Genomic DNA, 115,819 nt, shown 5'->3' with positions numbered 1-115,819 from the left:
AGTCAAAGAGAAGCCTAAACACCCAGAGACGTAGCATACATGTCTGACAGGGAAGAACAAGGTATAGAGCATGCTGGCTAATTAAATAAATTTCACTTTAAACCCTGTTCCTTACACGTGTAACCCTGGAAAAACCATCCCGTAACAAGAAATGGACTCTGAAGAGATTGCTGTATCCATTCACAGTAAGGCTTTGAAGATATATGAAGTTTTATAGCATTTGTATTTTAAGGATTTAGGGCAAGTACATGTTCTTCTACTGAATAAAAAGAAAGTTAGTACTTAAAAGGTTCAAAAATATATCAATCGTGATTTTTTTTTACATAAATAAATTATATTGATTTTGGATTTAACAGCTGAAAAAACCCTTTCTGCTTCCACTGGAGGCAAAACTGAACAAAATGTTAGTTAAATAGAGATAGCAGCATTTCTAAGAAATCTGTCGATAGTGATACAGTATCTATGCTACAAGGATGTTATTAAATAGAACACATTTAATTATCGGGGGGTTGCATTATGATTGGTTACATACTTTAAAAAAAATCATCCAATCCAGTAAACTGGGAATAAATTCCATGAAAATATAAACCAAATGCTTTTTAGGCCATGGGTAACAGACTTCTTTGAGATGCTAATTTAAAAATGTACATAATTTATAATCCCAAATGTATAAAAGACAATGACAAAAAGCATCATAAATAAATAATGCAAACTGAAATAGTTATGTCAAAACATTTGGACCATCTGATAAATTAGCAAAACTGTAACAGAAAATACGTAAAAAATACAGTAAATTGTGACAACCAAATGTGAAACCGATTACTAGCACGCTCCCAACTCCCTCACCAGCCTGCCTTTATCTCACTGCTGCACCACCGTGGGTTTATTTCAAGTCTCAGACCATGAGCTGCAAATAAGAACAAGCCCAAGTGAAAGAAAAATTGAACAAGGAGTGAGGGGAAGGAGAAATGAGTCGAGTTGCCTGTGGAGGTGTCTCAGTACCCAGAGCTGCGGGGGGGCCGATGGCATTAAAACCTGTCCGTTTAAAACGCAGACGTCGAAATAATTTGCCAATGGGGGTGGGACTCGGAAACACTGTTCAATAGCAAACGGAATGGAGAGAAGAAGCCACGGTCATCTCTTCACAGTCTAATGTTAGAAAAGAAGAAACTTAAGCTCTGAAAGTCTCAACGGTCCTTCTTAGAGGAGTCCCCGAACAGGAAAGCTGGCCTACAGCCTTTTCCTTGTTTGCTGAAAGGACATTGCTTCTGGGGTAAGGAGTGTAAAATATAAAAACTTAAAAAGCCTCAGTGTTCATATAAAAGCATTAAAATCAGTGTGGCCTGTTCACAGCTGGAAAAAAATATACCTTTACAGCACTTCTAATGCCATAGATGAGAACTAACGCCATAGAGGAGAACTGACCACTAGCAGAATGATGAAGAAACTGGTAGCTACAGGTACAGTAATCCCAAAAAATTCATGCAAGATGTGCAAAACCTTTCCAGCTCAAGCTGAAAAGTTCTTGTAGCTATTGAGGAAAGGCAACTAAACTCCACTTAATGTAAAACCAAACTTTGGTTTTAAAAAATATAAAAGAATGTCTACGTCATACTTTCACTCGCTGCAGTTTGTCTCCAAACCTTTGAGGTGGGGCTGATAAAGAAATTGTATCACTACCAGTAATGCTTTTTCCTTTCAAAGAAATGAATATATGCATTTTCAATCATTAGTTATATACTTCTGTCTATACTACTATTCTAGTAACCATGATAAAATAGGGAAATACTTTAAATCAAAAATACACATTAGCACTTACTATAGCTGTGCTTTTTACCCCCAAATACAGGCTTTTTCATTCAGTGTCACTGTAGACAGAAATACCCTTGTCCATGTGTAGACCAAGAGGTACAGACTTTTCTTTTGCTCTCGTTTTTTTGCTGCTTTTTCGTCTCAAAGCAGTGAGCAATTCTGGGGGGGTGACCGAGTACTGGATTTGCTATCGTCGGCTGGGATGAACGACTGGAAAAACAGAACGAGAATTCGGTGCCTCCCATACTAGCTAGACAACACTGTTTATCTAATAAAGTGGCAAGACCCTGCAACTATTAACATGTCACCAGAGTTTTTTTCTGACAGGGAATTAGGTAGATAATATTACTCATGGAAACACAGGTTTATGAAGGCGGAGCGGGACAGGAGGGTAAGTAACAAAGAGTTTATGGGATAAGAAACTCACAAGCCACAATCTTTTTGTGTTTTTTTTTTTTTTCAATGAAACAAAAGTTCTAATTGGTATCGCGAGCCGCTTCGCGCTCCTCCTCTGCTGGTCCGTCCTGCTCTTTCTCTGCTGACAAAGGCCGTGTTTGCTCTGTACAGTTTTGACTGTTTGCAGCTTCTTTTTCTGGCAGCGAGACAGTTTCTGGCTCTGGGTTTGCCGATTCCCCTTTCACTTTCTTTCTCTTCCGCTTCTGGCTTTCCAGATTCGCTGCCTCTGAGTGCCTGGTTTGCTGTATGCTGGGCAGCGCCATGCCGATGCCAGGGGAAAGAAACATTGAGGGATAGATCAGTCCAGGAGACATCCCTGGGATAAGAAACGGGTTAAAAGCTACAGCACTACTGGTAGTTATTGCGGATTCTGTCTGATTAGAAAACGAACTAGGACCAGGCTTGTCTTCCGAGAGAGTTTCTTTTTTCACCTCCTGGCTACTCTGTTTATCCTCAGTAGCTTTCTCTACATTGGCTGTACCACTTTTTGTTGTGCTTGTTAACGAAGTCGGAGCAGTTGCAGTACAAGTAGTTGTCATGGGGGGGTTGAGAAGTCCTCCAACGCCAAACATCTGTGGTACGGTAGCCATGCCCGGCAGCATCATGGGCAGCATACTCAGGGTGCTTTTCACATCCTCGCCGGCAGGCACTGCTGCAAATCCAGCAGGAAACCCAACCAGCCCAGTCAGAGGGATCCCTTGCATGTTTCTCATATTCTGAAGTCCTACTAGATCCATCCCAGCAATCAGTCCGTTCATGAACAATGGTCCCATTCCAGAAGAAGAGTCTGCTATGACGCCAGGGCCTTTAATGAGTTCGCTTCGGGGCCTCCTCCCCCTCCGTCGGGGCCCCGTGTCTCGGAGCACAGGCTCGGTTAGGATGCGATTGAATTTGCTTTCGGGTAAGTAGCCCTGAAAACGAAACACACACAACAGAAAACACCCGATAGTTATTACTGCATCAAAGGAAATCTGGCTTCTCTGTGCTCGCATCTGCATCCCAGATGGTGTCAGCACAGAAATATTTGCCTACATGATATGGAATTTGAGAGGTACACACAACTTTTCCCCAAGGGATGCTGCCAAATGCAAAACACCCTCTCTCTGCCCTGGCATGATACTGCAGTGTCAAAGCGCCCAGGGAGGAAAGGAGGAAGCACGTTTTTACCCTGCATTTTCCCCCGAGCCCTCAGCATCGGCTGTTCACAACACGAGAAGCACCGGGGCAGCTCTGCATCAGATGCCAACTTAGCTCCCTTCCCAGCTTTAATTGTGGCTTCAGCAACAGGTGAAAAATCATGTCTTTTAGATGTGAAGGGAAAAATTTTCAATGCTCTGCAGGACAGCAAAGCTGCATGGGATGACACACAGAGAGTGGACATGCTATCTGAGGAGCTCCCGGTTAGAGCTTCACTGAGATGCCAGGAAGGTTATTCTGAGCATTCAGATATGGGACCAAAACCCAGCGGCCACAAGTGGGTGAGACTGCCCGGTTACGCAGGGCAGTGCCAGGGGATCCATAGCGCAGTTTTAAACTCCAGCATCCTCATCACAGACATTTAAACATTTCCCTTTGTGGCTCCCTTGAGTTTTGATATCGCCATTCTTTGAACCATTTCCAATAACTGATTTAGGTAGGAAAAGTATTTCCCATTGACACCTGCAGTGCAGAAATTTGAATCAAATGACCCTGGCAGTCTATACAGCACAGCTGCTGCCCGAAGAGGGAGAATCTTCTGCTCTGCTCCCACTGGCACGTAGGAAAACCTGCATGGGACCATGACCATGCCTGGGCTCTGCAGGGCAGCTGACCCCAGGCTCCCCCCTGCCCAAGCGCCCAGAGCAGCCAGAGGCCCCTCTGCATGCACGTGCCAGGATGGATGCACACTCGCCAAAAGCAAAGTGCTGATGGGGCTTGGGGGTGCGAATGCTAATGGGCATGCAGCCGCTGAACCAGGGCACGTGAGTGGGTGCCCGGGGCGGTGGCCAGGCACACAGCTACTCCTGCTGGCAAAGAGACCGTCCCCTGCAAACAAAGGTACAGAAGAGCCCCCAGCCCGCACAGGTGCTGGCTGCCCAGACAGGCTGCTGACGCCAGCCTGAATGTGGAGCTGTTTCCTGGTGAGTAGGACAGACCATGCCAATCTCCAGCACTAATTAAAAGCAAATTTGAGAGCAGTACAAACCTCTAAGCCAATTGATTCCCCCTCCAGCCCCCTGCAAGGGCATCACACAAACCACTGAAGACACAAAAACAGGGAGCAGGCGAGAGGAACCGTAGGGAGAAGTCTGGATGAGGCCAGCCCGCAGGGCAGGGGAGGGCGATCTGGCAGCGCCTGTGTGCCAGAGGGGAGAGCACTCCTCCTCCACAGGCTCTGCCACGCACCGGGGCAGGGACTGGCGAGACAAACAGGGTGAATGAACGCGGTGGGGTGAGGCTCTGTCCTGCCCTTCTCCATGCCAGTGTCTGAGCCTTCAGGCCTGGTGACCTGCGGGCCTTTAGCGGGCCCAGGGCTGCACAGGCAGAGTTTGCAGGAGCTGATGAAAAGCCTCGGCTGAGGGCATTTTTGAAAATTTGACCTGCGAGAATGTGTTTTGTCCACTCCCTGCTGCCCAGCACCTAGGGTGGATTACTGCTCCTAGGGTGTTTATCTTGCCCCTGCTATTTCTAAGCATCCCGAGGCTTTCTGGACAGTCACCCTGAGCTGCTGCGCCCTGTTCCCAGGGCACTGACCCTCTTCTCTCCTTCCCCTGGCTGCGCCGCTGAGCTGTGGCAGGCGCCCAACCTCCCTCTCTGCCATGCGAGTGCCCCGGTGCTGCTGGCCCCGCTGCCGGCCCTGCAGCTATCCCCTCCCGCGTGCGCAGCTGAGGTCCTGCCTCGCAGCTCCCAGATCCTCACTGGAGAAAGGTTGTGGGGATGGGGAGGGGAAAGAAAGATGACATGATACAGATTTCTCCAAAAGCTCTAACTTACTGAAAGCTTAACAATGTCAGCCCAGTCAGCTGCAACAGCATACTCCAAGTTTGCATCAAGCCACCTTGGCAATTCCTTCAATGCTGGTGCCGTGGCTCCCCCTAACTATAAAACACAGCAGAAGGATGACCTCTATTGCAGAAAGAATTATGTAAAATAATACAAGAAATACGATTACACTTCCCTTAGCTCCTTGCTTTGGGCTGCAATTTGGCTGGGGCAGAGACTCTTCCCTTGCTACACATCTTTGAGGGACTCAGTATGCACCTGCTGCCTCCAGGCACACAGTTCAGGGAGAAAACGCAAGTTCAGCCTTTGTGGCCCGTCCCATTGCCCTCCCCACGAACAAGCGATGGAGACAGAGCTTCCATAAAAGCCCTGCTCAGAAATGGACAAACCCACCAATTCACCCAGGCCTTCAATGCCCATCGTGGGTGTAACAGAGGGAAACACAGATGTGGCTGAAACAGCCTCTTTCTTCCTCACTCTTTAGTTTTGGTTTTAGATATGATTAATGTCACATCACCTTCTGACCTAGTGCAGTCCCGGGTGTATTTAAGAACTGAATTTAGGTGGAAAGTATCCCTGAACATCCCTTCTCATTCACAGAGGTGAACATCAGTGCACTGGAGATTAAACTGCAGACAAGTAAATCCACGCTCCTTGCTCAGTAAGCAAGAAAAAGCCCTTCAAACCCTCTACTTCCTGCATGCCCACCACTTGGACGGGTATTGGTATGCCCTGCCTGCACCTCATAAGGAGGAACAAAACGAAGATATTTGCATGGCAATATTAAAATTTGCGGCCTATTGCAGTGAATTCAAGGGGGACAGTCAAATCCAGAATGGGAAGCACCGGCCAGGGCTGTGCTGATGATGGCTTTAAAGCCAAAGGCTGAATCCCTTTGCCATTGCGGCGCCTGTGTACCCTGGCAAGGGTGAACGCTCAAACTTTCCTTATTTCACATAGAAAGTCACTTATTTAACAGGTCTGTGTTCCCTTGGGCACATATGTGTCACAGGATAGTGTAGAAGAGTGACATCTTCCAGACTTTTGTCCCATCCATAGGCTTCTCTGGATTAAATCCCCCTCCAGGTGAGCCTGGGGTCTGCTAAGCATTTCAAGACACCAAGGGCAGACAGCAGAACAGGCCTTTGCTTACCCGCCGTCCGGTACCCTTATGTACCACAGGCACCCGCTCCTCTCCCGTGAGTGAGTTAATGTCCAATTTGCTGGGGTCCTTGCACCGTTGCCTCCTCTGCTTGGGCTTGTCTGAAAAATTCTGGAGCGCAAAGAAGACAATGATAATGAGACTAGATGGCTTAATGAGCCTGGATGGCTACAAGCCCTGCAGGAGAGCAGCACAGATGAACTCCTGAAGAACAGAGGGTCCCTGCAGACTTGGGCGGGAGCAGTGCAAGCGGCACAAGCTGGTCTCTGCCAAAAGGCCAAATCTCAAACGAGAGCGATTAATTTGCAGGTAGAAAGGGGTGTTCAGTGTACCCTGCTTAGACTGCTCCAGCTCTTTCTAATTACCCTCCAGTCCTACAACTGTAACCTGCTGCCAATTCATATACGTGCATCTGTAAATGGGGCGCTAACTACAGCTAGGAAAGAAAGTGAGAACCGATCTGCGTGTGCCATCTCATGTCAGTCTGATACAGCTACCTGCTCTCTCCAGCTCACCTGTGCTTTGTTTTGCTCCTATTTCAGCTGTTCTCACTGCAGGGCTGCTGCTCCATGTTTCTTTGGGATCAGAGTCCTTCCCGACCCACAACTTACACAGCTACAGCTGAGTTCTTGCACACCTGAGTGTGGTGCCAAGCACTGAGTCCCAGCGTCAGTGTGCCTGCAGGGATGTAGCATTATAACGAACTGCTGCAGGCTCTGATTCCTGAGAGTCAAAGAAAAGACCCTGAGCTTCACCTGCCCTTCAACAAGATGAGCTGCACAGTACCCCAAAGCAGCTGTCAATCTGTCCTACCTGGAGAGACGACACCCACCCTCACAGAAGAAATCCTGGAGGGCTGGCCCAGGGCACTGGAGGCTTGCTGGGAGCAAGAGGTTCACCAGCAGCATGGCCAGACTGGGCGAGCTCCAGTAAGCCCCCATGGAAGGCAAGGGTGATGGAAAGGAGCAGGAAGGCACCTCCACACCTGCTCCATCATCTGACTGCTTTTTGTCGTGCTCCTGGGAGTCTGGCCTCGGACACAATGCTGCATGTATCTCCAGACTTTGAAAAGCAAGGGCTGTCCTGTCCGAGCAAATGCTGGGCTCCTCATCTCTCATCTCTAACAAGCTCCAAAACCTTAATGGCTTGCCTGTTCTCTAAGCTCTAGGGCATCTCTGCTTCAGGCACACAATCCTCCAGGATCAAGATGCAGAGTCTTTTGTGTATTACCACCACATTTTTTCCTACTCTGTTTTACAGCCCATGATCTGCCTACCACATGCTAAATAAGCTAAAACCTGGAGCAAACCAATCTGTGAAACCAAGAGGTGGATGCTTATCAGATGGCAAGAAGAATCACACAGACTTTGCACCCCACTCTCTGCCACTCTGCTTTCTGACAGCACCCGCAGCCATGCAACCGCAGCCTTTTGCAGTCTGCAACACAGCTGCTTCAGTCCAGTTTTTAAATAGAGGAGGTCTCCTCTTGTCTGGGAACCTTATCTACAACAACAGCACTGTCTAAAATGATCCCAGGTGAAAGGGAGCAACACAGGCAGACCTTGAGCATCCCAAATCTCTTTTCCCATCTCTCCCCATCCCTGGCACTTCTGCAAGACATTGGACTAACTGTGCACCGGACAGACAGATGCACTGCAGCTGGAGAATGGACCTTGGGGCAGGAGGACACAGCTCAGGAAGTGCCTTTCACTGCTGTACAGGGAACCGTGCCCGCCTCCCAGAAGTAAGGTGAACCTCCCAAACAGCCCTGCTGAACACCACAAGCCATGGGACAGGGGAAAAGGCTGCATTTTGAGACACTCCGTGGGAGCCCTGAACTCAAGAGCAACCTCCGAAAACCTAACACAAAGGGCAACACTCAAGGCAGATACACACACATGTGCCACCACAGACCACCCTTACTGTGCCAAAGCTGGGAACGTCGAGTGTGTAGTCAGACTGCTGACGGAGCCAGTCGAGGAGACTCTTATTCGGGACAGCCTTCTCTGCTTGGCTGCCTGCAGCTGGGACTGGCTGTGGAGTTGAGGTAGCAGCAACCGGGCCATCGGGGAGGGGACTGTTCTGGGGGGGCTGCGGCTGGTCTTCCTGAACATCCTGACGTGGAGGGAGGAGCAGGGAGAGCCCATCAGCAGCACATAGTGATGCGTGCGCACCCAGCTAAGCAGAGCTCCCAAAGCAGGTCATCTGCTCCCATCACACAGATTAATCCGTATATTCCCAGTGCCTGTTCCTTAAATCACCAACCACCACCACATTACACTTCCACTCAGTTTCCAGGACTGGTTGCATGGAGGGCAGAGAGAGCTGGGGGATGCTTCTGAACGCACCTGGAAACACCCTAATCACCAGGAGGGCCAATTTTCCCCCAAATCACTCCTAAAAGTGGTCTAGAGGAACTGGTCTTGCTCCCAGAGCCCCAGTCTTCTTTGAGTGATTCCAGGGTAGAAGGAGAAAGGGTGCAGCAGGCTCTTGGCCACAGCTTCAATGCAGCCAGGGGCCCTTCCTTATGTTCTCTAACCCTAGACACACCCTGACGTGGGACAGCTGCTTTTGATAATGCTTAGCAGGACTCAGGCACTCCAGGCAGAGTGCTGCAAGCCAGGGGGAAAACTTCTCTTCCCACCCGGAGTAGGATCTGCTCCTGCCTGCTCCAGCACAAGCCAAGCTGTCCTGGAGGAGGTCCTGCATTGCCATGGGCAGCAGAGCTTCTAGGGGAGAGGTGGACCATGGGACAAATCGTGCTGACTCCATTGGGGCCATGTGAAAGGGGGAAGCATCAACGCACCTGCAGCCTGGTTGGAAGAGGCCTCTCCTTCAAGAAAATGAGGTCCATCCCTTCTACATTTTTTCTCCTGCCCCGTCTCCGCCTCATGGCAGCATCGTCTCTTCGGAGGCTGCCGTTTACAATTTGTCCTGTGACAGGATGGATTAACCCTGCCTGGAGGATTCCAGACAAGTCCATGCCCAGGGAGCCCTGGAGGGTGTTCACAGTCCCCAGTTTGGGCATGTTTGTGTTCAGGGGGAAAGGAGAGGAGTTCCCCGGGGACACATCAGAGGTTCTGGACAAGTCCACCGCTGCATCGCGCCAGCCGTTCAGCACAATGGGTGGATGAGCATGGGTTGCTGCTAGCTGCTCCAAGCTCCTCTGTTTAGCATCTCTCTCCATCTCGAATTCATAGGGCCTCCTGTGCTTCCGCTCATCCTTTGCAAAGGCAGGGGTCAGGAAACCTTCCTGTGTGTATCAAAGCCATGGAGAGGGTTACAGCTGCTTGCGCACTGCCCAGGGACCACACCTCTTCAAACTAACACTGAGCTAATGGTCAGGCTCTTCTGCCTCTCTGCAGGAGCCCTGTAGAATGCCCTTTCCCTGGGCACATCACACCTCTCTTTCCCTGTGTGAGGATGCTGCAGGAGCACCCTCACACACACTTTGATCTCCCAAGGTGCTATAACCCTGGGTGCTCTGCCAGCTGCTGGGCAGCCAGGATGGGGCCCCAGGCCAGCAGCTTCTGTCTCTGTGCTGTGTCCAACAGAAAGGGGAGATGAGAGAGAGCTGGTAACTGATGGGGCAGTGCCCTCTCCTGCACCCTTACCTTTGGGACACCAGGGCAGCGTCCCCTTTTCCCTCTGACCATGCTGGGTGCTCCAGTACTGACTCTGGAAGCACTTCTTCAGCTGCAGGAGCTGCGAGGCTGCTGCAGAACAGCCACCTTCCTAGGAGGGGAGCAGGGCTGGGGGGGGACTGAGAGCATGGGGAGCTCACCAAGAGCCCTCAGTGGAGGGGACCAAGTGGCTTATCCATGTGTTATGCACCACAAGTGGCACCAAGAGGCAGTGAAAACCCAGGCCCTGCTTGGGAAACTCCTGAGCATTTCTGGGCAATGCTTCATCCCAGAGTCCCAAGCCTGTCCTTGCCCGAGGGCCCCCCTCACCTTTTGTACCTGTGAGATTAACACCCCATTATTGAAGCCGGTATCGGGGGCTTCTGACTCGGCAAAGCTGTTCCTGATGCTGGCATTGCTGGCTACTGCTGGAGCCGTCAGCAGGCTTTGTGTCTCAAACTGCTGGCTGGAGGAAGGCCACTTGCCTTTCAGGATGGCATGGCAGATGTTGTCAATGCGGTTGATGATCACACGGTCCTGCAAACAGAATTGAACAGTGGCAGGCTGTGACTCGAATGACTGACTCGTGTATGTCATCTCAGGATTAAAGACAAACCCAGCCTTGGTGACCTCAGCTTTGCTTTGGGGCAGGCATGTCCATGGCGTGTGCGCTTGTGAAGAGCACCCCAGTTAGAGCATGTGGGGAGTCGTGTGCCCAGGATCAGGAGGCAGAGCTGGGGCTGTGTGAGCCACTGCTGGTCAGGACTACGCACTTGCAATACAAACGGTGTTAATTTTAACTCACCTTAGGCCACTCAGAGAAGGAGTAAAGTGTCTTCTCCTGCAGCAGCTGGGCTATGGTCGGTGCCCGGGCATCCTGAAGGTCATCAATCTCCCCAGGCAGGACAGAAGCACAACTCTTGCTCTCTTCCTCCAAGTACTTCTCAGGACCATCTGAGAAAGCAACAGAGAACAGAGCCCATGACCACCCTGCCTCTCTTGCCTTCTCGAGGGCAGAACAACTCCCCATACCTTCCCACCCCAGCACCCAGCTGGCTCCACAAGGGTCCCATTCCCCAACGAGCCACCAAGAAATGCAGCAGCCCTGGGTCATGGCAGGTGGCCCACACTGCTCAGGAAGGGCCAGCACTCCCCTGGGCTGAGTCTGGGGGGCTTGTATTGCAGTGGCCCCCATCCCTGACCTTCCCCATAACCTGGGCAGGCAAGGAGGAGGGCACATGCCTTTCCAGCAGGAGCTGCTCCTCAGGCAGTGCCCTGTGTCAGGAAGGGAAGGGCATCCTGCATTCCATGGGATGCTCATGGCAGAAGGGCTGCTGGGGCTCCGGGTGGGGTGTTCTGGCCAGCCCTACTGGCAAATGCAGCCACCAAGCCTTTGTTCCCCTATCACATCAGCTAGAGGGACCCTAACTCCTGCAGATGAGAGGCCACTCCAGGGTCTCAGCAGTCCCAAGGCTTTGGCTCTGTAGGGAGAATAGCAGATCCCTCCCAGCCCAGCTGGAGGTGACTGTCAACCAGAGGGAGCTCTCAGGACTGTACCTTGACTCTGGCTGCTGCTGGCTTTCTCCCCCTCATCTCTCTTCTCACACTCTTCTTGCTTCACCTCCTGGGTCTCAGGGTGCAGGGCCTCTCTGCAGCATGCCTGCCCCTCTGCCGCTTGGCCCCAGGCCTCCTTACGGGCACCGGGAGCTTCTGCCCCTGTGGCCCCCAGCAGAGGCGCAGGCAGGCTGAAAGCCTGGCTCTGAGCCTGGCCTGGTGAGTGCTGCAGGGTGCCCTCTGGCCTGGGCTCCCCCAGCCCTTCGGGTGTCCCCAGCCCCAGGGACTCTCTCTCGCCATTCACATCTTCTGGGCAAGTGTCCTCGGGTGTGGGGAGACCAGAGCTCTGCTCCTCGCCCCCCAGTTCATTAGCCTCAGGGTCACAACTGCTTCTGGTCCTGGGGCCACTCAGGTCTTCTACAACATCTGCTGCTGCCTCGAAGTTATCATCATCCTCTTCTTCCTCATCATCTTCCTCACTGTGGCTCTGACTTGGCGCTGACTTTGCCTCCATTCCTTTCTCCTGCAGCAGACTGATGAACCTCTTCTCAGGAGGAACCTTTATTTCATAGTTATGAAGACTGGGACTGTAGAGCCCCATGTTTATGACCCCTTCCATGGCACCGTGCTCAGGCAGCACTGGTGCAGGGCTGGTGAGGTCTCCCTTCTGCTGCAAGGCTTCACAGAGTTCTGCTGGGATGCTCTGTGAAGGGTCACTTTCAGGGGTAGAAGGTGAAGGTTCAGCTTCCTCGTTCTGACTATCCATTTGGTCACAGCCCACCTGCAAACCCTCTAGGAACGGAGTCTCTCTCATGGCATCTGCATCGCAGCTGGACGGATCCTCGTCCCCCTCTAGCTTGCCCTCAGACAGTTTAGCAACGCTGCTTCCAACATCTGTGCAACTTGGGCTGTCTCGGGCAAGGGAGCTTTGCTCGCTGTTACAGGCCTTCTCATCGTACATCATGCATACCAACGAGTCCGGCAGAGAGCTCTCATCATAGTTACTGGAAATTATGTCCTGGACGTTAGACATGAATGTTTCACAGTTTGCGTCTGGCGGACTGCCCCCAGCCTGGGACACAGTGTTGTCTACGGTGTCTAGCTTGATCTGACTCTCGGCTTCATTCTCCAGGGGTTCACAAGTCCGGTCCACCTGGCTGTACAGAGGGGAACTGTAGAGTTTGGAGTTAGTCTGGTAAAGGCAGCACAGAGTTTCTGGGCCTGGGAGCCCCGTTCTTTTATGCTGGGCATAGTTCCTGTATGCATCTAAAAAAGACAGCTGGGGGTCATTCATGATGTAGTAGTCAGTGCGATTCAGGCCATGCTTGGCGGTGCCGATCAGCAGATCCCGATCATGTTTGCCACACTCCCACCACACCGGCAGGTAGAGGCTCGGCCGGCAGAGCTTGAGCCGCTCGTGGAGCTGCGGACACTTGAGCACCTGCTCGCGCACCTTTCGCAGAAGCTCGATACGGTAGAGGGTTCTGGCAGCGCGTTCCTCTGTGATGGGCTCCACGTAGATGTCAGGGTCTGGGGGACCTACAGCAGGGATAGAAAAGCCAAGGCCCCATTATACAGATTGATGATAGCTACTCAGAGGCAGTGATGAGCAAGGTGAGTTTAACTCTTGCACAGACTACAGGCGAGGTGAGGGGAGCACTTGTAGCCACCATTGAGGCTTCTTTTCCCAGTCTCACCACCTTCCATTCATTTGCCTCCAAATGGACACACAGGAGCATACTCCTTCGATTTTAGCCACTGGACCAAGAGCGGCACTCGGCTGTAGTCTTGACTGAGCTCTGCTCCATCAGTGCCAGCAGTGCTAGAGCTGCCTGGACCTGCTGGTGGAGCAGCTCCCTGGGGTGTGAGCCTCTGGTAGCCCTTCACCAGGTTCTCAGGGGAGGGAGTCCCTCAACTTGTTCAGCTCTTTTGACGAGGAATTAAGGCATTAACGCACACATCCAAGGAACTGCGCCTGAGACCAGACCTCCTGACAAGTCTGAGACGAAATCCTTTCTGCTGCTGTTAGAATCAAATCACTTTGTGCTTGAATAGCCCCCAAGCAGTTTTTCATCTGCCATGTCCTGCACGGTGCCAATGCGCTGGGGCTCTGCAGGGCACTCTGAGAAAACAGATGCCCTGGCCCTGTGTGTTGGCCAGGCTTCCTAAGCCTCCTGCAGTGGTTTCAGACTCCCTTTATGCTGTAGCAAAGCTCTCTAGTCAGCTATGCCATGGCACAGGCACTGTGTGGACTCTATTCAGTGCCAGCAGGGAGATGCTTGGAAAGAAAGCAGCAATACAGATCACCCAAACAACCCTCAGCTCCAGTGTGGAGGAGATGTGATCTGCTGCTTCTCTACTTTTCCTCCCTCACATCTAGAGGTTGCTGTCTTGGATAAAATTAGTCATGTTTTCATGGGAGAGCTCCATGAGACCTGTGAGAGCAGCAGCTGGAGCGCACGTGGCTGCCCTACCTTCCCATTGCGCTGGGGAGGTGGTACACAGTGATGACAAGGCAGCCAGAAATGCATGTGGGTTCTGCAAGCCCACAGCCTGCCTGGAGCCTTGCAACCTCCAACTGTCCCTGACACTCCTCCTTTGCTCTCCTGCTCCATGAGAGCAGTGGGACCATTTCTGACCTATGGCTACACGGACCTACTGTTACCCCCACACAGGACATGCAATTTCCACTCACCATCCTCTTTCCACAGTGGGAGACCACACACATTCTTGCACATGGCCACGAAGCTGTAGAAGTACTTCTCCAGGCTCTCATCTGTCTTCTTCTCCAGTCGAGAGATGGCTCGGAACTGGGCCCAGTCAAAGATCTTTTTCTCCTGGTCATAGATAACCCCAAAGGAGGAGACAGTGCGGTAGAAATCTGCCTGCTCCCTCCTGGTCCACCTGTGGGGCAGGGAGGAGACAGGAACACCACTGAGACACGTTCTGGTCCCAGCACGGGCAAGGCACCAGGCAGAGAGGCTCAGAGAGGACTATCTATTTACTGCTCATCAGTTTTGGGAATGCTGCCAGAAGGAGCACTCTGGGGAGACCACCACAACCTGAGATCCTCTGCCTTATGGTGCATAGTGAGGAGGAGTGAAGGCCACGGGGCTTCTGGCTCTTAGTTCACTGTTGAATAAACACTCCTGGCTGTTTGAAAAAACAGTAAGTGCAGCTCCGGGCTGTGCTGCCGATGGGGCGCAGCCTCCAGCAGCTCCTGTGGAGGCACAAACCTATCTCACCTACTCGCTTCTTGCCACATCAAGTTGTCTCATCACCTCCATGGAAAGGCCAGCTCTGTACCAGGAATTAGAAAGGAAGGTCCTGCAGACACCGTTCTCATCCAGACTATTCCAGAGGGAAACTGGGACTGGGGTTTGTTGCCAAAAGGGTCTCAGTAACAAATACCATCCACCCTGCTGACTCCTGTGGACTCCTGGGTGCCAGGGGTGGGTGTCACCCCCTGCCCACTGAAGGAAATCAGCCATGGCAAGAGGAGGTTTCAGTTACAGCACTGTTAGAGCACAACTTTCGCTCTGGCTTGGACCCTCTGAGCTTTCACCTCGTGGGGATCACTCAAAGGAATGATCCAGGACAGAGATGGTAAAGAGCATCCTGGGCGAATACAGCCCCGGGTAATCAGAGCACAGAGAACCAGGCCACAGAGAACAGACCAGGGTGCAAACTGCAGGGCAAGTGCAGGAGCAGGTCATGGCAGAGAGAGGTGAATGGTGTTGGCTGAAGAAAGCTTAAAGTCAAATCTCAGCTCCTCTGAATTGCAGCTCTGAGCCAGCACCAGCAAGCAGATAGGACATGTCAAGGGAGAGCAGACGGGGTGACAGCACCCACAGCACTCACCAACTGACCAAAATACACCTAGACCAGCATTTCCACCCCTGCTCCCAGGGGTCATGAGCCATCTGCAGTGATATTTCATTCCGAAAAGGAGAATAACAAAAAGAAAGTTCATAAAAAAAATCAGTGATCCAAATCAAGGAGCCCAATGGGGATTTGTTGAAAGGCCTCAAATTAAAGGCTGGTGGGAAATGGCCTAGGACACTCTTGTAAAGAGAACTCCTGCAAAAAAAGCCCACAGAATTAAAGAGCGGGAAATAGCAGGCTGCTGTAGTGTCCACAGCGCAACCACTGATGCCCCCACCTTGAAGAGGGGCTGGTACAACTGGAAGAGGTCCAGAGAAAGGGGAGAGGGAAGGTCAGCAGGCTGGAGCAGCTTCCATACAAGGAGGCCGTGAACAGAGAGCACAGGGCAGCACAGATATCAAGTGGTTACTGCTACAGGGAGAGGTTCACAGGAGACAAAGTCATCAAGGACTGTTGACCACAGAGAGCCCCTGCAGTTCAGTAAGTCCCAGGGCTGCACACCAGTGACTGGCAGTGATGGAGGCAGCATCACCCTGCTGCACACCCTCCTCCCCAGTTCCTGCAAAGAGCCATTCGGGGTACCAGGATGGTCCCACCGTCCTTCACATACTGGGATGCCAACGAAATGCGAGCACGCTGCAACCAGGATATGCCACCACTGGGCTCCTGAGGCCACGAGCAGGAGGCTAACACAGTGGCGTGAGACCCACAAGGCTCAGAAAGGCTACATATGTGGGCTGTGACAGCGCTCATCTGTCACCCCTCATCCACAGTGTGTCCCAAGTGCACAACACGGCTCAGCAGCACCCCTGGTCTGCTGGAGTTTGGGGCAATCCCTGGCCCAGCAGACGCTGTGTTTGACCCTGAAGAGTTGTCCCCTTGTTTCCTTTCACCGTGTCACCAGATGCTACCTGCAAACTACACTGGAGGCTGCTCCCCGGCTGGGCTGGCTGCCAGAGCCACAAGGCTCCCTCACAGCTGGGAGCAGCATTCCCTGCCCAGCAATGACCCACGTGCCTTTGCCATGCGGGCAGCTGGCTGCACAGACAGCCGTGGTGACATTTCCTTGGGTAAACCCAGGGGGGAAAGGATTTCAACTGGCCTATATCAGCTTTGGAAAGGACTGTCTGCTGCGTTACCTTTTCTGCATTTCTTTGTTCACTGAGTCCATCTCGGAGGCTCTCCTGAACATCTCGTCCTGCAGCCAGTATCCATGGTTACCGGGCACCAGCATCTCGGCGCGGGGAGGCAGCTCTTTGCGGTTGCAGCGCTGGTAGACAGTGACGAGCCTCCGCAGTCTGGCTGTGAGGGCAGATGAGACAGGCCAGCAGGATCTGTCTGAGTCGGAGCCATCCTGGGCTTCAAACATCAGCAAGGACATTAGTATTTAATGCACACTCAAAGCCACAGGTTCCCGTGTCCCTTCAGCTGGCTCCGAGAGCTCCCTCCCACCTTCCCCCTCCCATGGGAGACACCAGGGATCACAGTCATGAGTGGGGGGCTGTGAGATGGGGGACCACGCCTGGGCCTCTGCACCCCAAAAGCTACTGGCTCGCAGCCTCACTATGTCTGAGCTTTTTTCAGAGAGAGCCCAGAGGCAGAGATCGGGGTAGGAACGATGGCTTTGGGCCAGGCCATGAGTGGGGGAGGACTGTAGCTCCCTGCTCAGCAGCAGGGCCAGCCAGCCCATGGCATCTGCTGGCACTGCCCATTGCAGAGATGCTGCATGCGCTATCTCATGCAGGTACCTGTATTCTAGTCACCCCTGGCAGGCTTTGGCTGGAAACACTCTTTTTTTGGACCCTGGCTGTCCTGCCATAGGGCCTGCCCCGGGGTCGCATGTGAGTCTGCACAGGAGGGCCCCTGACAGGAGCCTGCCCAGGTTAAGCTACCTCGCTCACTATCACAGAGCAGCATGTCCCCCCAACCCAGCAGCGCCTGCCTCAGAGCTCTGGCTCCGGCTGTGCCATGCCAGCCCCTGGGAAGCCACGCGCTGTGCTGCGGGAGATACGGCCTCACCTGCCGCTGGCTCGTCCTGCTTCTCACTGGCTTCACCCACCCCAGCAGCCACGATGTCCTGCAGAAGGAAACCATCAGAGAGGGCTCTTCAGCCCCACACAGAACCCCCCATACCTGCAGCCCACCCAGCCCTGGCAGGGTACAGGGTGGCAGGATGGGCAGAACTATGTGCAGTTGCTGGCTGCGGTCAGCACGTGGGATCAGAGCAGCATGGACAGGGGAGGTGACAGCTCAGAGGGGCAGTGCTACCCATTTTGGGCCTGGAGGGGAGGTCCACCTCAGTGACACAGACTGTAGTGCCACTGCCCAGAGCAGTAGCAGTGCAACAGCCTCTGCGGCTCAAACCCTGCATCCTCCCGTGCTCCCTCATTCACTGCTTCTCCTCTCCCCCAGGGCCACTTCTTTTGGGACGTCCCTGACTCCTTTGCCAGGGCCTCATGTAGCTCCTGAAGCTGAGTGCGAGAGCCAGCACCCCTGGCCGTTCCCAGCCCTCAATCCCCCTCAGCTCCCCACAAGGCGGATGCTGGCTAGGTCCACGGGAAATACACAGAGGCTGTGCTCCAGTGAGCAGAGATGATGCAGACAGTGTGGGGCAGAGCCTGTGCACGGCATGGCAAAGCCAGCACAGAGCAGGGTCACAAGCAGCACTGGTTCCCCCTGCCCCGCAGCAGAGCTGATGAGCCAAGCCTGCAGTGAGGGCAGGAGGGCAGGCCCGGCAGCAGCAGACTTGCATTGATCACTGTGAATCCCACTCACCTCCTGCTTTGGCAGCCCCTCCAGCTTTTCTCCACCACTCTCTTCCTTGTCCATGCTGCCCCTGGGTAAGAGAGTGAATTAGTCCCTGGTAGTGGCAGCACAGCCCCGTTGGCTGTGCCAGTTGTTGGCAGGAGGGAGTGGAGAACTGGTGTTCATGCCATCCCTCCACCTCATACTGGGGAGCCTGCTCCCCACTGCCTTTCCCCCTGCCCACTGTGCTCGGACACAAAATCTGCCTTCTTCCTCCTCCCTGCACATAGCTCACCCCACAGTACTGCCCCACTGCTGACACAGACCCCAGGAGCGAGCCAGGCAGCCCCCAAGGGCTTGGCTTCATCCCCTGCTCACCTTTCAGCAGTGTCCTGGGCCCCGTCGCTGACACCTTGCTCTGCAGAGAGCAGCTTCTCATCTGGCATGCCCACCTTCTCCAGAAAGCACAACGCCGGGTCCGCCCGCATGGCGTTGTACCTCTCATAACCTGCCAACATCCACGAGCCATCAAAAAGGAGGATGACACAAAGCCAGGCCTGAGCCTGGTTCAGGCGAACCTCCTGCTCTGTGGGACACAGCTCCCCACCCAACTCTTGCTGTGCTTCTGTGAGAGCACTTCTCACCCCCAGAAATTCAGAACACTTTCCCAAAAGCTGCTAATTGCTCCGCAACCCCTAGGCAGCAGGCAAGAAAGGTCAGTCATTCCAACCCACCAGGCAGCCCTGCCTGGTAGGTAGCACAGCTCCTGGAGAGCTATGCACAGCACCCACAACAGGCTGCAGCTTGGAGCAAACAGACCCGTGGCTCCTGAAAGCTGCAGGGTGACTTCATGACAAGACTGGGGATGCCAGGAGAGGCTCTTTGCCTTCCTCCTCACCCTCACATGGCAACTGCATGCTGCTCCTGGCAAACCAGAGGAGTCTGCCATGAGACCAGGCATGGCTACCCTGGGCACTGCAGCGCGCCCACCCCACCACCCAAATGAGCTGGCAGTGCCGCAGCTGCCAGTCCCTGGAGAGAGCTGCCCTGGCCCTGTGCGGCTAGAGCGTGGCTGCAGCTCTGGCCCCGAGCACTGATGTGACGTCCCCGCCAGGTACCGGAGCTCTGACTGGGTGCTCCACTTGGGTCCCTCTCATGCACCAGCACCCACCAGACAAGCTGGGTACGCACCATGCTTGAAGACACCGATGAGCAGGGATTTATCGGCTTCAGCATTCCACCAGTCCACTGGGATCTCCACATAGTCAATGTCTGGCAGTAGCACGTCCAGCTCCCTGTGGCAGACAAGGTATGATCCCAGCCTCACCAGACACTGGAGTGCACTGGGCACTGCTGGGCAGGGGCGGCAGGAGCCATCACTTGCTGGCTTGGGGACAGTTAATGAATGCAAAGCTGGCCTGGGGCTCCATCACGGCCTGGCGTGCACATCTCCCAGGGGTCAGAGAGCTGGAGCCTTGGCTCCACTACAACCTGCTGCCTTTCCCTTCCTCCTTCTCCAGAGATGAGGAGGCTGCACAGACACTCTCCCCTCCCATGCAAGCAGCACCAGAGGACTGGAGATCCCATACTATCTGAACAGCATCTCTTGGGGGAAAGTACTTCAAACCTACCAGCCCCCAAAAATAGCATGTCTGGTGGGGTGGGCTGCAACATCCCCTCCACACAGACTTGTGCTGACAGAGCTGTGCAGGGGAAGACAGCAAGCCCTGCTCTAGGAAATGAAGCTCAGCATATCACATTTCTCTCTGAAGCATCAAGAGCTGAGTCTTTGCAGGAAGGTCAGGAGCTGGCAGGCTGCAGGCTCAGTGGCATTAACAGAGCCTGTTGGCCCCCTTGTCCTTAGTGCTGGGAAGGGACTGCAGGCCACAGCGATGGGGCACGCTCTGCTCTGTGACCTGGCCCTGGGAACTGGGCAATGTCTCTGTGGGGTCCCACTTTGGATTAAAGGCCAATTTGTCAGGCAGCCCATGGAAACATTTTCCCGCAGGCCGCAGGGTGTCCCTGAGTGTCCTCACCACCCCCCAGGCTGGCAGCCTCAGAGCTGCCTCAACAGGGTTGCTATAGCTGTGGTCCTTGCTCAGGCAGAGCTGCCACCTAACCATGAAGTTTTGCCTGGGCAAGACTTGGGGATTTGACCACAGGGTCTGACTCGCACGGAGCCATGGTGAGCCCAGATATGGCTGGGCTGGATGGCTGTGATAGTGCTCGAGCACTGCCACCACCGCCCTAGGAAGCATCACAGGGGTTCACCGTAAGGTCCCTACCTGGCGGGTGTCCCCTCAAAGGCTTTGTCCGCGGCCTCCCCCAGCACTTCAGCCTTCAGGTAGTAGAGCATTCGCACCCGCAGCAGAACCCTGTCCCAGGGCAGCAGAGAGGAACACACGCTAGCATACAGGTGCTCAGACACTAGCCTGGGCACTGGCCCAACAGGCCTCACCAGAGCGTTTGCAGGGGGATGCTCTGAGGGTCAGCAAGGCCAGGGAAACCTGCTCAGCACTGTGTTTCCCTACATGGGAGGACCCACTTTCTCAAAGCAGGATGTACACTGGCCATATGGTGTCCTGCCACAGTGCCCAGCCCTGTGAACTCCTGGGGCCCTGCAGCCAGAGGTTTGCTGCTCAGGACACAGATCCCATTAGCTGGAGGAGCATACAAAAGCGGTCCAGCAGCCAGAGCATGGTGATCCTGCATGGGCTGTGAGTTCTTTGCAGCTCCCCCCCACCCTCCCCACACTAAAGGCCCTCAGCCCACAGTCTCCACGACACAGCGTGGACTCCCGTGCTCACTTGTTGCAGTGCTGTTTGAGGTGCTTCTTGTAGCTGTCGTCATGCAGGACAACCTCGGGGTTGCAGGTGGCGAGCCAGTCTGCGTTCTTTATCTCGGGGAGCAGCATCTGGTTCTTCGTCTTCTTCCCCTTCCTGCCTCTGGGCACTGGTGCTGACAAGCCTGTAACAGCAAGTGGCAGCCAGTGAGCACCATGGACACTGTGGGCCAGGCTGGACAGTGCCGCAAGGCATCTCTGGTGCTGCGGTGCACAGGCAGGGCAGCAGTGTCAGGGAGTTGGAGGAGGTTGGGCAAAGCTCCTGGCTGCAGATTGGCGAGTCAGGACTGGGGAAGTGCACCGGGTAAATGCACAGCAGGAGAGGCTCCATCTCCAAGAAAAACTTGGGGATCACCACAGAAACTGAATTGCTGTTGAGTTCTCAGTGCAATGCTGAGCCCAGTGGACAACGTGGCCCCTTGATGTATAAAAATATCACACAGAAGCATAGAAGGGACCTTGGTCCTGGGCATGGCCTTACTTGGACACTACAGCCAGCTCTGAAGTTCACCCTACGGGGATAACATAGTGATTTGGGACAAGAGTTCAAACAAGAGGCTCCCAAATGATCAAAGACCAGAAGACAATCCTGATGATCTGATCTGTAAGGGTTGTTTCCTATTCCATGAATCAGGAGGAAGGCTGCTTGGGAACTAGACCACTGCAGGGGGCATTTACACTTGGCAAAGATAACAAAGGGAAAAGGAACACAGTCGCATCTGGCTGACAAAGATAAAATGAGATCCAGTGACTGGAGCTGAAAATTAAACACATTTTCAACCTTGAAATAAGATGTGAGTTCACAGCAGAACATGGAAACAACCCCTGGTGGGGCCACTATTGTTTGGAGTCTTTTGAGAGGGATGAGCTGCCTCCCTGGGCAGCTGCTTCTGAGGCAGGGTCCTGCAGATGTCCTCTCCTGTCTATGTGTGTGAGAGGAAAGAAGTGTCTCCACAGTCCCATCCCACCCATCTGGTCTTGTGACACCAGGGAAGAAAAGAGATCATCGCTGTGTCCTCAACACCTGCATAAAGTTTGCAGCTCCATGACAGGACAAGGTTCTCCAGCCCAGGTGGCTGCTGGAAGTCTGCAGTGGGCACCAGGGCTCCTGTCCCCAGCACCAAATTGGCCTGGTGAACTCTGGGCAAACACTGCTTCCTCAGCAGCTTGGCCTCTTCCAGGATGGAAGGCAGGACAGGGCTGGATCAAAGCAGAGCTCTGAGCTGGTCTGCCTGTGTGCTGTGCTTGCCTCTCATAGTCACACGGATACAGGACTGAGAATGAACAGCCCCCGGCTGCACTAGCAAGGGCCGGAGGTTGATGTTGCTTTCTGCACATCAGGGAGGCCCCAAGCATGTCTCACCTGACCAGCTCTCTGCAAACATGAGTGGTACCTCAGGCTCCTTGGTGAGCCACAGCAGGGCCCGCCACGTGGCTGCTCCAGACTGGAGGGTTCTGCTCTCCTCCAGCTCCTGAGGTTAGGCTAGATGGGTTTGCTGTTCCTCTGGCCACGGCCACATGGAGGTTTCACAGGTGGGAAAAGCCATTCTGAAGAGCTGATGGAGAAGCCCCTAGTTGCTTCCCTCTGCTAAATATCCAATTTTAGTGCTACTCTTGCACTAAAGCATTCCTGACCCTCCACTGAAACCACAGCTTACTTGTTACTTGGCATTATCTGTATCAAGCCCATTCATATGAGCCAATTTGTTTCTTACTCTTACACTGCTCCCCTCAGGGCTCTTGAGTCCAGTCCCAGCACGGCTCTGGGCAGGGCTATATGGCAAGGGCAGGAGGCAGCACTGACAGAGTGGCTCACATAGTAGGAGGTGATTGGAGTAACCTGAGGAAGCCACTGGAGGCCATGTGCTCGGACCTCACACTGTAAAGCCAGCTGGACATTTCCAGACAGAAGAAATTGGTGATGTCAGGTTTCAAGCACCAAGTAACACACAGCACGCTCTCGGGGCTCAGCAACAGCACTACTCCAGAACAGCCTTCCCTGTGCTCCACCACCTTGAAACAGGAGCCCCAGGTTTCAGCCTGGCCCCCTGATGCCCAGAGCAGGCTGAAGAGTCCCAGCCTCCTCGCTACTCACCTTGCACCACAGGCCACAAGTGCACAAGCAGCACACAGCTATGGGGGTCTGACCAACAGGAGGGAGCACTACGGCCTCTCCCAGCTGAACTCACCTGTCCTGAACATTGCAGGATGCAGGCACTGCGCTGCTAGGTCAGCACAGAGTCCTCTGACACAGAACAGGCAGTGACCACGTGTCCCAGGCCACAACCCTCCAGCTGATCCAAAGAACCAGCACTGGTTCTCTCTTCATATCATTAAAGACAAAAGCCACCGCAGCTGCACGGTGCTGTTTGCATGGTAGGCACTACTTGCTGTTCCAGCCCCAAGGGAGGCCTACAGAGAGCAGACGCTGCACTGCAGGCAGCGGGGCAAATCTGCAGTGCCCCACTGCCCAGACAGAGTCAGAGACAGCGGGAAAGCAGGGCTGGGGAAGGCTGTGGGTGGCCCCTGTCTGAAGCTGAGGATACACTGGAAGCCTCCACCCAACAGAATGCAGATGCAATTACAAATTGGACATGTGGTGTGATATATGGACCTCACTCATGCTGGAAAATAAGCTTATGAGTCCTCTGAACAGGGAGGGCACAGCCAAACCTGAGATAAAGGGTCTTGCTAGATGTAGTGAGAGAAGGCAGCATCACCTGGGTGGGATTCTGCATTGCAGAGGTCTCGGGACAAACCAATGCTGCACCTCCACCCAACCAGGCAGGCACTGCAGACCAGCGTGTCGGGGACAAGAATCATGATGAGAGGAGACACAGACTGGAGATCTGGGGTGAGATGGCTGCACATATTGCACCACCAGCTTCCCCGGCGCAGCCACAAGTGCCACACCTGGCGGTCTCAGCTGTTGGCATTAGGGCTGGGGCTGCCAACAGGCACAGGCAGGGTCCCTGCACAACGATCCACACTGCGTCCTGTGATGCCCTGAGGAACATCCAGGCACGTCTATGCTCTGAGTGAAATAAGCACCCTCGCACCTATCACACCCAATCTGTTCACATGGTCACCAGCGCCCCATGACCTCACTACCCGGTGTCTCCCCACGCAGGGGAACATGGCAGTATTCACAGGCCAGAGAGAACTTAGCAGCACCCACTTGAGAGTAGGATGGCATCTCTGCTCCCACCACAAGGCGCTCTCTGCACCAGCCATGGCACTGGGAGCCAGGAAACAGCTTCCCCCACCCACCCAGCCCCTGCTGCTGGCTCTGAGGGTCAGTGTGGAGGTCAGTCCCACAGCAGCCACCTTCTCTGCACAGAGGATCGTGGTGCTCAAGCACAACTGCTTGCTGGCTGTTTCAGTCAGCTCTGCTTTAACTTCTGCAGCCTCAGTCCCATAGGCGGGCGCAACGGCGTCAGGTACAGGTGCAATGGCAGAGAGAACACGCAATACCTGAGTGATTCTGCAGAGCCTGGTTCTGGCCATCCTTCGTCGGTGTGATGAGATCCCAGATAAAACTCTTTATCTTCTCATCCCCCTTGTAGTGTTTGACACAATAGACCAGTAAGGCCCGACAAATCATCTCCATGTCCTTCTCATTCAGGTGCCACTTGAACCGCCCATGGGTCAGGATATCTTTCCAGCGTCCCCAGCTGGAACAACAGGAACACAGACAGAGTAAACACTCCTGTGCAACTAGGGACCTCACCGGCACCTCTCTCCAGGAGCTTGCTCAGTGCATGGCCCTACCAGCTCCCCTGGATAGGGGTGTTCTGCCCCCACATTACAGGAGCAGAGATAGGGAGAGATTTGCTCAAGACAGAACATAGCAGAGGCAAGAGCAGACTCTGGAAGTGCTGACTGCCAGCTCATGCTTTGCCCCCCTAACTCTCCTTCCATCCCAAGTGTTCGCTTACAGCCCAGGTCCCACCAGGGAGGTCACTGCTGGAAGGAAGGGACACTGCAAGCAGGACGGACTCAAAGTGCCTGGGACAGCCAGTGGCCCCATGTGTGTGCTGGGGCAGCTGGAGGCTGTGGCTGTGCTTTCTGGGAGGGGGCAAGACTCACCCGAATATGAGCAGGTTCTTCTCCACACGGAAGCACTCAGCCCTCAGGTACCGCCGCGTCTTCTCATTGAAGCGCCGCGAGCGTGTGGGTCGCTCATCCGAGTCACTGTCCAGCTCAGAGAACTCCATCAGCTCATCCTCTTCAAAGGAGTTGTAGTGTTTGGTTTGCTTCCGCACTCGGGGCCTGTCAATAACCAGGCTCTCCTATGAGAGACAGAGGAGAGCACGCTCAGGTATGCACAGAAACACTTGCCTTCCATCAGGGCATAGTACATCCTCTTCTCCACACTGCCACCTTGATCTGCTCATGCTTCTGGTTCCCAGCTTGCAAGCTCCGTGGCTAGCCATCACCTTCACGCTGGAATTCCTGCTTCATATTACCTGCCTGTGGCTCTGCCTGCACCCATGAGACAGTTCCTGGCCAGCACAAAATTCAGCCTGAACGACGGCAGGCTAAAAATCAGGCCCTCTGGGTTCAAACTGCTGACAACCAGCAGCTGATTCAGCTCTGAATCACACTCCTGGCCCTCCCAGCACTGCCTGCACCGAGTGCTGTGCTGGAGGCATTGTCATTTCTGTGTCAGAGAGGGATAGGTGGGCTGGACGAGGAAAGGGAGCTTCCAGAAAAGTGCAGGAGGGAGCAATATGAAATTAAATAGCACGTACCTGCCTCCTCTCCTTCCCCACACCCTGTCAAATGAATCCATGTCATCTAAATCTGCCTAGATTTCAAGCATGTGGGGAGTACACACACACCCCCTCTCCCATTCTTCCTGATACAGCAGTGAGCTCTGCAGAGCTGTGGGGCTTCCCTCTTGCTGCTGTCTAACACCATCTCTATGGCATTGCTGCCTTAGCTGGAATTTCAGCAGGCTCCAGGGCCACACAAGCTGGCTGCAGTGCCCTGCGCTCGATGGAGGAGGCAGGATGAGAGGCCCAGGTTGCAGCCGAGCTCATGAGCTCAGCAGGGCCAGCAGAGAGATGGGACCCCATCTGTCCACTCCTGCCTCCTGACCAGGAGAGTAACCAGCCCTCCCAGCTCTATCTCAGTGCTCACCTAGAGAGCTCCTTTCGTGGGGAGAGCAGGCAGGGGCTGAGAACAAGGATGCTGCGCACGGGAGATGCTCCCCAGGGGCACGTGGGGAGCCTCTGGCAGCTCTGCTACCAGGCCAGGAGAAGCCAAGCACCGGCTCATCAGAACTCCAGCTGCCGTGTTTGCCCACAACCACTGCTGGGAAGGACCCAATATGCCTGTGAGGGCAAGAGGCGAGACTCCGGGAGCACCCATTTACAGTCCACAACCCCCTCACCTGGACATGGTGACATGCCTGCCAGATCCACTTGCCTTTACTCCTTGTTCCCATTCCTGAAGGCAGGACAGCAGGGCTGTAAACGCTGACAGAGGAAGGAGTGGCACAATCCAAATCTGTACCCATTTGCTTCATCAGGCCAGGAGAAGCCCTGGGCAGCTCCCTTCATCCCTATTCACGTTCAGCTTTCAGAGAGATTTATTTCTAAATCAATGCCTGGATATTGAGCCTGACCCACATGGTCTTCAAACAACCCCCCAGCCTGGGGTGAACATGGCTAGCATTCAATTGGATATGGAAAATATCCAACAGGCAGCATGAGGGAGCATTTGACATTGTAAGATCAGGGGGAAGTACCAGAGGAGTTGCCAAGCTGAAGTTCCTCTCCTGACACGCCTTGTGCTGTCAGGGCCAAACCCAGCTGGCCCAGATGAGCACACTTGCACCCTCTTGCTCAGAGAAGGTGAGAATTTGGGCAAGAGGGAGCATTTGCAGACACCAAGCAGGGCTGTCTTCATCCCCTGAGGCACTGCGACCCTGGCAGCCCCCTCCCTAGCCTGCTCTAACCTAGGACAGAGCTCTGAGACCCAAACCAGACCAAGCATCCACACACAGCCATGCTCTGACAAACCCAGTGCCACAGACGTGATATTCAACCTCCCTGCAACCTGCCTTCATTTGAGAGCGCAGATGAGTTGGGGAAGCAGCACAACACCTCACAGCCCTCACAGTATTGGCGTGTTCACCAGAAAGAGACATTTCTTCTGCATAGAGGTGCTGCCTTCTAGCCAGCACCCACCGCCTGCTCCAGCCCAGCCAGTACACTGCTCCCACTACAGCACCACAGCCCAGGGCTTGATCAGTGAGGGTCCCCACTTCCAGGGGTGCCCTCATATCCACGAAACTAGCGAGAGGCTGGGACCTGAGCATGCCAGTGTGCCTGACACGAGCCTCTTGACCAGCAGGGTCTCAGCACCGTCATGGCACTTCAGCTCCTCAGAAACCTCCTGTGCTGTTGCTGAAACCTACAGATTAAATGTTATGAATAAATCACAACAGAGAAGCGAAGTTATTAAGGTTATTACCTTGGCATTAAACAGGACCATGTGACACATGACCGATTCCAGGGACCTGCCTGCTCTGATGTTACCTTGCTCTCCACCAGCCTCAAGTAACTGCAAGTCCACTTTGCTTCTAGGTCATTAAATGTCTGGGCTTGCTGCTTGGTTGAAGGCTCTCTGAACAGGCCCATGGGTGCTGCAAAGGGCCTGGAAGGCCACCCGGGGAGAGGAGAGGAAGCCCAGGCCAGCAGGCGCAGTCACACGCAGTACAGCTTCCTCTCTGTCCACTGCCAGGAGAGCTGGGGTGACCTGCCAAGCTTCACCACGACAAACATCACCTCCTTAACCACCAAGACCTGGGGTGGTGGGAGCTGGGGGGCTGTGGTGAAACAAATGTGCTGAGCACTGTGAGCTCCAAAGCTCGAAGGGCTGGAGTATACAAACTTATGTCAGCTCATCAGGCCTCCTCCAGAGCTGCCAGGTCAAATGCTCCCCTCTGCTCAGGGTGAGACGGCTCACCTGGACTTGGATTTGGGTTGGGGAATGGTTGCGCAGCTTCCCCCAAGCATGGGAGGAGCTTAAGAATTGGCACTTGGGCCCCTTTGTGCCCTGCCAGGGCACACAGTGGCTTGGCTCTCCAGCTAACAAAGGTCTTTGGGCTTGGTGAGACAGCCAGGGAGCGATCAGAGTTGACATATGGAGAGTAGAATGGGACTGTCCTGGTACTGCTCCACACCAGAGCCCTAGCCCCAGCTGCCCAGGCTGCCAACACACAACCTGGCTGGCAGCGTGGCTGGTAGCTCAGGTACAGACAGTCACACCAGTCTGCTGGGTTTACAGGCATGCTGTTGTGCCGGCTGTTTCATCCTCTCCTCCCCCCACGCACTGCCAGACCCAACTGTCACACCTTAACCAGGCTTGGGAGTAGTTGGGAGCACAGGCTGTGTACCATGAAACACCACGTAGACACAGCCCAACACGTGGCTGAAGTAATCGGGGCTTTAGCCAGCACTCACGGATCAGTCTTCCTCTGCAGTAGTTCCTGATGCCTAGCACATACCCCTTCACAAGCCCAGTGGAAGCACACAGCTCCTGCCTGGAGACCATGTCACACAGTGTCAGATCGGTTGTGGGGCACACAGGCCATGAACTGGATCCTACCTTTTCATTCTTGGCATCTGTATCGAGCTCTGCTATCTTGGCCCACTTTTGCCAGAAGTTGGGGTCATCTAAGGAAATGTCTGTTCTGTTTCCTGATGCTACGAAGCTGGCCTGGAAGTGAAAGAAGAGGAGTGAACAAGGTGCAACCCACCATCCAGATGTGCCTTCCCCAGCACGTGTCTGCAGCACAGTCTTGCTGCCATAGCGTGTTACACCCCAGGCTGACATATCCCAAAGGGCTCTTTGTTTGCTTAAGGGAGCTAAACCCCTCTCTTCCACAGTTCTGACTGACCCATTATAAATGGAGCCTGGGCTGTGCCAACTGCAAGAGGAGGAGGGACAGATGGTCCTTGGTGGCCCCAACAGACACCAGCCACAAGGGTGGCACAGAGCTGGCTCCTTGGGCTCTCTCCTGTTGGGATGCCGGGGCCCCATGGCGTACAGCTTCCAAGAGCAGAGCAGCACCCAGCCTCAGGCATCACGCAGGCCAGCAGCTGGTTCCCACCACCACCCTGGGGGTCCCCCTGCAGAGCCAGGTCCCAAAGCAGCAGAAGAGTGAGGCTGGAGACAGAGATGGGCTGCGCCATAGGAGGGCTGTGCTGAAGGTACCACAACTTCTTCCCACACCACTGGCAGCCCAGGTCTACACCTGCATTTCTGCTCAGCAAAGTACCACACCAAGGCAGCACCAGTGCCTGGAAGGGCAGGGGAGGTGACAGATTCTGGATCAAATAAGCTCAGCCCATGAGCAGATCAGCCCAGCTCAGGACCGGATGTCACCCAGGCTTTGAAGTCATCCATTCTCCCCAAGGAGAGGCCTGACCCTGCCCACAATAGCCCTGGGCAGATGATCTAGCTTTGGGCATGGCCTGCTGCCACGGCAAGGAGTCCTCAGCCCACCAGAAGAGCAAGCCCTCCACCCTGCAGTTCCCCGTCTGGGACACGACAGCATCCATCCACACCACCAGCCTGGTGACAGAGCACATCTTAGCACTGCCCAGCACCTGGAGGACAGCCCCTGCTCTGCCTTCTCACCAGCCTGAGCTGCCTTCAAGGGGAAAATGGAAGCTGGCAAGCTGAACCCTCCTGGGCACCCTCACATCACCCACCCAGGCTGGTGGTCCCCTCCTCAGTGCTCTGCTGACCATCCATAAGACCATGCTGCTGCTGTACCCCAGCAAGCACTTCTGGGTGCAGTGGGAGAGGCTTGGCCTCCATGCGGATGTCTCCACACCCAGGTAAGAGGTCAGCCCACCACTACAGCCCTGCACACTCCCAGCGTGTCCCCCACCACCCCGGGGGGAGTCCCCCTTCCCTCCCGATGGAGCACAGCACACCTTGGCAAAGGTGGAGCCCTTCCCTTCAGACTGAATTGTGATGGTCTGTGTCCTGCGCTGGAGGATCTGATCAATGTCTTCCTCGCAGAACTTTGATCCTTCATCCTCCTCATCCATGAGAGCACCATAGGCACCCTTCCGCAGTAGGTCCTCCACCTCCATCTTTGAGAGCTGCTGAACCTGCCCAAAACATGGGGGCATCACCAACCCGGCCAGCCGCCCTGGGCACTGCACAGCAGGAGAAGGCTCTTCCCTCTGCCCCAGAAGGGAGGGCAGAGATGCCCCAAACCAATCCAGGCTTCCTGCTGCTACAGCAGAGAGATTACTTCAAAACACTGCCTGAGGGACCGTCAGCAATTTCAGTCCATGTCACCCAGACATGTGTCCCGCAACCCTGTGACAGTGCAGGGACAGACTGCCAGGCCAAAGAGCAGCAATGCAAGTGTGTGGAACCAGGCTCTCCCTCCCCAGCAGCCTGCCCAGGTCTCTGCTCTGACATAGCAGTGACTTGCAGGGGAAGGAGAGCTATCCTGCAGCACCTCCCGCCTAGCCCCACTCTGACAGCCAACCTACCCCGTTGGTGCTGCCCTTGCGGTTGATGTCCTGCAGCACAGCTTTATCCAGGCCCAGCTTCAGGCTGGCCTTGTCGAACATCTCCCGCTCGTAAGAGTTCCTGGTGATGAGGCGATAGACTTTCACTGCCTTGCTCTGCCCAATCCGGTGGCAGCGAGCTTGAGCCTGGGAGTGCAGACAGGACAGCATCAAGAACAGTGAGCTCAGCAGTATGGGGACCACGTGGCTTGTGGCACCCTGCACCAGCACCCACCACTCATCCACCTGGTCAGCTCTCACCCTCCAAAGCAGCCTCATCTAGTGCCTGTGGCTGACCTGGCAGCGCTCTGCCAGCAGGTGCTGGTTAGCACCACGCCTGCCTGGTTGTGAAGCAGGAATCAGAGACCCCTACACCTCTGGGCAAGGACATGGGACTCAGGCTCGAGCCTTGGCTCTCTGCAACACTTCACCCCTCCAGCACTAGGGCTGGACAAAGTGTTGCCTGGTCTGTGCCCCACCCATACCTTTAGAGCCACACCATGATCAAACCATGACATGTCTCCTCTGCCTGCACTCCTGCCGGCTCTCCCGGCACAGCACCCCATAACCAGCACAGTCGGGTGCTGCTGCCCTTCTCTCCCCAGCTGGCACGAGTGACGGGGGCCGTGCTGCAGGACCTCCCAGCAGCACTTGGCCCAGTCGATTACCTGGAGATCGTTCTGTGGGTTCCAGTCCGAATCAAAGATGATGCAGGTGTCGGCAGCGGTCAGGTTGATGCCCAGCCCACCTGCCCGCGTGCACAGGAGAAAGACGAAGCGATCTGAGTCAGGCTTGCAGAAGCGGTCGATGGCAGCTTGGCGCAGGTTCCCACGCACCCGCCCATCAATGCGCTCATAGGTGTACCTGCCCCAAGAGGGAAGAGGCGAGAGCAGGGTCACAGCAGGGCCTGAATGGGCTGCGGCTTACAATCCCCTTCTTGCACCTTTCCCTGGGCTGGGGGCACACAGATAGCCAGGACTGTGCATGGGTGGAGGCTCAGGCCCCATCAGCCTGTGTGCACTGTGGTTGTTGCCAAAAGTCATTCCTCTTATGATGGCAAGATCATCATGACCCCAAGCACAGTTCATGGATATGGGGTCCATGGGAACCAGGACCAAGAGAAGGGCCTGCTTCCATTTAGTCACTCCTAGGACTAGCCCTGGGCAACACAGAATGGACAGGTTAGAGCTGCCCAGCTCTGCGGTCTCTGCACCCACCAGCAGTAGCCTGTAACTCGGATCCTTTGGTATGTGGGCACAGACAGGCCAAATCCCCACCCTAGGCTGTTTCCACTCTGTACCTATGGTGCAGGATGGAGGTGATGTGAGGAGCTGTGGTGAATGCTGAAGCCTGTACTAACCGCCTCTGAATGAGATAGTCTTCCAGGATGTCAAGGCAGCGCACCATCTGGGAGAAGATGAGCACCTTATGCCCACCGGCGATCAGCTTGGGAAGCAGCTTATCAATGAGCACCAGCTTCCCAGCTGCCTGGATCATCGCCTGCAGCTGGAAGTCTGGCGCTTCCGGGCTGTGTGTTTTACGGAAGTCTTCCAGGATCTTCTCCTCTGCCCCTGCCAGGTGAGAAGGGACATGAGCTCTTGGCAAGGCTGGCAGTGCAGCTGCCCCCAGCCTCCCACCAAGGGCAACAGCAAGTCAACACACGAGGAACAGAACCTATGCAGTTGATCAGATCTAGGGAGGCTGGCTAGAGACCCCCAGAAGCCCCTTCACTCCTGTGACTCTACTTCTTCAGGGCTTGGACCAGCTCTTAGCAGAACAAGCCAGGCTGGGATGTTGGAGAGGGCCCTGCACCAGAACAACCCAAACATATCGAGCCTCGCAAGACCCTGAGATGCCCACCAGCAAGTGGCACTTGTGGGGAGCTGGGCTGCCTGTGAGGGCAACAAGGCAGATTACTGCATCCTGTGCTGGGCCTGGATGCACAATCACACCAGCAGCAGATGGTATGAGGGCCTGATCTGTCTCCCAAGCTGAGCACGCTCTTCAGGTAGCAACCAGTAAATGTCGCAGTGATAACCAGCCTCCCCACACCTCCTGTGCACAGCCCTCACCATTGATGAGATATGGGTGATTGCAGCACTTCCGCAGCTCCATCATAGTATTGATGAGGTTGGGCATATTGTGCTGGTTGGCACCCTTGGAGAGGAAGGAGAAGTTCTTCTCTAGGATGGCCCGGTAGTATTTCTTCTGGATATTGGTCAGCTCCACCTCAATGATGGTCTCCTGCTTGGGTGCCAGATTTTTCTCCACATCATCCTTCAGCCGTCGCAGCATCATGGGCTTCAGGATGGACTGCAGCTTCTTCACCTGTCAAAGCAAGCACAGAGATTGACTGCCCTTCCTGCACAGCAAGCACATGTTGACAACACCAGAGGGGCCTGCAATGCTAGAGCCTCCCCAGGCTGGAAACCCACTACAAATGACCTTGAAGCAGCTGCTCTGCTGCCAGCCAGGACAACTTCAGGGTCTGGCTTCCTTGGAGCAGGCATGTGAATAACCAGCCCTAGGCCGTGAACTCCACATGCTTCTGCTGCTAGCAGCCATGGGTAAATGTGTCTGCTGCAGAATGAGAGCTGAGACCTTTGAAAACAGCTCAGATGATGATTGCTCCATGTGCCCATGGCTGCTCCCTCAGAATGATGATCTTTGTGCAGTCTCCACTTAAGCCAGACATTCAAATGGCAGAGAGACAGCCCAGGGGACTGAGCTGCTTTCCATGATCCATGCTCAAGGGGAATTTTAGAGAACAGCTCCCCAGGGAAACCTGACAAGGGCAACTGACACATGGATTTACTGATCTCCTCACTCCCCCTACAGTCCTGTTAGTCTCAGGGACAAACCAGATGGGAAAGCTGGGTGAGCTGTGCTGCCCAGGCATGCAAGGGGCAGTAGGGAGGTAGGCGGGGAGCAAACCACTGCCTTGGCACAGGCTGGTCTCCTCTCTCCAAAGCAGCATTGAGGTCTCTGTCACAACTTTGCTTCTCCCGGCATGAGGAGTCCTATTCACTTCCATGAAGCACGTCTGGCTTGGTGACCATGTGTCCCAGTGGCCTGTGCTAACAGTCACCAGTGTCACTCTTCTAGGTACCTGCTCCTCTGTCTTCAGGTCTCCAAACTCCTCCAGGAAGGCTGTCTCTGAGGGGAACTGCTGTGGCTCCAGGAAATTCAGGAGGCTGAAGAGCTCCTCCACTGAGTTCTGCAGGGGGGTCCCTGTCAGCAGCACCTTGTGCTCCTGGGTATACACAGAAAACAGGTTGAGGGCTCAGACCCACTGGCTGGGTCCAAGGGGTCCCAAGAACACAATGCTCCTTGTCTTCCAGCCTCAGGAGCACTCTGGGTGGCCGGGGGGGCACACACACTCCCTGAAAGGCTCCCCTGGTCATGATGCCAGCCCCGACCCAGCCACTGCCATGCAAAACTGTCTTGTGGCTCCCAGGACGCATCCCTGGACATGACCCAGTCCACCTCTACGCAGGAACAACAGGAATCTCACACTGCCTCCAGGCTTAAGCCCTGCCCCGGCACAAGCCCCTCAGGCAGGGATGTGCTGGCACCGGATGGGGATGCTGACAGAGCCTGAGCCTCAATGCACCTTGGGGCAGGATGTCCCCCTTTGGAGCTCAGGTAGAACAAGAGGGAACACGTGATACTGAGGGGCATCAGGGACCTGCTGCTAAGGCCAGCATGAGCAGGGTGCTACAAAGTCAGCAGGGGCACATGTGACTGTGTCAAGTGTGCACTGGGAACAAGGAGGAGCTTTTATTAGAGGTTCACCACATAGGTACATGTGCAAGTAAAGGAGACAGGGGTCCAGACAACCCCCAAGGCCGGAGGTGTGAGGAGCAGATGACCCCTCAAGGAGAAGGTACTGTACTCCCTTCCATGCACTGACACCACTGGCTCTGGCTACAGGCACCACTGGGTGCTGCCTCCTGGGGTGCACCAGCCACTCTGCCCCAGCAGTGCCAGACACTTGGGCGCTCCCTCACTGCTCAGGCTAATCCTCCTGCCCAACCTAATGCAGGGAATGTCCCCAAGAGTCACCAGCTATGAAATAGAGCAATTGTAAGGTGGGAGGCTCCTACAGGACTTGCACAAAGGAAGGTGATGGTTACAGAGGAGGGCCAGGAGCAATCCTGCTTTGCCCCAGGCTGCTCACAACCCAGCAGGGACCTGCACAAGACACAAGGTCATGGGGAAACAGCAGGGTCTTTAGGAGCTGGAGACATGAGACAAATAATTTTCAGAGGCCTGGCCCAGCTACAGGTGAGTGTGATGGAAGCTGGGTAGGGCTGGGAGATCCAATAGACCTGATGGCCCTCAGTCCAGCAAACAGCAGCCTTTCCCAGACCTGGAAAGGAGCTGGACATCCAAATTCATTTCTCAGAGCAGCTCATTGATCCCTTTTTCCTGCACCCCCATCCCTGGCACAGTCTGGTCCCATGTTATTGCAGAGCAGTAAGAAACCAGCTTGAATACGGCAGCCCTGCTCACCACAGCGTACAAGGCACACCATGGCCAGAGGATACTGTGCACAGCTGATCAACACTGCCTCCACCTGCTGCAGCAGCCTAAGCTGCGCTGCAAGGCCAGGCAGTGCTCTTCCAGGGAGTGCACATATATGGGAAGGCATGGAGGGACTTGGCCTGCTGTGGGTTAACATTCCACTTCAGCAAAAAGGAGTTTGTGATGGCTGCAGGGCACCAGTGCCCCATCCATCAAAGGGCCTCCCAGTGACCTGATGGGTCCTGGATGGTTTTCCCTTTGACAGGGAACTCTCAGCTCTGGCACTGGGCCTGAGCAGCTGGCAGTGGCATCTGACCACTAGGCATGGCCATCTCTGGCCCACCCTGCTCTCACATGAACCTGGGCAGAACATGCTCACCAGGGCCATGAGCTTCAGCCCCTCCAGGAGTTTGCAGTTCCTGTTCTTCAGGCGATGTGCCTCATCAATGACTACGCAGCGCCACTGGATCTTCTTCAGCTCCGGACAGTCGGCAAGGATCATCTCAAAGGTGGTGATGACCACCTGGAACTTGAAGATCCCAGGGAGAGGGTTACCCTAGGGAGATATAAACCATATGCAGCGCTTGACTCCAGCAGGGCAGCGGGGCAGTGTCAGATGTCCTGTCAAGATATCAGTGTTAGCATCTGGGTTCTAGCTGGGATTTCCCCAGATTCATCTCTCTTAAGCAGCAGGTAGGTTCCTGCAAGCCTCCTCGCTGGCTGCAGGCTGCGTCTCTCCAAACCAGACACTGCTTCAGGGCAGACAAACAGGCCTGGACAAGAACAGCAGCTGGGGCTCCCCTGCATTTTCCCCTTCTGCATAAGTTGGGCCTGTTCTTCACTCATACACAGTGTGCCCTGAGCCCATGCCAGCAAAGTGGTCTTAAAAGATCACCTTTCTGTCTCCAGATGAACCACAAGCTCCACATGCAGCTCAGTGCTTCCCAAGTAAAGGAAGCCAGGGCTGGGGGACACATCCTGGGACTGTTGTGTGTGTTAATCACCTGTGCATCCCTGTACACCATCTCGTATTGCTGGATCATCTGCCGGCTGATCTGGCTGCCATGGTACACGATGGCATTCATCTCCGTCCAGGTGCGGAACTCCCTCTCCCAGTTGGTGATGGTGGAGAGAGGTGCGATGATGAGGAAGGGGCCATGGATGCCCATCAGAAATATTTCTGAGAGGAAGGTGATTGACTGGATTGTCTTCCCCAGCCCCATCTCGTCAGCCAGGATGCAATTCTTCCTGCAGAGATGGACAGGGGCAGATGAATGTGCTTTCAGGGACTGAAACCACCCTGTCACCAACTCCTTGATGGGATGTCAGGCACGTCACCTCCACCCACACCTCTCTGACCCTGCAGCATGGAGGGTGGGGGGACGTTGGTATAGTGGCCCAAAGAGATCTGGGTAAGCCAGACCACCCAATTTCTTGCAACATGATGGACTCAAAGTTAATGTGAAAGATGCTGTCCTTTGGGTGTACACTAGCCAGTGAGAGATACATACGATGGCCCGCTGCAGCTGAGAACATGCATATTCCTGCACTTGTGCCACAGGAATGGGTCACAGGAATAGGTATTGGCCTGGCCAATACCAAAAATCAGGTGTATCTTAGACCCACAGCTAAGCCTTACTATCTCCAAGACTCATCAGCATTTGCCAGGCAGAAACATTCCTAAAGACTCAGTTGCAAAGCTAAACCAAACACAATCTCTGGCAGCTGCCCATGAGCTCCAGCACTGGAGGGTCTCAGCGGCTGCTCTGTCAGGCCCCTGTTTGTCAGCTCTGCTCCCCCAGCTCTGCTGCTCTCATGACTACACACACCAGGGCCCCACTACCAGCAGGGCTCCTCATGGGAGCAGAGCTCCATCCCCTCCTCACCTGTTATACCAGTTGAAGAGCAGCCAGTTCATTCCCTCCAGCTGATACTCCCGCAGCTGGTTGCTGTTCTTATACTCCCGGGATTTTTCCAGTTTCTGCCAGGACTCAGATGCCGGGCGCTCCTAGGAGGAAAGAGCAGGAGCAAGGTCCATAGAGAGGAAGAATCTAAAGCTCAGTAAGGCCAGACCCTGCTTCTGGGGCTGCACATCAGGACAACACTTCAGAACAGTCATTGACAGCTGATTCACAACAAGGACTTGGCCTCCAGATCCCACCCTTGGATCCTGCTAACTAACCCATCTGAAGGGGAGGATATGGGGTTGCACTGCAGCAGCAGGGACAAGCTCAGCACTGCTGGACCTTGGCAAGACACAGACAGTCCCTGCCTGCCCAGGGCAGCGAGCTGCCAGCCGGGTACGTTACCTCTGGGTACGTTACCATGTGCTTGATTTCTGGAGGGATTTGGAGGGCTTCAAACTCTTTAATCTTTCCTGGGTCGACATCCTCCTCCAGCTCCCAAGTGCTCTCCTCGTAGGGCAGCGAGCACCACTTCACCAGGTAGTGAGTCACCTCCTGCCATGCAGAGAGACAGGCTCAGTGACAGTGCAGGACTTGCAGCCGCCGAGCCCCAGCATGCAGGTGCAGACTGCAACTGAGAGCGAGTCACAGGGACGGTCAGTGGCCCTCCATCTACCCTGTGCCAAAGGGTCCCCAGGGACGGGACTCAGGCTGCGCAAGGCTGGGAAGGCCTCAGGATGCTCAGAGATGACACGCCATGCACGTTGTGGGTCTGGGCCTCCTGCCAAGCCTGCCTCCACAGGGCAAGCAAGCAATGCAGCCACTCACCTCCCCGGTGTCAGGGTCCTTCGTGTGAGCCACCTCCAGAATTCGATCTACCTCCACATAGTCTGGGTTGAACAGATCCTCATCAGGCTGCGACAGCAAAATGAGAGGTAAGTTCAAGGTGATTCCAGGGTTAAACAGATGGCAGGCATGACTAAACAGCTGCAGGACATCTGTCCCCAGAATGCTGCTAGCTGAGCACAGCACACCAAGTGCCCTGGATGCAGGTATGTGACATCTGTCTCTGGGCAGCAAGGATGCAGGAGCCCTGCAGAAGGCAAAGCTCTTGCTTTAGAGCAGCCAGGGGCTCCATGCTGCCCTTGCTGAGAGGCAGGAATGTCCTCTCCAGCCCATCTGGCCCCAGGGTACAAAGCCCTGAGCTGTAGGCTCCAGCTTACATGCAGCATCCAGAGCTGTGACTGCCACAGCACAGAGCCACACACAGCACCCGGATGAACTCCACTCTTCTGCAAGGGATGACACCTTGTACTCTGCCTCTGCTTCTCTCTTCCTGCCTTCAGCTCAGCAGTCACCAGCAGCAACTGCTCATGAGGCAAGGGCTCATCCTCCTGCCAGAAACCCCTGGGGAGGAGCGGGCTTTAGACCAGCAGTGGTCCTCAGAGACGCAAATTGCCTAGGGCTTGGGAAGGAGTAAAAGCAGGCTTCTATGTTCACAGCTCACCAAGCTCCAGTTAGTCATAGGAAAGCGCGTTTACTCCTTGCTAATTTGTTAGTGGTACAGCATGTTCCAACACATGCTTTTTCTCTGCAACCTGGGAAAGACCCCAAGCAGACTTGGGAGTGAGAAATTTGACACACACCCCCAGCTTTCCAACTACATCTGTGGAGAAATTTTCATAGCCTACTGGCCTGATTTACACTTGTAAGGGGCAGTTTGAGGAGATCCAACAACTGTCTCTAAGCAGTGAGATAAATTATAGAACACCTTTTCTTTAAACAAGATTAATCTGCTTATAGAGCAGAGCAGGCAGGAGCTGCCCTAAGCCCAAGTATTTATAGCTCTCTCTCTCCCACAGCATCTCTGCTCCACCATGAAAGCACCTCCAGCACTGCATGCTGCCCTCCCTCCCATTGAGCAGCGCTTCCAGGGTTGGCAGTGTCTGGCAAGTGACATTTGTTACCCTGCCCATACCTCTGCCAGTGGCACCACAGGTGTTCAGGGCACTGTCATGGCCCCTTAGCTCCAGCATCCCCACCTGCTCACCCTCTTGTGCTGCGCCCTGGCAGTCTGGGCATTACCATGGTGTCAGCGAGGGGGCACAGGCAGGGCTCTGGGCAGCACCCCAGGATCACTGAGCTATGGCAAAGCTCAGGCAGGGCAGGCACAGCTGCACAATGAGCCTTGCCTGCCCACTCTCAGCCCTGAATTTTGGTCCTGGAGCTGGTCTCACCTGGGCAGGGAGGTGCCAGAGGCAGCACTCAGCTCTTGGCCTGCTCTGCCACTGCACCAGGCCCAGGTGTGCCGGGGTTGGGCACAGCTGTTTGCGGTGCTCAACTCTCACCTCTGTAAAAATATGCTTCATCTGAGCCTGCTTGTTCCGGAAGCGCTTTATCTTCTGTGAGATCCTGGGGTCCTTCTCTAGCTCCTCCAGAGTGGCCCACTTACAGTGGAGGTACGAGCTGCAGAGGAAAAAGAAATCAACAACACAGGACCAAAGAGGTCTTTGGGCCCAATCCCATCTGCCACGCAGACCAGCAGGGGTCTCCCAGTGACCCACACAAGACCCAGCCTCTGCCTTGCCATGTGAAACCCCAGACTGGAGGAAGCCATGGACCAGGTCCAGGCCAAGACTGAGCACTGCGGCTGCAGTGGCTTTCCTGCTTCCCACTTCTGGGCTGGCTCAGGAGGACAGGGGCAGTGAGACAGGGATGCTGGGGCTGCAGCTGGGCATGGGACAGAGGTGGGAGTGCATAGCCCTCACTCCTGCATGCACAGGGCCCACTACGGCAGCACAGAGCACCACAACGCCAAACGTACAAGTTCCTGTACTTGACATAGAACTCCTCCATCTCAAACGCCAGGCCTCCAGGATGAGCCTGAAACCAAGGGAAGGAGAGTTAGTGACAGTCACAGCCTGTGGAGAACCTGGGGAGCATCCTCTGTGGCCTGGGCACAGACAGGCATCCCCTGCCCGGCCACAGGCTCCAGGCAGGCTGAACCCCACAAATAGCAAGGATGGCCAGACACTCAGCGTGCTGCCTTCCCTGGAGGCTTAGGGGCCCTGGGGAATGCGGTGTGAGACCACCCTTGAGCACGGGGTACTCAAACACCTCCTGGGCATCAGCCTAGGCCTACTCCTCTCCAGAGGTTTTCTGGTGCTCAGGGCAGGAGAGGCACCACATTGAACCCCAACCCAGAAAGGTGCCAGTCCAGCCATACCCCAGCAGCACCCTGTGAAGAGCGAGCACTAAGAATGGCACAGCAGCACCGGCTGCTGCTGTCTCATGTCCCTTGCTGCACAAGGCAGCCAGGTCCTGTCTCCCCTGCACAGGAACCTCCAGCCCCACAGACATCTTTGCTGCTTACCTCCTTCTGCACCATCCTGGAGGCGAGGATCTTCTCAATGATATTGGCATCATCCTCGGGAGGCTCCTGGGGACAGGAGAGCAGAGTGCTGTTTTCCCAGCTCATCATGTGGCTTGGTCTCTGGCACCCTCCCAGCACAGAATGGCTGCTTGCTCCTCTCCCAGCCCACTAGCCAGACAGGCAGAGCTGGCACAGTATGGGCGGGGAGAGCTGCACCCGGGGAACCCTTGCTCGGTGCTCTGCCCTGAGACTCAGGGAAGGAAATACACAAAAACATGCACATCTCCTGCTCCCAGCCACTCTCCACGGCAGATCTCTGACTTGCCTTGGCATTTCTACAACCCCATAGTGCTGGATGGCCCCAGTGGAGCAGGGAGCAGGGCTGTCCTCCATTGCTGCTGCCTGCCCATGGCCACAGGACATGGTAACAGCACCTCAGCCCCAGCACTGTCTATGCAGCTCTTCCTGGGAGGCTTAAAGTGCTGCCCTCTTTCCTCTGCAGGCTTTGACTCTGCCATGAAGAAATCACCCATGAGGCTGCACAGACCTTCCACTGGCCACCCAAAGGCTCCCATCCCATGCCCTCACATGGAGCACACGAGCTTTGCTAGAGGTGGCTCTAACGTTGTCCTGCTTCCAGCTCTAACACAACAGGCACAGGTCAGGGCTCTCCCGGCCACGTGCTGTGGCAGGAATGCCAAGGGACAAGAGAGCTGGGCTTGTGCCTGTCTGCGCTGTAGCAGAAGAGGCAAGGAAAGATTAAAGGGAGAGGAGAGACAGCAAGAATATGGAGCATTGGAAATATCAGTTGTGCCCTGGCTGGGAGATGTTACAGCAGCAGGATGAAGAGCAAAGTGCAGAGCAGAAAGGAGGAAGACTCTGTTCATCTACTTCAGATGGAGGCAGAGTCTGGTCCAAGGCAAAGCAACCCTGAGGTATCCCTTTGCAGACTAGAAGGACCTCACCAAGAAAGACACAGGACAGGCTGGGAAGGGACAGACAGCCGGGGCATCCCATACCATTCACCCAAAAGGGCATGGGAGAGCAAAGGGGGTGCCCAGGACTGCAGCAACCGCTCCACGTCCCAGTCCTCAGATGATCTGCTGCCTCAGCACGCCCCCTACAGTGTGGGGCAGGATGCTGGACCCAGCCCCGCAACACAGCAAGCAGGGTAACAGCAGCCCTGTCTGGGCCCCTCAGCTGCAGTCCTGTGGCCCAGAGAGGGATTTCTGCCCTATTTGGGGAGCTCTGCCCCACACCAGCATAACATGGTTGAGGGGAGCATGCAGAGCTGCTCCCACTGAGCCACTGTCTGGTGCCCACTTCCCCATGTCTGGACATCCACCCTGTCGCTGCTGGGCTCCAGCTTGACCCTGGCTACAGAGGGTTTGTGTGAACACAGCCAGGGGCGCAGTGCTGCCATCGCAGCCGCCTCCAGTGCCCTGTGGCTGGGAGCTCCCACACTGACCCACAGCCCAGATGGCTTACACAGGTCCATGGGTCATCACTGGCAGCCTGTGGGCTGCCAGAGGAGTCCTGCACTGCCCCACAGAGCTGCTGAGGAATGTGGCCAGGATCCAGGGGTGAAGGCTGCAACTCCAGGCCATGGGGAGAGCAGCCCTGAGGCCTCAGCACTCCCATCTTGCCCTGCCAGGTCAGTCTCGACACCGGGAGCCGCCAAAGCCAGTCCCGGCCAAGCCTGCTGGCAGAAGCCCAGAGCAGCCACCCAGCAGAGAGCCTTGCTGCCATCAGATACCACAGCCTTAATAATTCATCTGGAGCAGGACAAATTGAGGTGGAAGTCCAGGACTAAGAGGAGAGCAGGGTGGCAGCACAGACACATGCCAAAGGCAACGCATTTCCACCTGCTGTTTTGAAAATCTCAGCTGGAGAGATCAGTGCCAGGAGCTCAGCTGGGACACAGCCCCAGGCAGCAGCTGAAGCAGCACCAGCAGCACCTCCCATGGGTGTGCAGCAGCCCTCTTGGGCAAGGAGTATCAGGCCAGGTCTTATTTACTGGCTTAACAACAGAGCTGACTAATACCCATACCAAAGCCTTATGAAGAGGGGACTAGAGAGGGACATGGGAACACTATGGAAACAATTAGTGACCATTATTAATATCTGGCAGCTTTGTTAGAGACCAGAGAAAGGGAATGAGCTACGGGATCCAACACGTACACACCAGCAGGAAGGAGCTGCCAGCACCCACCAGAAGCCAGTGCTGAACCAGTGGGCAGAAGAGGCAGGGCAGTGAGGGCCGAACTGCAGCGACACCAGCTGAACGCTGCCACGCTGCCCAGATCCCCATCACGTTGCCCAGCAGATCAGCTTGCCTCTCAGGTGTCAGGCTGGGGATCTCTACACTCCAAGGCACTGATGGAGATCAGCAATGTAGGCAGAAATTATGACCTGGCATCTACAAAGCCATTGGCTGGCAGAGCCAAAATAATAGACTAACTTCATGGACAAGAAGCTACTGAGACAGGAGCCAAAGGTGGGCATGGGCAATGGTTGGGTCATGTCTTCAGGGACACGTCCGGCTACACAACATGCTCCAGAGGCCTTAGCCTCCAAGCAGGAGGGGCCAGTTGGACCTGCACACCTCTTGCCCATCCCTTTGTGCACTCACAGTCCCTGCAAAGACAGCCTGCACCCTCCCAGACAGGCACACTCTCACCCCGTCCTTGTGCTGGGACCCCCCATATCCTCGAATCTCGGTTCTGATGCCCTTGGAACACACTGCAGGAGGCAGGAGGTCCCATCACCCCAGTCCCATATCCAGCCCTACCTCTGCCTGCCATGCCAGAGTAGAGGCGGAGAGTGCAGAGGTTCGCCCAGCTCCTAGCACAGCTATTGTCTCGCCGTCGTCATCCACCACCTTGAAATCCAGGTCCTCATTGTACTTCCTCCTCTTCACTTGCCGTCCTGAGCGGCGTTTCTGTGTATGGGATGAAAAAGGCAGTCACAGGGGAGGAGGGCAGATGAAGTATGTTCTCCTTGCTTGAGCAGAGGACAAAAAGTCCCAGGGCTGCCTGATCTCCAGCCCACCCCCTGCCCCAGTGGGATGGAGGTAGTGGGAAGAACAGGCAGTCCTTGGAAGTAAACCCACCACCACAGGGCCAAGGTTTCCATCAGTGCCTGATCCACACAGCTCCATCAGTCCCTGAGGCCTGAAGCAGAGGAGCCCTGCAGAGACACTTGCAGCTCCCCAGCCCTGCAGGGCTGACCTGCCTCCCCATACTGTGCTGGGAAAGGGAAGCTGCCAGGAGCCATGGAGGAGAGGGAAACTCAAGGCTGAGGGACATGCAGAACCCAGGGCAGCAGTGTGCACCCAGCCCAGGACCACCAGCTGACTTTAAGCAGTGTGTCTGGTAGACCACCACATGGTGGTATGACCCCAGAGCCAGGGTCTACCAACCACACTGCTGAAAGTGCTCTGTGACCTCTCCACCCCAGGTCCCAGCTCTTCTGCCACTCAGAGGCAGTTGGGATTTCCCCCTCCGGCAGCCAGCTGTGGGCTTTGGACACACCTGGCTGTCGGCTGACTCCGCAGACTCCTCAGGGCTCTGCACTGAAGGGCTCAGGAGATCCTGGTCCAAATCCAAACTGTCCACTGATATCTCATTTTTCCTCTTCCCTTTCTTCTTCTTCTCCACAGGGGTGTCCTTGCTGCCAAGACAGACTGACAGTTAGATTTTGTCCTAGGGATCCTGGAGGAGAGCCAGCAGGCACCCACACAGGACTCTGCTGCCACTGGATCACCCAGAGGCAGCTCAAGGCTCCTGGGGCCTCCCCCAGCATTGGGGATCCCCCATCAGTGATGCTCATTAATCACCTTCAAGTGTTTCTCCATCCAACTCCAATACAAATGGATGAAAGGTCCACCTGCCTTGGCCTGGTGTGGGGCAGAAAGGGGCTGGGGGCTCCCACCAGCCAGGGGAACAGCACCACAGTGGCTGCAGAAGATGAGGTTCAGCTCATGGCCAGCCCTCACTGCTCCTTCGACATAGGGAGCTCAGACTGTATGAGGTCAGGACACCCTGCATAGTGGCTCAGGCACGGTGATGAGCCAGGAAGAACCAGGCCAGCCTTTCCCCTCCAGGCAGGGTGACCCCTCCCTCCCTTTCCTTGGACCACGAAGTCTCCACAGTGAAGGCAGGTCCTGCACCAGAGCGCGGCAGCCTCTGCCTCAGCTGGTACACTGAGACAGGGACCTATGTCCAGCACAGGTGCAAGGAGGATCTCCCCACCACCGACCGCGAGAGGCCAGGGCAACAAGGTGCCTGCTCTGAATAGAGCACTCTCAAACACGTCCTGCACTGACAAAAGTCAGCTGCTCTGCCAGTCAGTTCAGCAGCTCCAGAGGCAACCTGTGTCCTGGCACCGTGGAGACAAACCTTCTAGCCCAGTCTGAGAAGCACTGGCCATTCTGCCAGCCACCTCCTGCATGTGCCACAGAGCCCTGCCTTTACACCAGCATTGACGCAGAAGCTGCTCCAGCTTGTGGTTTGTCTTCCCTGAGTCACAGCACTGACTTCCCTCCTGAGATGGCAGCTGAGCAGACGCTGGCCAGTGCCTTCAACCAGATGGAGTTAAGCCACAAATACAGGGAAGATGCAGGTCCCAGACTCCCACCAGTGCAATGGCCCACAATGGCAGTCACCACCACCTCCAAGGGCACACCGGGAGGCTCTGTCCCACCAGGCAACTGTCCTCCAGGCTCAATTCGCAGAGGGGATTTAAGCCCTGCTCCTGGTGAATCCCACCATCTTCCTGCAAACATAAAACATGCGAAGACGCAGCCCAGCCCCATGGCACTCTTTCAGGGTCAGGGCCACCTGACCCCCTGTGGCACCCAGCACCCACCACAACCTGCCTGTGCAAGGGAATGTGCCCAAGAAGCACTGGGGTAAGAAACAACTGCTCCCAATGTGCCTGTCCATCCTTACCCTCTGCAAGGAACACTGTTAAGGGAAAGATTTCAAAGAGCTGGTGCCTGTCCCTGGGCTGAGCAACATCCCCTTCCTCACTCACAGCCCTGCCATCCATCCCCTCCACACCCAGACCTGCACAGTGGCAGAGAAACAGTTAGTTTCAAAGCCACGTTAAGATTTTACCCCCATTTCATGAGAAAAATCACTGCTTACCTGGGACCAGCAAAAACCAAACAGTTAAAAATCTGCTGTTCAGGCCAAAAATGCCCTGGCTGGGCACCTGCACTTCAATTAGAGGCCCTGAAAATGCACTGCAAGCACTGCTTCCACCCGAGCCATAACTCCTACGATATTGATTTGTAAGTCACAATTACCAACTGCTTCATTCATGAACCAGTAGTTGGCTATGATTAGAAATAATTTAGAAGGAATTATGCCACCATTATCTGCCACTTAGAGGACTCCCAGCAATCACTTCATCTGCATGGAGTGCTTACCCTGCCTGCTGCTCACCTCTTCCTCCCCACGCTGTCAGGGGCCCCCAGCCCACCTCCCCATCTCTGTTCCAGGCAGTGGGCAGAGGGACACACACAGCCCCGTTCCCTGCAGAGCTTCCACTGTGACACCCATGGCTGCCTCCACCCAGTGGCTGTTCTTCCTGTGGGTGGGTTTGCTGGTGGCTGACCCAGAGGCTGAGGCAACAGTCCAAGAAGAGGCTCAACGAGGCACTGCAGAGGGGTGGAAGCTGCAAGGAGGACCCACGGGCTGGACTTTCCAAGTAGCAGGGGTGGACCTAGGTTGTCCTGGAAGGTGCAGGTGAGCAGGAAGAAGCACCATGGGCTCAGGTTCCACCGGGACAGGGCATCCGGAAACCACAGAGCTTTGTGGCACTCACAGACTCCCACACACTGTTTCTTCTGGCTGTATGATGTGTTATGGAGTTATATTAGTTGGTCTTTTTTGCACAAAGTGACCTTTTCACCAGGGCTCCGCACGCTGGCCCCCAGCTCAGCAAGCAGATCCTCCCTCAGTCCCCCTCCTGGTACCCCCAGACCCTGCCGTGCCTTTGCAGGAGGCACAAGGGTCTCCAGCTCTGCAGCTGGAGTTACCCTGCCACAATCCCCATGTCTAGCAGGGTGACCAGCCCACCAGCTACCCATGGCAGGCTGCACTGTCATGTGCTGCTTTTAGCACCCTATGAAGGCACTGCTGGCAGCCAAGGGACCTGCCAGGGTGGCAACAAGCTCCTGGAGAAGAGCCATAAGTGCCTCCAGGAGCCCACACCTCCACAGTCTGCTCTTCCCCATGTTTCCCTTGCTTTGTTCTGGTCCCAAAGGTCCCACCACAGGGGTGGACCTCTGTGAGCTGCCCATATAGCAGTTTCTTACTGGTGGAGCAGAGGTGTCATTAGGAAAGGCTGCTAGCTGCATCCCTCATCCCAGGATCCTCCTTGGTCCTCAGTGCTGCCTTTACATGGGCTTCAACCTTCCCTTCCCTGCCTGCAGCCCTTCTTCTTCCCTCTCCAACTCCAGCCCCTCCGTTGCAGCCCTACTCAGGGCTGCAGAGCCCTTCCCTCACCTGTCACGCTCCTGGCACTGTTTGCTTGATCTGTCCATCCCCATCTGCTCTGGCTCACTGGCCCACAACGACGATGCAGGGGCTTGGCTTCCTCAGGGGCTTGGCTTCATCAAATGCAGAGCCCCAGGCTCAAGAAAGACCAGAAGTGACAGCACTGTACAGCTCAGGGACCTGCTGGGGACACAATGCCCAGCTCTCACCCTGCTGAGCTCCCCATCTGCCTGGCATGGGAGCTTTGCTGCCCCACCCCTTCTTCTGTTTACTACCAGCCCACACCAACAGCACAAACGGCCACCCTGGCACCGGCTCTGCAGCCCTGGCCACTCCAGGATCTAGCTGTCAGTGAGCTCCAAAGGAGCAGAGCTGTGGAAGACCCGGGCCTCGGCCCTCATCCTGCACATGTCCTGCGGGCAGCTATGGTAGGAGGGAGGTGCGCAGATCCCACAGACCCTGGGACGCTCATTCTGGTGACCATTTCCAGGAAACTGCCCTCGAGAAGCCTTACCAAACTGGTGTGTTCTAACAAAGAAAGGTTTTGCTGAAAAATTCCCAGCTGTCTCCCATACTAATTCCATTTACAACAGAAATACATTAATCCTATGGATTACTTACAGTACATGAGAAGGGCCCAGCCCCAATTGATAGATCTGCTTTGCACAGGACTCTCCAAAAACACTTATTCTCACCAGTCCACAACAGTAAACCAAATGATGCTGGTGCTGTTGAGACCTGCTCTGCTATCTGCACACATTCCCAATTAAAAAGAAATCAGAGTTAAGAAATCAGAGCTTCTGGACAATCAGCCTGTTAATTAAAAGGAAGAATTACCGGAGGTGGTGGTATTGGGCTGTGCAGTACAAGGGAGTCCTCAGGCCTCCCCCCTGCTGCTGGCCTTGGCTGCCAGCACAGCTCCGCAGCTGCAAGGGAGGGATAGGTCCTACCACCCAGGAAGAGGGAGAGATGATATGTGCCCCGTCATCCTCCCAAACCTGAGCTGAGGGAAGGCAGGCTGCCAGCCCCTGAGTGTGTGGGGATTCTCACTTGCACAAACAGCCCAGGGTCAGGTTTGTCTCACTCACATATCCTCTGCCCAGGCCCCAAAACAGGTATGACAGGCCCTCTGCCACACAGCACCTCACTGTCCTGGTGAGACACCTCCCTATGGTCCCTCTGCCCCGCAGAACACTCAGCTCAAAGGTCAGGCCAAGGAGAGGCCAAGACTCTTCGGTCCTCTTCTGGATCTGGGGTCTCACAGGACGTCATTCCTAGAAGAGATGAGGACCTGCCTGTCCTGTCTCTGCATGGCCAGAGAACCCATCCTGGCCTCCTGACCAGCACGTCCAGCCTTCAGCACGAGGAGCCTGTGCACCCTGCAATGTGGTGGCCCATCACAGCTGTCGGCTGAAGCTCCTGCAAGCCCACAGCCCCATCCACAACCAGGCACAGAGACAAGGCCACACCACCACCCACCTGCTCTTCTTGGGTCTTGCTCTGGGGGCAGGCTCAGAGCCACTCTTCTTGTCTTTAGGCTCCTTGGGGGCTTTGGGTTCCCGAGGTTTCCGGGGCTTCTTGCCCACCTCCCTCTGCTTGGGCTCCTTCGGCTTCTTGGGCTCCTTAGCCTTCTTAGGATCTTTTGGTTCTTTAGGCTCTCTCCTCCTCTTTGGTTTTACCTCCACAGCTGCTTTTTCTCCCCCTTCGTGCTCTCCCAGATCCTTTTTCTTCCGTTTCTTCTTTACCCCCGTGCCGCCACCCCCACTGTCCTGCATCCCGTTCTGGGTGCTCGTCCGCTTCTGGGGAGCCCCGTCGGGCTCCTCCTCTGGGCACTGGCACTGTCTGCCTGTGTCTGTGTCTGTCACCGTCACCTGGTGGGGCACCTCGTCCTGCTCCTCGCTGCTGGCAAAGGGGTCCTGTGCTTTGCACTCCCACACATCCGACATTGGGGAGCGGCTCAGCGCTTTTAAGCTTGGCGGCTGCAGAGAAAACAGAAAGGCAGTGTGTGAAGCAAATGCCACATATAGAAATAGCAGGTGTTCTAGGGGGAACTGCAGTCCCAGTGAGGCTCTAATCACATGGGTGCAGTGCAAGCAACATCCCTTGATATACAGGGGACTACAGCTGATGGCCACCACACACAGACACAGCTCAAAGAAGAGGACCCCCCTCCCTGGCTTGACAGAGGCTGACAGGTTAGAGAGGACTTTCCGTTCCCCACCAGCCTACATAGGTTCAGAGAAGGCAGCTGGCCCCTCTGCTGTGCCCCAAGCACAGCCCTGCCTTTGATCACACACTCCACGCCCCACTCTGCTGAGACCCAGAGCGACCCACACACCCAGGCCACCTCCTGCCTGTTGCCCAGAGCCAGGGATTGTCCAGGCAGAGCAGGAAGAGGGAACTGAGGGTGCCTTGCAGCCTCTGGCAACAAGAAGCAGGCCCCCAGGTCCGTCTGGGGCACAGCTCGGGGCAGAAGAGGGGCGTTGGACTGGCACCTTTCCTGGGAGCTGCTGGGCACTAGGGCTCCCTCCAGCCCAGGAAAGCAGAGCTGCTCTTCCTGCTCCAGCTCTTCCTTTACTTCCTGTGAGCTTTCCAGCACCGGACACTGAAAGGAATTTAGGTGCTTCCCTGGTACACTCCACTGCAACAGGCCCAACCAGAAAACAGCATGAAAAAGCCCAGCTCTGCTCGAGCAGCTGCAGGAGTGTGTGATAAGGAGCCCAGGCTCATGAGCAGCGACCCCAGCCCCTTGAGAGCAGCCCGGGCTGTGGGGCTAGCAGGGGACAGACGGCCCGAGGAAAGGAGCTGCAGGTCATAATTCGTAATGGGGACCAGAAACATCCACTGCAGCAGCTGCCAGAGGGGGAGTGAGTAAGGGATGCACAAAGGGCCGGGCAGAAGTGTCGCTGTGTGTAGCAAGGACTGGGAAAGTAACACATCAGGCTCCACTTCAGCTGCTCTGCCAGTTACTTCCCATCCCCAGCACAGGTTGCACCTGGCCCTGCCTGCACACTCAGACAGCCCACTGCACCCTCTTCTCTCTGCCTGTGATCAGGAGGCCAGTGGAGAGTAGCCGGTGCCACGGCCAGCACCGATCCCTCGTGATACTGCTGAGAGCTCACAGCTGCCAGGTGCCCAGGCAGGTGTCTGCCTGCTGCACTGGCAGTACAGGCAGTCCGAGCTCCTCCTCCAGCCCCATAGCAGGAGAGCAAACCCCAAAGCCTTGGCAGGAGATGGCAAACTTTTCACTCACAACCACCTGATTAACTCCGTTTAATGCATGGCTCAGCCATGAGCAGAGGGAGCCTGAGGCCATCCCCAGCCTGGTCCACCACCATGGGGCTGGCAGATCAGCACCAGACCAAGCCCAGCAGCCTGACCAGGGCTTGAAAGCTGGTCCTGCAGACATGTGTTTGGTGGCTGTCCCATGAGGCAAGCCCCTGCCCGGCCTGTCCTGCCAGCCTGGAGGTGGCACCTCCCCAGAGGGAAGTTGTGAGGCGGCTGCTGAGTGGCTTGGGAGGTGCTGGGCAGTGGCGCGCCTGCAGGGATGGTGGCAGTGCTCACCCTGGTACCCTGTGCCCACGGCTGCCGCAGGCCATGGGCGCTGGTTCCTTCACAAGCTGTGAAGCCAGTTCCCTGGTGCCAAGGTGTCAGTGCCTCCAGCAGCAATGCCCTGGCCCTGCAGACTCCCAGCACCATCCGGCTCTTCAGGTACCCCAGAGCTGCGAGAGAGAATGTAAATATTTAGAAACTGCAGGCTGAGAACTGGAGCCCTTTTGGGGTAGTCTAGGCACAGGACACTCTACACTTGGATTTCTGATTTGGATTAGATGGAAGCATTAAATGCAACAGGTTGCAAAGGGGAAAAGACCCCCAGTGCCCCTGCAGACACCCACGAGTGGGGCTGCTGGCATGTCTAGCATTAGCTGGGCAGGCTGCACCAGCATCTCTGCCCACACATGGCCACCTCAAGCATTCTGCCCTGGCCCCTGCTGCCAGTCTGCTCCAGCGACTGGGATGGCTGAAAGCAGCCATCCCTGTCACATGGACAAGCCATCAAAGTGCACCCAAGCAATTAAGGGGAACCCATTCTGGGCCAGGATAAAATCACCACTATAGATGCTGCCTCTGAGCCCACAGGCTGAGCAGCAGAATCAGTCCCAGACTTTGCATTCCTCAGATCTTGCAAGCTGGGGATCAGCTGGAATGATTTACTGGATTAGCTACAAAGCTCACAGACCCCCAAGAGCCTGGATCTCCTTTTGCTTCTGGGGTGAACAGCAGCCAAGTGCAGACACCAGACAGCAAGCAAATTTTCAGCATCCTTGCACAGCAGCATGGTGAACTACTCCTTCCCAGCCACATCTTGTAGCCCTGAGTCTTGCAAGGGGCTGCCCGCTTCCAGGCAGACCACCCAACGAGCAACACGTCTGGATACCGCAGTTCTGGTGCTGTCCAAGAGCAGGCAATGTCACCTGCCCTGCCGGAGAGGGGTTCCCCAGCTCACGCACAGCACTGGACCAGGACTGGGCTGGGAGCAGTGCTGAGCACCTGGAGAAGCTCCTTCGCTGACAGCCTATGCCTGGGTGGGCTGAGCCACAAAGGCTGGGCATGGGAACATGGGTCCCTCTCATTCCATGCATTAGCAATTCCCAGCAAACCAGCACAGAGTAGGGACTGTCAAAACTGGCTCGTGATTTCCACCTCTGCAAACCAGCCAGGTGGTCCAAAGCTACCCCCTACCCCATCTGCTGTCTGCACCTACAGCTCCAGCACAGGCAACAGGGACCAGGCAGGTCCCGCTCGCCACTGGCACATCCATTGCCCGCAGTGCCTCAGGCCCCACCCCATTAGACAGTCTGATAAAGCTGTCAGGAGAGCTGGCCTCAAACCGTGACCTTCGTGGGGTCTGCCTCATGCTCGCGTTGTGCTGCTTAGGCAAATCAGAAAGGGCAGTTCAGTGATTGCTGATGAAGACATCCCAGCCTGCCACGAGCCCTGCTGTAACAGAAAGTTGAATGCTTTATAGAAACAACCAGGAGCTGTCAGAAGGTTTGTGAAAATGCAAGCAATCCTTCTACTCCTCCTGCATCACCTCTTGGCTGCCAAGAGCTCCTCCGGCCTCTAGGTACCCCCATCATGGTGGGAGCACAGACATGTCCACCCCAGCACACCTCCCAGGCAGCGCTGCAGGCCCCCCCGATCCAGCAGTGCCAGCACTTTGCCATGGGGTGCCCTGTGGGCATCAGACGTCACAGCCTGTTGTGTCCAGGAAGCAGTGTTTGTACTAGTTAGCAGTGCTTGCCTCCAGCTGGAGCAGCCAGAAGCTTCTGGTGCAGGCCCTGACATGAAAGAGCCATCAAACACTGGCCTGTGGGACTGAGCAGCTCGTGGCCAGGGCTTGCGCAGGCAGCAGAAGAACAGAGGGGCAGGGAAACTAGGCTCCTCTGCACAGACTGCGGGCAACGCACTGCCAGCCCTAGAAACCCTTCTGCACCCAAGGCTGCTTGGTTTGTCTTCTGGGGAAAAGGCTCCATGTCATGCTCCTACAAGTCCATGGCAAGCTCCTGCCATCCACATAGGACTGTGCTGCCTAGTACAAACCTGCAGTCAGAGCTCGGCGCACTGCTGCAAGCCAGGGAATGGGCTTTTCCTGCTTCCCCTTGATGAGGTTCAGTTTATCTTGGCTTCTTGTCAACAGGAAAAGCCTGAGAAAGCAGTGCCAGTGTTATCTGTGCTCCTGCATGGCTTCAAAGCACACTTGCAGTTTGCCTGCAGCAGCCCCGCCAGTCTTTTGCAGCAGACAGGAGCACACTGCTGCCCTGCAGCCGGTGCCCGAGCATCAGCTGCCGCAGTGAACCACCACCAAATGGTGGGGAGCTGAAGGGCTTGTGTCACACTGGCGGGGACACAGCACCGCAGGGAGCTCTGCTACAGCAGCAACCCCCAGACTGAGTGGCCTGAGACACGTCTCCACAAGCCACCAGGCTGCCCACGGCTTTGCCCAGGCTACTGGCCACCATGTCTGCAGCAACAACCAGCAGTGACACACTACCATGCTTAGACTCCCTTTACAGGGGAGAAACACATACAGCTTCAGGAGCCTAAACTTGGCAAATGGTAGCCCCAGGACACTTGCTGCAGCAGCCATGCAAGGTGGGCTCCCCTTGGCTGCTCTGGACTAGCCAAGGGCTGCTCTAGGCCAGTGCTCTGACCCCGAGGTGGGCAGGAGTGGGGCAGGGTGGGCAGGGAAGGCAGCCCAGGCTGACCGAGGCTCGGGAGCTCCAGTGGCAGGACTGCATCCAGACCATGGTTGCTAACAGCTGCGTGAATCCACCTGGAACCATGGGTACCAAAGCACCTGGTGGCATTCGGTACTACACACTGGTAAGGTATGGGAAAAACCCACTGATTTTGTTTAAATCGTGCTGCCCTCCTAAGTGGCTTCTAGTTCTCAAGGTGCGAGAGTACAAAGGATTTCCTTGACACCTGTTCTGTCCCATTCACTGTTTTGCTGTTCTCCATCACACCCTTCCTCTGCAGAGCTCTCTTGGCCCAGCTAAGGTACAAGTGAAAAGTCACCGCCTCCTCGCAGGTGGGCTAGGCCAGCTTTCAGGCTGCCTGCCTTATCCTCTGCACCTCTTCTAACCCCATCGGCTTTGGGGTGGCAGTAGGAAAGCACACACCATCAGAGGGGTACCACACAGCAGCAGAAGGGTTTCTGCTCTGTTCCTTCTCCCTTTCCGAACTGCTGAACATGCCTCTGGGACAACCTGCAAGGAGATGCCAAACTCTCTGCCAGTGTTTTACGGTCTCTTCCAGAAGCAGGGACAGCCCCAAGTGAAGACACACACATGGCTGGTTCTCCCATATGCATTATTTGGCACATCTTAAGACTTTTCTTCAACTCTTCAGGCTCTCTTTCAGCATCTCAGATGATCGCAGGGATCAGCTGACACCTTCTCCCGTTCTGCACCATGAAAGCAGAGATATTTTTTCTGTACTTTGCTTCCTATAAAACTAGTCACTAATTCACAGAAAGACTTCATATCAGAACAGTGCTTAGCTTCTTTAAAAGCATTCAGTGAGAAACCTTCTCAACTGTTGTTTGGAAGCCCATGAGCACTGTACTAGCCCAGACCAGTCTCACCCCCATGATCTGGCTATCTTTAAAATCCCTGGCAGACTGCAAGGGCTAACTTTGCTTTACAAAAGCCATGCTGACTATTCACCAGTGTAGTATCTTCATAGATAAAGTGTTTATTGTAGTTCCTAACTATTTACCCAATACCCAAGTAAACCTATTGGCCTTTAATTCCATATTTGCTACACCTCCCTTTCCATGGACGTGTCCCTGGTGGACAATGGCCCCTAACATTACTTATTAGCGATTCCCAACATCTCATCAGGCTCCATTACAATTCTAGAGTAAATACCCACCAAAGCGTAGTAGCTTCTATTACTTTGCTCAAAAATGTCTTTATCAAACCCTTTAATTTAAGGGCAACTCTCTGATGAGTCTGGCATTGGGGATGGCTCTGGGTTGGGAGCCTTCCTGACGGAGCTGATCTGCCAACGCCCTGTTTCCATGAGCACTCACTTGACACCTCAATCGCTTATGTACCCTGTGACTCCTTTTAAAGGCTTTTTAGTCCTCAGATATTTGGAAAATATTTATTATTAGACTCCGTGTCTTTAGCAAGTGGTTCCTAAAAATCCTTTTAGTCCTGCATTGTTACATGTTTACTTTTAAATTTCCAGAATACGTGTCCTTTTTCTTCCCACAACTTTTTTTAACTAAAGAAAACCATCATTTTACATTGAACAGCGTCTTCTATGTGTCTTCTTACATGCCCGCCTAACCACGCAGGTTTGTTGTTTCTGGGGTATTTGGGGGCGGGGGGAGAAGTAAAGATGACTTCCAGGTTTCGGTAGGTGATGCCCATCTCTGAACCCCTGGTACCATACCCAAGCAGCCTCCCCACACCCAGTATGCTTTTTATCCTTAGAGCTGTGCCTTTGCACTGTCTCTCAACTGGCACTGTTTTGGTGATGACTGTAACAATTTTACATTTTCAGAATACACTTTTATGTAACATTTGTATATTTTTTTTATTCCTAGAGGAATCTTCTATAAATTACATTTCATACAGAAAAGCAAGTCCCTCGGCAGCAGCTGGAGCATGAAACTTTGTCCCATGCATCTAACTACTGTTGAAGAGAAGGTATGGGGAAAAGAAATATTTTAAAACCTCCCCAGAGAGCCATGAAGGCTAACAGAAAGCACTGATAATTGCACGACCCCACTAGAGGGCAACACCAAGGTTAGGGTGGGCCTTAATGTTCTGTTTCCCTAAGTTAAAATAGTTTCATTTCATTTACAGTCCCAATTTGACTCGACTTCCCAGTTTTTATTCAGGACTTATAGGAAAACCTTATGAGGAAAACGCCAGGAGAGGCAAAGCAGCTCCTGCCCCTGGTCCTTGAAGGGCTCCCTCCCTTCTACCAAACTGCTAAGCCTGCGAGATGCACCCAGCCGCTCTGGCCCATGAGGGTCACGCAGCACCCCCGACCCTTTCCAAGCCCTCCAGCAAAGAGCGGAGCTGGGTTCACAGGGACCTGAAGGAACAGTTTAAAGCCCCGCCTTGGCAGGTGTGCTGGGAGCTTAGGAACAGTGCAGTTCAGCAGCATTTTCCCCATGACTGCCCACAGCATGCACCAGCCCAGGGCCAGTGGAACTGCCTGCAGTATGAACTGGGTCTGAAACCCTCGCCACTGCCCCTCCTGTGCCAGGTACCTGCAAAGTGAACAGTGGAGAAGAGGAACGAGGGGGAACACCAACTGCAAAGAGAAAGTGAGGAGGGGAAGAGGGAGGGAACTAGGGATGGGGAAAGGGCAGGTAGAACAGTGGGCCAGGATGCACTAGGACATCATGGGATGAGAATCCTAAGGAGCAAGTGAGAATGGAGAACAGCAGGCAACTTTGGGTAAAGACAAGAGAAAATTGGGCCCAAGCACCTGGGAGAGGTACAGCAGAAGGGGTCAGGCTTGGCTGGATGGGGCAGAAGACCCTGCACCTTGTTCCTAGCCAGGAGGGAACCATCACACACCCAGAGCCCAGGTCCCTCCATGGCCTGTGAGACCACATCAACTTGTCTGGGATCCCACCCCATGGCTAGACAGCCCAGCATAATTTTCTGCCCCATAAAAATGGCACCCATTAAACAGCTTACACACTTGTCATGTGATAGCCGGAAAAGTGGGAGCAGAGAGAGGCTCCCCTGGACCTAAGTAGCAGAAGTCACAGGCCAGCACTGCTGGGATGTGTGATGGGGATGAAGCAGATGTTGCATTGGCACCACTGGGTGTCAGAGCCTCCTCACCAGCCAGCATCACTCCTGATCCGTACCCAAACCCTGCAGCACCACACGAGTTTGGGGGTGGGAAGGCAAAAGGAACAACAGCCTGACATCCACCCCACTGCCCATCCTGCACCTCGGCGCCCTGCCCTGAGCCCTGCAGGTTTTCCCTCACAAAAGCACAGTGTTCCCGGCACGGCAAAGCTCTGCCACAGCCTCAGGGTCTGAATGGCAGCTCCATTCTGCGAGGAGGCCACAGCTGAGTCCTTCTCATGGTCATTGCCAAGAGCAAAGCCAGCTCCCCTGGCTACCAGGCTCAGACGACATCCACACAACACGCTCTTGGCTGGGCGGCATGACCAGAGCTAGCAGCAGTAGCCATGCTACATGCCACCTTGCACGCAAGTGCCAGCATCATTCAACCCCCTTTTGCTGCAGGCTGAGCCAGGCCTTCCTGCAGGCCCCTAGGAGAAGCAGGACGCCTCCACAGAAGCCCTGCATTTTGGTCTAGGGCACAGCTCAAACCCCACAGAGATCTGTCCTATGTGGAGTGTCCACAGGGACCCTGACTGCAGGGGTCATCAAAGGCTTCCATGCTCTTTAGACAGAGGCCGATGTCTGGGAGCCACCCAGCACCCCAGCTGCTTGGCTTCCCCCACAGCACTGACTGAACCCACCAGCCAGTCTGCCACCATGCCAGCGGCCCGAGATGGAAACCATCACACAGCTCTGCATCCCTGGGATGGTCACACTGGCAGCCCCGGCCCAGTCTATATGCACAGCCAGTTGCAGAACCCCGTGACAGGAGTGGAAAAGGCAGCTTCTTCCATACACAGCATTTTAGCAGACTGTTGAGCCACCCTCTCTGGCAGCTGCAATCCCCACCAGTGGTGTGCACAGCACGGGCTGTTGTATTCTAGTCACCGGGTGTCCACACCCCTCGTTTCCAGCTCTCAATGCAATGCAGCAGAAGCTAAAAATACACAAGTGCCACCCTCCATTATGTCTCCGAGCAGGCTCTGCAGTCACCATGGGATGTGTGTGACGGAGGTGGGGCCTGGCTCTGTTCCCGAGACACTCCACCAAGACACAGCCCTCAACAACTACAGCCAGGAAGCTCTGTCCCGTGACCAAGCCAGCCCTGGCAACCACCATGCATGTCCCCACTGCCCTGGCGCGGGGCATGGCGGGGGCAGAGGGCAATGCTGCTGCCCTGGGCTGGCCAGGCTGTCCTCCCTGCTTAGTCCTCTCTGGCAGGGTAGGAAGGAAGGCAGGGAAAGAGCATGGAAAGAGGAGGGTCTGTACAGCAGTGTGCTGCCACAAGCAGCAGCAGGGTGAGGAGCCCTCAGGACCACAGGGGAGGACCAGGACCAGCACTCTAGGCTGTGGGTGGAGGAGCAGGGCACCCTGGCAGCTCACCACTCCCCCTGCCCTTCATCCTTACCAGAACGGCTCCCCACACACTGCTCAGCAGAGCAAAACTCCTCCATGCACCCAGTGCTGAGGGTCATCGCACCTGACAGTCTCATCATGTCAAAAAAAGTCCAAGATGGGCCAGGAGCCCACAGGCACAGCCTGGGACAGAGCCACAAGTGCCCTAAGGCTGGGGAGTCCCCTTTCCCCTGCACTGGCTCCCCAGGGCTGCCAGGACTCTGCTCCAGCCCCAGGGAGCTCCAGTAACAGCCCTCAGCAGCGCTTGCAGTAAATGAGACATCAAAGCTCACATTTCACTTAAACAGGCCTGTAAAAATCAGCAAAAACCTTGACTTTGTGCAGTGAGTGCTTGAAGCAAAGGCAAGCAGAGCTCCCACAAATACTCCCGTGGGCCTGCATGCCCTGACGTGCACCTGCTGCAAGGGTTGCACTGCAGCCACATGGTGCCTGCAACCCCAGCCTGTTCCCCGCTGCCTCCCCACGTTGCTGGCCATGGACCGCTGGGGATCAGGCCATTCCCACCACCTTGAAGCCCAGGCTGAGAAGTCAGAAGAGCCCTCCAGGAGAAGGCAGGAGCTAAGGAGTCCCAGGGCTTCCCATCCCCTCCTCTCCAAGAGGCAATGTCTGTGTGGCATCGGAGCATTTCCATGGCAGTAGAATAAGGAGATTTACAGGCACTGTGGGATAACCACATTTATTTTTAATAAATGCAGTTATATGTTCAATATTTCTCAGGTTATTCAACAAGTCAGAGCCTGGCAAAAATAAGCAGGAATAGAAGACCCTTCAGTGCCCAGGGAGGAACGGGACACAGATGGGAGAGGCAGACAAGAGAACAATGGTGCTGCTGAAGCCCTCAAAGAAAATCCATCACTTGTCATTGCTCTTGGGGTAGCTAGGCACCCTGTCCCACCTCCACCAGCAGACAAGATGCCCTGGCATGAAGCCTCGTAAGTCACGAGGGATATGACAGGTTTCACGAGTTAGTCACAGCTTGGTGACAAATCCACCAGATTTGCATGCATTTCTAAGGAAGAAGAGTCATGCAAACACAGACTCTGCCTGTGCTAACAACAGCCCCTCGTCTGGTGCACCAGTTGGCAGTGCCCTGCACACCAAGCCATCCCAATCCATGCAGGGAGGGTGGCACTGCTGTGGGGCCACCAAGGGGGCACAGAGAGGAGCTCCTCTCAGGACAGCCTGCTGCAAGACCCTGGCTCTCCAGCACAGGCAGTGGATGTGGGCAGGACAAGGCACTTGCTCAGGGCAGCCACGGACTTGGGAAAGGAGAGAGCACACTCATAACCCATTCCCAAAGGAAGTGGACAGCTCTCCTGCCATCCTTCACCAATATGAAGGGTGCCAGCCTTTGTACCCATAGGCCTGAACCTACACCTACATGATGACCAAGATGGAGTTTCTGCAAGTGAGAGGCTGGCAGGGAGACATGTACAGAAATGCGTGGCCCTTGAAAGCCCTGGGAACCACACATGTACCTCATCTTCTCTACAGAGACTGCTCAATGGACTTCTGAAGGCAACAGCCCTCCTTGGTGCCTCAAGGAGTCTGTTTACAAGGTGTGGGAGCTCCTGGGCTCAGTTGTCCAGGGGTACATGGAATGGCACCTCTTGCTAGTGTTGCCTCCAACGCCACTCAGCAGGCTCTGCAGAGCATGGCAGGGAGCCACCCACCTAAGGGAGCAGCCACCCCTTTCACCACATCAATCAGGAATCAAAGAGTACCCCCAGGTGCCCTGCTTGGCTAGGCTTTCTTCCAAACACTGAACTCACAGCAGCATTTCTGACTGCTGCCCAGATCCTTCTGGGAACACCCCAGCATAGCCCCTGCAGAGCTGGTGACCCCAGGAACACTGCAGCCCACCCCATGACATGCTGCAAGGATCGACCTACACTGCTGCTGGTTCAGAGAGCTCAGGAGATGAGCAGCTCAACCCCTACCCCTCCTTGTTCACAGTGGCACGCCTTTATCTCCCTCCCAGAGTTTATCTACAGAGGCACTTACGCAAAACACATTGGCAGCCAAGCCCTCTAAAGCCTCCAAATGCTGGGGAGGACAGTTTTGCTGCACTCAAAACCCACATCATTTCAGAAATCCCACTTCCAGAGCAGCCAAACCTGCTATATTAGTCCCATGGAGTGGTGGGAATTTCTTACCCAGGCTTTGCTACCAGAGGACAAAAAAATCACTCACCCATGCCCCAAAGCACCCTGCTCTCTCCCAGGCCTTCCCCCTGCCCTGGCAGGAGTGATTCTGCAGCACTGGTATGCAAGACCTGCCACGCTCCCCTCCTCCTCATGCTGAGGCTGGCTCTGCTTCTTCACATCGTCTTTAGGACATTCGCTTAAATAAACTCACTCACTTTAGAATAAACTCACTACTTCCTACTGTATCGGTGCTCCGGACACACTTTCCTATATCCGCAGTGTTTGGCTTGCTGTAAGCTCGATAGCTGCATACTCGCCTTTCCCAAACCCTTCCCTCCCTTCCTCCTCCCCATTAACCTGCCATGACAGCATGATCTGCAGCTGCCCTGAGCAGCACGAAGATGCTGCTTCAGACCTGTCTAGAAATGGCACCAGCTCGTGCTCTCCGACAGATTTATCCCTTAGCTCAGTGTTCAGTTTAAGGGTTTCCGATTAAAAGCAGCACAGACACAAACCAGCTCAGGGTGGACCGGTTTGTTTTCTGCCTCCAGCCATATTTCACCCTGGCAGGTAGAGCGAGTCCCCACACATGTAACAGGTCCCTTCCCCTTATCAGAGCACCAATGGTCAGGTTCTTCCTCTGCACACAGTTTATACAAAGACCACTGGCTCATAAATCTCCTCTGGGATCAGCAGGTAGTTATGATGTAATGTGGCAATTCAGAAATGGCAGTTTGGTGGGATGGGATTATTTCTGAGCAAGGGAAAATTCCCTGGCCAAGCTCTCACACTCCCGCAGACATGATCTTCCCCAACCTCCCCACTGGTGTTAGTCCTGGAGCATCATGTTATTAGCAGTAATCACAGCAAACGTGGTTCTGTAATATATGCCTGATGAGATTCAAACAAGAACCAATACTAGGGACTCTGAGGAAAAAGAAGGGTTGCTCCTCCACAGGGAACAGACTAAATCAAGATCATTTCTATTTCTGAAGATAAACCCCACCTTGTTCAATTGCCCACATCAGACTCATCTGCTCTAGGCTGCAACTCAGGTCAAATTTCGACGTGCTGAGCTGCAGCCCTGTCTGGAAATCCAAGGCATGCCCCTGGCCCCCTTCCCACCACACATCAACTGCAACAATTCACACACAGGATGTGGTTCCCAGGCCTTGCCAGCTGAGTTGGGAGAAGGAGAGAGGGTCACAAACCTGCTTTTCTTTTTTCTGTATTTTCATTATCATCAAATCTGGGATGAATGTTATTTCTGCAAGACACAACACAAAAAGAAATTCACAATAAAGAGGCTGGTGAACCTGAGGTACTCCATCATTCCACATCACCCCTCCAAGAGGCTGAGGCAACCCCAGTGCTGCTCAGAGCAACAAAGCTGCCGGAGTGAAACGCTCTCAGGGACAAGCCTGGGGACATCTGCTCTACTGAGCCACGGCAAGGAGCCCAACCACACATCTCCCTGCAGCTCAGTGCTAGTTGAACCCTGCAGGCAAGACCAACCTCGCAGTCCCAGCATGAAGTAGTGCACTTGGGGCTAGCAGAGAGACACTCCACCTCCCCAGAGCTCCAAACCCACCACAGGCACCCCTGAGAGAAGTGTTGGATGCTGCCAACCCTGCAGCAGCAGAAGGAAGCAGTAAACAAACCAGCCTCTGCCAAGCAGTGATGACAGCAGTAAGAGACACAGAGAGGATGCAGGAGCTTGAGGTGGGCTGTGAGCCCTGCTACCAAGGAAGAGCTGCTAGGGGGCAAGGACGGGGCAAGCAAGGAGGAGGAAGAGCCATACTGGTAGACACCATCTCCCCAGCGAGCTGCAGAATCCCTCAGAGCAGCACTGGGGCAGGACCAGTGGGCCGCTGCCTCCTCAAGCCTGTGCCCCCGCAGAGCTGGAGGATGCTGCGTGAGCAGCACCTACCTCGCAGCCCAGAGGAGGAGGGGGTGCTGCAGGCAGACGTGATTCCCAAGCACCCCCACCACCAGGCCTGGCTGCAGGGGCTGCACTTGCAAGTCCAGCTTTTAGCAGCACCTTAGTGACAGAGGCAGAATTGCCTCCGCACACTGTCCACCACCAGAGGAGGGGACTGACGAAGGATCTGTGGTGATGCAGCTCCCCAACAGCTCTCTGGGGTAGAGACTGTTCCCCCAGGCTCCCTGCACCACGGCTCAGCGCCCCGCACCTGGTGGCTGTAGTCCAGCTTGGCCAGCGGCACTTTTTAGCTGGTCTCTCCCCAATGTCCGCAGCTCACCACAGGCACTGCTTGAGCAGCTGTGCCAGCACACAGACACAACACCCACACACCCTCCACAGGCTGCCATGCACCCTCAGGATGGGGCCGGCTGGCAAGCAGACATGCACCTGCCCAGGCCTGATTCCTCTGGGAACTGAGCACAGGTTGGACACCGCCAGATGCAGGAGAAAGCTGGGCTCACTGCTTTCCTTCTGCCGGTGCTGTGTCGATAGCAAGGCCAGGAGCAGCCCTACCACACACGGGGTTGGCATCAGAAATGGCACCGATCCCTTGTGGACGGGGCATTGCTGCAGCTCCTCAGGATGAACACACTCACCAGCTGCAACAGTCAAGGGGACACAGCGAGGTTACAGCCCCATGCCCCCCCATAGCAGCCCAGCTACAGTACACTTGACAGAGCTGTCAGGGTTTGCCCAGAACTCTCTGCTCCAGGCAGTAGATGCTTTTTGGGGAGCCGACCCTCAGTAGTTGTCTGCTCCCACAGGGCCAGCAACAGGCACCAAAGAGCCCAGTGGTATTTGACAAGTGTTTTAGACACAAATCCCACAAACACCTGCCTCTTGTTTCCTTCCTGACCATGCAAACCACACTCCACGAGCCACAGCGACCCCAGAGCCTCCCTTGCTGCTGCAGCTGTCAGACTCGCTTGGCACAAGGGTGCAGCTCGCTCTTCTGCCAGTCTGCAGGTGAGGCCCAGCAACCCCCTAGCACCCGCCCAACATGTCTCCCCTCTCCAGCAGGAGCTCCCTACTAGGCCCAGTCCTTACCAAAACCCAAACCCATTTCTCCCCTGACCCAGCACCTCTTTTTCCAATGGGGAGAGACCAGTGGGTCTTACAGGTGGGCAGCATTCAGGCCAGCACAAGATAGGACTGATTCTGCACAGCGATGCTGGTCCTTGGCTCACGCCCACTATACCAAGAACAGGCAAAGGCTTCTAACTCTGATCCCAGCTACATGGCATGGGGCAGGCCAGCACATCCCACATATAACTCAGGTTTGGTGGTAGTAAAGCCAGGCACCCAGTGCCACCAGCTGAGTGGGGAGGAGTTCGATGGCATCTGTGGACAGGATGACACAAAACTTTTCTCTTGGCTAAGCCTGCCGGCCCCTCCTGTACTCCATCAAACATGCCCCAGAAGGGCCCAGAGGACAAGGGGCTAAGCCAGGCTGGGAGATGTGTGCAGCTGCAGCAGTGGTGCTCTCCGGGAAGGACCACACGGCCACTGCAGCTCAGAACAATCCTGCCGGAGTCCAGCAGGGAGCAACCCCATCCCAAGGGTTTGCTCGGAGTCAGAAGTGTTGGAGGTCTGGGTGGGATTCAGCTTTCACAGAGGCCTCTGGGCTGTCGGAGGCTCCAAGGTACTCAGCTTACCCCTCCTCACCAGCAGCATGCAAGTGCACTGGCCTTCACGCACCAGCCCCAGCCAGGGCCCATCCAGTCCCTCTCAGCTCCCAGGGCAGGAGATGCTCTAGCCCTGGCTCTGCTTCTCAGCCTTTTACTCACAGTTTTCCTTCTGGAGTAACCCAGAAGATGAAGTAACCCAGAAGGAGAACCCAGGCCCTCCAGCCCTTGCAGGCACTAGCACTCTCTTCCTGCTCTGTTTTCTTTCCATCATCAAAAAGTTGTGAGCTCCTTCAAGGTGCCTCTTCCCCAGAGCCCTGGCAAGCCATGGGGTTCCCTCTGTGCTGAGGGAGCTCTCCCTGTCACCTGTTCACCCAGAGGACTCACTCCCTTACACTTAACTAAGTGCTCCACTTATCACTTGGCAGATGCTGAGGGTGCATTTTTGCAGGCGAGCCCCAGGACAGAGCTCACACAATGGAAACAACTTCCCGGCCTGCAGGCTGAGCCCTGGCACCCGGTGTTACGGCACTAAGGTGCCTGTGCACATCTGCAGCAGCCTCCTGCCGACACAGCCGTGGCGACAGCACCATGATGGGATCCAGCCACACCATCTTCTCCCACAGCAGGAGAGCAGGACATTGGCAGGTTTCACCTGCACCCCTCCAGGAGCCACTACACCTCACCAGCGTGGCTCTGGCCACCTCCAGAGCCCAGGGCAGGGCCAAAGCCACTCCAGAGAGATTATGAGGGCATCTGTAGCCCTCTGCTCCCACCCCAGCAGAGACAGGGCCCCACAGGCAGTTTCACTGAGACCCAAGAGATGTCAGGGAAAAGAGAAAGGCTTGCATGTTTTCTGCAAGGCAGCAGTTCAGCACCACTTCTGGCAAGCAAAAGCCAAGATAAATAACTTGCTACAAGTTCCTAAGCACTGGGCTAGCCCAGGCTGGAAGTCTCTTATCGCGTGGCCTACAAGAGCGTGCTCCTATCACTCAGCTCTGGGTTTTCAGGGCTTTTTTTTTTTTTTTAAATAAAACAAACGTCATACATTGTGGATCACACACATTTAGTGGCCTAGGTCCCAGCATGCTCACCACCTTCCGTACAGTGGTAACACAGGCAGTTACCAGCAGCTGAACAAGAGATCCGAAGGATGCCAGGAAGCTTAGTACCACAGAGAGCAAGCGGCCCAACCCTGCTGCTTCTCCAGAGCCCAGGCAAGGGCTGCTGGACCCTGCTGCCATCAGCCTTGGTGGCTCAGTCCCACAGCCCTGGCCTCTGCTCCCACCAGCTGCTGTTTTGGCACCACCCAGCCTGTTGCTTCACTGGCACCGAATACTTGGGCTAGGGTAGGATTCAGAGCACGTGATGCTGGGCCAGCAGGACAATGCCTGCAGGCAGCGAAGGGCAGCCAGTGCTATGAGCAAGCCACACAGGGAATGAGCTTTACACCGGCCATGCCTTGCTTCACCAGCCTCATCTCTAGCAACAGGAAGCCAGACACAGGCTCTTCACTGGGACAGTAAGCAGGCAGCTGGTGTATGCCACAGGTCCAGCACCCCCGGGAGGGGTTGCACAGAGCAGGGGTGTTCCTGGGTTCTCCAGCAGAAGGGAGAGCTGGGATCCTGCTGCCAAAGCAGCCCCTCCGACTGCAACCTGCCATTCTCCTTCCCAGGGTGCCTTTGGACCAGGCTGGGGCAGGGTAGGCTGCCCATTCCTAATATCCATTTTTCTCAGGGAGCGCACAAGAACTCAGCTGCACATACATGGCTCACAAACAACTTTTAACAGGTTAAAGTCAATGTCAGGGAAGGACGTTTGCAGTTCCCTGAGTGTGGCAGGCTGCAGACCTCCCCGGCTTTAGGGGTTTGTAATAGGCATAGTGGAAGCCCAGCTGCTGGGCTAGCCAAGCCACGGCCAGCAGCACTGGCACACAGCAATGGAGAAGGATCTCTTGGCCATCCCTCTGGCACGCTGTGAATGAGCACTGTGATGAGAGGGGACAAGGGCATAGGTTCAAGAAAGGACATGGGAGACCAGAGCACAGGAGGAGGTTGCTCCATGACCAAAGCAGAGAGGTCACTTCTCGGCACAGAGTTTCGACTCAGATTCACACCCATGGGTGAACTGTGGGAGACCACAGCTGAACCTGGGGAGGTGACTTGCTTGGCACCTGCTCCGTTACCAGCAGAAGGCAGCTAATGGGCCATGTGCCCCCCTCCTCTAGGCAGCAAGGGCTGCCCACGGCTGCAAACGGAACTGCTCTGGCCCTTGGCAGGGAAAGCACCCAGAAGTCCTCACCGCAGGCCACAGCCCAGGACAGACTGTGCCCCGAAAGCATTCGGCACAGGCCACAGCTGGCAAGGTACAGGCAGGAACAGAGAGGGCAGACCCTCCTCTCACCCACCTCCCTCCCAAAGAGCCAGGTGGAAACACCTACACATCTTCCTTTTCTGTCTGTTCCCACACACAGCAGCTTGAACATGCCAAGCTCTACACTGGCATCACCTGCTCTGTTTACGTCCTATTGCTGGCACAGCCCAGCTGCTTGGCACAGTGAGTAGTGCGAGGGCCAGGCCAGCCCCAAGGCAGGGCAGTCCCATGCTCAGCAGTGGTCTCAAACCATCAGCAGACAGGTCTTCTCTATGGTCTATGCTCTTGTTCCAGCTGGTGACAGGCACAAAAACTGCATCACCCCCACTGTACACATGTGCTCCCATAGTCAGTGTGTGCCTCTGTCATGATAAAACAAGGCTGGGATACCAGTTCGACCCCGAGGAGACAGTTTAACAGAGATACCTACTCTGACCATGTGCAAAGTCATCTGAGTGCAGGGAGGGGCCCAGCAAAGTCATTGCAGGTGTCAGGACAGAGCTCTCGGTGTCCTGTCTGCACACAGAGATAGCCGCAGTGAGAGGCTACCCCATGAGGTCCTTGTGGAGCCCTGCTGCAGCTCCCAGGATGATGTGCCATCCTGGTTTGTGGAAGGCTGGGTTAAACCTTGTGCTGGCCAAGGACCAGAGTCACTGCAGCTGGTTGCAAATCCAGACACCAGGGAACCTGGGGCATTTAACACATCGTATTGTTCATAATCCTGTGGAGCAAGTGTGTCCTGCCATCACTCTCACGGGACAAGCTGGAGAGGAGAAAAGGGACCTGTTCATATCTGCACAGTGCTGTGGTCTGCTTTTCTCTGCTGCATCCAGAGCACCTTGCCTGGCCTCAGAGCCAGGAACTTGTCCAGCATACTGAAGGGAAACATTGCCACCTACTAGGGAGCACCACTGCACTGGCATGAGGACATATACATTGAGAACCCTGGTTAACTAGCCATTTCCATGCTAATTAAGTATTTGCAGATTAAAGAGAAACTCTAATCTCAAATGAGACAGCCCCATTTTCTAAATGAGCTTATGGTTTTCATATGGAGATCAACATGTTCTCACTAGCACATCATGCAAACACTCCAGGCTGCTAGATTCAGTTTTATTGCCACTGTCACAAGTGGGGAGTTTTTATTCACCATGGTCAAGTTTTTATGCCTTTTTAACCCAAGATAACTGATGCATGTCCCACACCAGTGCTGCCAGACTGTAACACCCCCAGCACCAGGTGGCCACCAGTACTTTCAACTGCCACAGCCAAAGGCAAGTCCCCCTTCCTGAGGTCGTGGTACTACCTCCTCTGCCACCCCCAGCACCAGGCACTGCACACAAGCAGCAAGCACAAGAACGTGGCTCACTGTGCTGGCAGGCTGACCATGCACTCGGGAGCTGTCTTGTTGCATTTGAAGAGACAAGCAAGGCAGTGCTGAAAGCTGTGTTTTGTCCTTCTACATGAGCAGACCAACTCGCTGTGGCACAGCCTCTACAAAGCATCTGCTGCTAGCAATGACGTTTTCAGTTACACAATTTGGGGCACATCAGGTTACTATCCTCCCCCCTTTGGATTTATTTTTATTGTTCTGAAAGTGCAAGACATCCCTGCACCAGACTGAGTCCACACCATGCCAGTATTTCCTGTTGCTCCTGCCTGGGCTCCTCCAGGAGTTGCAGCATCTGTGCACAAGCCAAAAACATTATCAGAAATTCCACATCTGAGCCAACACCAAGTCAAGACCAAGCAGTGTCCATGTGCTCTTCCCCTTCTGCCAGCCTTCCCACAAAAGTGGCCAAGCTCTCCTCTGCAGCCGGAGGACTGATTTTCCTAGTTCAGAGGATGAGGCTTGCTAACATGCACCTCACGTGCTCCCAGAATCCTGCAGGCACACAGTGCTTGCGCCACGCAGCCCCGAACACCAGACCTGCACGCTCTGTGAAAGCAACCACAGCTCACTGTGGGGAGCTATCATCTGTCTCATTTGTACACACAGCTCCACCAGCGCACGTCCCCACAGAGTGGCTCACCTCTGTTTTCCCTCAGAAATGGCAGAAGATCTTTTCAAGATGATCTTTAGGTGGACGAGAAAAAGGGGCATTCAAAATGAGCTGAGAGCAGAGGCAAGGAGAAGCCACAGTGGCCCTGACTAGTCAACCTGCAAAGAGACAGATCTTCTCCAGGGCTAGAGGAGACCTTTTAACACACAGTTCAGAAACACACTAGCCAAGTTTGGGGTAGGAGGTCAAAGTATGAAGGAAAAGGAATAAAGCTCTACAGCAGTAACAGGGATATACTCCAAGGCATGTATGAGCTAGTCCATCTTGGCCTGGACTAGCCACAGCGCTTGCAGGGCATCTGAGCTGGAGCCTACGAAGTGCAGAGCCTTGGCCGTGGTGTGCCGCCCCGTATCCATGTAGCACATCAACTCATTCATGTTAGCAGAGACAAAGGACAACAATGTTTTGAGACCACAGCACTCAGGAGAGGCTGTGTGCTAGGACTGCCTTTCAGCACTATCACGGACAGCCTGGAGCAGCCCGAGGGACTGCCTAAGACAAAGCCATGATGGATGGGCCGCCACTGAGGATGCTTTTCAAGATCGGACCTGACAGAAAGACAGACTGCCATTGCCTATGTCCTGTTGCACGTCAGAAGAAGAGGACAAAACCAAAGAGCACAAAAACAAAAGCGCCTTTCCAAACTTTCCACTCTACAACATGTCATCACACCACAGCTCTCTTGCTCTCTCAGCATCATCTGCTGAAAATTTAGCTCCGAACAAACAAAATGCACAGTTGCGCCCTCACCTTCAAGTGCAACCTCTAGCTGATGCATAAGCTGGGCAACATAAGCAGAGCACCAGGGACTCTGTACATGCAGCTGCTACACCACCATTAGACTAGGAAATACACACTCCTGCACCCAGCCTGCAAAGAGCCATCGAGGAGATGCCCTGGATGAAGCAGTGCCAGATGTTCTGGAGCAGCAGGTACACCCTTCTGTACATGGTGGGAGCAGGTACTGAGTGTACAGCACCCACAGAGTAGATAGATTAATCCCTGAGCACAGCAGAAAAGGTACTAATGCAACTCCCAGCACAGGATCCTGGCAATCAGGAGTCATGGCTGGTAGGGATAGCTTGCTCAAGAGAGCCAGCCACACCAGCTCCTCAGGGTCCCACTCTGCCCAGCTGCCTCCAGTACCCTCCTATCACTGTTACAGGTGTCCCACAGGTCCCTCCCAGCGCTCCATGGTAGAGTGCACTTCTGTAAACACAATGGAGAGCTGAGGGTGTTCAGTGCACCCTCTGCAGTCTCCCACATTGCCAGACAAGGATTTTACAGCTACGCAGGCAACAAATCCTTCCTGGCTTGTAAAAAGCTCTGAAGCATGGGAATGAAGTGGTAGCTGCCCAGACAATACCTTGACAGGATCAAACCACCTCGGAGAGGCAATTTCACTTGGGCTGCAGTTCTCCCCACCCCTTCCTCCACTGTTTTACACCACCACATTCCCTTGAAATTCACTGCCCAGCTGACACTCCAGCCTGGGTGTGCGTTCCCTCTCCCCAGACATCTCCCAACAGCCAAGCTATGGCACCGTTCAACATCAAAGCTCCTGTTGGGGCTGTCCATATGTCACACAGCATGTGCCTGCTCCTCTGTGCTCTGGAGAGCCTCCCCTCGCAGCCCTCCCCTGAGCTCCCTTGAGGGCTAGCGCTGGAACAGGAAGCTTGGCTTTCTGCACTTATCTTGCTTCTCTCTTCTTATTATTTTATATTATATTTATATCCTGTATAGGGAGCTAAAAAGAGCAGGCAGGCAGCCCCTCACTGCAAAACCAGGAGGAATGCCGCATGTGGCTGGACCCCGGCTCTCTGCCACTGCTCCGCATGCCTGGGGCTGTGCTTTGAGGAAGGCTGGCCTGAAGTCAGAGAGGACTGAAGCTGAAAATATGGCACTCGCCCTTTCTAAACTCAACCCCCAGGAAAATCCAAGACAAAACTCTGCTTGGGGTGATCAGCAATCTCACGACACATCTGATGCTTGCAAGAGCTGGCATGACTGAGAGCAAATGGGACAAATTCAGGAGGCTGGGAAAGGCTGAGAGAAGTCTGTGCCAGACACTTGGCAATGAAGAGTTCCTCTCCAGATCTGTCTATCCAGCACAGGGGATGCTGTGACCCTGCCTCGTGTGCCACTGCACCTCACTTCAAAGCACCCTGCACAGAGGAGGTCCCCAGCTGGTCCCCAGCCAGTCCCCAGCAGCCAGCCCCACCAAGAACAGCTTCTATCGTTTTTTCTCCAACTGTGCTGAGCCATTCCCCAAAAAGAAAGTACCCCCAGCTCTTTTACTAAGCCTTTAGAAGTGCATCCCCAGCCACGCTGCCTGCCCAGAGCAGGGGCCAGCCCAGGAGAACATCTCACAGCCTCTCTGAGAGTCTGACTTACCCAGAGGAGTTATTGCAAGGCCAGGCTGACCCAGCAGACTTCATTCTCAGGCCCACATCTGCCCAAAGAGCTTAACATGTCCTGAATATCACTGTTACCATCCACCATCCAATCTGAGAAGTCCTCAGGCGAACAGCAGGGCTGGGTGACAGGCATCTTTGGCAGCACGTTCTGAGTGTGCCCCAGTGCCCCCACGGGCGCTCACCTGCAGTGTCTCCTGCACGGCCATTGTGATGGCACGTAGAGAAACCCTGCAACGCTGCGGTGACTGCAAGGCACTGTGAAATGTTGCAAGTCACAGTGCTGGAAGCAGGAAATCTGGAAGACAAACTGCCACAGTACACCAAAGAATTCCTAGTATGTGATTTGCAAAAATAGTTACAATGCTAGCTTGCCTGCAGCTGGTAAACAACACTAAAACAAGCAGCTCTTCAGGATCCCCCCCTTTAGAATCACAGAATGTCGTGAGTTGGAAGGGACCCACAAGGATCATCGAGTCCAGCTCCTGTCCCTGCACAGGACAACCCCAAAATTCACACCATATCTCCGAGGGCGTTGTCCAAGTGCTTCTTTACCCACCAAACAGTTCTCAGATAACCTCAGACATACCCATAGGAGTCTCAAAGTCCTGATCCAAAGAATCCCCCAGTTTAGTGGGATAAGGATATTTTTGGCCAGTTTTTGAAACTTTAAAGACAACGAAGTCTCAAACAACGTTCTCTAATATTAATTTCATTTACATACTGCATAGCTAGTGGTCTGTAACCACAGCAAGTGGCCCTGCTCTGCTGCTTCAGTCTGGCTGGGTAGACACTTGCCGCAACACACACCTCCTAGCCTTCAGGCTAAGAGCAACCAGGAGAGAAATCCTGATGCAGAGGCTAGGGGTGCACAAAGCTCCCATACAGATACTAACCACATGTCAGCCCCATAACCTTGCTTCCAAAATTGACACTGCTTAATATTACCGCAGAAGAATAATTTCTAATACTCATCACCTGTGTGAAGGTGGTGTGAGCTCTGCATGAAGTTTGCTCATACATCCAGCTCATTTTGGGAGCTGCAGGTCTTCAGGCAGCATAGATGAGCCTGCGCACATGGGAACACGCACCACAGGAGCAGGCCCCACCACGGGAAGCCCAGTGCGGAGGGCACTGCTGGAGCAAGCAGCTCACAGGGTGACAGCTCACACTCCAGGCTACTGTGAGCTCCTTCCAGAAACCAGCCTGGGTTCTGGGGGTGTGTAGCCCCCAACCTGGGACCCTGCCCAGGCCAGCTGTTAGCTCCAAGAATAGCTCAGATCAGCTGCAGAGGATCAAATAATTGCCCTAGGGATGGGAAGCACCAACTATTTTCAGCTTTCTGGGAGCATTGCTGGGCTAGGGGAGAGCAATCACGGGGGAGGCAGAGTGCTAGCCACCCAGCCTGGCAGGAGGAAGAGCTTGCAGCTTGAATGCTCTTTCAAGGCCTTGTTTTTCCCAAGAAAAAAAAAGGGTTTCAAAGAGGGTTTAAACCTCAGGCTTACTTTTTTGAAACAAATTTCCAGACTCAGAGGCTGCCTTTTCATACCAAGAAAATATAAAATATGCAGATTTTTCACCAGACATCAGGATTTCACAATCCTGATATCTCCCACCCACCCTCCCAGGGTAGCAGAGTGTGACTTCTCCCTGGGCTGCTACATGCCAGCCCTGGCACAAGGGGCTTGCAGCGCTGCTGACCATGCTCCAAGGGGGCAGTCTGGGTCAGAGCTGGCCTTACTGCTTGTACCCCCATCACAGGCACTCAGCAACCTGCTGTTAGCTCCTCTTCTGTGAAATCTTTGCAGGTCACCTTTGAAAGCCACACGGGAACTACAGGCTGCAAAATTAGTTGTGCCTATAAAAACTTCCTTTATGGCAGTGTGTGATGCCAGCTCCAGAGCACTACTGCTTCTACACCTGGGCAGCAGCAGGAGCATCTACTCCCCACCCCACAGACCAGCACCTCTCCCCCTCTCCAGGAGCCTGGGGTGCTCATGGGCCTTGGCTGCATTTCAGCCACACCACCTCACACCTCAAGAGGATGTTTAAAGGACACTGATGGAAGCACTCAAAACCCTGGAAATGCTACCATGAAGGTTGCACGAGCACTATTAATTGAACTTCTGAAGCCAGCTGTTCCATGGGAAAAGCCTTGCCCACTGATGCTGCATAGTAGCAGCAACGCCAGAATCCAAATCCAAAGCTTGGATCCAAAACTGGGAAGGAGCAGCCTGTCTGTGCTTCTGCATCCTTCATGAGCCCTGCAGACAGGAGAAGGCTTGGCTGCTGAGCAATCCCAAGAGCGAGAGGAAGGGGAAAATGGGAAGCAAGTTAATGTTTCACAATCCCTGCCTGACTGCTTGGCTTTGAAATAGCAGTTATCTAACTAAAAACCAAAAAGCATCCAGAAACGTGCACATAAAATTTTTAGGTACCAGGAAAGGAACTCCAGCTAACCTAAACTTTGCTCTGCGTTACCGGCAGGCTTGGGGAGTGGTACCTCTGGGTACACAGGCCAGCTGGTGGAGTGGGGCTGTTAAAGCACTGCCAAAGCAAAGTGGGAGCTGCCAGAACACCTGGCCTGGGAGAAGACTCATCTGGCAGCCCTTTTCTGGAGTTCAGATGTAAAATTAAGGTTAGGGTTGAGAGAAAGACAAAAGCTGCAGTTTGAGAGGGGCTAGAAAGGGCTCACTAGAAGAAAGTGGGGGCTACTAAAAGACCTGGGCTTGCAGAAACCTTCCACAAGGATGACCTTGTCCAATGTTCAGCTATAAAATTAAGAATGGGATAATGCTGACACAAAGTCCAGAGCTGCAGCTGGAGTGGGGCTAGAAAGGTGCTGCAAAAATACCTGGCACCTGCAGGAGTAAGAGTCTTCTCTACAACCTCCCAGGAAAATCAGGGTTATGGCTAAAAAAACCCAGAGATGCAGCAGAAGTGGGGCAAGGGAGGGCTCACTCACACAAAGCTGGGGCTGCAAGAGGCTTCACGTGGGAGAAAGCCTTCATCAGGGAAATGGCTAGGGGGCTTCACTAAGGCTCACCTGGAAAACAAGGGTTAGGGTTCAGAGAAAGAGAACGTCTGGAGCTCATATGGGGCTGGAAAGGGACTGCCAAAAGGCATAGGGACTGCCAAAATGTCTGGGGCTGGGAAATGGCTCAGAGGCCTTCCCTACAGTTCAGCTGGAAAATAGTTCCTAGGCTTGGGGACTGGACTGAAAGGAGAAGTTACACTCGCTGTTGGGGTGGGGCTGGAAAGGGTCTGCCAAGAAACCTGGGGTGGGAGACACCTTTCACTGGGAAATGGTTGGGGGACCCTTCCTTATGGCCCAGCAGGCAAACAAGGGTTTGGGTGGAGAAGCAGAAAGCCTGGTGTTATTGCTAGAGCAAAGCTGGAAAGTTACTGTCAAAGGTAAGCGAGAGCTGTCACGAGTCCTGGGCTGAGAGGAAGTTTTGGCGCAAGCAATGGGTTAGGGGTCTTCCCTACAGATCTTCACAAAAAATAAAGAGTTAGGGTTAAGTGAAAGAGAGAGCTTACAGCCGAGCCTGGGCTGGGGCTTCAACAGCCAAGCAGGGGCTACCAAGAAAGGTGGGCTGGGTCAAAGTTTTAATCTGGGCAATGGCTGTGGGGCCCTTTCTATTGCTCTGTGGGAAAATGAGAACTAGAGCCAGGGTTAGGGTTAGGGCTGAGAGAGAGAAAGCTGCAGCTGGACTATGGCTGGAGAGGGGCTGCCAAAGCCAAGTGGGGGCTGCCAAGAGACCTGGGCTGCGAGAACTCTTTCACCAGGGTTTCCACATTTAAGGCTCAGATAGAAAGTGAGAACTAGGGTTAAGACAGACAGAAAGCAAAAGCCTAGGGTTTCAGTTGGAACAGGGTCAGAAACAGGCTGCCAAAAATTATTTTAGGTTGCCAAGAGACCTTGGCTGGGAATCACCTTTTGTGTAGCAGGTCTTGTCAAAAGGTTCAGCTATAAAATTAGGGTTAGGGTAACACCAATGGAAAGAGAAAGCCTAAAGATGCAATTGGAGCAGGCATGGAAATGGCCTGCCAAAGCAAATTTGGGGCCTGCAAAGAGACTGGGGCTTAAAGAAACCTCTGGTCTGGAAAACAGCTCAGCAGTCTTCTCTACAGCTTCCCCAAAAAGGGGGAGTTAGGCCTGAGAGAAAGCCTGGAGCTGCAGACAGAGTGGAGCTAGAAAGGGGCTGCCAAAAGGAAACAGTCAGGAGACCTGTGATAGAAGTCTCTAGCCTGCAACACAGCTTCAGAGCTGTGTCTACCCATTCCCAAGACAATGAAGGCTAGGGACAGGACTGAAGGATGAGAGCTGCCATTGGAGTGGGGCTGGAAGGTGGCTGCCAATACACGTGGGATGGGAGAAATTTTTACCCGTGCAGTGCCTGGGGGTCCTAGTCTAAGGCTTAGCAGGCAAATGAGGACTAGGTTTGAGAGAAAGATGACTTCTCCATTTAAAGTGACACAAAGACAGTCACAGTAACAGGCTTCTGCTCTCCTTCATTCAGGTGCAAAGGGGTAGAGCACAGTGACAAGCAGCATTCTTTAAAATCAAATGTTTGTTTTCAGAGGCTGGTGCTTTGCTGAGGCTGGCTGAATTTTTACAAGAACAGGAAAAAGATCAAATTTTGCCTTTTTCTGTAACCTCTTCCTCAAAAACAACATCCATTCTTGTTGAAACCTTACAAAAAAGCCAGCCTGAGGCACTGCAAAGATTTGCACTGCAAAACAGTAAGAGCTAGACAAGGATTATTCCGACTGCACAGAGGAGCTTCATCACAGAGAGCACCAACACCACCTAAGATTGAATTACATTAAAACATATCTTGCGGGAACGAGCTGTAATTAGACTGGTCCACAAGTCTGACGGTCTCCACAGCCAATGAGCTGAAAACATAGCATGTGTTAACAAGCAGAAGACGACTGTGCCCACAGGTCACATATTCCAAGAGCAGGCAATGGGATGTCTGCAACATCCAAGTTGCTCTCAGCTGACATCCTAGTTGCCTTTTAGGAGACTCTGCTGGTGAGGTCTCACATCCAAAACTCCAGCTGATTTGGCAGAGCATCACCCCAAAAAAGCTGGGCTAATATTAGTTCATTGTTCACCAAGATACACAGCAAAAAGGTGTCCTCCATGTTATATAACACACACAGAGGTGAGGATCAGCCAAGCAGGGACAGTGGTCAGGGTCCCAACAGTACAAGTACTTTGGTGGAACAGTGCAGGGGAATGAAGCTTTGGTTCAGTTTTGGCTCCCTTGCTACAAGAAAGATATTGAGCTGCTAGAGCATCCAAAGAAGAACAACAAAGCTGATGAAGGTTCTAAGGCACAAGTTCTATGAGGAGCAGCTGAGGGAACTGGGGGTGCCTAGCCTAAATAGGAGACCTACTGCTCTCTACAACCACCTGAAAGGAGGTTGTAGTGAGGTGGGTGTTGGTCTCTTCTCCCAAGTGCTAGGACAAGAGGAAATGGCCTCAAGTTGTGCCAGGGGAGGTTTAGATTGGCTATTAGGAAAAATTTCTTCACAGAAAGGGTTATCAAGCACTGGAACAGGCTGCCCATGGAAGCAGTTGAGCCATCATCCCTGGAGGTATTTAAAAGACGCATAGATGTGGTGCTCAGGGACGTGATTTAGTGGTGGACTTGGCAGTGCTAGGTTAACAGTTGGACTTGATGATCTTAAGGGTCTTTTCCAATTTAATATGATTCTATGGTTCACAAAACCTGGGAACCAGTAGGGCAGATGGCACAGTCAGGGGCTGCCCCTGTGTTTCCCTTAGGGACATGTCCATATTTGCCTGAGGCCTTCCCTCTCTCCAACTCCTGCATGTGCTCCCACGATACCCACAAAACAACCAACAAGGATGGGCCTCATAGGTGACATATATATATATAAAGTACAATCTCTGAGTGCAGGCTGGCCTTCCTACATTGCAGACTTTCACCAATATCCGTTCAAGTGTTCTGTGTCCCAACAGGAACAGATGCTCCAACAGCCCCTCAGTCACAGACACACCAAGGCACCTCAGAAAGAAAGTTTTATTCATAGCTTTTATCCACAGAGCAACTTTCATTTCCTGCATGGAAACCACATCTGCAGCATTGGGAGGAAGGTGGGAATCAGCAGCTCTGAACGCAGTCCTGCTTTTGCTTTGCCTTCACTTCCCGGCTCCGTTGCCCTGGCTACTATCTTCAAGCCCTGCCTTCCCCTGTCTTCTCTGATGCCTGGTGCACCCAGGCCCCATCGCAGAGCTGTACCTGCCACTGCTACAGCTCAGAAGCACCCCCAAGGCCACCTCAGCCCTGGCCTGCAAGCAGCAGCTAGGTACCACCTTGGGGCAGGCATGAGAACAGCCCTGCCTGTTCCCCCAGGTTGTGTCCATAGGCTTGTTGCCAACAGTCAAAAGGGCTACAAACTCAGACAAAGCAGAGGCCTCGGCATCTGCAGAAACTGATGGCGTTTGCCCAAGAAAGCTCCTTATTCAGCACGGCAGCACAAATGAAAATTCTTTTACTTTATTAGAGCACATCCCTGCAGTACAGTGTCATGTTCAGCTGCCTGCGAGAAGCAGGTGGCTTCCTTCGTCAAAGGGGAAAAAGAACAGATTTTATCTGTAGAAATAAGCTGCAGCCAGGAAATGTGTGCAGTTAAAACAAAAACCAACACCCAACCATCAGGTCCTTAGAGACTGTCGACTCTCTTCAGAAGGATGAACAAAAGGGACATAGGGCTTTCTCCAAGGGAAGAATGAAGCACTACAGGAGCTGGCATTCAAAGAGCAAGCAGTGCTCACAAGCCACCTCTTGAAGGATGTGGGGCACCCACCAGTGCACGTGGGCATGTCCACCTATGTGCCAGAAACACTGGTGATAATGCATTCAGAAAACCTGCGCTTTTTCTTTTCACTTTCTAAGCAGGAATTCTGCACCAAAGTCCCTCCAAAGCTGCTGCAGCAAAGAGCAGAAACAGGCAGCAGCCCTGGGTTGCAGCCACAGGCACCACAGTCACTTTTAAGTTGACGTGTGCCACTACACGCTACATTCCAATTCTGATTTTCAGACCACAGCCATGGCAAACATTCACTGACACAACCAAGCCACCCGGCACCCTGTATATGTGCACCACATCTCAATGAAGTGATAAAAATCCCGCAAAGAGATTGCATTTGCTTCTTAATAGGTCTCTGGGTTACTTGGGTTGCAGGCCAGAAGTGAGAGCCCCTGACATCTGCTATTGAAGCAAAGCAAGCTGGGTCCAGTGGGAGCAGTGTCTGCCTTGCGCCACTGCTGAGGTGAGGAACCCCACCAGCAACTACTTTTGGTCCAAGGTAACGGCACACTGCCAACCAGGAGCACACAGTGACACTGCAGGCTTACAAAACTATCTTAAATCATGCCTAAAACATGAGTTGGGGTCCATGCCTCAGCTGCCCACTCTCACCAGGAGCTAAAAGCCAGCATTTAGAGATCAGCAGTTTTCACAGATGCTTTTCCTACATAGCAGGCTGGAAGATGAACTCATTCTGCGGTTCATCAAAGATGTTCAAGGGGAATAGGAGCTCCACGCTTCAGGCTGGAAGCCCCTCTGCTTGTTACAAACCAGAGAAGTACTCCAGAACAGTACACCCATCTCCACACATTCTCACTCATCCCCCAAACAACTGGCACTGGCCCCACTGGAAACACACCCCCTTTGGGCTGACCCTGTCTGCCAGCCGTACTCCCCACAGTGCGAGGGGCCCCTTCCCAGCCACAAGAACAGCGCCAGACACAGCACAGCAGGCTCAGGCTCCAGGGAGATGCCAAGGACAAGGTCTCACTGCAAGCAGCTCCTTTGAGATAGAGGCATCAAGAAGTGTCCGACCTCCATCTGTCAGCAGGCTTCTAGTGACACTTCCTTCCAGATGAGGGGTGCAAGCCTCACTCATCTCAACATCATGTGGCTTTTCTCTCTCCTCCCTCCTATAGTTTTGATTACAGAAAGGATCCCTTGAAAATACAGATCCCAAACAGGCACAGCACTTTGCATGCAGCCCCAAGGGACTAGCAGGAAGACATGGGAGATATAAAAAGAGAGGAGAATTGCACAGCCATGCCATGAAATTACTGATTTTTCAGACAAGCCGGTCTGCTCTGCTGAAGTGCCTCAGGAATTCCTGCATCTCCCCAGTGTTTGGGCATAGCTTGAAGGGAGCAGATTTGTCAGGGGTTATAGGTCCAAACCTGCTGCCCAGGCACGCTGGCCTGCAGCAGGTCAGGGTCAGGGGCTGCAGCTAACCCAGGTGGAGCTGGGGAGGCTCAGCACACCCTTGCTGCTCTGGTACCTGAAGATGTGCTAACCTGCCCTGATAAAAGCTGGAAGAGGTCAAAGTACAGACTGATGAGAAGATTCAGAGCTCTCTAGAGCAGGAGCCAGCACTCCCAGCAGCACAGACCTGCAGGCAGCTCTCACAGCCACAGCCCAAAGGCCCTGCTCAGTCCTTCCAAACACAAGGACATCAGGCAATGGGGCAGCAAAGACCTTTCAGAAGACTCTCTCTTCTGCCCCACACCACCAACTCCTATGCTAGTGTCAGCAGCTGTTCTTGTGTGTACACACCATTTTAGGGTGGCAGGGACATCCCCAGTGCCTCAACACAAGCTACAGAAGCAGCTCTTTGCAGGGGAAGAGGTGCTGCTCCAGCTGTGGCAGCCTGAGAGCTGTTCTGCCACCTGCTGTCATCATGGCAGCAGCCCTTGGCTCAAACATCAAGGAGCAGTATCTCATGCCTGACAACAAACCTTACAGCCTTGAGGAAAGGGGATAGTAGTCAGCAGCCATTCCCTACTATGCAGAGATGACACTGAGTCACGTCATTTTTGTATCAGGGTCAGGCGCCATGTGAAACCTTTCAGGCCTTTGCAGAGCTGAGGCATTAATACTGCTGCTCCAGCAAGAGCTCCCAGCGTCCTGGTACTTGGCACTGGTCAGAGGCACAGGAACAGCATCAGCATCTCAAAGCATGCCCCATCCCACAGCCTGGAGAGCCTCTTGCATCAGCACACCGACCAGAAGCATGTTGTGCCAAGCTGGATCAGTGTGCTGGGTGTAAGGGACCAGCCTTGGCAAGCAAACATGAATCATTCCCAAAGGAGCAAAGGTGCCTTCATCTGCCTGAAGACACCTAGGGAAAATAAGTACTGGCCATTGCTTGCCAAGAGATTTGCTGTACTGCCCTGCTACTCCTGCCCTAATCACTAGGAGCACTACAGAGTAGCAGATGAGAGGCCAGGACTGATGGGCTCTGGCAGGCTCCCCCAGGCAAGCTGGGGCAGAGGTCCCCAGGGCCTGGCAGCACCTGCCCATCAGAGGGGCCTCCAGAGCACTCTCCACCCAGCAGCTTTGCTGTTGGCAAGGCAGACAGCAAGCCTGAGGAAACCAAGCATGGCCCAGGCATCAGCCACCCTCCCTACCTAATGCGTCCACACCGCAGGTGAGCAGCAGGAGAGTGCCCATGGGTCCAGCTGGGACAGACAGAGAGCAGAACTCAGAGCCTGCAGTGTCCTCCATCTGTTTGGCTTGACCTACACCCTTCTCCAAAGCACCAAACAGCAGAGACACATCTGCAGTCCCCTGGTCCTGTTTGGTTCTTGCTACCTTATCAATTCCTGTTTCCAGGCAGGGCTGCACAAACACGCCTCAGCTAGCAGAGCTACCCGAGCTTGAAGCCTGAGTATCTGTGGTGCAATCCAGAGGGACTCAGGCAACTACATTCCTGTGGGCCTTGCCACCGGATTTGGAGAGGTGCTTCTGCTCACTCGGGGAAATCCAGGCAGGTGAGACCAGCACTGACAACTGCCTGCAAAACACTGAAGGGGCAGAGCTAGGGGAGGGGGAAAGAGAAATACAGTGTAAGAGTGACACTTCTCTCCCTGGCTCCTCCCACCTAGCTCTCCGCAAACTGAGTTAGGGAGGGCTGCGTGGCCCATCAAAGCCTCCTCCACTGGGCAAAACAGCAACCCAGCCGGCTGCTCCTCCACAATACGCTCAATCACAGAGCTTCTCTATGGGATACTCTTTGAACGAGGTATCCAGCCCCCGTCAGAAGCCACCCATCTGCAGGCTGTCACGCAAGCAGCCTGGCAGCTCAGAGCTCAACTCTCTCCCCACAGCCTGCTGCAGCAGGATTTGTTTATGTGTCTGCAGCTGCTCCGTGCATTCACCATGGGAATCCATGCTGAAACTCCAGCCGCGTCGAACAGAGAAGTGGCCTCCCCGCCTCCCCTCTGCGCAGCCTCGCAGCTCGGCGAGCATGTGGAGCCCAGCAGGCAGAGTGCTGCAGGGGGCACGAGCCCCTTGAAACAGGCCTGTCGGAGCAGTGAGCCGCATTCCCAGCCCTCCGCAGTGCCTCCCCCACATCCTGCCTCCAGCCCTCCGCTGGGGGTAGAGAATGCAAATCTTGGGTTGTAATTTTTCCAAGTTAAAAATAACCTGGTAGTTTAGTAAGAGAGCAGCAGTGAGGCAGGGGGCTGGGGAGCCTGTGAGCTTGCTGCAAGGCTGCTACGGCACACATTTTTTCCTTCCCAAGTAGAGGCTATGGAGAGGCAGCCTCCCAGCTCTGCACACACAGCTACGGAAAGCAAGACCCCTTCAGCATCCCAACTGCAGAGGCTTAACTGAGCAGCCAAATGCTCTCCGTTTCAGCACTGCCCTAATACTCCCTCATTGCTCCTTGTCCCCAACAGGAAGGAGACACAGGCCCTGCTCCCCTGAGCAGGACACACAGCAAGAGAAAGAGAGCAAGCAGAGAAAGGAGCGTACAAAGAGGTCCGAATATCCCAAAGTCAGGCAGCAAACACCCCTCAGGCAGGTGCACATGACCAGGGCAGGATGGGCAGAGCATCGCACCAACAGCCAGCCCCAGGGGAGTCACAGCTGTGCTCCAAGCAATTTTCTGTTCTTAAAATATTTTAATCGTTAAAAATAGGGCGGGGGGGGATTAACTGTGTTCTCTGTGGGGCCAGGGGAGCAGAGCAGAGAGGTGGACTGATAAGGACACCCAGTGCATGCTGGCAATCCTGCCAGGCAAGCCACGCAGCACCTTCCCAGGACACCCACCTCCACCACCCCACAGATGAATGAGCAACAAGACTTTGATGGGCAGCCAAGAAATAGCCACAATCTCGTTGCCACTTGCTCCATGGGACAAGGAATACAGCAACGCTTCACAGCATTCCCCCTCCAAAGAGCCTGCTCAGCACCAACACTTCTGCTCCCAAGCCCTCCCAGGCAAGCTCTCAGCCCTTAAGCGACAGACACATCTGAGATCCCAGGGATGCACTTGGGACAGTGCCACTGCCTGTGCACAGAGGATGCTCTGTTGGCACCCACCAAGCAAGAGAGCACACGCAGGCTGGATGCAGCCCCCGGTAATGCAGCTTCAGTCAGCTGTGCTTCGTGACTCTCATGACAAGCTCATGTGGCAAAAACAGCAATAGCTCCTTTTTGGAGAGTTTTCAAATGCAGCTCCTAACCCAAGACCATAACCACAATGACCTTCAGCAGTTATTTCAAAGCTGCAGAGTGCCACAGGGCTGAGAACTGAGGGCTCGCTTAGACTCCAGTGAGCACAGCAGCAGGCAGGGACCAGCAGCACAAGGGGAGAGAAAGCCACAGACCAGCTGGGAACACTTTTGGTTTTGTTCAGCGAAGGCACATCACAAAATGCAAAGCCATGTCTGCCAGCCAGCGTGCGCACGAAGACACAGCACTCCAGCTTGTTGCTAAATAGAGTGAAACCAGGTTTGAGCTCACCCTAAAATATATTTCTCTCATCACCTGCATGGAGAGTTCAAAATGAGGGGACACACCACTCCAAAGCGGCACTGGGGGGCTGAGAGGTGGCCGTCTGCAGAACAGGAATGCACCCAGCCTTAGCTGCACCCCCTTACCCAAACCATTACCCCGCTGCCCTGGTGTGCAGGAGCTGCCAGGAGTGAGACAGGGTTCTCAAGCCTATATCTGTTGTCTTCTGATCAACAGGCTGAGTCTCACTCCAAATTCATAAGCCCCATGCAGTAGATTTTAATCCTCAATATCAGCAAGGAAAAAAACAGAGGGAAAAAAAAAAACAAACTCTACAGCTTAGTACCTATGCAGGCAAGGAAGAGAGAAGGGAGGTAGTCCAAGCCTGCCCAGCCTCATAGCTGGCACCCAGCAGGCTGGGCTCCCACAGGGGGCAGGCCCGTGACCACCCACAGCAGTGCCGAGGGCCAGGATGTCATGGGTGAGGGTGCACTGGTGTGTGCATGAACACATGCAGCACTCCTACGCACGCAGGGGGCCCACAGCGTCTCCCTGCAGGGTGGCACCCCACTAGCACAATTCGCGTGCCCTGTCAAGAGCATCACCAGCTCAAGCTCCTGCCACATCAGCAAAGCCCATCACACTGATGTGGCATTTTCCAGACCGCTGCTCCCCATTAAACACAAACATGCTCTGGTGTGGCATTCAACCCAGGCCACCACACAGGCCAAATTAACTGCCCTGTCTGCCTCTGCCAAGTCTTAACAAGCCATTTCTCCATCACCAGTGCCAAGTTTTCCTTCCACTTATTCACCAGCCCCAGCACATTGACCAGCAAAACAACAAGGACAGACACAAATAGGGTGTCCAAGGAACAGACTGTGCAGGTGGCTATAAAGCTTTCCCACTTCTCCCACCATACTCCCAGCACTTAACTTCCCACTTTAACGTAAGGGCAAGCGCAGTATCTGTATCCACGTGCTGCAGCGGAGTCCCAAGTTGCACAGGCCAATAACGCCTGGGCGGACCACCACTTCCACAGCTTCCCGCACACCTCTCCTACCCCTCTGGTGCCCTGCTGCAGGTAGGAGGCAGACAGCTCGCAGCCTCTCCCCTCGCCTGCTGGGAGCCAGAAGCACACTCCTCATAATGGCAGTTCAACACAGCTGCAGGACCAGCTTTTCAGCAAACAAAAAGATGCATTGTGGACAACTCCTCTTCCTTAGCCTGAGACTGTACACCTGATCTGCTCCTCCACAAGGCAGGGAGCCTCATGTACCAAGTGGAATATGTGACAAGGCTTCCAAGGAGACTGTGCAAAGCCTTGGGTCTGAGTGACAACACAAGCCTGGCTACGTTTTAGATGGAAACGGGCAAAATAGCTCTGAGGACACACTGTTGGTGCTAGAAGCAGGCTCTCCTCTCTGAAGTGCCTGGCTTCCTGGCCCCTGGGCAAAGGTGGGATCATGGGCTCAGCTCCTCCTGGCTTCCTGGACCAGTGGTCATGAGGAGCCAGACTTCCCAGTAGCATAAGGAAAGCCTCTTCTGAATTACTGGGCCTGTGGGAGCACAGGGTTTATTGCCAGCTGCTTCAGAGGCTTCTAGCAACAGGGCAAGCCACCCAGCTGCTCTCCAGCTATCAGGAGGGATATAGATGTTTCAGCACAAACCAGCACCCTGCGCACTCTGCACATATTCCTGCTGCATTTTATTTCTCACACAGGCACTTGGAACTTCACTTAGCTAGCCAAGTCCATCCTCAAGGTCACCGGCCCTGTAAGATGGCACCAGGCACATAATTTTGCCCACAGCACTAATAAATTAGTACGAAAGGTTTACAAAAGCCAGCACAACTGGTACACCTTGACAGCTGGCCAAAGAACCTTTTATAACGTTACTGCTTGAGAGCCACACACCGAAGAGCATTGAACTCAAGCTATCCCAAGGCAGACAGCCAAAAAATGAGATGGCATTCCTGAAAGCACAGATCTTTCCCTCTTGCTGTTGCTAATATCCTGCACAGCAAACTCAAGCTGTTCAGAAAACAGGTTTGCCATGCTGCAGACAGCTCCTCAAAGGCAATCAGAGCCCTTTGTGCCTCTGCTTTCCAGTTGTAGAGTGGGGATAAAAATCAGCCTTCACAGGGCCACTGAGAGGATGAACAAGCACCTCCAATGCACCTTAAGACTTGGCTGTAGACTCATATGGAGCTCTGACACCCAGAGCAGATTTCCTGCTAGGATGGCCCAGCAACACCAGCCACAGCTCCCAATGGTGACAGAGACCCCACTATAGTCAGGTCCTGCTAAAAATCATTCCTTCAGGCATTTCTGTCAGTCTTCTCCAGTTGAAATTCCCTGCTGTAGACCTCCATGGTGGATCACCCTTACCCCTGCCAGCCATCCAGCTGATGTCCCCACACCCCCATTTGCTGCTGTTAGCTGCCAGCTTTAAGTTATTCCCTATTGCCCTCTTGCTATAACCACAGTAAAGTAAGAGGCTGAACCAGACTTTACGCCCTCCTGCCAACCTGCCCCTGCTTCATCTAGTGAATAGACCATGGGAACATGCCCTAAGAAACGCATCCAAGCCAGGAGCTGAATTAAACGTGTCCAAGCCACCAGCAGCTGGGCCACAAGAGCACAGTCAGTGTTTTAAGCATTTCCAGGGCCTCACAAGCAGGATGGACAGCACTGCTTTGCCAAATGCCGTGCCTGTGTATGGGCTGCAGAGCGGGGAGGGGTGTATGGTGCATGAAGCAAGTGCAGAGCCAGCCTTGCTTTGCCTACCCCAGCCACATCTCACACCACAGTTTTTGACTGCAGGCGCTGAAGGCTGATCCCAAGCTACATCTTGGTGTGCGACTAGTGAGCAGCTCTCCTTCGGGCTAGGCAGCACGGCCATCCTGGTCCCAGGGGCCTCAAAACCCAGTTGGCAAAGGAAGCTCAGCTCACTCTGTGCTCTCTCACACACAGTGGAGGTTGGAAGGGGAGTGGAAGGGACCTCCAGGAGCAAAAGGACATTTTGCTACACTGCTCACCCCACCCTAAGTACAGGACATCTCCACCACCAGCTTATAGAGATGATCACTTGCTTGATGCTGCCCTGTTGGAGAGGAGCCCCTCCACACACAAGGGCTGCACCTGCCCAGTCGGCGCTGCAAACCCAAGCCACCCCACCCCAGGGAGAGGAAAGGTCAGCTGGCAAGACCCCTGCCTGTGACAGTGCCAGGCACTGGGGAAGCCAAGCTGTTCCTCAGCACCCAGGAAGGCATCATCCCAAACTACCACAGCCTGAGAGTTTACTGTATGCCGTGGTGAGCTCCCATGGCTCATGGCATCTGTTCTGCCTGTGCATCCTAAGAGAAACTAGCAAACCTCAGCCCAAAATAGCAAGACAGAAATCTGCTGTTCTCCAAGCCTGAGAACTTGTATACTGAAGCATCAGACCTGTTTCCCAAGCATCTAAACAACAGGAAGAGAAAGCAAAACATAGCTAACTCTCCTGATGCAACACAGAGCAAGAACACCCCTCACAAAGAGCACTGCTACCCCACAACCCTCAGGTCACATCCTTACATGCACCTCCACTTAGACTGCTCTGCCCTGCAAGGACTGCAACTCCCTGAAGTTTACCTCCAAGGGCTTCCATTTTATTTTGAATTTAGCTCTCTGGGATACAAGTTCTCCACAATGTCAGATGAAGCTACTTTGAAGAATAGTCTTCATAGTTCAGATACATTTCTCTCAGTCACCTCAATGTTTCCTTGCATTTCTGTCCTTTACAACATCCCAAGGAACACTCCAGCATGGGAAGGAGAGAGAAAGTGCCAAAAAGAAATTCATCAGTTCCTCATGTGCAAATGCTTGGATTTCAGCCACACCAGGTTTGGTTCCCTCCTCAGATACAGGCAATTCACTCGGGTAGCCTTTTTAAACAGCAAGCACCCAAAATCCTGCCCAGACATGCTGCAAGTAAAATGCTACCGAATGCATATATGTCCCCTTCTTGTCCCAGCTCATAAAGCCCTTCACTCAGAGGCCAGCTCAGGGAGCAGTGGAGAAAGCATCAACCTCACCAGGCTAGAGGTCCACACTTGCACAGGGAGGGAGCACACCCCTCCTGTCAGAGCACGACCAAGCTGCAATCACTAATGCTGACTGCAGAGCACCATCTTTGCAGAGTCCCTTTTTCTAAGCAGAGCTGGGACCTCAGAGCACACCAAGCCCCTTCAAACAGCGCAGAGGCAGGGCCGCTCTGGGTCTCTCCTGGAATCAAGCTGTGTTCATTCAGGACACAAACACAGAAGATGCCCACCATGTCCAGACCCTCCTGGCCAACCAGCTCCATCTTCATGGGGCCAGCTAGCCAGCGGGCAAGCACATGGCATCAGCTGCACCAAACTACCAAGAGACTCTTGTCCCTGCTTGCCTGGCAGGCCTACAGACATCAGTCTCTGACATGTAGCAACACAAAGGCCAGGCACACAAACTCTGGGCACAGCAGCAGAGCACAGGCCCCACAGACCCATGTCTTAGCCCACTCTTACTGCACATACCTGTCAGAAATCCATGCCAACATGGTTTCCACACATCCTCTCCCTCTGAACCTGGATAAGCCACCTATTTTCTGACCCTGTCCTTCAGCATTCATCTTCGGAGGAACTAACATGCAACAAGGTCCTGAAATCCACTCCTGCTCTGTGTCAGACGTCTCCATCTCCCAGCTCAGGGTGGCAAAAAGAACAGGAGGTAGAGCTGGATCCAGGATAGGGTTTAGGAGTGCTGGCCAGAACTCCTCAGCCCTAATGCCACTCTCTGCTCAGCAGAGCAGCCAGCTGAGAGCCTATCTTGAAACCAGAGAGCAGCATCTGCAGATAACCGTATCTCCACACACAGTGCACTATGCCCTGTCAGATGTGGGTGCAGCTGTACCTATGCAAACACACATAGCCTGCAAGCCTGCAGAGTCACACCTCGCTGCAGGGCTCCTAGAGAGGCCACGCTCCTCGAAATTACAACTAGTAATGCTTCAAAGAGCCTGTGCCCATAATGACCCACTCTTTCCTTTGCCTTCCAGACTCAGGACCCTGGTCCTCACTCTCAAAGCACAATGTGGGACTGGCCCAACTCCAAAACAGCAATGTTATTCTCAGACAGAAATTCTCACCCTCCAGAGCAAGGAGGTGGAGCAGTCACTGTGACTGTCCCACAAATCTGTACCCACTTCTCTGAAGAAATCAGGGTAACCACAAACCTCAGCACCTTCACAGTAAAAGCAAGCCTGGCTTCAGTCAGCCTCCCCACAACATCACCACACAGTGAACAGAGCACAGTCTCTGCTGTCTGCGGTGGAGGAGAGAAACCTGCCTTTATGTATGCACAAACGAGCATGACGGGAAAAGCTCAGATACCCTGGTGAGGGGCACCCTACGGGGACTGAGAAAGATCACTGAGAAACAGGGCTTTGCTTGCCCTAAAGCAACAAGCAGAGAAGCATACAAATCAGAGCAGTATGCTGTGCATTCCCACACCCCACTGCTCTCCTTCCCAGGCTAAGCGAGTGCAGGGTACAAGGATGCACCATGCACATATATAGAAGTCATCAAGGGGGAATGGCTCTCTCTTCTCTGATCCTCAATTAACAGACACCGAACACTTAAGCTTCATTTTATCTTAAGTCTGTTTTAAGTTCAACCAAAGCGGATGAAACACTTAGGGTTAAAGGCACTCTGTGCACAAGACCTCGAGAACTCAAGGCAGCGGCTCACACAAAAATAGCAGCTTTCACAGCACGTCTATAGCAAAGCACTAATGTTTATTCTTGTATCTAGGACTAACTTTAATTCTGCCTCAATGCACATATATAACAAGGCATTAACGTTTCTTAAAGAACCAATACTTCACCTGCCTGTACGTCAAAAAAGTGAAAGTCCCCACAATCCTGCATCACCCTTGTTCCTGCGTGTAGCACACTGGCACATTGCTAACGCTGGAATTCATCTTCAAAGGTAGCCATTGAGCATACGTTAAAGAGCAAAATGAAACCCAGAAAGCACACAGAACAACTTAGTTATCTAAGTACATTCTTGACTTCTTAAGAGAGGTTTAACAACGAAGTTTTTTGAAGGAAACCCAGCTATAACAATAGTTATAACATACAACAAATATCTATTCCTAGTGCAATATAGAGGGACCAAAAGTCTCAGCAGTGGCTAACCTGGAGGGCCTGGTAGCTGAAGTCCTTCAATTACCTTCAAAGAAATGCAAATGATACACCACGTGGGGGAAGGGGTGGAGGTCTTACATCCTAGGGAGTTCTAGCAACTCTCAGGACAGTAGGTGCTGCCCAGTAGGTGCTGCATCCCCCCATGCACACAGGCCGCAGGCCAGCCACAGGGAAACCCAGCGTGCTTCTCCCACCAGGCGTCTGCATGGGTTTTTGGCCTGGGGTCCCTCACAGCATGCTCATGCCCTTCCCACCTATGCTCCTGTGGAAGAGCTCCCAGCCTGCAATTTAAACACATGCTGTAGGACCACATAGATACTGAACAAAACAACCTTGCACCTCCACTGCCTATCTGCACCTACCTTGCAATAATGTTATCAGGTACATGCAGCCAGTTCACGGGGCTGGGTCACCAGCCTGACCCCAAATATTGCTTCCTTCTATGCTAACACAAAGCAAGGCTCCATAGGTCTTACACTTTTATGGAAACATTTAGGAAACACAGATACCCTGTAAATTAACCCCAATGAGCATAACTTTCCCCTGCTTTCAGCACAGTCACCCCAAAAGGAAGCAAAAAGTTACCTGTATTTCAACCCAGACTTCCCATAACAACTGAGCCAAATGGCAGAAAGAGCCAGGCGAGCATCGGAAAGCTTCACCGGACGAGATTTAGACTTAATCTCAGCAGTTAAAACACAATCAAAAAGCCAAAAACACCCTGAAAAAACCCAACCAGATAAGACTACCTATACTAGTGCAAGATTAGGGCTGCACAAAGCTAGGGCAAAGGCAGGACTGCAGACAACATGCTGTACCTCCTAGGATAGATGTTAGCAATACCACCATCAGTCCGCTGCTGAGCAGCACCCCTCACAGAGAAACCAGGGCTGGAAAAATGTGACGTGCACCCCATAACAAGGCCAAGATCTCATCAACATGATAACACCCGCACTCCTTGATCTATACCCAACACACATCTGCAAGCACATCTCCAGCGCCCACAGGAAAAACAAAGATGGACTGGGACTTGGTTTCCCACACTTCTCACTTTCTTTTCTGTATAGAAAAGAGTGTTTTGCTCCTGTTAGAGCAGGATTTATACTCCCTAGAGGCTGGGAATCCCCTAGAGGCAACAGGCCACAGTATGGAAACAGTGCACACTCCTTAACCTCAAGGCACTATTTCCTCTGCAGGGGCAAGGTCCTTGCACAAAGGATGGGTCAAATGCCCCACTGACCTCCTTGGTGCCAACACAACCAAGGCCCCAGCTCCTCTCTGAGCACTGGGCCCAAGGACAGTGTAGGGCAGGAGCCCTACATCCAGGCACCAAACTCTCCCAGCTGTTAGATGGCTTCCCGAGGAGCTGAGTGTGCTCAGGCATTCCCCAGAGCAGAGCCACAACCTTTTCCCAGATATCTGTCGGGGACCGGCCTCAAATGCTAAAGCCCAGCCACAGCATACCAGGTATTTCCTACTTGTTAGGCTGACTGGACACATCCAACATAACAATGCTAAAAATTAATAGCCACATATTGGCAGATTGCTAGGCTGCATACCAGATTTTCCCTTATAAGGGAAAGTTGAAGGCATTGTCCTATCACACGGAAAACACATTGCACCAGCCTGAGATATTAGAAAACAAAATCAGAGTCTCCTCATGTCACAAGCTGACAACCACAGCACCACATTTTCCCCCTTTTGCTGACAGTTTGGTCAATTTTCCCTAGCTCTGTTACTTCCACCAGGGGCTTGTGCCTGAGGATCACTGGAGGCTGGCTGGGACAGGCACTGCTGAACACAGCATTTGCAGCACATTGCTATCCAGAGGATTTTGGTCCCACCACCACGGTGGCAATGCAGGCACTGACATTGCAACTGTTCCCAGGGTGAAGCTAACTCTCTTTTCATGTTTTTCAGGGTGCTGAGAACCCACCATATAAACCCTGCACACTGTCACCAACACTGCCTGCAGCAAACATTGCTACTCGACCACTCATCCTGACCAGCTTCTCTCCCCTTTACACAGCTTGCTGGCCTCCAGCAACAGCTCTGCCTCTGCAGATGACCAGAGCGAAGTCATCAACACCAGAGGTTGACTCCACTGTCTCAAGCAGGGAACTGGGGATGAGGGGGGAGAAATGCTTTCACTGCTACTTACAGGAGCAATGAATACAAGCCCTCCCAGCTCTCTCAGTAAGTATTGGATCCCAGTAAGGCATCCAACCACCGCGCTTGCCAGTGTCTCTTTAAGACAATTTCAGAGAAGCCTCCCTACGCATGCCTGCTTTCCAGACCCAACACACCGAGTCCACATTCCTGCACCAAGGGTTCACTCGCCGTACAAGGCTGATCAACCCTCTCCCCTCCTTCACAAGGGCAAGCTGATGTGCAGGATACTAGCTCTTGTCTCTGCAAACCCGAGACAGGCCAGGACACCGCAGCTTCATGCAAAAAACAAAGGCCTGCTCTAGCAGCTGAGCTCTCAGCTTTGCCATCTCACACAAACAAGTTCACTTGCTTGTACAAACCTCTCTCAAAATAACACAAACCATTAAAGTAGAACTCTATATTATCGACCTGTAAAATTTATGTTTTTGGAGAAACTCTTGGGAAAATATTAAAGATCTCTCAAGGAAGACAAAATCTTAAAAATTATTGAGATTACACTTGGGGGAAGGGGGGAGGCAGAGATTTGCTTCCTGTTAAAGAAATACAGTAAAAAACAGTCAGGAAAACGAGACGTTCCTCTGAGAGCCTCCTTCACCAAGGCACTAGAAATCAACAGACCCCAAAAATACCCACAGCACTGACCATCAGGGCTAACACTGGCATATCCAGGGCCAGTTGCCATAGACCAGCAGCTTAGACAGAGCCACTCTCCCCTAACGCCAGCACGCAGGACAATGGAGGCAGAGGTAAACTCCAGCCATTGAAAAGGCATACACTACCAAACCAGACAGCAGCGCTCATAACAAGGTAATGAGGGACCCTGACAGCACATTATTTGCACGCTGCAAGCACGGCAAAACAGCAGAAGAGCTGCCTTAGTTTCAGAGATTCATACAGGGTAGCTTTTAACACATCCGTACTGGCCCGCAGTAAGGGGCTGAGACTGCCTTCTCAGCAACAGGGCAACTGGTGTCTCTGCTCAGAGGAATGAGACAATAGGCAGAATAAACAGCCACTGCTGCAGGATGGGCTTCAAACTTCACGAAAGCAAAAACGAACTAAGATCAGCCTTCTCCAAATCCTCTCATTGACTGTGGCTTTTATTTGAAGACTAATAATACATACTTCCAGTTCTGCTGCACAAGCTACATGCACAAGCTACATTTTGATAGAATGTAACTCTACTAGTGAACGTGCTTTACAGCTCGAAGCACTTGAGGGGCAACATTGAATCAGCTTCACCACACCACAGCTGCACGCTTCCCACCTTTTCAGCGAAGTAGACTCCGCAGTATGTCCAACGCTCCTGAAGGCCCTGCAAGTTCAGACAGCTGTACCCATTCAGAAACAATGGGCCAAATTAGCTTTCCAAAAGCAACCAGACAACAACATTAAGCTTTGTAGTGGAAGAGTAATCAATTTTCCAGTAAACAAGTGGGAAAGGAACCCAGTGGCTGCCTTGAACAAAACCAACCCCGTTGGAGAGAAACAACCCATTTACTCCAGGAAGAATCTACTCCCAGAGCAAAAATGTGCTGTTATTTCTTCATACTTCAACAGCTAGACCAAAACAACAATGTCTCTGCAAAGCAGCACAGCAGAGCTCCCATGCGAACGAGGTAAACAAAGGGTGAGGAGAGGTAAGGCGGCATCTATTCCTGTGCCATCACCTGAACAGGGCCCAAAAGCAATAGCAATGCTTTCAGCGAAGAAAATACTTGTAGAGCTCAGTGTTCCCTCTCCTCTGGCAACACCCTAATCCAACTGACCCCACACCAGTTAAAAAGATACAGGCAGCGCCAGCTGCCAAACCTCTGTAGCCCTGCAAGTGAAGGGATAAGGGATAAACATCAAACAACTAAAGCCACATCTGTCTGCCCCCGAGGAGCCCTCTGCCAGTGACTGCAGAGGGGAGCTGGAGGCTTCTGCACAGACCCACAGGACACTTTGCACAACCACAGCAAACCATCTACCTCATTCTCTGGCCCCAAAAGCATTTGCTGCATTTCCCAAGCAGGAGGTAAACAATGAAAAAGCCTGAGCTTTTGGCTAAACACATCCCAACTCACTCAAGAAACAAACCAACCACTTTTCATAGCAAAATTACTGAAAAGCTCTACCACATCCAAGGCCGGCAGCAGAGCAAGCAGGACCAGCTCTCCATGTGCCAAGGTGCTCTGCCTGGCCTTCATGGTCCCCAACTCTACTGCAAGTTTAGCGCAGTTGCCAGGAAAGCAAACGGATAAAAAGAGAAAACGTAAGCTGCTCCAAGACGGGTGTGCATGCTAGGCAGCGATACAGGCAGATGATTTCTCATCTTTCTGCATTCTGTTTGCATGCAATTCTCTCCCAGCGTTCACCCTACAAACCTTGCTGATCGAGACTAAAATCCACCTCAATCGCCAGCAAAAGTCGCTGGTGAGAAGAGGGAGAATCCCACAACGCAGCCGCCAAAACACAAGGGACGCGAGGCTGCGCCGGGCAACTACGGCGAGATGACTGCAGCGCGGGGGAGACGCGACTCCGACGTGACTGCGATGCCTCTCTGTTGTGACATGGCTGCAATGTCACAACAGATCCACGTCCGCTCCGCGCCCGGCGGGCGAAGCGGGACGGATCCGCCGCCAGCAGGGATCGCCGATCCGGCCCTCCAACCGCATCCCCCCGCCCTGCTCCCGCCGCCCCGGGTGCCCTTGCTCGGCAGGGCCGGGCAGCGGGAAGCTCGTGCCCCGGGGCCTCCAGCCCGCACAGGGACCCGCTTCCCCCCCGCCCGCGAAGTTTAAAGCCCGAATTATCGATTCTCTTGAGCACTGCGGCCGGAATGACGGCGGGAAGCTGCGCCCCGCGGCCAGGCTGCCGGCACTCCGCACCCCGCCGCCGCGCAGTCGGGTGCGGGGGACCGAGGGCCTCGCTCCCCCCTCCCCGGCCGGGAGGAGCCTCCGGCAGCGCCGGGGGAGCCCGCCCCGCCTCCGCCCCCGGCCCCCCGCACGCCCCGGGGCCGCCGCGGCGGCGGGGGGCGCCGGGCCCCGAGCTGCCGGCGCGGAGCAAGCGAGGCCCGGCCTTCCCCGCGCCCGGCGGGCCGGGGCGAGAGGGGAGGGGGGAGAGGGGGCGGGCAGGGCCGGCGAGAGGGGTCGCGGCCCGCCGCACCGCCGCTTGGAGCGGGGGAGCGCGGCCGGGAGGGACCGACGCGCCACCGCCCCTCGCCCGCTGCCGGCCCGTCCCCGCGGCCGGAGCCATGACAGGCCCAGCGGCCGCCCCGGCCCCGCGGCCCGCGCCGCTACCGCCGCCGAGTTCATTCATAGCGCCGCCCCGGCGCGGCCCCGCCGCCGCCACCTCCCGCCCCGCCGCCGCCCCCGGCCGCGCCGGGCGGGCGAACCCAAAAGTTCGGGGCAGAACTTACCTAAAATGGCTCCTCGGCCGCCCAAATACAAACAGCTATTATTTGGTGAAGTTTAGCCCAGCACCCTGCAAGGACACCCTAACCTCGCCCGGGCACGCCCCCGCCCCGCGCTCATTGGTCGCCCGTCGCCGCGCGCCGGCGCCCATTGGTCGGCCAGCCCGTCAGCCGCATGGCGCCCGCGCCAAGCTTGGCTGCAGCGCGCCCGCCGCTCGCTCCATTGTGCTGCTGTTTGCACCGATGAGAGCGCGGCAGCGATTGGCCGCCCCGCCGCCCCCGCGCCCCGCCCCCCCGCCACCGCCCCGCCCGCGCCCTCCACGTCCGCGTCCGCCGCCCGTTCCCCGGATGTGAACCGGGCCCCCCTGCCCCGCCGCCTGAACGGGATTCTGCCCGCATCGCCCCGCCCCGCATCGCCCCGGCTCGCCGGAGGGCCTGTGCGCGGCACCGGCCCGGCGCCTCCCGGCGCCCGATGCCTCTAGAGGCGTGAAGGCGCCTAGGGGCGGCCCCTCTGAGGAAGGGCTGGGGAGGCGTGGGGGCGGCTCCCGGGCCGCCGGCCTGAGGGGAGGGAGTGCCGCTCCCCGGGGGGTCCCCGGGAGACCCGGTGGGTCGGCCGCGGGGCTTGGGGCAGGGCAAGACGGCCAGAACCGGGGCAGGGAGCGGCCCGGCGGGGGCCGGCCCAGCACTGGCTAACGGTGAGAGTAACCTGCGGAGGTGGGGTTCCCGTTCCGGCCTCCTTGGGCTGCCGGTTCCTGGTCACCCAGCGCTCGGGGGCTTTGCGCAGCAGCCGCAGTTCCGCCCCCGGCTCGGCACCCCAGCAGCACCCCTTCCTGCTCGCTTGGGAAGAGGGCCAGGACCGGCAGTGCGGAGTCACTCCATCTTCCCAGCTGATGCAGAGATGCTCTGAGCAAGTTAGCTGCAGCACCAAAAGGAAACTCTGCTGGATCAAATTAGTTCTGCTGAGGCTCAGGGCTGATTAACTAAGTGCCGTGCAGTCCTTGTGCAGCCATCCTGCTTGCTGGGCCCAGGATGCTGGCACAGCCCTGCACTGCACCCTCTGAAGTCCTGGCTTGTTCAGCACCAGCCGGCACTGATGCCCTGTGTTGGCTGGCTGGCTTTCCCACAGACGCTGTCCTCTTGGCTATACTGGTCATGGAGGGCTCCTGGGCAGAGAGCAGGTGGCACTGCTGGCCAGTGCCAGTGTGTTCTGGAGGTGCCTGTCACTGCATACATGTAGATCATACCTAGAGGATGCAACCAAGTGACATAGACCTATTGCGGAGCTACACCTGCCCCATTCCATGCCTCCTCCAGGTCTCCTGCACAGACCAGTATACCACCGTGCTCTTCCCAGCGAGGCAGGGCTTCCTTCTCTGCAGCATTCTCCTTTATCCTTTCTCACTTGCTCCAACCCACATCTTTACCCTTGACCCTTTTTCCTCCCTCAGGCTGGCTCATTGCCCGTGGATGGCACTGGTAGACACTGCTGAGATCTGATGTGTATGCTTTGTCTCCCCTGTCCCCCAGGTTCAGATTCTTTTTCTGTATACAATAGGTCAACACATGTAAAGTATTCCTTTCCAGTGCCTTCCCCTTTCCCTAGTCCTGCCTACTCCTCTAGCCACCAGGCATGCCTGTACCCAATCTCTTCATTTTCATCCTGTGCTGGTCAACCTTTGGCCAACCAACACGATCCTTTGCTACACCCTCCCTCTGTCTCCAGAGCAGCACCTTGGCCTCTGTATGTAGAACACCTGTGAAAGTGGAATTAGTTGGTACTTCATGACCAGAAAACCAAAGCAGCTCATTTTCAGATTAACCACTTTTTGGTCAGTTGGTCTCAAAAGAATGCCTAAGGGTGGTTAAACAACTCATCACTGTACATGCAATGGTGGGCCAATTGTTAGGAGATGGTAAAGCAAGATACAAACCAATCCCCTCCTGGATGAGAATTCGCCTGGCAGATATAATTTGGGAAGACATCTTAACATCTTCATTATAGAACTGCAGAAGTGTTGGTGGGAAGGGACCACAGGTGGTTGCGTTGGAGATTTCCAGAGGTCCCTTCCCAGCACCACACTGGTGACCAACACGAGATGAGGTCAGCCATGGCTCTGCCTACCTGAGCCTCAACACCTTCCACAGGCAGAGATTCCCCCACCTTTCTGGTTATCTGTTCCAAGGCTGCACCATCCTCCCAAGGAAAGGATTTTCCTAATGTCCCACCTGAACCTTTCAGGACTCACTTTGTGGTTATTGCTCCTTAATGTATCATCAGGCACTGCCAGGAAGGATTTAACTCCATCATCCTTGTAACTGCCCTTCCAGTACTTGTAGACTGATCTTAGATCAGCTCCTAGGTAGCTCTTCACCAGAGGAAACCAGCCCAGATCCTCCATCTGTATTCAAGGGCCCTGTCCCCATCTTGGTCATCTGTCACTGATACCCCTCCAGCTTCTCAATTCTGTGGGCCCCAAAATTGGACTTAGAAAGACAGAATGTATCATTTTTTAATGGAAACTCATCTATCAATCCAGCCACATCTCTTTTATTTACAGAGTGGGATTGCTTCAGTTTGGACAAGGTGATTTAAAGAACTGTCCCAGTGTCAGTATTTCACTGTGCTAGTGATACCCAAACAGGACTGAGTGGTGCACCCAAACTGGGACCATTCCCACCTGGTCCCTCACAAGGCCAGCGTGAGCTCTGTTGTTGCGTGGACCCAGCACCCTTTGATGCCAGTACTGGAACACCCCTCAGCCTCTCTGGAAAGCATAATTAAGTGCCGAGCTCAGCTATTGCCAAATCCTCCTGGGTGCAGGATGCAATCCCTGTGAGAGCAGGATGCTCAGCTGAACAGACCTGGGGTCAGGCATCACCTGGAGGACAACCTTGCTGCCAGCAGCCAGCATTGCACAATCTTTGGGCTCACCACCTTCTGATCTGATTTGAAAATAACAACAATAATAAAGTTTGAGCCTCTGTAAAGGGGGATTGTGACAGTCTGCCTCGGCAAACTCCTCTGGGCTCAGGGCACCCCCATACCTCACTGCCCATGGAGGATCTGCCTCCTCCCAGGGAGCATGGCCAGCTCTGCACCGGGATGCATGGAGGGGCCATCATTACCTGTGATGTGCTGGGTGGAGGCTACTGTGCTGTCCACCACGTGCATGAACATCCACTGTGGCCCTGATTTACAGATGTGCCCCACCCCAAAGGAGAAACGTGTTACTTTTTCAAACTTACCTTGAAACCAGTGTTAACTGGAATCAGGAAAGGCAAAATGCAAATGAAGGTGGTTACTCACAACAGCTCAGCTAGGCAACAGCAAGAAATACAAAAGAAAGCAATGAGAAAATTAGAGAAATAATAAGCTTTATTGGCTTCCACAGAATGTCAGTGAGAAAGGCAGAGGCTGATCTGCAGCCAACTATTCTGCCAGGACATTGGCTCTTTGGGTGCCTGTGCCTTTCTCCTGACCAGTGTCCCTGAGGTGGGAGAAACAGCATCGTTAGGGGCCTGGTGGTGCCCAGGATGTGCTGCTGCTTACAGAGAGGCCCTGAGGACTCCCAAGGTCTGCAAGGAGTTTGGCACAGGCTCCTGGGCTCTCTCCCAAGGTTGGGGATTGTGACCTGAATCATGTCACCTGTGTGACTGGGGCAGTGACTTTGCTCTAGCAGCGCACCAGCACCCACCACCGCACGACTGCCTGCAGGCCTCTGCGTGCAGCTCTGCACCTGGGTACGCGTAAAGCAGTGAGGTCTGATCTTGCCACCAGGGATGGAGACCTCGCGTGCCACTCTTGCAGATGTCACTGATTTATCCAAGATGCAGATTTTGCAGCAGACTGTGCGGCCTCCCCACCCAGGAGCGCCCAGGCTGAGTGACAGTGCAGTGCCATGCCATGCCTACAGGCTAGTACTGACCATGCTGCTTCTCCTGGACAGGAGCCCCGGAGATTTCCAATACCTGCTTAATATTCCGTGTCAGTACAGCTTGCTCAGGCACACCTCAGTGCCGCAGCGCATTCAGCTGGGCGGGTGCGTGTGCCCCGGCCAGCCACACCACAGGTCTGTGCAGCCCTCAGGCAGCCACGCGCACCGCACTGGGTGTGCTGCTGCCCCAGGGACGGGCACCAGCTGCTGCGGGGACAGCTTTGGCAGCGGGAAGGAAGGAGTCCCTTGAGGCTGAAGAAATGCCAAGTGTTTCCAGGCTAACCTTGTCCTCTTGCAGAGAGGGATGCTCCAGTGCTGCCTGAAAGAAATGTGCCTGCCTGGGCACTCCTGAGCCTGGGGTGCTGGGGTTTCTGCCTGTCTCACAGGTAGGGGCAGGCAGAGCGAGTGTGGTTTTCCTCTAGCTGATGTGCCACCCACAACACAAGCCCAGGGAGATAAAGGCTTTTCTCTGTGGTGGCAGCCCTCACCCAGGAATAAGACAGCCACCCCATAGGTTTTGAAAGCAGTCTGAAGAGGTCATTAAAGGAGTAATTAAGTGCTGTTAGCCATGGGATTTTTGGGGGTACAGGGATGCAGGGCTTGGTCCACCTCAGTAAATTAGTCTCAACTGCTGATGTAGCAGCCCTTTACTTATTGTGGCCATCTGTACATCTGCACATCTCAGAGGGGTCCTTCACTTGCCTGTTTCTGGAGAGGTTGGTGGGTCTCCCATGGCTATCTGTGGCCTCCACACAAGCTGGTGGCTTTGCTGGGGCTCTAGAGCTTTTACGCGCAGAATAGTCTTCCTGGACTGTCATGGACATTCATCCCAGTGCAAGGTGGGTGAAGGACCCCTCAGCTCCTTTCTACTGTGCATCCTCCCATGCCAAGAGCTTGGCCACATGGCACCAGGTGCAGACTGGAGGGGAAGCTCAGCTCTCATCACCACCAAGTTGCTCTGCCCGACCTCCATCCAGGCTCTCCAGATGAAGGATGGCAGGAACTGAGGGCCCGGAGCCTCTGTTCTCCCATCCCTCTTTGATGATCCATTTGTAAAGCAAGGCAGAGGGGTACATTTGTCTAGAAGCTGTCCAGAAGCTGTCCTGCAGATTTTATAGTGGACACACAAGATTGTTTCCAAGTCTGGACCTTGGACTCTGAGATACGTAAACCCATGTCAGACGCACATCAGCAGACGGTTCTGGTTCTACTGCATCCTTTTTCTCTAGAAGCAAGTTTCAATGCATATTGCTCATGCTGAGACAAACCTGGGCAAAATCACCGGAGTTATTGCACTGGAGTCATCTGTGTGAATGGACCATATTCTGGCCAGAGCAAGGGGTCGCAGCCTGACCAGGCGTGCTGCACCTGGCAGTCAGGACAGCTCAAGCAGCCTCAAGCACCCTCTCCCCAGCCATGCCCCAAGCATGACCAGAGACTGCCAATCTGTCACTTCAGACCAGAGTTTGAGTGTGACGAGGCTGTTGGGCTGCTCAGCCTCTGCTCTTCTTCTACCTCCAAAGGTTCAGATGCTGACAGAAGACTTAATGTGAGCCATGGGGTTTGTACACATACTCCAGTACATGACCCCTGTGTCTGTGCACCAGGTACCATGCAGAGCCATCTCGGGGGGCTGGACACCCACTTGGTCTCTGGCCTGGGGTTCAGAGCAGGGTTTGAAGAGGAATTACCAGAGCTCACATAACACCTTAATGTGTCTGTCTATTTTGATTTTGCAAAGATTTGCACTTCCTGAAGCAAAGATCAATTGCTTTGGGAAACACTTTGGCTAAACCCATCTCTGCCTGCGTCAACCACCTCATGCCCTAGACGGGGATATTCTCTAATGCTGTGCATCCACAGGCTGAAGCTGTGGGAAGGGTGCTCCAAAGCTGTGCTCTGGCACCAGAGATGGGGTGACATCCATGGGGCCATGGCCCAGTGCAAGGTGCAGGGAGAACTGCCTGGGAGCCGCCAGCTAGCGAGGCTTGATCAGGGCTCTGCAGACAGGCTGCAGAAAGATTTACCAGCCCTCCTTGCTGATGCTGTTACATCCCCGGAGCAGATGCGTACTTGCTGGTGGCCTTCCCTGTGCACAAGTCCATTGGCCGCAACCATGGGTCCTCTTCAGCAGCTGGGGAGTGGGGCCAGGCGAGAGACAGGAGCTGGGAAGTGCAGATGGAGGCTGTAGTGTCACACCAGCAGTAAAAGCATCAGTTATGTTTACAGAGAGCTTTTGAGAGGATTTTCCTTGGGAGCACTTGATGGTGGGCAGTGATACCCAAGCAATCTGGGCAACTGGGACATGCAGGTCCAGCCACCAGGTCCCGCTGGGGACAGGGCTATCAGCCCAGCCCCTGCCATGCTGCGAAGTGGATGAGAAGCAGAGTCCAACAGCCAAGTGCCTCTGGTGAGGCAGCAAACAAGAAAGGGGCCGGAGCTGCCCCAGCAAGCTGCTGGCTGCATGCAGGACAAGCGGGCAGGGAACCACCTTCCCCCTGGCTGCAACTGTGGTCAGATCCCAGCCAGATCTGGCACAGCAAGAAGGAGAGGGAGTTACCCTGATGCAGCAGCACACATCCTTCCCTTCCCAGCTATTGAGGCACATCTATGCCCCTGTGAAATACAGAGCCTGCAGGCAGCTGGAGGGGGAAGGAACAGACTTTTAAAGGCCCTGCACAGCCTGTAAGCATGCATGAGTAATTAACCAGTGTTAGCATCAAGGCAGAATTCAGGGTCTTAAAGAACGGTGTGGCAAGTCAGGTTAAAGCAGGCTGACTTTCTGGTGCAAGGTCTGAATTGTGTCTCTGAACCCAGGTCAAATGCTTGGATGCTTCTGCTCAGGCCCGTGGGAACTGCAGGGTCCCCCGACTCCAGGAGTCACCCTAGGCTAACCCCTGACCCTTGCTGAAAAGCCCTTACATCAGGCACCCTTTGCTGGAGCCGACAGCAAGGAGGTGGCAGGCTCCTCTGTGGGCAGCTGAAGCAGTGGCCAAACCGTGCGTGGGAGCAGAGACGCCCTAACCTAGATGCTTCTTGGTCCTGGCTTTGCTTATTGCCTGCAGGGCTTTCCTGCCCACATTCCCTGCTGCCGGGCTGCAGCAGGAGCAGGCAACCTCCAGCCTATACAGGGGACCCCAGGGATCCCACGGACTGGTGTATCCTCAGCCTTGGTGTATGGAGTCTGTAAGGCAGGCTTCAGATAGAAACTCCTCATTCAAGGAAGGAGGCTTCCTTGGATGTGGTTATTTGAGGAAATTCCCCTGCCCTCAGGGTCTTCTATCAGATAAATTACATGATTGCTGTTGTAAATTTTCTGTGGAATTATTTGGGATTATTAAGTGGTTTCCTGGGCTTTGCTGCCACAGGTGATTGATGGCAGAGGAGATGGGCTGCTCCCAGGAACTGGGAATTTCCTGGCCAGTCCCCTGCACCAGTTCCCTGGCACTGAGCTGCTGTGCATGGAGCCATTGATCACCCTGGTGCTGCAGTGAGCCCTCTGCTTTGTTGTTGCTGTAAACCTGGGGACTGTCCAACACCTGCCCATGGTGCGGGTGTAAGTTTGTGATGGATCACGCGGTGAGGATCTGGGAGCCCACCTCCCCGCAGGGCCTCCCCATGCCCTGAGGGAGGCTGTCCCATAAGGCACAAGGCTGGCCCCAGGATGCAGTATCACAGCCCACCTTATCCCTCAGACATGTACAGGGCTCAAATTACACATGAAACTTCATGTCTACAGATAACTTAGCCTTAATATGCTTTTACTGCTTTTACTGCTGCTCTTCTGTGGCTGAATTCCTGGGCTGGGAGGAAAATGACTGAGCAGGCAGCTGTGATGTGCTGCATCCTTCCGCCCCACGCCTGCATTAGCACCCATGACCCTTACTGTGCTGTCCCCACACGGCACTGCCGCAGCGAGCGATGGTGGCAGGAGCTGTCATCTTCATCTGGTCAAACCCAGCCCCAAGGCCACACTGTGGGCAGCAGCTTTTGCTGGGAGGAGAAAGATTTGCCAGCAGCAGTTGCCCAGTGCTGCTGGTGAAATCCCCATATATTTTTGCTCAAGTTTTGTGGCTCCTGTTGCTTCAGAGCTGCCAGCTCACAGGTGTTTCTAATCATTCCTCCAATTAATGAGAGTGAAAGGTGCTTAACATGCTGCTCATCATTAGCCAGGTCCCTGAACATCCATCACCTGCCTCCCGCGTGAGCTCTGCTCATCCCGTGCATGCAACTAAAGCAGACCCACCAGCCATGACTGCTCCTGGATGGAGACAACAGAAATAATTTCACAAATTGAAATTACACATCCTTCAGCTCTTCATGTGCTGTTTCTCTCCCAGCACATTTTCCTCTTGCTGACTCCAATTGATTTTGCTTCCAGGCAGGTTTCCTTGCTAGGCTTGTCTGTCCTCAGGCTTCTGCTGAGCACCCAGCATGATGTGGGGTCTGCTGCCCCCATGAGCTTCACCTGCTTTGCCCCAAAAGTTCATTCCTGTGGCTTCTCCAGCCCTGGCTTCATGGTCAGTTCCTGGGGGAAGCTGATTTAGGATCTGACCCCCAGCACCTCACTCTGTGGCTCTGTGGGATGATGCTGGTGTTGCCCCTGCGGTCACTACAGACCCTTTGATCCCTTTGGGTCTCCAGGGGTTATTCTCAGGGCTTGCCCAGTTTTCTACCTTTCCTTCTTCACAGGCCGTGAAGCCAGGCAGGCCCATGCTTTAAGGGTTTTCCATATCCTTGTATGCAGAAATGGTAAAATCCCAGAAACCTGGGAACCTTTGGGACCAGCTAATGCCAATGCTAGCTAATGCCACACTGCCTGGAACCTGGCTCTCCCAGAAACCTCGGCAGTGGAGACTCCAGCTCCTCCCTGGTCATGACTGGGAAGATTTTTCCCAGTGCCTACCTTGAATTTCCCTGTGATAATTTAAGCCTGCTTCTCCTTGCATTATCCGGCACAGGCAGATGAATCCTTTCCTCGTTGCAGGTATCATTTACATTCCTGCAGACTGCTGCTGCAGCCCCCTCTGCTCTCTTGTACTAATTAGGCAGTCCCATGTCTTGCTGGTTTTTCTTGGCAGTCATGTTTTCCAGGTCTCTGACATCCTTCTCTGGATCCTCTCCAACCAGCCCAAAGGTCAATGTCCAGACATAGCTGCCTTCTTCAGCCACTGCTTCCTGGTGCGGTGGAGAAAGGCAGAGCCATCTCCAGCATCTCTGAAGCCCTTCATCATGTCTGCCCCTTTTTTGCTGTTAGCCCCCTGCTCTGCTGTGATTTAGTAGAATGTCAGGTCCCTCCCCACAGAATTACTCACTTGGTTCTTACTCCCCATTTCTTGTTTATATGATGGCCTGGTCATGCTGGGATGCTGCCAGTGGCGGGCTGTGCTGTGGTGTCCTGCCCCCCATGCCTGTTTATCTAATTTGTCAGTGAGGGTGGCACGAAGGGAGAGTTTGGGGTTAGGAATCTGCCTTCCAACATAATTCCCACTCTTCCTATCTTCCTATTTAGTCTGTAAGTCCTATATCCTGTTATCTCACCTGCTGGCAGCTGCAGCCCAGGGACAGTTGTCTGAGCTGGGACCAGCACTCATTTTATAGCGGGGTTAGGCTGAATATGATCTGCAACTTGCTTCTGAGCTTCTTTTTATGAACCTGTATCAAAAGCCTTACAAACATCAAGCTATACACACTGCGTTTCCTGTTCTTCTATCAAAGGAGAAAATCAGATAGGGTTTGCCCATGAGAAGTCAGCGCTGGTGGCTGCTCCCCTGCCTGCTGTCCTGCAGGGTCCTGGGGCTGCTTTGCTGCTTGCCCTGGTGTTTCCCAGGGGACTGAAGCTGCGCTGAGCACTCCGTGGTTTTCTCTTCTTTTTAAAGAGCCACACAGCATTGCCCTTCTGCTGCCCCAGCCCCCCTGACTTTGGCTATACCCCTCCTGCTTTGGGGTCTCCTGCTGCCAGCTCTGCCTGCATCTGCAGAGAGGGCTGCCAGGCCTGGCCTGCCTGCACCGCTTGGCCTCTGCAAGCTCCCCAGCCCCATTCCCCATTCCTGGCAGAACTGTTGCTCTTTCATTGCACACCCTGGCTGATGCGCTGAGGCAGTGAATGCCCCTGGCACCACAGTATCCCTGTCAAGGGCTTCCCCTTCCCACCCCACAGCATCAGCCCTGGCTTCTCCGTCCCCTTCCTCCCCACACACTTTTGCCCCACAAACTGCCTTGCTCACTGAATCCTTTTTCTTTTCCCTTTGGTCTTCTTGATTTTGTATTCCCATCTGATGCATTTATGTTCAAACCTGCCTGCCTGCTTCCCAGCTGCTCCCCAGCCACCTGGTCCAAGGCTTGTAGTTTGGAGAGAGCACAGGATGCTCTCCACCCTGCTACGGCCTTTGGCACAGCCTTTGGCATGGTCTCTACAGCCTCCGGCAGCCAGGCTGGTGAGATGCATACAGCAGAAATGGCCAGTAACGGGGGGAAGGAGAGGGCGGAATGCTTGGGGTGCACAGGGGCAGGACAAGACCCAGTGGGTTCAGGGAACTTAATATAAGGACTTTCCCCAGGAGGGTGGTCAGTCCCTCACCCAGGGCTCACCTAGCTTTTGGCTTTCTGTTTGTGAAGATACTTGAACCGTGCCTGAACAAAGCCCCAGGCTCCCTTATTTCACCCCGCCTGCCCTCTGCATCCGCACCCTAGAGGTCAGAAGCAAAGCAAGAGTCTTTCTCTTCTACTCCCCTCTTCCCCTAGAAATGTCACTTTCAATGCCTTGCGAGTGTTTTCTGGTCAGTCTGCCCCTGCTGTCCTGATTCCACACCAGCCACTTGGGTAGGGACATATTCTCCGGCGCCACGATGTCCCGGGCTTTGGGTGAGCCTCTCAATTACTCACTGAAAGCCCCTCGGCGGGCAGTGCAGCCACGGCAGCAGGATGGCAGCCAGGTTCTCCCTGGATTGCAAACCAAATGTATCCAGCCTTAATATACAAAGCAACACATTCCTCCTTAATCCCCTGCCTGTCTTTCCAGAACAAGCTGCATCCTTCCATATTAATATTCCAGTCATGTGGCTGAGCCCACCAAGCCTTTGTTATGCCAATTAAATCATAATCTTGATCACGCATTAAGACTTCCAGCTCCTTTTGTTTATCCCTCCTGAGCACCCTGTTGGGGCTGGTGTGTGGTGGGCTGACCCCTGTCCTCCTCTGTGCCCAAGGGCTGCACTGCAAATGCCACCTCCCAGGTCACCTGCGGCTCCTTTGAGCTGCAGACATGGGGCTGCAAACCCATCCATGCACCAGAGCCAGCGCTGGACCAGTCTTGGGGGAGAAGGGCAAGCGCTGGGGCTGGGGAGGACGGTACCCCTTCTCCTCCCATCCCTGGCGCCAGGAGGTGGTGTGAGGGTGGCCAGGGAGGAAAGCAGAAGGAGGGTGAGCAGCGAGCACCCAAGCTGGGCTCTGACAGCATCTGGCTCCATGAAGCAGCCCCCAGTGCTGCTGGAGGCAGCTGTCAGGCAGGGGGACGCTGCCTGGGGACCGATTGTCCACACACAGGCGTCATGGCAAGGGGCCAGCGGGAGGGACGGGACCCCCCCGGGCCCCTTTGTGTTGGCTGCAGAGTCAGTAATGGTGCAAGAAAGGGCTCTGTGTGTGTGTGTGTGTGCATGTGCATATATGTGTGTGACAGGAGCGTCCATCTCAGTCTGCAGCAGACTCCCAGCACATCAGAGGCAGGAAAAGCCAGGTTTGGGTTATTCCAGCTGCAAGAGCATTTTAAGTATCTGGTGTAAATCCAAGCTCTAGACACACTTTCCTGGGGTGTGAGCCCTCTCCTGGAGCTTCATGCTTCATCATCAACACCAGCTTGGAAAAAATGAGGCCCCCCCCCGCCAGCCCTGCCTGGAGCAGCCCCGTGCAGTGGGATGCTCCCTGCCTGTGCCCTGCTAGTGCATCCTGTGGATTTAAGGCAGGACCCTGCTCAGAGCAGCCAAATCGTGATTATCCAGAGGCAAGCCGTCTCATAGCAGAGCCCAGGGAAAACAATAGTGTGAAGGAAAATTAGCTCATTAAACATCCATCTATGCAAATGTGAGGAGCACTCCTGTCCTCCCACTGCATCCCAGGTGCCAGGCAAGGAAGAGCAGGGGACGTGTTTGCTGGGTTCCCTGGTACGCCTGGCACGCATGCAGGCATGGGACATCCCCAGGCTGGCAGTGGTTGAGCAGAGCAGCTTTGGGAGCTGCTCAGCTGGACCAGCCCTGGGCAAAGGATGGGGCTCAGCTGTAGGCACAGCGGGGCCGAGCAGGATGTGCCAACCAGCCCTGCCAGCCTCCCGGTCACGGGCAGCGCCTTCCCACCGTGTGTTGCTCCCCCACTGCCAACACCTTCCTTTTGTCGCAGCGCCTGGCAGAGACGCAGAAAGCAGTTGGGACACGCTGGCCTGCTGGGAGAGGAGCCTGGTCCCCCGCGCACCACCCCAGGCCATGCCGTTTCCACAACTTTCCAGGGAGTTTATTTTTCCCCGTGGTGCCAGGGGACACTGGCTGGGTGTGAGCCAGTGGGGTGGCGTGGCGGCAGGGGACCAAAGCATCCAGGGCTGCAGGAGTGGAGGCAGAGCTGGACTTTTTGCTGTGAAGGGGACAACAGGCAGATGCTGGGACAAAAGAGGCTCAGGCTGGGGCTGGAGACCTCAAAAATTCCCGAGTCACCCACGATCCTCTGAGCCAGGGTCTCTGCTGAAGACAAGCAGGGAAGAAAATAATAAGGGAATTTTTTAAGGTCTCCTATTTTAGGGCAGCAATGCTGTATTAGAGCCAAATGCAATGTGATGGGGAAGTTTCATCTCTGAAAGCAAAACTCATTTTCATTTTCCTCGATGCAATGAAATAATTTGCTCCTTTTGGAAATGTCATAGCAATTCTTAGGGAATTAAAGCAATGTGATTCCTTATCATTTTGTTACAAAGCCTGGTAAACCAGCACAATTATTTAGTGGAAATTAATGGCACTGAATATTTCCCATTCTCCACGTGGGCAGAGGGTTGGGCTGTAACTGCCCCGCTGCATGTCTCTCGCCTTCCTAAATGCTGCCTTTCAAGCAGCTACCTGTCCTCACTGCCAGGCGAGGGGCTGGTTTGGTGCCTGCAGTCACTGATGCCCTGCCTGGTGTGGGATCTGACAGGTGCTGCTGCAGGCAGCACCCTGGAATGGCACCCCAAGGCCCCACAGGCACCCCTCGGCTCCCTGGCACGATGTAGCCCCAGCAGGTGCCTGGCATGACCCTGGGGCATCATCTGTGTTACTGATGGGGAAACTGAGCCAGGCAGCAGCCGGGCTGTTACCTCCTGCCCGGTGTGCCTGTCAAGGGACCGAGGCTGCCGGCAGCTTCTCCCTCCCGCTGCCAGATGGCTTGGAGGAACGAGTACACCCCAGCCCCGTCCCGATGCCCTGGGCTGGGAGCGCATGGGCACGGCCACACTGAGGGCACGGCCGTGCCAAGGGCTCATTTAGCACCAGCTGCTGAGGAGAACAAAACCCAGAGCCACGAGGGTGCCAGCACTGGTTCATTACCGGCCCGGTGCTGGCGTGAAGGGTGGGCCCCACTCACCCCGTTTTGTCCGTCCTCCCTGACTTCTTATGGCAGACAGTGATGTGGTGCTGCCACTGGCAGCACCATCCTGGAGGAGGGAGGGCAGCACAACAGGATTTATTTGGGCCCAAAGCAGATAAGTTGCAGGGGAGGAGGAAAACAGGGACAGGGCAAGGCAAAAACAAACAGGATAAACTTCAGACACATTTTTGTGGCAAAAGTGCAGTTACCGGCAAGACTGGTCAGGCAGGTGGAAAGGAATAGGGGCATGAGGACCCAGCAAGGTTCTGGCAAGGGCAAACTCTGGGGGAGCATAAGGGGTGGGTCCAAGTGTGCTTTGAGGAGCCCCCAGTGCCCTTTCAGGCTGAGGGACCCTGAAAGAGGACCCAAACCTCAGCCCAAGGTTGCAGCACATGCAGAACACGGTGTGACACCATGCAGGGAGGCAGCTGCTCTCCCCTGTGTCTCTGCAGTGTCCCCTGCCCCACTGCTTGCTAAAGGTGACCCCATGCTCCCTGTCCCACTGATCCTGGTTGGTCCTGGCTTCTGCGGCTGTGCAGGAGGGGGCTGCTGTGTGGCACACAGTGAGCCAAAACTGCCCTTCTCCCAAACACTGATGGCTTTTATAGCCAGCGTCTGGCTGTGGCCTGGGGCTCGTGCTGCCACGAGGGTAGCCGTGCTGGTGCATCTCAGCAGCTTGCAGCCACTGCTCCCGCTGCACCATCCCTGTCAGCACCCTCCCCATTTGAACCATTCCTGTGTGCACCATCCCCATGAGCACACCCCATGTGCGCCGCCCCTGTCAGCACCGTCCCCTAGGTGCACCATCCTTGTGTGGCCATGGTCGATGGCAGCTCAGAGGTGGCCATGTGCTGTGGCAGTTTTATTGCCATCTGAGCTGCCATTAGGAGCCCTGGGCCGTAGGGAGCATGTGGTTGGCCTGGCAGTACCTCTGCTCTCTGCTCTGGGGCCCCAGGAAGCCCTTGGTTTGTAGCACAAAGGGCCAGGCTGGGCCACTGGCACAACGGTCTCCTTGCCACCTGTGATCCCTGGAGGGGAGATATCCATAAAGACCTGAGTTGGGAGCAGCAACATCTGCATTGGGTGGCAATGGTTCCAGCCTGGACCAACCCCTCTGAGATGTCCTCTGCGCCGACACCAGTGTGGTGCCCTCATTCCTACTGCCACGAAACACTGCTCAGGTCAATGCTGCCTCCCCCATTCATAAAACCACAGTTTGGGGTTCACAGCTGCAAGTATTGAAGGTGAACATCCTAAAAATGCTTCAGTGAAAGTGAATCTGTGCCCAGGGGTGCCCGACAGCAGCAGTGTGCCCCCCAGTATGGGGCCTCATCCTGTGGTGGGTCCCGGCTGGGGTGTCCCCGCTCCCACGGCCTCTCTGGCCTGGTGTGGGAGCAGTGCAGGGCAGAGGTGGCTGCACAGCCCTTGCGGAGCTGCTCGCTCTCCTAATTGGAGGCAGGAATTAGGGTGCTTCTCTCCAGCCTGTGCTGTGGGAGGCTGGAGCTGGGGCTGCTGCTGGCAGGCAGTGCAGGCAGAGAGGCAGCTCACGGCCTCTCGTGTTGCCTGCCCCTTTCACTCCTCCATGCCCAGGCATTCTGCTGGCACACAGGGAGGACAGGACTGTGGTGCTGCCGGCAGTGCCCAGCATGGCATGGCTACTGGTGCTGAGCTGCCTGTGCTGCCTGCCCCGCTGCCCGCCCTGCTGCCAGCCTGTGCCTGACCCCCAGCATTTCCAGGGGAGGTTTTGCTCCAGCTGGGTCAAATAAAAACCCGCCAAGTCCTTCTCCTGCCTGCCTGCCTGCCAGCAGGACTGGGACTCTTCTTCCTCCCTGCCGTGGGCAGGCTGATGCTGCCCATGGCCTTTGTCTTGGCACTGGCTGCCGGTTGCAGAACTGGGCTGGGGACGGGCAGCTTCAGCAAACCCTGTCTGCAGAGGCAGCCAGGGCGTCCCTGCCCACCATGCAGTGAGGGGGGGGTCAGCTCCCCGGGAGACCCTGCACCTACCAGTTGTCACCCCCAGTGGCAGCCTGGCACATCCCCTCTGGTCCCCCGCCGCCGTCCCCACCACAGAGCGCCCCACGCGCAGCAGCATGGCAGCCCCCCGCTCAGCCTCCCCTCTCATGGCAATCAATGGCCATAAAAACTGCCTAGCATCTGAAAGGCTAAGCAACTTCTTAGGAAGTGAATTACTACTTAATTACACAAAATCATGAAGAAATCTATTTTTGGAGTGATAGTGGGTCTGGTCTGACGTGAATTCCTAACAACATGACATTATTCTCCATAGGAAAGGGAGCTGCTGCCCTGCTGTGGTTTGGGCCGGTGCTGGGACACAGTTCAGCACAGTTTTGCCGCAACAAGTTCCTGCAGAATAAAGACAGGGCTGTGGGGTGCAAACAGCCATGCCGGGGTGTCCCCAGTCTCACCAGGAACACGCAGAGGATGGATGTGCATGATGGCTCTGGACCCTGTAATTATTATTGATGGTTCACCAGGTATCGCTGCTGTGGATGTGAAATTTAAGGCAGAAAAGCTCTAGTATGCCCAAGAGAAAAAGGCTGCTGGCAGACAATGTGTATTCGCAGCCCAGAAAGCCAACCATATCTTGGGCTGCGTCACAGGCAGCGCGGGCAGCAGGGTGATGGAGGTGATCCTGCCCCCTGCTCCGCTCTGCTGAGACCCCCCGCTGCAGCGCTGCGTCCAGCTCTGGGGTCCCCAGTGCAAGACAGACATGGACGTGTTGGAGCAGGTCCAGAGGAGGGCCACAAAGATGATCAGAGGGATGGAGCACCTCTCCTATGAGTAAAGGCTGAGTGTTGGGGTTGTTTAGACCGGAGAAGAGAAGGCTCTGGGGACACCGTATTGTGGCTTTTCAATACTTAAAGGCGGCTTATAAGAAAGATGGGGAAAAACTTTTCAGTAGGCCCTGTGGCGATGGGGCAAGGGGTAATGGTTTTAAACTAAAGGAGGGAAGATTCAGGCTAGATATAAGGAAGACATTTTTTACAACGCGGGTGATAAAACCCTGGCCCAGGTTGCCCAGAGAGGTGGGAGGTGCCCCAACCCTGGAAACATTCCAGGTCAGGCTGGACGGGGCTCTGAGCAACCTGATCTAGTTAGGGATGTCCCTGCTCACTGCAGGGGGGGTGGACTAGGTGGCCTCCAAAGGTCCCTTCCAACCCAAACTGTTCTGTCATTCTTTGACTCTATAAGCACCGTCAGTAGGTAGGGATGGAGCAGGCGCTGTCCCTCACGGAGAGCAAAGCCAAGGGATGAAACCCAGCCCATCCTGCCCAAGGACACCGCGCTTCTGGTGGCCACTTTCAAACCATCGTGAGGAAACTGCTCTGTGCCTCTGATTTCCCCCTCCCAGCAAGGTGCTCAGCTTTCCCCTGTGTTTTTTTAAATTAAATCTCCCTTGTCGCTATTCCAGCTCATCCCTTTTGCTCTCTGTCCCAGGGAGGTGTCCCATGGACCAAGCAGGGTCCATCTCCACGTGGGTGACCCAGCAGTTGGGGGACCCTGCGAAATCTGGAGGGATGTGTGCGGTGCTGCACAGAAACTCTGGGTCTGGGGCGGCTCAGGAGCTGGAGGAGTACCTGGCACCTATTCCAGCCACCACCCTTCTCCCTGCCCAGCTGCTGCCACCAGAAAACAAGGAGCTTTCCTTGGTGTGGGGTTATCTGGGGTTTATTAACCATGACCATGGTGAACAGGGACCTAGACACATTGTTTTGGCTGTCCCAGGCAATGCCACTGGTCACAGGCAGCAGGAGCAGGGCTCTGCCTGCTGCGAGAGGCAGGTGATAGAGCTCACATGGGACTCTGCCCAAAAAGATGCTCCTGATGCAATTGGGAGCTTCAAACAAGACAGTTTTCAAGCTGTGCATAGAAATGAAGGTAGCGGCGGGTGATGGCAGAAGCCAGGGGCTGCAGCAGTGGCAGCGGGGGCTGCAGTGCCCTTGTGTCCACTGGGCTCGGCAGTTGCCGTATGCAATGCAGGGATTTTCCCAGGGGGTGGCTGGCATGGCCAGTATCTGCTCCCACTCATGTGGGCTCATCTTTTTCCACGAATGCCCAGGCAGGGGCTTGGGCAGCTGCCAGGCCCACCGCTGTCCCTGCCAGCCCCTCCCACTGTCACGCTGACCACAGCACCAGCACCAGCGCTGGCCCTGGGCAGATGCTGGGGCTCCTGGGCAGTGCCCCACCATGGCGTGGGGCTCTGAGGGCTCAGGCTTATGGGGTGATGATGTTCTTTGGGCTGGACAGAGCATCAGGAGATGCTTAGTCCCCGCTCCTGCACAAAGCAAGATCATCCATGGGGTTGGAGCAGGCTGTACATCTTCCAGGATGGCACCTGTGTGACTGCAGGCGTGTCCTCAAAGGAACAAATACTCGCACTAGAGGTTTTGGAGTAACTCTGCCTGGGATCACGGGGCTCACCAGGCTTGGCACAGGCCACACAGGCAGCAGGCGCATGGTTGCTGTACACCAAACAGGCAGCCGTGCTGGGACCAGGCTGCTCCCTGCTCCCCCAGCACATGCTGCTGCTCCGTCCTGCCAGGCGCACCCAGGGCTGTGCCCATGCTCCCTGGGAGCTCCAGCCTGAACCACTTTGGGGCCGTGCCCGGCAGCCTGTCCCGTGGCGCCCCAGCCCCGCTCCTCTGCCTAGCCCCCGCCAGGGCCCCAAATGCCCCATCTCCTTCCCGCAGCCAGCACCCCCACCAGCAACTCCTTCAGAACAGTCTCATTGCCATTTAAACCCGGCAGCCCCAGGCAGATTTATTACCAGGGTTTATTTTCCCTGTGCGTAGCCCTGCTGTTGGTTGTGACTCAGTGCTGGTGCATGATCCACCAGCGAGGTACCACATTAGAGCTGCCAATGGGGTGGGCTGTGCCTGCAGTGGCCGGGGGATGGGGGACCATGGCCCCCTGTGCCCGGTGACACTCGTGGCACCCTGTGGTACTGCCTTCAATACGTCTCCAGCATGGACCCCATTCTGAGCAGTAAGCCAGAAGGAAGCATCCTTATGAACCAGTCCTCAAATCCTGTTCATCCCACTGCGTTGTTATGGGGCCACAAAAAGCCACCTGCCCAGAGAGCTGTTTCCCCCACCCTCAGTTCCCCACTGGTACAAATTATAGTCATTATGAGCAAAAGGCTGGAGGGAGCAAAATGCATTTCCTGCCCCATCCTGCCCGTGCCAGGGAAGGGACCCGGGTGCCAAAGCTGAGGCCAGGAGCATCAACCCCCGCAAACAGCTGCTGCCAGCACGCCAGCCGGGAGCTGGAAATGAGCTCCAGGAGCCACCGGCGGGCATGTGAACACATTCTGGGCTCCCCAAATGCAGTGAATCCTGCCCGCTGACAGCTCCCGGCTGGACACAACCTGCAGCGCCATGGCCCGACCTGCTCCAGGGCGAGGCTGGCAGCCAGCAGCCGGCAGCACAGCAGGTGGGACCCCACCAGCCCCAGGGTGAGCAGTGGCTCTGCTGAAAGCCCCTTCTCAAAGGCAGACAGCATTTTCCCAGCTGTCAGCTGGAGGACCCAGCCCTATGCCTTTGGGGAGGGGACCCCAGCCGGACTCCAGTGACAGAGGAGATGGGTCAAAATAAAAGCAGGGGGCAGAAACCCCAACAGATGCTGCACGGGACGCTGGGGAGCAATGGAGAGGTCTCAGCATCCTGTGCTGACTCTTGCCAACCAGGTGGCTCCTGGAAGAGACGACCTCTCTTGGAAGTAGGGGGATGATGCTGCCCCGAAGCACCCATGGCAGTGTGGATGGTGTCTGACAGGAAGGGTTTCTGCACAGCGCGATGCATGGTGCCTGGCCTGCAACAACCCAACCACTCCCAGGCTCTTGCAAGGTGCCAGGAGCTGCTCCAGGTGCTCCGGGATGGCCAGACCAGAGCTCGGGATCATGGGGCACATCCTGAGCAAGGAGGGACGCTGGGAAAGAGGAGGTTGGTGGGGCAGCACCCTTGCTCCGCCCTCTCCTCCCACCCAGGATCCCCCTGACCTTTAGCAGGAGCCCTTGGGGCTCCTGCGTCGCCTGCCATCTTCAACATCCTCCCACCTCTGACCGTCGCTGCCATTAAAATAAATTGACAAAATAAAACTAATTTAGACCGTAACTACATTTTCTTAATCTGAAAGGAAGAGTCCTGCAGTCAATAAGCAGCAGAGTCCCCAAGGGCTCTTGCTGCTGAGGAAGAAACGAGCCATCGCAATGCTAACAAGTATATTAGCTAATGAAAACAGTATTTAAAATAATCACAATATTTCTTTATTTGCATGTAAAGATGACATAATAAAAGATAATTAGCAGCATGTGAAGCAGTTCTACTACTCAATTTTCTCAGTTTAGCTAATTAATTATCTTAGTAAAATGCATCATTATGGCTAATTTTAGAAATCTAGCAGCTGCAAGGTCATAGTGGGAACAATTTCAATTTGTAATTGGAAGAAACATGAAAGTGAGTCAGATAATCTTTTATTAGATAATAATAATAATGAATCACACGGGCACATATATTAAGTACTTTAAGAGGCAGAAAATGCACTGAATCATTTAATAATGTCATCAAATGTGCTTCTATCACAGGCTGTTGGAGGAGTGTGGGGGCAGTCGGCACTCATCCCTGCCTGACAGGCCCTGTGTCCCAGAGCTGGTGCTGGGAAGCCTCTGTTGGGAAGTGGGAGCTGCAATGCTGCAGAGGGGCTGCTCTGGGCTCCCCCGGCCCCCAGGCCCCTGCCTGCAGCGCCCCAGGGCCTGGGCAGGGCCGTGGCCAGGCAGGGGTGTCGAAGCGGAGCACCCTCCCACTGGGCTGGCCGTGGGGGCTGCCCTGGGCCCCTCCGCCTTGCTGTCGGCAGAGCACCCCCAGGGCTTGCTGCAGCCCTCGTGCAGGGAGCCGGGGCGGTGGGGCACCCCAGCATGGAGGGGGGGAAGTTCGTGTGCCGATGGAAATGGCTCCTAGTGGGGATGCTAGAGGGGGCACGGTTGGCCTGTGCTGGGGGAGCCAAAGCCCAGTATGCGGCTGGGGCTGAGACAAGATGGGGAGGGAGCATGGGCCACCCTGTGCCTGTGCCCATCAGACCCATGTGGTGGCCCAATACCTCCAGCCCCTCTGGGACACCCCTGCTGCTGCTGAGGCTCTGCCTGGCAGGGGGAAGCAGTTTTACCACCCAAAAGCAGCCTGTTTGCCCTGGAGCTGGCAAAGCTGGTGGTGCTGATGCACCATGGCTCATCCTGTCCCACCAACACCGTCTCTGGGGGCAGCCCGGCAAGCTTTTCCTTCCACCCCTGGGATGAATTGGCCCATCTCTGCCTTTCCCAGTAAAACGTTTGTAAGAAAACCTGGTGTGAGCCCCAGAGCTGTGGTGCATCACCTCTTCCCATCACACCCTCGTCTGGGTTAAAGGCAGAGCTGAGCCCTGGTGTGCAGTGCAGGTGTTTTTGACTTAGTGCATATAATGAAGCAGAAAATATCACTGCTCTCGCAGGAAGCAGTGAGCAGGTTTAAACCTCGCATGTGCCCAGCTGAGCCTCCAGACAGCTCCCCTCGGCCACTGCCATGCCACGGCTATTGCCCATAGCTTCTGGAGCAGCACTAGGAATGAGGAGTTTTCCCCAAAGCAGCATGTAAAGCCACGCCATCGCCCCAGCCGAAAGCCATGGCTGAGACCCCTGGGGATGCTCCTGTTGCCACAGCAACACGCTACCCTCCTCCATGATGCTGATGATGGGGCCTGTTGTCACGGCGATGATCAAACCCACAGCCCTGGGATGCCCTGCCAGTGTGCCCATGGACACCCCAGTGTCACTGGCACAACCCAGGGACAACCCAGCAGCACTGGTGGGGCCCAGGGACACTCTGGTGGCACCAGCATCGTCCAGGAATGCTCTGGCAGTGCCAGCATAGCCCAGGTAAAACCATGGCAGCTGCACTGCCTGGGGGACACTCCATTGGCACCCACCACCAAAGCAGGTGCACTGGAGGACGCCTGCAGCCACGGCTCAGCCCAGCTCCACCTTCAGCCTCTTACCCTCTCTCCTGACAGATGCGTGTTCACTGCCAGCAGCCAGATAATATTTTCTTGGCTTAAAGCAGTAACTAAATTACATTTCAACTTGGAAAATTATTTGTAATGCAATTTGGCTCCACTTGTGGTCAAAACTAGCCATGCTGCGGTGAGAAAAATGGGTGTATTGGGCATCAGCATGCGGTGTTTCTCCTGCTTTTGCTCAGCAAGTTTATAGGAATTGAGCTGATGAAGAGGATAGTGGAGGGTGCTGGGGACAAGACATCTCTTGTGCACCCCCATGGCAAAGTTCCTGGGCCCCTCCAC

The 115,819-nt window shown here is 54.6% G+C and overlaps 1 protein-coding gene across 9 annotated transcripts; it reads right to left on the bottom strand.

The window, feature by feature from the left end:
• Positions 1-204: 204 nt before the first annotated feature.
• Positions 205-94,180, bottom strand: CHD6 (chromodomain helicase DNA binding protein 6). 9 transcript variants are annotated; one of them, XM_075108482.1, is made up of 38 exons: positions 93,942-94,179; positions 61,089-61,144; positions 48,399-48,898; positions 43,947-44,085; positions 43,205-43,354; positions 40,414-40,479; positions 39,865-39,923; positions 39,389-39,506; positions 37,869-37,955; positions 37,446-37,595; positions 37,023-37,144; positions 36,141-36,384; positions 35,516-35,692; positions 33,719-33,862; positions 32,682-32,937; positions 31,970-32,180; positions 31,278-31,473; positions 30,592-30,756; positions 30,019-30,198; positions 28,682-28,792; positions 25,151-25,353; positions 24,536-24,735; positions 21,027-21,186; positions 20,505-20,594; positions 19,411-19,514; positions 18,598-18,727; positions 18,250-18,310; positions 17,494-17,551; positions 16,614-16,833; positions 14,285-14,493; positions 11,593-13,128; positions 10,841-10,989; positions 10,366-10,572; positions 9,219-9,665; positions 8,336-8,527; positions 6,404-6,523; positions 5,242-5,346; positions 205-3,179 (listed from the first exon to the last, which is right to left on the bottom strand). In XM_075108482.1, the coding sequence occupies exons 2-38, from the start codon at positions 61,119-61,121 to the stop codon at positions 2,289-2,291; spliced, it is 8,190 nt and encodes a 2,729-aa protein (XP_074964583.1). In that variant the 5' UTR covers positions 61,122-61,144; positions 93,942-94,179; the 3' UTR covers positions 205-2,288. The 9 variants fall into 9 exon arrangements, with proteins under 9 accessions (XP_074964583.1, XP_074964585.1, XP_074964587.1 ...); XM_075108484.1 differs by having other exon boundaries at positions 10,375-10,572; XM_075108486.1 differs by having other exon boundaries at positions 37,461-37,595.
• Positions 94,181-115,819: the final 21,639 nt, after the last annotated feature.

Source organism: Phalacrocorax aristotelis, chromosome 13 (genome assembly GCF_949628215.1).
Source record: "Phalacrocorax aristotelis chromosome 13, bGulAri2.1, whole genome shotgun sequence".
Taxonomy (NCBI): domain Eukaryota; kingdom Metazoa; phylum Chordata; class Aves; order Suliformes; family Phalacrocoracidae; genus Phalacrocorax; species Phalacrocorax aristotelis.
The sequence above is the reverse complement of the archived record's forward strand: the minus strand, read 5'-3'. Positions and strand labels throughout refer to the sequence as shown.

Coding starts and splice junctions, on each gene's coding strand:
- CHD6 (XM_075108482.1), bottom strand. CDS start 61,121: ATGATAATGAAAATACAGAAAAAAGAAAAGCAG. Junction 30,757..31,277: donor ACCCACAGAACGATCTCCAG/GTAATCGACTGG, acceptor CTGCACTCCCAG/GCTCAAGCTCGCTGCCACCG. Junction 5,347..6,403: donor ATAAGGGTACCGGACGGCGG/GTAAGCAAAGGC, acceptor TGTGTTTTATAG/TTAGGGGGAGCCACGGCACC.